Here is a 144,179-nt window from a genome sequence, read left to right on the forward strand (position 1 = left end):
CAGAGCAGTTTTGACGCTTTAGCAGTGTCCCTTTTTAATCAGCAATAACTTCATCTGTACTCGTGCCACTTATAAATGATCTATATATCGTTTTTTTCAAGAAGCTTTCATTGGGGGGTATTTGGTCCCAAGTAAAATGTTCCTTTCTATGCATTTTAATGAGAAAATATGGGGGAGAAAGGCATTATTTCTCAATTTTGACCAATTACTATTTAAAAATAAAAAGTACTATTGACATAAAAACTGTGCCACCAGTTAAAGTCGCCCCAGTATAGATATCCAGATGTGTCCCCAGTATCACCCCCCCCCCAAGTATAGTCAATTGTCCCCAATATCAGCCCCCCCAACATAGCCAGATGTGTCCCCTGTGTTTGCCCTAGAATAGATTGACAGTCCCAGGAATAGTGCCCCTCTTTATAGCCAGCTGTGACCCCGGGATCTCAGAATTACCCCATTATAGCCAGATGTACCCCTGGGATTAGCGCTGCCTTCCCATTATAGCCAAATGTACCCCTAGTATTTGGTTATGGCCCCCCCAGGTGCCCAGATGTGCCAAATTATTAAATCCCCCTTCCCCTTAGTTAATACAATGTCCCCCAGTAAATACGTACCCTCATTTTACATATCCTCCCCCTCCCCCATAATTGATAGCCAGGTGCTCCCCCCCCCAACTATCAAGAAGCCCCTCCTTGCACAAATCATTAAAACAAATCTGTGAGCATCCCCCGGCACTTTCAGCTGCATTACTAACTGGTGAAAGGGAACATGTTCCCTTGTAGCCAATTAATCCACCCCCTCCCATGAACGATCACTGCAGTAGTCAACTGCAGCGATCCTTCATCTGTCCCCCTCTGTGCAGAAATCATTTAAATAATCCTCCAGCAAGCAGCCTCACTCACCTTACCTCGTTCCTGCGACTATTCTGAAGTCCGAGCCTCTGATCCCCGCTCTGCAGTCAGCCATGTAATGCCGGTTACCCGGGTCCCGGCTTGATGACGTCATCAAGCCGGGAACCGGGTAATCGGCAATACGCGGCTGAAAGCAAAGTGGGGAACGGAGGCTCGGGCTTCAGGATAGTCGCAGGAACAAGGTAAGGTGAGTGAGGCTGCTTGCTGGAGGATTATTTAAATGATTTCTGCACAGAGGGGGACAGATGAAGGATCGCTGCAGTTGACTACTGCAGCGATCGTTCATGGGAGGGGGTGGATTAATTGGCTACAAGGGAACATGTTCCCTTTCACCAGTTAGTAATGCAGCTGAAAGTGCCGGGGGATGCTCACCTGATCGTGCACAGCAGGGCTGCAAGCTTAGTCAGTATATCTATGTCATGGTGGCTTGGAGGGTGCCACAGATGACATAGATATACTGTAGCAGTGGAAAAAGTGGTTAAAATCCCTTTTTAAGTACTCCACCCTTCCTGGAATCCTACAACAAGATACCTTACGATTTAATTTTTTAAGCAGCTTTACAAATGATGATTTATGTGAGTTGTCTAGTTCTGGACTCATAAAAGGGGCAGTTTGAATAATCTAGTATTGCTAGAAGCCTAATTCTCAGTGTATTATTTAATTTGTTTGCATCCTTGTGCAGCTTTGCACTCTTGCACTGCAGCTTAATTTTGGGCCTATATATGATTTTCTAAAGGGAGGGAGATTTTAGTTACAGTGACCCTGGTGTTCAGCAGAGCAGACCTAGCTTTTTTATCAACCCTATTTAGTGGTACTTGGTACAAATAAGCCTTATGCCTCCTTTTTGTCCTTTACATTCACTAGTGGAGCAAAGGAGTATGCGATTTAAGGTTTAGAAATCGTATTTCCTGCCATGTATACTTTGTCTTTCTCTTGATATTCACCCAAGGATTTTTGTTGTTGTTTTTTAAGAATAATTTATGTATGTTTATATGGGTAGCACTTATTATATTGCTTAGGCTGTTTCTTATCTTTTTCATATGTAGCAAACATACTCTATGTATGTGCAAACCTGTATTATTTTGCTATATAAATAAAAGTAGGCTTGTCTTCATCCTTGACTTTCATTTAATTCATATCAACTGACAGTTAGTGGAATCTTTCCTACTTTTACATGACCTATTTCAGGTTTACTTCACACTGATTTATGTACTGTAAATACCACATACCCAAGTGATCAGTCTGTCAGCTGCTTCCATCCATTCTCTATCCTTACTTTCTCTGACATGCCCTGCCCTGCAATCCATACCATTTCTTCATTTTTTAATAGTCTGCCTTATGGGGATTTTCCAATCCTCTGCAGCAAATCATCTTGCGTGCATTGATGACCTCTGGGACGCTAACAAATTGAGGTGAGCCATTGAGAGCGATAGGACATTGGTGACAGATAGAGCATGCTCAGAACTGAAAAAGGGGAGAGCAGCAAATGCCAGCTCAGTCTGCAGATGGTGCAATGAAAACACCTATTATCATATGAATGAAACAGGCTTGCCGAGATTTGTTTATTCTTCTCCAATCACAGATGAGACAATAGATGCTCTCTCCATCTATTTTTATTCAGCAGGGCAGAAGAAGGAGAACTCCAATAACAGTCGATGTATTGTTTTTGTAATGCCTTTGTAGCAATGTATGCTATTTATGCCATTGAAGTAGTGATCTCCTATCTACAGCAAGCTATGAAGTCTGCAGCTGTGCCCGAGTCCTGAACAGCTTGTTCTTATGGTGAGTGTCAATGACAGCATTTAGTCATTACAATATGGCTCACGTTGCAATTTTTAGAAGTAATGGCTTCATCTCTTGTATTGCTGTTGAATATTATGGCTTTCCGATAGCTGCGTTTTAAGCATTCCTCTTAATGTCTTGTTTTCCTTTTCGTTATCATCTATAATGACTGCATGGAAAGGGTTGTTTACATTCATCGTATACAAGGCTTGCTTTTTGTAGATATTCAGATTCAGCTTTGTAACTAAAAAGTGTCATCTGCGTAGAAAAATAACCAAATGCAACACATGTGCATAATATATTGTACTCAGTGTAAAGGTGAAAGTCCTCGCCTTGTGAAAAAAAACAAGGGACGTATTGGTCTTTTATCATGCTAATCAAATCACCTAAACTATCAGTATAATAAGATGTAAAATAAGCATTTCGAAGCTTTTGAGAAGTATAAGAGCTGAACAGAGCAATAGGTATTAACATACAAGTGTTTCTTCATCTGTTTAAAATGACCTTGTGGCTTGCCTGTGCTAGAGCTACCTAACTATTCTAGTTCTATGTTACACTTTTATTTATAGGGCTTTGATTAATTAAATGTGTCCTCATTTATGCACGTACTAAAGACACAATCTGTCCCGGCATTAATTAAATTCGTCATTTTGCTTCCATGCTGTTAAAAGTCAGTCTTAAGTAGTTGCTATGGGGCAGCACAGACTGTCCAATAGTGTATATATGTTTATATAACATTTAATTGTGCACAGGATATCAAGATATTAGTGAGTGGGAACTCCATATCCTGTACTTCTGTGCCCCTATATGAAGTCCAGTGCAAACAACCTACCATGGTGATCATATGGGACTTACAAGCAGGTAAAGTGAACCCAAGGTGAGAGTGATATGGAGGCTTCCATATCTGTTTCCTTTTAAACAATATTAGTTGCCTGGCAGTCCTGCTGATCTATTGCAGTAGTGTCTGAATCACACCAGAAACAAGCATGCAGCTAAACTTGTCAGTTCTGACAATATTGTCAGAAACGCCAGTTCTGCTGGATGCTTGTTCAGGGTCTAGGCTAAAAGTATTAGAGGCAGAGGATCAGCAGTATAGCCAGGCAGCTTGTATTGCCTAAAAGGAAATACATATGTCAGCCTCCATATAACTTTCACCTCGGGTTTACTTTAAAAGAACTCAGTGAGCACTATTTTCTAGCTAGCTGTTGATATGAAAAAACTGACCAAAGTAGTTCATTTAAAAATTCAGCAGTTGGATGGTGATTCTGTGCTGTATGGTAGCCATGGACATTACCACATGTTTCAAATGTGACATTCAGAAATGGCCAGGCCACAGCTGCAATCTCTCCTGCAGTGTTCTAATCCTGCCCCCTTCAAGCCTTAACCTCTAACCTTACCCCTGTCCCTATGCCTAACCGTTACCTCTCTTCTTACCTTTGCCTAACATGACCACTTCCTGACAGGACCCTCCAATAGAACTTCAACTTTGTCCCTGAACTTAAACTCCCTTTCAAATACATAAACCAAACATCAGTTCAACCCTCAGTGAGAAAAAGGCCTTATTGACAATTTGTTGCCTAACTGTGACCTGTAAAAATATATTTACTGTATCTTCTTTAATCATTTTTTATTTTTGTTTTCCTTGTTAGTTTTATATTATTCATGATATATCATATTTTTTGGCATATAAGATGCCACAGAATATAAGATGTACCTAGGTTTAGGCTGCTTTCCCACCAGGACGTTGCGTTTTAGGGTATGTTATAGGTCGCATAACGTGCCCCTAACGCAATGCCTGGTGGTGTTGGAGCAGGACGCTACCTAGAGCTGCGTTATGCAGCTCTTGGTGCGCCTTTTTTGTGCTCTGGGATGCGGAGACCACGTGATCCGCATCACGTGGTCCCGCCAGTCAATAGCCGCACAGAGCGGCTGCTCCTAGAAAGTAAACACTGCACGTCACAGTGCAGTGAATATTAATTAGCCATGTGGCTGGCCGCGGAGGAGGAGGGGAGACCTCCTCCTCCAACATTACTGAGCATGTGCAAACAGTCTAACGCGGCTTAGCCGCATATAACGCACAGCGTGCAGCACTTTAAGTTGACGTCCAGCGTTACAATGTAACGCAACGTGGGCACTGTTAACAGCCCATTTAGTTTTCATTGCTGTGAGTTAGGCTGCGTTACAGGCTGCTCTAACGTGCACCTGTAACATCTTACTGTGAAAGCAGCCTTAGAGTGCAAATACCTGGAAAAAAATTATATATATAGATATATATTTTTTCCCCGGCGTGTCCATATTTCAGGAGCATTTTGTAGACATTCTCCCCCAATTATTGTGTCCTCCTGTGTCCCTATGTGCCCCCCTCTGTCCCCGCAGCCCCGCTATGTCCTCTTCTATCCCCAGAGTGTCCTGCTGGGACTTTTTCTCTCCATTTTTTGGAGAGAAAAGTGCTTCTTGTATGCCGAAAAATGCGGTAATATTGAATCTAGCATTTATACATACATTTCTGTCCACTAAGCCATATTGCTACTATTCCTAATTAAAATATTAAAGACTAAGCCTTTATGGGTGCATTTATAAATACTTTATTATGCAGAATTGAGTGTAAACCGCCAAAGATTGAAGTCTTTTAATGAGATCCTCCAAAAATCACACACATTTAGCGGGAGCAAGTCATGTATTTGGTAGAATGTGGGACAATATCGATCCAAATTTGGATAACGATATTTTATTATTTTTTTATTTATATAGTGCCCACATCTTCCGTAGCGCTGTACATAATACAAACAAATATTGGGAAACATATGTACATAAGAAGTTTAAGACACTGTACAGTCAGGACATCCTGTAATACAAGTACAAATACATACATGGTGAATGTATGGATTTAGATATCACTAAAATTGGTACACATTCATATGGTGAATTACAGCAAAATAGAAAACAATAGGAGATAGTCCCTGCCCTTTACAATCTAGAGGGTAGTGGAGTGGAAACAATAGGGAAGGACAAGGGTTAGTGGATGAGGCAGTGAACTTCCAATGCGACCTATAGCATCTTATTGGCTTGTCTGAAAAGGTGTGTTTTTAGAGTACGCATGAAGGTTTCCAGGCTCAGAGCGTTACGGACAGACTATGGGAGAAAGTTCCAAAGGAGAGGGACCGCTCGTGAGAAAGATGGATGAGAGAGTGCGATGAGGTGACCAAGCTAGAGATAAAAAAAGGTTCTCCTGGGAAGAATGGAGGTAGCCCAAGTAAGGCAAAATTACTGATTAAAAAAAAGCAAGTACTGACTGTGTAGTTTTCCTCAACACGGAAGTGCAGATCACCATGTCTGGTAACCATGTCTTGAAAAATCAAGCTGGTGTGAGGGCCTGATCCCTCCCTCCAATGCACGGGCCTACCTTCATTCTTTATCTAAATAGCCATCCGTCCATTCTGCAAACTCCAAAGCAGAGAAGCAATCTACCTGCTTCAGCCCCTAATAAACTTCCTCCTTCCTTACTGTCTGCCTACACCTACTGATACACAACTCGGTATATCTCCTGAGAAATCGTGTGTTACATGATGTGTCAGCGGGTGACTGCAGATGGCAGTGAAGAGATGAATGGACTCAGATAATAGTCTCTCTGATCCTCTGTGCTACTTAGCCTGAGGCCTGGCAGAACTTGCTTTCTTGGTGAGCTACATTCATTATATGATGGGTGGTGAGTGCATGTATGGTGGCTGTACTTTTTATGAAGTAGATATTCTGGCCACACTTGTTATGTAATGGGAGATGCTTGCCACACTTGTTATGGGGGTAGGAGTAGTGGCTGACACTGGCTGTACTTTTATGAGTGGTGGGAATGGTGGTTGCCCTTACTATGGGGCAAAATGAAGGGTTTAATGTATGTGGATGCTCTAGCTAACTATGGAATTATGGGGGAAATGGATTGGTGGCAACACTTGTTATGGGGGATAATGGTGGCTACACTTGATATGGGTAGAAGGGGGGCAGTCAACGTGATCATATTTGTTATGAGTTGGGGGAATGGTGGCCAATGTCATTTTGTGAGGTGAGGGCAGAAATAACAGCTGCATTTGATGTATGAACCTGGTGGATAATCATGCCAAAGAAAGATAAGAGAGGAATGGGAATGTAGGGAGACCATCAGATTTTCACCGGGGGCCATAATTTGTCATTACACTGCTGGATGTGCACTGTAACTGCAGTACAGATCTGATTTACTACACCTCATACTCTGTATACAGAAAAATTATTCATACCAAGGAAACAAATCGCTCCATCCTCATCCTCCAACAGTTGCCACATCATTATGCACTTAAACAGACCTCAATCAGCTGATAGCCCTCATTGAAGAGCAGGTGAAAGTATTCTTGTTAATGGTAGCATACAAATAGGTGTCGCCTGAGCTAAAACAAGACTGAATCATGACATAAGTTCACTTGTTCAAAATAACGAGCAAGATACAGCTGATCTGTTGTAGTCTTAGGCCCCTTTTACACTTGCCTTGCAAAAATGTGAGGTGTTACCGTTTTCCCGCAGGGTAAGGCAACGGCAATGCAAGGCAATGGGGCTTAACACACGTACTGCATCATGTTGTGCCTGATTGGCTGCTGAGCCGCTGCAAAGTCAACAGCGCGTTACCATTAGACCTCCGAGGCGACGTAGCGGCTGGGGAAGTAATGTAAGTCAATGGGCGAAGAAGGAATTTTAAACATGTTGGCAGTGCGTTGGTTGTGCTCGAAACCAAAGGAATACGATCAGGAAACCCGGGAATCCCAGCGACGTACTTCCTGTCCAGCAGGAGGTGCGTCACCTGGTGAGGGACTGCGGGGGGGGGGGGCAGCACTATGCATATGACCCTGTTGGCGTACTCTGCCACAGGGTCATATGACTGACATTTTGTGCATTGCCATGTGATGCAATGGAGGCGGGGCATCACATTGCAAACACGCAGGACAGAAGTAAAACCTGTCTTTAAGATTTTTTACTTACTGCACATCTGCAAATGCATCTGGTGTTTCCATGAGCACAAACAAGTTCTGTACGCATGTAACACTCGCAATATGGGAATCAGCTCTGTATTGTCTCTCAGTGTACTTGTGCTTCTTTGGTTTCCTTTCCATCAATGAGCTATAGAAATGAGTGCAATACAATTTCCGAATTTGGTCAACTGACAACCTTGAAAAGGATTTATTTTAAATGATAAGATTTATTATTACATTGACTTTGCTATACTGTATCATGGACACCTTTAACTTTAGTTATTCTGTAAATTTGCGGCTTCATTTTTTCCCTCTCGTCATGTTCTTAGTAAGAGAGAATGTTCTACGTTTAGCCTAGAATGTTGCAATTCTTCATAATTATATGTGTCCATAAATGCCATAGCTAGATAAGTTTTATGTTCTTTTTTTCTCATTTATGGCTTCAGATCCAGTGCTATTAGATGATGTGAGCACTACAGGCATTCTGAATATTCTATGACTTGACAAGGAATACATTAATAAATAATCAGGTGCTAAAAAACAGTTATCTACATTTCAGTCTCAGGAGAAAACGTCATCAGTCCTGGCGTAAACACACTGACAAGCACCAACTGTGCATCTTCATTTCAAGTCTTGTTTTCCAGTTTTATGAAGATGGTTCTTAAAGTGGACCTACATTGCAGTTACACAGAGTAAAACAGATTGCTATAAGTGAAGCCTTACTTACCTGTGCATGCTGCCAGCATTTGCAGTCATCCCACCATGATCTAGTGAGACCCCCCCCCCCCAATTATGGCACACTTCCAAGTTATGATGTCATCCTCTGGCCTCTGATTGGTCACATGGTGAGGCCCTAAACACTACAAGTTTTGCTGCATTTTTCAGGAAGTAGCGTCTGCAGTGTCTGGCACCATGAATTTCCTCAATACAATGTATATAAAGGACTCGCACACCAACACAGTGATCTATGCAAAATTAGTTTATCGATGAAAAAGTAGCCCAAACAAAATAGCCACACAAAGTGTTACAAGGTTACAATAATGACACCATAGTAATACACCACAGCAGGTGAGGTTAGCAGCAATTATACATGGGGAAATACACATGCATACAGTTATATGAATAAACAGCAAAGCGACAATATCAAAAAGGTAGCAAATGCAATCAATCATAATGGTATCCCCATGTTTAACAGAAATATACCCTGACAGCGCGCTGTTTCGGAAATGTCCTTCGTCAGAGAGTATATACGACCTTCCGGCTGCTGTAAGAATACTGCCCTAGTGAGACCTTAAATACCTGAATGTTACTATGCCTCCCGCTCTGGACATCCGGGCCGGCCCCTCTGGCGCATGTGAGACTACGCGGCAGCCGCCGCGAGTCACCATGCGTCACTTCCGGTCCCCCGCAGCTCCGCTTCCTGTGCGGCCAACCACCCGGAGACAGGCCAGCCATCCCCAGTATGGCCACCGCACATGCGCAAGCGGGGCAGCAGTGCCGGGTTTACGACTAACTCTAATCAAATACATGGAGCAAAAAGCAACAATAATCAGCATAGTGCAACGTAGTGTCCAAATAGCGGGGGCTTCAGAGCTTGTCAACAGGATGTCCAGAGACCGGGAATCCCAGCTTCCAACATACAGGCAATATCTAAAAGGATAAAAACCAGAATTAAAATCAAAAAACCGGAAGTCGACAGAATATTAAAGGGAAAGGTCAGTCATAATGGTTAGTTACAGAGAAGTCAAAGCACACTAAAGTCACCACACCTAACACTGACCTAGCGACCCCCAAGCCAACATACTTCATCTCAGGAATGGTGATAGGTCCACATCCTCATTCATCCCATTAGGTACTTTGCTATCCAGTTTATAGATCCAGTACAATTCTCTCTGTAGCAACTTTTGTTCCAAATCACCTCCCCTATACGACGGGGTCACCTCCTCCACCACCCTAAACCTCAACTGAGTTACATTGTGACCTGCCTCCCAAAAGTGGCGTGCAACAGGTGAGTCCATGTCACCGCAGCGAATGTTGCTGCGGTGCTCGCTTATCCTAGTCCTAATCTCTCTGGTAGTCTGTCCGACATATAGTCGGCCACACGGGCATAGCAGGCAATATACTACAAATTTAGAAGAGCAATTGGCAAACCCTTTAAGCATAATACGCTCCCCCGTGCGTGGATGGGGAAAAGAAGGACCCCTTTGTACATAGCTACATTGTGCACAATGTCCACATGAGAACATACCCATTGGTCTTTGCAAACTGCCAAGCCAAGTAGCCCGACTCGGTGTTGGTGTACTAGTGTTCCTGGCATGAACAAGGGAGTCCCTCAAATTCTTGGAACGTCGGTAAGCGCAAATTGGTTGATCATGAAAGGTTTCCGCTAACTCCGGATCGCTACTCAGTACATGCCAATGCTTTCTGACTATCTGTTGGGCCTGCAATGAAAAAGGTGAATATGTTAGGACCATAGGAATACGTTTAGATTTCATTTTAGGTTTATTCTTGAGGAGAGAAGTGCGGTCCTGCCTAGTCACTTTCTCCAAAGCCTGGTTTAACAAATCATGGCTATATCCTCTCTTTCTAAAATTTTCCAACATAACCCCTGCCTCCCTAAAGAAGGCCTCATCCGTGGAGGAGATTCTCCGAAGTCTCAGGAGCTGGCTATAGGGCAAGCCCTTTATAAGCCTCTGTGGATGGTAGCTCTTAGCCAACAGGTAAGTATTTTTATCAGTCGGCTTCCTGTATGGAGCTGTATGTAGTGTATTCCCCTCAGCAGTGACTAAAACGTCCAGAAAATGGACCTCTGATGAACTATAATCCATACTAAAAGTAATAGTGGGGAATGAACTATCCAGATCCTTTTTGAAACTGAGGAGAGAGTCCTCGGTACCTGTCCATATCAGGAAGACGTCATCAATGTACCTCAGCCAGCACAGGGCATGGCTGAGGTACAAAGGATGTGTGTAAACAAATTGGACCTCAAATGCCTCCATAAAGAGGTTTGCATAGCTGGGGGCTACATTGCTCCCCATTGCTGTGCCCTGTTGCTGTTGATAGAAACTATCTTCAAATCGAAAGTAGTTTTTCGTGAGGACAAGTTGTAACAACTGTAGGAGAAAGTCAGTTAAAGCGGGATCCAAATTCATCTTGGATAAGTTGTTGCTGATCACAGATAGGCCCTCAGAATGAGGAATAAAAGTGTAAAGACTAGTGACGTCCATCGTGCAGAGGAGAATTGGAAGGTGAAAAGACCCAAAGCCAGATAGTTTAGCTAAAAAGTCAGTTGTGTCTAGCAAGAAAGACCGCATACCAGACACCCTGGGGCGAAGAACCTGATCAAGTAAAACCGCCAGTGATTGAAAGACAGAATTGGTGCCCGCCACAATAGGTCTACCTGGGGGGTGAACAAGAGACTTGTGGATTTTCGGAAGAACATAAAAAAGAGGAGTGAGAGGAAATGGGGTATGATGAAAGTCATGCAATTGTTTAGAGATGATGCCAACCTCTAGTGCCCTTGCAATTAGACCATCAATCTCCAGCTTAATCGAAGTAGTAGGATCTCCTGAAAGTTTCAAATAGACACTTGTGTCATTCAGTTGTCGTAGGACCTCATCTCTGTAATCAGAGCTGTTCATAACCACCGTGGCCCCGCCTTTGTCGGCAGGCTTGATCACCAACCCTGGATTAGCACATAAGGACTTAAGAGCCTGAAACTCTTGTACGGGTAAATTACCATGGGTTGGGTGATCCGGCCCCCCGACATCGTTAAGGTCACGCTGGACCAAGTGAATAAAAGTTTCCACTGTGTGAGAGGTTTTAGGCGGAAGCCACTTACTCTTAGCCCTGCACATCGTGAGATCTATCTCTGGAGGAAGTAATTGGACACCTGCGGCAGATCTATTCGGCGTTGCTTTGTTAGTAAAGAAGGCTTTAATTCTCAAGGTCCTAAAAAAATTAAAGAGGTCACAATCAAGTTCCAAACGAGACCCCGAGTGTGTTGGGACAAAACCTAGGCCCCGCCCCAATACCTTTGTCTCAAGATCTGTGAGTGTGTAATCCGATAAATTGACCACTAATTCCTCTGCTGCACCTGACTCCTGGTCACCATGAATTTCCTCACCACAGCGTTGTTATTATTATTTAATTTAGTATAACTAAGGACTAGTTATACTAAATTAAATAGAATAGACACAGAGTTTCTTTCAAATAACTAGAGAAACTTGCCCTATTTTATAATACAGGCATGTTAAAAGAGGCAATGCTGCCATGAGGGGAGTTGAGGTATGGCAACAAGTTGCTCCACTAATGTGGGGCAGCAACTGTCATCATTCGTTGCTATTAACATGACAAATATTGGTACTTACGTATTATCCCGTCTCGAAAGTTTGGCAGCTTTTTGTTAAAGTTCTGTTTGCTCCCCCAGGAAGTTTTGGCCATTTTTGGAAAGCTGAAAGTCCCGGCTTTCTGTTGCACTGGGTCCTGAGTCGGCAAGATGCTCAGTTCCCAAGTTATGGGGTTTTGAAGGAGGGGTGTCCCCTGAACTTGGCTGCAGAAAGTGCATTTACAGAAGTACGAGACAAACCCAAAATGATGATAAGCAGCACACCCGGTAGGTCGTCTTCTTCCTTCGCAGCATAAATATGTGTCTTCAAAACTTATGTCAAGTGCCCTGGGTCTCTCATTACAGATGAAGGAGCAGCGCAGCTATGCATCCTCGTCTCCTCTCTGTCCACCTGGCATGGGCAGGAGACTTAATTCCACTGTGCTCTCTGCAGCAAAGTGCAGGAGCACCCGTACCCCGAACCTCGCCACCTTGGGAATGGGGCATCGCATTGACTCAGGACCCAGTGCTAAGGAAAGCCAGGACTTTCAGCTTTCCAAAAATGGTTAGATCTGGCTAGGGGATCAAACAGAACTTTAACAAAAAGCTGCCAAACTTTCCAGATGGGATAATACGTAAGTACCTAATTTTTTTATTCTATGTTAAATAAAACCATAAACACTCATATACAAATGTATATTACCCAAACAAAACAGGGCTTAAGGTTAGGCACCACCAGGGGTGAAATAAGTTTCAGGTTAGGCAAAAGGGGGTCTTAGGGTTAGGCACCACCAGGGGTGTCTTAGGGTTAGGCACCACCAGGAGGGTCTTAGGGTTAGAAACCATGAGAGGGGTCTCAGGGTTAGGCACCACCGGGGAGGGGTAAGGTTAGGCACCACCAGGGGGGTCTTAAGGTTAGGCACCACTAGGTTGGGTTAAAGGATACCAGAGCTGACAAAAATGTACAAAAACGTGAGCAGCCATGTATGGGAAGCAGTCCTCATGCCCACTGCTCCCCCTGCTCTCCTCCACCCCTCTCCACTCTCATCTAAATGCCCCCCTCAGCCTCTTCTGGGTCAGCTGGGTCGGGCAGTAGAGCGCAGGCACTGACCCAGCGGCACACATCTTTGAACGCCCGGAAGCGCTCTGCAGCATGACATCACGATTGACATCGTGCTCATAAATAGAGCGTTCCCAGCTGCATGCACGTGATCAAGGATGCGCACAGCTAGGTCAGCACCTGCGCACTATTGCCCAAACCAGCCAACCCGGAAGAGGCCGAGGGGGGCATTTAGGTGAAAGTGGAGGGGAAGGAGGTATCCTTTAACCTCTTGAGGACCACGGTGTTAAACTCCCCTAGTGACCAGGCCATTTTTTACTAAGAGTGCCACTGCAGCTTTAAGGCCTCACTGCAGGTCCGTACAACTCAGCACACAACAGATCCCCCCCCCCCCCTTTTCTGCCCAGCAACAGAGCTTTCTGTTGGTGGGCTGTGATTGCTCCCTCAATGTTTATTTTTTTTTTAATATTTATTTCTATATGTCTATTTTGTATTATTTTATTATTATTTATTTTTTATTCTTTTTTTTATACCTCCCTCCCCCCGCCAGCCAATCAGCGCGAACGGCTGCTATAGGCTTCAGCCTATGACAGTGGATCGCTGTAGTGTGGAATAGTGCCTCCCAGGGAGACAGCTGTGTCACACGTAGTACAGTACAGCGCTGCTGTAGATCGCAGTGCTGTACATAGTAAATAGACGCCGTCTAACAGTCTCCTAGCAGCGATCGCCGCTGGGAGACTGATGGTGGAGCTCCCTCATTCATGTGGAGATGCGCGCACATCGGCGCGAGCGCGATCTTCTGCAAAGTCCTGCCCCAGGACTTCACGCCAATTGGTGTGGAGTGTTCCTAGGGCTGCCGCACTGCTCACGCCATTCGGCATGGTGCAGTCGTTTAGCAGTTAAGGTTAGGCACCAACAGGGGAGGGTTCTGTGTGAGAGTAGGGAGAGGTTAGGTTAGAGTAAAATATCAGTAAGTATTAAACATATTTTACTATATGACTGAAGTGGTACAATATCAGCAAATTAAACAATATTTTATCATTCATTCTTATGTCCTATCTATTTGAGTAAGCATGATGTGAAAATAAACTGATGAGATAAAGAAATACGGCCCTGGTTCACCAAGATGTGGTAAGATTTCCATACGTTTCCGGGGTCACTTATATTTTTTAAGGAACATTGCCACTAAGTCCCCTTCCCCACGTCAGCACATCGGGAAACGGAAGCGCTGAAATAACTCAAGGCCCTTCCGTCCCAATGTGATTTTCGGCAATACGCAGACCCGGATTTACCTCACAGGAGCCTATAGGCACAGATGTCCAGGTACCTTAGACTTTGCCCTCCATAAACCTACATACCTGCACCAAACCACACTGCAAGTATTTTGGCTGGCCCAGCTGTCACTTACTTCCCTTGCCTGTCATAGGTAGTTACAGATGCCCCTTATAATTAGGTAGCCACTAGCCAGAAGTACCCTCAATTTTAAGTAGATATAGGTACCCCAAGTATTGGGTAGCTAGAGGAACCTCAGTATTAAGTAGCTAGTGGTGCCCCTGACTGAAGGGTGAGCTCGTCAGTGGAGTGAGAGTAGGGTGAGAAACGCCTCATTACACTCTTATCAGGACTCTACATAAGTAAGGCAGGAGGGAGGCACTTGGGGAGGGGAGTTAGCTGCCTTTCCATAATCAGGCACCTGTAGGCAGAAGCCTACACAGTGCCTTATGAAAAATCCATCCCTGGCAATGCGATTGCATTCATTTAATGAATGGAAATCACAATTTGTTTGTGTATTTTTGCTCGCACCCGTACGTTGCAATTCCGCAGTGAATCCCAATGCATACCTTAGGATATCAGACCGCGCAGCCGTCCACTTCTGATGTCCTCATGAATTGCGTTGCATTGGGGTTTGGAAAAAAGCAGCGCAAATGGTGGGATGTGGGTAAGGGGCCTAGGAGTTGTTTTAAATAGTAGAAAGCTATATTTTAAATCTTTCGGCAATCGACAGTATTCTGTTTCCTGAAAATGGCAGCGCTATGAGTCTCCTGAGGGGAATATTATCAGTAAATGCTTTTTAAAAGGGCAATATAACCACTAGCATACTGCATGGCATTAGCATTAATTGCTGCATGAAAGTGGTAAGTATTGATGGACAAGGTTCAAGGAACTTGGCTTTTCTGTCCCTATAGTGTTCGTATATGTAAATGTGGCTCTGACTTCAGCGAAGCGATTAGGCCAGTGATAAAACAGTCATATATGTGGTAAATTTGGGGAGCTATTTATAGAGGATCAAACTGCTTTTTGCCAGAAAATTGCAATGTTTTAGCAGAAAAAATGGCAATTTTCTGTTACCCTCAGTTTTCAAAGTGCACCAGTTTGGCAGTGATAGATTCCATAGGAAAGAATGGAGAGCAGCGGTGTATAAGAGTAACAACCTATAATGTACATTCTGCAGTTGACATGCCTGTTTCTTAAAAAGGCTGCTGGGAGACTGATGCGGAGAGGAGCTCTGTCATTCATGCGGATATGCGCGCGCGATCTCCTACAAATCCCCGCCCCAGGACTTGATGCCAATTGGCGTGAGGCGGTCGTTTAAAGGTTAAGTGGATCCTCACGAAAAATGGCTTTAGACTATAGCTGGGACAGAAGATGCCAGGACTATATGAATATATATTTATAATTGGTTAACGTGTACTAGATACAGAGAACAAAAGTTTTATACATACTGGGGGAAGTTACAGGACTAGGTACCAGTGCTGCAGGCAACGGAAGACAGCGGCTTGGGAGAGATCTGTGCGCATGGGGCTGCAGGAAGCACCAGGTATGCATAAAACTTTTTTTTTCCCCGTCTCTAGTTTCCTTTAAAGAGGAGCTGTTAGGTATAGGGTCTAAGAGAAAAAAACACATATATCAGTAGCTAAATATTGGATGTCACTGTCCACGTTTGGATTTCACAGAATTTTTATATAGTATTTGCAGAGATTGATGCTCCTGACAGCTCATGGCAGGTTCCATGTTTGACTGTCTTGTATGAAGCCAATTGTGATGTAATATCCTCCCTTACCCTGCTTCCTGATGATTCGACTCACAAAAAAGATCCGAATAAAAGATCCTAATGGTTCATGATCCGGACAACACTACTGTGCAGTGAATATTAATTAACCACTTCACCACTGAGGGGGTTTACCCCATGACCACCAGAGCAATTTTCACCTTTCAGCGCTCCTTCCATTCATTCGTCTATAACTTTATCATTACTTATCACAATTAAACGATCTATATCTTGTTTTTTCCACCACTAATTAGGCTTTCTTTAGGTGGGACATTATGCCAAGAATTATTTTATTCTAAATGTGTTTTAATGGGAAAATAGGAAAAATCTGGGAAAAAATTAATTATTTTTCAGTTTTCGGCCATTATAGTTTTTAATTAATGCATGCTACTGTAATTAAAACCCATGAAATGTATTTGCCCTTTTGTCCCGGTTATAAAACTGTTATAAAACTGTCCCTATCACAATGTTTGGCGCCAATATTTTATTTGGAAATAAAGGTGCATTTTTTCAGTTTTGCGTCCATCCCTAATTACAAGCCCATAGTTTATAAAGTAACAGTGTTGTACCCTCCTGACATAAATATTTAAAAAGTTCAGTCCCTAAGGTAACTATTTATGTTTTTTTTTTTATTGTACATTTTTTTATTTTTTTTAATTACAAAAAAAAAAAAAATTGGGAGTGTGGGAGGTAATGAGTTAATTTTTTGTGTAAAAGTAATTTATTTGTATGTGAAAAATGTGTAGGGTGTAGTTTTACTATTTGGCCACAAGATGGCCACAGTAACTTTTTGTTTTAATGCGACCTCCAAGCGTCCTTCCGGAAGCTTGGAGGAAGTACTTGGAGGCTGGGTAAGATCACAATAATCGCGCAGCCCATCGGATAGCAGCGGATCATTGTGGGGCTTAGATCAATGAACGGGAATGGATTTTCCCGTTCATTGATCTCCGGGCGAGCGGGCGGCGGCGTGTTTACTAGCGGCGGGCGGCGTGTTTACGAGCAGGAGCGCGGACAGCGACGGGAGTGCGCAAAGTACGGATTTCTCCGTCCCTGGGGGTTAAAGGATGGAAAAAGGGACGGAGAAATTCGTACGCGTGGGGGGAAAGTGGTTAACCATGTGGCTAGGAACAATAGCGGACTCGTGCAGTATACGCTAACAGAACATGTGTCCTGTGAACAGCACATTGATTTTTCAGTGCTGTGAGCTGGGCTGCAAGATACAAGCTGCTGTAACATGAGCCTGTAACTTCTCACTGTGAAAGCAGCCTTAGGGCGGGATAGGGAAATGAAGGGGAAGACCAAGGGAGTGCAGTAGGGAGAAGAAGCAGCCCCAGCATGCTTTGCAGTATCTGTTATGCGGCCTGCCGGCCTCCTTAGGAGCTTGGGAATAAAGAGGCTTGCTGTTCAGCAAACATCAAAGTAAGATTTTTAACTTCAGTATTGCCTTTTTGGCTTCCTTCTAAACTGTTTAACACAGGAGAATAGAAGTTTAAATTAGCTTTTGCAGCCTGACAGTTACTCTTTAAGAAATATGTATACCTAACTCCAGCAATCCTCAATCAGCTGCACAACTGTCGAAGCATTAATTGCTAATGCTGATGCTTATTTCATTTTCTCTTTTAAATGGAGTAGGAACTTCTCTCTTTGTCAATCTCTATTGACTGCTCAAGTAACACTATCACATCTTCATTGCTTCATATTATGTTGCTGCTGGATCTCACATAGTCTAACAATAGCTATGACATCCCTCCACCACTATCATTCATTTATCCACAGGCACTTTCCCAAACTGCACTTATTTGCTAATTTATTCATGTGTTTCAGCTGTTTGCAGCCTAGAAAATAATAGCTGCATGTTGGTTTTGATGCATTATTTAGTAGACCATAGTCCATGTTACGTGATATGGCCTATGATCTACCTCTGTTGTCCAGTATTAAACAGATATCCAGCAGTGATATTGATTCTGTTTAACGCAAATCAATGGGAAAACTTGATGAAACAATATATAGGTTAATGTTTTATGCGCCATAGATCTATCAGCAATAGGTCACATTTCAAAGTGGTGCTACGACTTCAATTTAAAAAAACTGCAATAAACACATTAGTGCTGCTCAAGTTAAATATTAATAAAGGTTGGGAAATAAAAAAAAAAAGTGTCCATCAAGTTCAATCTTTTGAGTAACCCTACCCAGTGAGCCACAAAAGCAGAAACCTTGTGGCTGGATCGAGGTATCACCTTCCCACACCTAGAAATAAGAAAACCATAGAGAAATGCTTAATTCCCCTTCATTTGTGTCTAATCACGAGTTGTAATTTGATCTCTCCCCTGTGTCACTTGTCTGCCATGACATAGATGGCAAATAAGCTCATTTGAAAGCACAGGCTGTTAACAATATGTCTGCTTCCATAAATCAAGAAGTAGAAACAGTGCAGATTTATTTTAGGATTTGTATCAGCTGTAATAAAAAAAAATTGGGTTTTTTAAGTATGATTATGCTGTTGTGTACCTTTTAGAGCAAAGAGGACGTTCTGGGTTCAGGTCCGCTTTAAATGCAAATACAGAAATTGCCATAATTACTGCCTGTGGTAAGATATTCCACATCCTAACCATTGGTACTGTGAAAAATCCTTCTCTAAATAGATGGTCTCCTCTAAGTTGTCTATTCGTATTGTGTGTTGCCCAAAACTGTATTCCAAACACCAGATGTGGCCTAACAAGTGATTTATACAGAGGACATTATATACTAACCTCTCATGATTTAATTTCCTGTGTTATGCATCCCTGAACTTCATTTGCTTTAGCTGCTGCTGCATAACGTTAAATATTGTAGCAAAACCTTTGATCAACCAGTATTGCCAAGTCTTTCTCAAAAGCTGATGTCCCTAGCCGTATGCCATTTCGTTGATTTGGTGCTTAGTCATTGGCATGTCCAAGATGCATAACTTTTCATTTATTAACATTAAATGTTATCTGCTCTACATCTTCCTGTATAACCATGCTGTCATGATCCTTCTGTAGTATATCACTGTCCAATGGCAATATTGCACTGTTGATGCCAATATTACTACCTGTTACATTCACTAAGTCATCAATAAATGACTTGAAGAGAACTGGACCCAGTGGGGCACCTAGTTCTATCTGGGTTTTTTTTACTTTCTAACCTCATGTTAATCATTAAAATCTTTCATTTTCATCTTGCAGACTGCAAATAGCTGTAAGTTTAGACTGACTTTTCTTTGCAAACATGGCGTCTATACTTTGTTTGAATTATGGACAGCCCAGTACATCCCATCCTGCAGCATGGGAAATTTACATTTACAGATCAGCTACCTTGCAGTGATGGACAATGTTTAATCTCTGAGATAAAAACTCTTTGGTGCTACTGCAAAATATGTTATTATTGACTGATGAGGATTGAATCTATTATTGCATTCTGGGTTCTGGAAAAAAAGTAGAGAATTAATTGCTAATACTTCCTACATGACTGAATTGTGACATTAAGTTTTTGGGGGAAATGAACTGCTCAAAATCGTGAATGAAACTCTCCTCATGTTCACTCATGTGACACAAGCGAAATGATTGGCTCGAAAATTTTGAGGCCCTTGAGTAACTCACTTTTAACACCCAGACCAATTTGTTGACAGGCAAAATGCTTCACACTCCCAACAGTCTTTATTAGGAACTAGTTGACCTAAGCCTGTTTAAAGGGAACCAGAGAGGATGACACATACATACCTGGGGCTTCCTCCGGCCCCATACGCACGGATCGCTCCCACGCCGCCAGCCCACGCTGCCTGGATCCGCCGCCACCGGGTCCCGTCATTGCCGCGAGTTGGCCGGCGGACGCGGCCAATTCTCCGCATCACAGGGTGCTCTCCCCATACAGATACGCATGTGGTTGCCTACTGCGCAGCCGCATGCGTAGTAGGCAACCACGTGTATGGAGGGAGCCCCTGTGATGCGGACAATTGGCCGCGTCCGCCGGAAGTGACGGGCCCGGTACCGGCAGATCCAGGAAGCTGAGGATGGCGGCGTGGGAGCGATTCAGGCTTATGGGGCTGGAAGAAGCCCCAGGTATGTATGAAATCTTTTCCTTTTTTCACCCCCCGTTCCTCTCTGGTTCCCTTTAAAAACAGGCTCTAGGTCTCTTCACACGCCACCGCCGCCAGTCAGTGTGCGCGCGCACCCGCCCATCCGCCCTGCTCGCTGGCCCGTCCTCCTTTCCCAACAGTTGACTGTACTGCGCACATGGGCAGTACAAAAAAACACGTACACACAGACAGGAAAGAGGATGATGCAGGGACAGTTAGGTTTTACTGTATAGGATGCTGCAGAATGGCTGTGGTTTGTTTGGCCAAACGCATGTGAGCAAGCTGCAATAACATTTGCCCTTAATTGAACAAATTCATCAATACAGTATAGCTAAACTGAAAGGATTGCTTACCCTACAAAAATTAAACTCAGCATAAAATATCTGCATGTACGTCTATAGCTGTTATCAGAAGATAATGACTTTTTGAATTTGCCTGAGCTTGCTGTGTGTGATAGCAAAAGCAGTAACCCTTAGGCCTGGTCTCGACTGAGCTGACATGCATCCGTATCCCTGTAGCTGTGTCATGCACGGACTCAGATGCGTGGTAAACTGCAACGTCCAGAATCGCGCCGTCATGTGATCTGGATGGCATACTATTGTACAGAATATGCAGTGTTTTCCCTATCCAGCTCAGAAATGAGCCCTTAAAAGATACCCGACCCAAGGCAAAAATACCTAAGGAAAGCACAGAGGTATGTTCATGCTGGATCCACATAACTCTCTGAGCTGTCTATTCCTCTCCTCATTTTCCCTGGTCCCTGTAATCACTCATTGAAAATGTGACATTTTGGCTAAAGTCTAATTTTCAAACAGGAAGTTGCAAGTGGAGGGAATAGAAAAGTGATAGTAAGGGAATATTACAACAAGCCTACCACTTCCTGCCTGATTGTTTGACTTTTTCAAGGAGTGACTATGGGACCCAGGTGCAAAGGTGAGGACAGGACAACACATAAAGGCATTTGGATTCAGCATAAACATAGCTCTGTGCTTACCTTAGGTAGCTTTGTCTCAAGTCAGGTGTGCTTTAAGTACCTGAAAACAAGTGCCAGATGTTATTGCAGAAGCGTTGCACAATCCCTGTTCAGTACAATGAGATAACACCATGTACTAGTTCAACAATGTTATTTAGGTATGTAGGACATCGCAGATATGAGATAAAATAAAGTTTACTTCAAGTTTCCATTAATTCATTAGTGATTTCAGATTTCCCATAACGGAGAGCGGTGCTCTGAAACTAGGACACAGCCTTGCTAGGTCATTATTACGGTAACTACAGACACAAGGTGACAGCTGCTGAAGCTGGTCACTTTCAAATGAATCACAGTTTCATGCCTGCGGGTTTTCTGCACAAGCTGTGGCTAAGGGCTGCTGAATAACCTTTTACACTTACTATGTTATTTCTTAATAAGATAAACCTAATAACGTCTGTGCATCAACCAGCATTTCAGGCCCAATGATAACTGAATGGTACATGAACTTTAGTAGGGCCATTTTCTTTAGTTATGTCACATAACCTAAATTTATTTGAATCGAAAAAGTGCTACTCTTCATAAAAAGTACCGTATGTGCTGGCTATTACTAAACAGAACACTAGAAGAACCAGCCATAATGCTTAATTTACACCTATGGCTTGGCTTCCCTATTAAAATTGTCGGTTCACATATACTGTATATACTCGCATACAAGCCGAATTTATCAGCACAATAAATGTGCTGAAAAGTCCCCCTACACACGACTTATATGTGAGTCAGCTGTGCCCCCTGCTATGCCTGTCCCCCCATGTCCCCCAGCAGCGTTAGTGCGGCAGTGAACAGACTGATGTACCCTGGAGCGTGCAGCATAGGTCTTGGTCACATTATATCCGTTTTTGTAAAATGTTCAAAATCGCCCTGAAAGCGCTTGTGCAATGATTCTCTATGAGAGAGTTCATATCAGGGCGGTTCGTTTGCGATCCGCTTTGAAAAGCGGTGCTTGAGCCATTTTTGAGGCGATTTGCCTCAATGGAAGGTATAGGAAAAACGCAAAACGCTCACAAAATCGCTTTGGCAAGCTATTGCATGAGCGTTTTATTTTAAATTATTTATTGTTTCCGGATTTTTTTCCGGATAAAAAGACAGAAGCGTTCCGCAAAAGCGTTTACAAAAACGGTCAGAAAAATGAGCGAATGTGCAGAAAATCGCTTTAAAAAATGAGGGGGAAAAGCCCACCGCCAACGGACACGCGAGCTGAACGCAATGTGAGCAAGGCCACAGAGCATGAATCCTTTTGATGTAACGTTCACTGTGTTTACTCCCCTCTCTCCCGGCATGCTGAAGCTGGGAAATGTACACTCGCTTCTTGTATTTTCAATGCTGCATCCTCCATGGCAAGGCTGTGCTGATACATGTGTTTGTGTAACACACTGTGATTATGCTCGGAACTGTATACTGCTGTGGCTGCGGCTCAGCTCACTATCATGAAGCGCAGCTCACAATGGCTATCATTCATAAAGCATTCCCGTACGCGGAAATGCTAAAAACAGCCGACTTTACCAAGCACTGAGCAAAATGTGTATTCATAAAGGCTGTTTACGCTTTTGAAGCTGTCTTTCCCGAGCAGAGCGATAAATTACCGCATTGTGCGGTGATTCTATGCGCAAATGTAACAAAATGTACAGTCATAAATAACGCAAGAGGTATGCGGACGGGGATTACCGCTCCCCTGGATGTAGCGATAAGCATGCGGAGTACATGTAAGTGAATGGGACAGACCTCCCAAGCAGCAGCAGAGAGAACACCGCACGGAGGGACTCAGCAAGCTTCTCCTGTTTCCGCATGCCTAATGCTAGCCTACAGCGGGATATCTCCGCACTCCTATCGCAACTAGAAACATTTTTATAAATGACCACCCAGAAGGCTGAAATACCCAGTGGTGTTTCCCCGCAGGGCAGGGATTTACTTTACTTTACTAGCACTTTTATGAATCGAGGCCTATCTATCTTGAAGCGCCGATAGTGAGCTGCAGCCACGGCAGTTTACAGCTTCAAGCATAACAGCGTGTGGCCGCCTGTCACATAAACGGCAGGTATCAGCACATGACAGCACAGCCTTGCCACACAGAGGATGCAGCATTGAACATACAAGAAGCGAGCGTAGATTTGGCTTCAGCATGTCTGGAGAGAGGGGAGTAAACACAGTGAAAGTTACAAGCAAATGCCAGTGTTCAAGAGACTACATCTCCCTACATGCTCTGTATGTCTTCCGCACATGCCCAGTAGATGGCAGCAGTCAGGAGGAAGAGAGCTCCTGAAGTGCACATGGAGATGAGACGTACAGAGGAGATGTGAGCAAATTATTCATGGCAGATGTGGGCTGTGTGTCTCAAGGATCAGTTACATTCTCTGCCTGCAGCTTTGCAGATCCTGTGAGAAGCACTTAGTGCCCTGGTGAGTCCAGCTTCACCTTGCTGATTTGTCCTGTTTGACTAGTGAGAATCATAGTCTGCCATGGGGAAATGCACTCCAGATAGCAACATTTGAGAGTCCAGACTCCAGGATGTAGAAGGTTTGTCTCTGGCAATGTCCCTGATTGTTAGCAGGATTTGTGTCAAGAAGAGGCTGGCTGCTAAGCAGATGTGAGGGGCAATTAGCAGAGACATAGATGCGCATCTGATTATGGGAGGGGGCTGATTTATACTTGGGTCCTATTTGGCTATAGGGAGTGGGGCCATCTCATACTGGGAGCACATCTGACTTTTTTTTTTTTACTGGGTATTGCCTCGTATTGGGGGCACATATCCGCATTGCTAAGCATTGTTTGCCTAATCGCGCACTTGTACCCTTGTCACGAAATTGTGGAAATTATAGCTCATCACTCCGAAAAATCGCCAGTCATTGAGAGAATCGTACACAATCGCGACTTGGGTGTGAGCTTTAAAGAGACTCCATAACAAAAATTGCATCCTGTTTTTTATCATCCTACAAGTTCAAAAAGCTATTCTAATGTGTTCTGGCTTACTGCAGCACTTTATACTATCACTGTCTCTTTAATAAATCAATGTATCTTTCCCCTGTCAGACTTGTCGGCCTGTGTCTGGAAGGCTGCCAAGTTCTTCAGTGTTGTGGTTCTGCTATGAACTCCCCCTTCCAGGCCCCTCTATGCACACTGCCTGTGTGTTATTTAGGATTAGAGCAGCTTCTCTCTTATCTTACAAGCTGGATAAATCGTCCTCTGAGCTGGCTGGGCTTTCACATACTGAAGAATTACAGACAAGGGCAAAGCTGTTTGCAGGAAGAAACAAGCAGCCTGAAACTTCAGTGCATGAGAACAGGGGGAAAGAAACACACAAATGATCTCTTGAGATTCAAAAGGAAGGCTGTATACAGCCTGCTTGTGTATGGATGTATTTTCTATGTGTGGACATACTGTACATCAACCTACTTCCTGTTTTGGTGGCCATTTTGTTTGTTTATAAACAAACTTTTTAAAACAGTTTTTTACCACTTTTAATGCGGCGAGGAGCGGCGAAATTGTGTCAGAGGGTAATAGGAGATGTCCCCTAACGCACTGGTATGTTTACTTTTGTGCGATTTTAACAATACATATTCTCTTTAAGGCCTCTTGCACACTGCATGCATTTCCGATTGATTCCGCTTTTTAATCGGTTTTTACCTCCGATTTTTAATCTTTACTGCATGCTGCGTTTTTTAATCGGTTTTTCTGTTGAATGTATTCAGGGAAAATCGGAATTGAAAATCGGAATCAGAATCAGAAAACGGATTTGCAGTGTGCAGGGAGCCTCAGGGCTCGTTTCCACTTTAGCGAATCTGCATGCGGTGTCCACATGTGGATTCGCATAGGCAATGCAAGTGGATGGGGCTGTTTCCACTTGTGCGGCTGCGGGAGCGTTTTTTTGTGTGGCAGAAATCTGCACGGCAGAGCCGTCAGATTTCGCGTGCGAGAGGAATGCACGCGAATCGCCGCTAATGCTTGAATAGGGAAACCGCATGCGGGTTGAGCATGCAGTTTTTGCCGTGATTTCGCATAGGTATAATGTTAATTTACACAGGCAGTGACTTGGTTAAATTCGCACATACCCTTACCTATGCGGAATCGCGGCAAAACCGCATGCGGAATCGCACCCGCATGCGATTTCGTCCGCGGTGGAATGCAGGCGATTCCGCACCGCAACAGTGGAAACGAGCCCTCACACAGATGGCTGATCTGCATATTTGTCCTGTGCCTGTGCTGAGATCTAGCATGCACCCAGCTGGTGGATGAGAGCAGCTGAAAGGTGGTAAATTCAGCTGCTTACAGAAAAGAGTCCTAACTCGCCTCACAGGTGTTCAATGTTTGTGGGAATGATTTTGTGTTATTTTACTGTGTTTGGGGGGTGCAATTATTAGTCATTTTTGCAGCTGCTAGTCTTCTTGAGGTGTCTCAGTGGGAAACCCCATAGGGAAATTCTGCTAACGTGATTAATTGGTATATCAACAATTCTTCAATGACAGTACTCTCTACAACGTTAACCACATAAAGGGATCCTAAACTGAGAAGGACATGGATTTTTCCTTTTAAAATAATACCAGTTGCCTGACTCTCCTGTTGATCCTGTGTGTCTGATACTTTCAGCTACAGCCCCTGAACAAGCATGCAGATCAGGTGCTCTGACTGAAGTCAGACTGGATTAGCTGCATGCTTGTTTCAGGTGTGTGATTCAGCCACTACTGCAGCCAGAGAGATCAGCAGGACTGCCACGCAACTGGTAATGTTTAAAAGGAAACAGCCATATCCCTCTGTTTAGGTTCCCTTTAAGGGGGCACTATGGCAAAAATTGTAAAATTTAAAATATGTGCAAACATATACAAATAAGAAGTACGTTTTTTTCCAGAGTAAAATGAGCCATAAATTACTTTTCTCCTATGTTGCTGTCACTTACAGTGCATGGCATGGATTCAATTGGCTCTATGAAGTAGGACTTGGAACACCCAGAGGTACAGACTAACCAGAAAGCTCATGGTGAACCAGAACTCCTAGGAGTGTGTAAGGGGCTACAAAGGACCAAAAGGCCCTCTACTAAAATGCATGGAAACAAGTTTGCGTTCTAAAAACAGAAAGTATTTGCAATAATTCAGATTAGAGTGAGCTTAGAGATGTCTCGCACAATGCATCAGGCCTGGTGCACACCAGAGGAGTTTTTCTGAGCGTTTTGAGGTTTTAAATCTGCTGCTAATGTTATCCTATGTGTCTGTGCACACTGGAGCAATGAGGTTTTGTAAAAAAAACCCATAGCATTACATTGGGAAGAGCTTTTGAAACCTCTAAAAGCTCTTCCCAATGTAATGCTATGGGTTTTTTTTACAAAACCTCATTGCTCCAGTGTGCACAGACACATAGGATAACATTAGCAGCAAATTTAAAAACTCAAAACGCTCAGAAAAACTCCTCTGGTGTGCACCAGGCCTCACTGCTGAAATATGCAAATTAACCATTGTCGTCCTTAGAAGCTAAACACACCTCCAAATCCAGAACACTCCAATGAGTTCTGGTTCACCATGAGCTTGCTGGTTAGTCTGTACCTCTGGGTGTTTCAAGTCCTACTCCATAGAGCCAAATTAATTCATCGTTGAGTAAAGCACAAGCAGGAAAAAGAAAGAAGAGTCGGCACTACAGCTGAATACACATGCTAGGAGGGAGGCGGCAGGAAGAAACAGTCTTCTAAACCTTAGGTGCAGACAGCGTGCTCAGGCTTGCGTATGGACAGAAGATGCATATGTTGAGACAGAGTGGATAAGTCGGCGCTTGCTGTATACTGTCGTTTATTCCAAAGGTGGCAATACATCATATCACAAAAACATTGTGGAGGAGGTAGACATACCGTATAAGAAGGCTGTATGTGGTGGGTGGGTGCTGGGCACAGAAGAGCCTGACGGCCGTTTGGCGCTATATATGCGCTTCCACGGAGGCCTCCGTGGAAGCGCATATATAGCGCGAAACGGCACTCAGGCTCTTCTGTGCCCAGCACCCACCCACCACATACAGCCTTCTTATACGGTATGTCTACCTCCTCCACAATGTTTTTGTGATATGATGTATTGCCACCTTTGGAATAAACGACAGTATACAGCAAGTGCCGACTTATCCACTTTGTCTCACCAAATTAATTAATGCCATGCACTGATGAGGATCAACCAATCCGAATTACAAACTGACACATCAGTGCATTCCAGCGCATCTGGAGATGTTTAGCTTCTAAGGACGACAATGGTTAATTTGCGTTATATTCAGCAGTGATGCACTGAGAGACATCCCAGAGCTCACTCCAATCTGAATTATTGCAAATACTTTCTGTTTTAAGAAAGCAAACTTTTTGTTTTTTTACTTGTTAAACACAAATGTATCAACACTGGAATGTAAACAAACACTCTCTGAGAAACTGTCTCTGCTTCAGGCACACACAGTGTTCAGAATAGCTCTTTAAAAGGTTTTAATATATAATAAAAAGCAGTTATTATAGAAAAAGAATAAAATGCAATGCCAGCTTTCATGGCAAGAAAAACTACACTTTGGAAACTTGTAATTTGTAAACAGACAATATTACTTGTGCACAAAAGCAAATATGAGAACTGTATGAGTAATAAAAAGTAGGAAAACACATTTTCATTGAATGTTATGTCAGAGTTTCAGACCACTTTAACTGTTACTTCAGGAAGCTTAGCATACCGGACTAGCACCATATGTTTTTGGAAGTCCCTATCCCTTAGTTGAGCATTTCTATTCCCTCTCTTCATTTTGTCATCACTGTGTACTGGACTCAGTTTCTATGGAAGTTCAGTGAAGGTAGAACCTTAATAGAAATGCATCCTTTGTGCATGAAGTGAATCTGCTCACAACTTTCAGAAGCAGCAAAGCAGACCACTTTTAAAATGCATGAAGTCATTTGATATATCCAGGAACTGCAGATATACTGTAACCATTAATCTTTCCTGTTTTCTGCAGTCCTTAGAGAGCTGTGCTTTGACTATATTGGGTTCTCCATATTCATATATCTTCATAAAGTCATCTGCAGACAAGGACTGTTTGCATATGAAGCTACACAAAAGAGGCATCGTCAGCATAACTTTAGACGTGCTCCCTAACCAGACTACCTGACAGGCGGAAAGGGTAGTTTTAAAAGGATTGTGCAGTATTATTATTTTTATTATCATTGATTTATAAAGCGCCAACCTATTCCCTGGCTATGTACAAAGTAGGAAAACATACAAGGGGTACATAATCATACAGACAATGATATACATCAAATATGGACACTGGTACAAAATACAGAACTGGTGGTTACAATGAAAGATGTAGCATGATGAATAAAATGAACAACAAAATCCAAGACACAAAGGGTGAGAGAGCCCTGCCCTTGCGACATTACAATCTAAAGGAATGAGGGAAACGAGGTGGGGAGGTATGTGGTGTACATAAAGGCACAGTGTCTGTTAAGGTTATCTAGTAAGGAGTAAAACTTGAGAGGTTGAAGAGGAATGGCCTAAGTTAGAGCATATGCTTGTCGGAAGAAGTGAGTTTTGAGGGAGCGTTTAAAGATTTCAAAGGTTGGAGAGTGACGGTCGTGCTGTGGAAGGGCATTCCAGAGGAGGGCTGTGGCACGTAAGAAGTCTTGTATATGTGAGTGATTGTAGATTGTATGGTAGATTTATAGCAGAATTGCAGTAAGTCAAAATTTCTAAGAAGAAAATCTTTTTTTTTTTTTTTTTTTTTTTACAAAAATAAAATTTTGAAATGGTTAATATGCTTACTTTCAATTTCCATGAGGTTTTTTTTTTAGGTAAAATGTGCTGACAGAAAGCAGAGCCAAGCCCACCTCTCACTGTTATCAGGAGAGTTCTTTTTGATGTGCAGAGAGCAGAAAATAAGCTTGTTTGCAAAAGCCTTACTTACAAGGTCCCAGCATAGATTCCTCAGGCAGCAGTTAGAGGCAGAATGCTCTACAGATGCATCACTAGCCTGGATGCTAGCAAATGGTCTGTTGCTATGGAAGGTGGAGAAGGGACAAAGTGTGGTGCACCACAGAGCAGCTTCCGGTAGGCGGAGTAAGTAAGCGAACAAACATTTGCATGCCCCCTCATTGGAGTGAGTATCTGCAGTCGATCCCTTTTGAAAGCCCCTTGACTGATCTGGATTAGGATTACAGCACACATCCTGTCAGATCTCCAAGGTCTATATAACCGTGAAGTTGTGCACCAGAATGGTGTGAGGTGGAGAAACAACCGAACATTGGATATGTGTACCTGCAATTTGTAGATTTTGAAGGAAAATACTATATAAACTCCAGTTTGTGTTTGTGAACTATTTTAATTGAATGTGGGAGCACATCTTTATACGTGGCAGATAGTTTTGTGAATCCTGACTGAAGGGCACTAACACTGTTGGCTATACGTGTTTTTATTGTATATAATGTCCAACTGTAACTCCACTTACATTCTTTCTGTTGTTTGAATGCATGGTATAATACGCTTGTACTTATGGATCTTTTTTGCTGTTTTCTTCCTTAGGTCCCACTACAATGCTAAGCTGTACAAATGATGACATTCACCATTGATATCCTCTCATTTGGATATGTCGATGTGGTACTCCTGCAGAATGAACATATCTGCAGTATTTAATGCTTTGCTTGTATCCATCCTGGCAGCAGTGCTGTGGAAACATGTCAAGCTATGGGAACAATTCTCTGTTATTGAAGAGGAGTTAGATCTCACCCGTCAATCCCAGGAATTTTCACAAGTACGCATTGACTATCAGGCAGCTTTATATGCACTTGTGGAAGATGGCACTAAAATGGTTTGTACTGGCAGGATGCATACAGACCGCATCTGTCGATTTGAATCCCTCTGTTACTCTACAGAAGCCGAGGAGTTTGTCTTTTTCCATAGCAACTCATCCATTATGCTTCCAAACCTAGGAGCCAGACGCTTCCAGCCTGCTCTCCTAGACTTGTCTTCTGTAGATGACCACAATACCCAATATTTTAACTTTATAGAGCTTCCAGCTGCTGCATTAAAATTTATGCCCAAGCCTGTTTTTGTGCCAGATGTTTCTCTTATAATGAATAGGTTTAACCCGGACAACTTAATGCATGTTTTTCATGATGACCTTCTACCAATATTCTACACCATGCAGCAGTTTCCGGACTTGGAGCTGGACTCTCGTCTCTTCTTCATGGAGGGATGGGGCGAAGGCTCACACTTTGACCTCTATAAGTTCATGAGCAATAAACAACCTTTGCTGAAAGAGCAGCTAAAGACTCTGGGTAGACTCCTTTGCTTTACTAAGGCTTACGTTGGGCTAACCAAAATTACCACGTGGTATCAGTATGGCTTTGTTCAGCCCCAAGGTCCTAAAGCAAATATATTAGTCTCTGGTAATGAAATAAGACAGTTTGCAAAATTCATATTGGGAAAGGTAAACATTAGTTCTGACCAGAGTACCACGGAAGACTACATAGTGCTGTTCACACGGTCAGTAAATAGGCTCATTGTAAATGAGGCTGAGTTACTGCTTGCTTTAGCTCAGGAATTTCAAATGAGAACTATCACAGTTTCACTAGAAGATAATTCATTTGCCGAAATTGTGCGCCTGATCAGCAATGCATCTATGCTTGTGAGTATGCATGGGGCACAGTTGGTTATGTCTCTGTTTTTGCCAAAGGGAGCAGCTGTTGTTGAACTTTTTCCATACGCCATCAACCCAGACCATTACACACCATACAAAACTCTAGCAACCCTTCCAGGTATGGAGCTCCAGTATGTTGCTTGGCAGAATATGGAGGAAAAGCACACCATCACTTACCCTGAGAGGCCATGGGAACAAGGTGGCATTGCACATTTGGATGCTATTGAGCAGGAACGAATAATGAAAAGCAAGGAAGTGCCACGTCACCTCTGCTGCCGTAACCCGGAGTGGCTTTTCCGTATCTACCAGGACACCAAAGTAGATGTTCCATCTCTTATCCAAATCATAAGAAGTGTTGTAAAAACCAAACCTGGTTCTAGAAAGCAAAAGTTTGCAAATGGGTTGTACCCTGGAAAAGTAAGGGAATCCAGATGCCAGTCTTCTTCTTCAGGTGCCAGTATAACTAAGCTATCTGTTTCTTGGCAAATTCCATGGAATCTCAAATATTTGAAAGTTAGAGATGTCAAATATGAAGTATGGATACAAGAGCAAGGGGAAAACACGTATATGCCTTATATATTATCTTATCAGAACCACACGTTTTCGGAAAACATTAAACCATCTACGACGTATTTGGTGTGGATCCGCTGTATCTTCAATAAGACTCTTCTTGGACCTTTTGCTGAAGTTTTAGTGTGTAAGACATAACAGTGATAAGGTTTTATGAAACCACAGGGTCTACGCAGCCAGGACACTTGTGTATACGTTTTCTCATCAGCAAATTGCTGCACTAACTGAAAACAGTATAAGCTGTATTTCAAGTACACCCTACAATGACTTCTCATTTTAAAAGACCATGATCTGTGTGCAGAGTACGGTAACAATCAACTAGCAATGTCAGTTGAGGATCCTTGGAATCTGGCTGCTATCACTAACTCAGAAGTGTTACATTTCAATCTAGTTTTTCTTATAAAATAAGCATCAGTGCTGTAGTTGAGTCTTCTTTGTAAAATGTTACAGACTGTTCATGATAATCCTTGATCCTTGAAGGAGTTAATCAGATCCTTGAAGGAGGACTAAAAGTGCAATGCTTATAGTTTATTTATGTGTTTGAAGTGTTATCACTTCTTTTAAATGGTATTTATGAAATACATATGAACATTTTAAACCAAACCATTGAAAATAACTTTTATTATTCTACAGTGAAACAAGATGAATTTAAATGGCCATATCTCCAGTTTAACCTTATTAAATAGTGACAGGTTTGGGGGGAGAGTGGAGCTGAGCCAGCATGGAGGGGCTGTTAGAATATTTACAGTATTTTTTTAAAGGGAAGGTTCACGGTCCTGTATAAAAAAATTAAAAATACAAATCCACTTACCTGGGGCTTCCTCCAGCCCGTGTCAGGCAGGATGTGCCCTCGGCGCCATTCCGGAGGCTCCCGGTCTTCTCCGGTAGCGCACCCGACCTGGCCAGGCCGGCTTCCAGGGTCGGGCTCTTCTGCACTCCAAAGTGCGCCTCAAGCGGGCACGCTGACGTCATCGGACATCCTCCGGGCTGTACTGCCCAGGCGCAGTAGTTCTGTGCCTGCGCAGTACAGCCTGGAGGACGTCCGATGACGTCAGCGCGCCCCCGTGAGGCGCACTTTGGAGCGCAGAAGAGCTCGACCTGGAAGCCGGCCTGGCCAGGTCGGGTGCGCCACTGGAGAAGATCGGGAGCCTCCGGAGTAGAGCCGAGGGCACATCCTGCCTGCCACGGGCTGGAGGAAGCCCCATGTAAGTGGATTTGTATTTTTATTTTTTTATACAGGACCGCGGATCTTCCCTTTAAGTAGCATATTGCAGCCACTGATTAAGGTGTAATTACAGCCAAAATGTTCCCTCTGCTCCAGTAGATTTGAAAAAGTCTTGTTTAAGAAAAGAAAAAAAGTCTAGTTTAAAGGACCACTATTGCGAAATTTCTAAAAAATAAATCTAAAAAAGATTTATTCTGGAAAGAATGTTAGTAGAAGGCATAGTGAAGGGTAGGGAATTAGTTAAAAAATAAATCACCCTGCTGTTTACACATTCACGGCAGCGTGAATGTGACAGCTCTTCCCACGGGACAGCTCTTATCTGCTCTGGCTAAAATCACAGGAGGAGACAGATTTACTGCTTGAAAAGCCGCCGTTAGCAGCCCACAGTACAGTCTAAAATCTTAGCCAAGCAGATAGGAGCTGTCCCGTCGGAAGAGTCACGCTGCTGTGAATGTGTAAACAGCAGGGTGAATTAAAAAATATTTATTAAAAAAAAAAAACACTGCAGGGGATGATCAGACCCCACCAACAGGAAGCTCTGTCGGTGGGGGATCACTTGTGTGTTGTTGTGCGGCCCTGCAGCTTGGCCTTAAAGTAACAAAAATTTCATCCTGTTCTCTACCATCCTACAAGTTCCTAAACCTGTCGGATTTGTCGCCCTGTGTCTGGAAGGCTGCCAACTCTTCAGTGTGATCTGCTATGCACGCCCCCATCCCCCCCCCCAAGGCCCCTCTATGCACACTCCCGTGTGTGTGTGTTATTTACAGAAGCCAGCAGCGTCTCTGCTTTCTGATATCAGTGAGAGAAGAGAGCTGGATAAAAATCCTCCTCTGTTAGGCTGTGAAAGGAGCTGGCTGACACATACTGAGGAATTACAGACACGGGCAGAGCTGTCTGCAGGAAGAAACAATCAGCCTGTCACTATTCAGTGCATGAGAGCTGCAGGGGACAAAATATAACTGGAAAAACAAGAAAAAAAGACACCCGGACACCGGGAGCCCGCTCTGGTGTGATGTCGTCTTAAAAAAGGTTTCTGGTGAAGATCTAGTAGAAATATACTCGCAAAGGTGGGTTGCTTAAAAGAGGCAACCACTCAAGTGTGCAGGTGAGGAAGTACCGTCCCCACTCTGCCTTTTCCACGATGTTCTTGGTCGCAACTCCAAAATGAAAATATATTCGATTCGCCTAATCATGAGGCGTCGAAACCCTATTAGATAGGGTGTATCAGATAAATTTAGGAGACAGGAGGCGCCCAATTTGGAAAATAACAATACAAATTGACTTAAAAAGAATAATAGTGAGCCAATAATAAAAATATAGTTTCATTTATTGGAAATGATCAGCACAGTGACAACGCGTTTCTCAGCGTAAGCCGCTTCCTCAGGACAAGTGTGTGCCATCTGTGCGGTACCCGAATCTAGGCGCTCCTAGATTCTGGTACCGCACAGACGGCACACACTTGACCTGAGGAAGCGGCTTACACAGGGGACAAAAGGTAAACACACAAATGATCTTTTGAGATTCAAAAGGAAGGCTATATACAGCCTGCTTGTGTATGGATGTATTTTCTATGTGTGGACATACTGTACATCAACCTACTTCCTGTTTTGGTGGCCATTTTGTTTGTTTCTAAACATACTTTTAAAAGCTGTTTTTGACTACTTTTAATGCGGCGGGGAGCTGCAAAATTGTGACAGAGGGGAATAGGAGATGTCCCCTAACGCACTGGTATGTTTACTTTTGTGCGATTTTAACAATACAGATTCTCTTTAAAGCTGCAGTGGCCCTATTAACAAAAAATTGCCTGGTCACTAGGGGGGGGGGGTTAACACCGCGGTCCTCAAGAGGTTAATAAACTTAATTTAATTTGCGCTGGAACTTTATCAATCCCCTTTGCAATGCCATAGTGATCCATAGTAAGTTCCCAGATTTGTTTTGATCACTAAGACTGAAGCAAACAGCAGAAAGTTTCTGTGTGCAAGCTTTAATGATATGAAGTAGAAGAGCACCAATTTCCCTTGCTGAAGAGATTTTTAGATGACCTCAGTATCAAATACCCATGCAGTCGCAGCTCCAAGTGATGCTCGTTTGTGATCTAAAGGAGACTTGTGAATTGTATATAGACAATATTATGTTCATACAGAGTTGGGTAGGGAAATTGTTTGTTGAGGCAGACTTTGATTTTAAAATGAAAGATGGAGCAATTGAAGCCTCCTGTCTTACCTAGGTTAAACAGGTGACGGGCTACTTTGAATTCATTTTAGTCCAGTGAAGCATAATAAATAGGCCACCTGGATAGATCAATACAAAATAGTTATGTGCTTAGTGTACATTGTGTATATACTTTGATATAATTTATTATAATATTTCTATATAGTATACAGAGTGTGTGTTAGTGGATTGCTAGTCCAATCCAGTTGGTTGAATGCTAAGTTATTATAGAAGAATCAATGTAGAGTGAAACCTTCGCTGAGTTTCTCATTTTGTGAAATACTGTGTCCAGCTACTTAAACACTTTAGAGTTTATGATTGCTCACGATTGTTTCAGCCGGAAATCTAAAGTGTGTACTGGTGTCAGTGGGAATCCCAAGTATTGACCTGTCCAATTTGATCGCTGTCCTTGGAGGCCTGTTGTTTCCTGCAGGATCCTTGGAATAAATTCCCGCATCGTGAAACTGCTTGCGTGTTTCCCGCTCCCCTCTCCATTGAATAGTACACACTGCCCATCCAGGCGCAAAACAGTGAGTCTGTAAAGCAATCTTTCCCAAATTTCCACCTGAAATCATTTCTAAAGATTGTTTTGGGCAACAGATCATTAATGCGTGTGCTTAGGTTTAGGCTAAGGTTAGACAGAAATTCAGATACTAACTGCTGGTTGAGGAGGCCATTGTAATCATCATCATCAGCATCCGTGCGCTGTCTATTGTTTATCCAAGATGAGAGATTGTTACATTCCTTGGAAATGGATGCAGAAGGATTTAGCGCTACCAGTAAGCCTGAGCACCATATGTCCAATCCTGAAATAGCAGAATATCAGTAATCCCTTTTGTTGATGCTCTGTTCATCAGAAGCAGACATCTAATCTATGTGTACCACGCCCAGGTTGGTCAATTCACTTTTTCTCCTGGGTGATATTTTTACACCTTACCAATTAAATACCCTTTACACCACCAGCAAGTACAAAAATACTTTTTTTACTGACATTTTTGGTACTTTTCAATTGCAGAGTGTTGAAAAGTTATTATTAACAGATAGAAAAGTATCTCAGAGGAGAAAATGTTAACTCAATAAAGGGCATATTGTTCCAAGTTGGGAGATTTTCCCAATATGGCCATACCAATTAGAGAAGCCAGGAGGTATCAGAGGTAGCTTTGTGGTGAACAGTATAGTGAACTGGGCTGGTGAATGTGATGGGTTCCCTGTATTCTTCAGCCCGGATTTAGCTTTGTAACAGTTAGCTTTGAACTGAAAGGGATATGGAGGGTGCCATAATTTTTTTTTTTTACTTTTAAATGATACCAGTTGCTTGATGCTCTGCCTAATAATAAATAATAAGTGAGGGCACTAAAAGGTTTGTGCTTACAGCTTTTTAATTTTGTTAACACGTGTAAAAGGTAAACACACAAATGATCTTTTGAGATTCAAAAGGATCTCTGCCTCTACTACGCTTAGCCATAGATCCTGAAGAAGCATGCAGCAGATCAGGTGTTTCTGACTGAAGTGTGACTGGATTTGCAGTTTTCTTGTTTCCGATGTGTGATTCAGATACCGCAGCCAGAAAGATCAGCAGGGCTTCCAGGCAACTGGTATGTTTGAAAGGAAATAAATATGGCAGCCTCCATATCCCTCTCACTTCAGGCATCCTTTAACCACTTAACGACCGCCTAACGCCGATAGGCGTCGGCGAGTCGTTAGTGGTATAGCATGGAAACGGCCGCTAGAGCGGCCTTTCCGTGCCAGTTCACGGAGTGTGTCTAGCCGGCGAAATGTAAACAGGCGGGGAAGAAATCCCCGCTGTTTACATCATACGGCGCTGCTGCACAGCAGGGCCGTGACGTAGATCGGCGATCCCCGGCCTCTGATTGGCCGGGGATCGCCGGCATATGATAGGCTGAAGCCTATCCTATCAGGCGCAGGATAGCTGAAGCCTATCCTATCAGGCGCAGGATGGATATCCGTCCTGCGCCGTTCAGATTCTAAGGGAGAGGTGGGGAAAGCCGGGGAGGGCAGAAAGCGCTGCGGAGGGGGGCTTTGAAGAGCCCCCCCTGGAAAGCGCGGGTAGCCGGCGGCGATCAGACCCCCCCAGCAGGACATCCCCCTAGTGGGGAAAAAAGGGGGGGAAGTCTGATCGCCAAGGCTCACTGCTGATCGGTGCTGCGGGCTGGAGAGCCCACGCAGCACCGATCACTGAAAAAAGCCCTGGTCCTTAAGTGGTTAAAGCACACCTGTCATAATTTGAAGGAAAAAGAAACCCCAGCTGAAACAATCCTAAATAGAAATGTAAAGGTCTGACATACCAATTCCTGCATACTGCATTTTGTAAAATGAATAACACGAAGCTCAGTTTCCTAATATGCAAATTTTTATCTTGATTTTAATGAATATGTCTTTGCATCTGTCTAAATAGTTTTTTTTTTTTAAATCGTTGCTGGAGTAAACTTAATGAAAATGTATCCTATGTCCTACAGTGTGCAGTATCAGCCTGGCATGACTTTCATATCAATTGTCTATTTTTTCAGTGTGTTTAGTTGAGGTGGAATTAGTCATGTGCTACTACTGTATTACAGAATGGGAGCCGTTTCATTCTATTAAGGACATTTTTGGACTTCAGGTTAGACATGGGAAATGTGACACTAGTACTGTTAGCTGCAATCTTCTGTACTGTTGGACGTTTGGAAAACAAATGGAAATCATGTTTATGTGGTATGATATACATGTATATACACTTTAATAGGTTTTGCTTGATTGGTCACATTGGCCCTGATGCACAAAATCGCTGTAAGACGTTCATGCACAGACAGCGCACGGCAATATCACCCTTACTTCTGGCAACAAGTACCGCAAGTTTCGTGACCATTGTTACGGTAACGAGCAATACTAATGGTAACAATCGTTTGGAAGGAGCGTTACCATAGCAATGGTCATGCTGATAGCGTAACTCGTGGTACTTGCTGCTGGAATTAAGGGTGGTATTACAGCAATTTTCTGCTTCAGGTCCATGATCTGTTGGTAAAGTCAAGGGCTTGAAATTTTGATACATTGAACTATTTGAAGCAAAATATAAATTTATATGTCCTCTTACCAGAAAGGGCAAACTCAGTCCTTTGTGTTTTCTTAGTACAACATCATCCACGTTTAAAACATACACGATTAAACTGACATCAAATAAAAATAACTTGATCAAGCAGAAAAGTGACATCATAATATGTCTGCACATACTTTTTCCCCACAATCCTTCAGGGCAAAGGTGAGACGTTGCTCCTCCCAGGAACAGGAACAGACAGCACTTCCCCTATAAAAAAGTCACATGGTTAGTCCACCCTCAGTGCTGTTTGTTCCTGCGTCCAGGCAGGTCGGCATCTCCCCTCTGGGTGAAGCCTGTGTGCTGGGCTGCAGGTGGATCCTTCTGGGTGGCTGAGACTGTGGTACTGAGGCAGTCTGGCCATGCGCCCCAGGCTGGATCTTTACTGGGGTTTGCCTACCTTTCTCTCCCGCTGCCAGGGAGAGCAAGTGTGGAAGGCGTGGGTTCCCCTTGGCGGCCTTGCGGCAGAGGAGCAGGACGGAGGTAAGCCAGCGGCCATGTGCAGCGTGGAGCGCATTGCGGCCATTAGGACGCTTGGCCGCGTCCGGATGCATAATTTCCGGCGGGTATGCCGAATGTAGCAAATTGTAGAGCTGGTTCATTACTCCTTCTGAACCTCCGGTCCGCCCCTCATCCAATTGTGGCAGGCCGGATATGTTTTAAAAGGGAGGCTGCGCAGGCCTGTTTGCACTGTTGCTCAGAGGGAGTTTGGTCCTGCGCTGGACATGAAAGTTTGGAGACATGTCAGACGCTGAGAGGATTGAGAGCAACCAGGCCGCCCAGAAGGTGAGATAATGGCTTCTCTTTCTGGGCTAAAGGTGCTAAAGCTGTACAGAGTTAAATGCCTTGTTGGTTTTGTTTGTTTGCAGGCCAAAACTGAGGCCGCTGCTAAATCTGCTGAGGCTGCTGCTGCAGATAAGCATAGGCTCCCTCCTAATTATAAGAGATGCCCTTTGTGCAATGTTAAGCTAATGTTGCCCTATGCAAAGACTCTGTCAGTTGTGCATAGAGAGGGTTATGAGGGAGGAGCCGGGTCACTCTGTTCAGAATACATTGAGATCCTTTAGAGAGGAGATTAAGGCTTCATTGGAATCAATTAAGTCTTCATTATTGAATGCTAATCCATCTACTTCTCAGGTTGCTGTATCTGTGACTGAGGTTGATGTTAGTCAGGCTGAGTTTGCAGCTAGTTCTGAGGATTCAGACATTAGAGAAATAAAATCTGAGTCTGTTCCAAAGTTTAAATTCCGTATTGAGGATACGGAGGCGTTGATTGCTGCCATTAATTACTCTTTTGGAGTTGAGTAAGGATGTGGTAGCTAATTTGTCTATTCATGATCAATTATACAAAGCTAAAGGATCCACTGGATAAAAAAGTGGATGCTTATTTGAAGAGGTCTTTGGAGGCTAGTGTGGCTATGTTTAGGCTGGCTGTTGCCTCTACATGTGTGGTCAGAGCTTTGGAGCTGTGGATTAATCAGCTCAGAGCTAATATACTGGCACCTGTTGAGCATTTGTTGAATTCTATTGCGATTCTCATTAAATCTGCTGCATATTTAGATGATTCCTCGGCTGAGGCAATTAGGTTTACACCCACTGCTGAAATTAATGATCAGCTTTGGAAAGTACATCGAACAAAAAGAAAATTTTTTTCCTAAAAAGAAAAAAGCTGTTGCAACTAAAGTTTTTGTGTGTGATCAAAGAGATGCCTCTAAAGATCAGAGAAAAGGCAGAAAGTGGACTTCTGACAAGTCGGGGAAAAGGGGCTTTAAATATAAAGCTCCGAAAACCCAGTCAAATCCCAACGACTCGTGTAAGGCGGTGGGGGGAGGCTAAGATGCTTCTCTCTCAGGTGGGCAAAAGGGGCAAAAAGCCCGTTTATTTGCCGATCAATAAAGTTTGATTACCAAATAGTTTGCGCTCCATCCATCGTCAAGATTTGTGGTCTCAAAGGCCCCAGGAGATCCCACTCTGTTTCCAGAAATTTTGAGTATATTGCAAAACATGCTAAAACAGAATGTATTTTATCCTGTGCCGGATCAAACAATCCGAAACAGTCTGTATGCATGTTGGATTATTAGGGCTCTGTACAAATTAACAAGCTGACACATCATTGCATTCCAGCGGTGTGTAGCTGCTAAGGGTAACAATGGTTAATTTGCATATAGTCAGCAGTGATGCACTGGGAGACATCTCAAGCTCACTCCAACCTGAATTATTGCAAATTCTTTCTGTTTTAAGAAAGCAAACTTTTTTGCTTTTCTTAGCATTTTAGTAAGAGGGCTTTTAGGACCATTGTAGCCTCTTACACACTCTGAGTTCTGGGTCACCATGAGCTTGCTGGTTAGTCTGTATCCTGTGCCAGTAAAGGAACAAAAGCAAAGCTTCTGTTTCACTATTTTTGTAGTAAAAAGTCGTCGGGCAAGTTTCGCCTGATTCTGAACCTAAAAAGACTTAACCTGTTATGAGACAGAAAAAGTTCGGATGGAATCCATTTTTTCAGTAAGGGAGCTACTGTTTCCAGGGGCCTTTATGGCATCTCTCGATCTAAGAGATGCATATTGGCATTCACCAAAAATCGCAAAAATTCCTAAAATTTGCAGTTGGAGAAAATAGGAGGGTAGAACACTACCAGTTTGTTTGCCTTTCGTTTGGGATCACTTCTGCCCCAAGAGTGTTCACAAAGATGCTGGGAGAAGCATTGATTCCGTTAAGAGAGCAGTCGATTTTAATCATTCCGTGTTTAGACGACTTGCTTATTCTCGGAAGTTCAGCAGATCAACTGACAAACCATTTAAATCTGGTATCGGAACATCTCCGATCCCTAGGTTGGATTATCAACCTAGAGAAGTACTCTTTGATTCCAAGTCAGAAAATGCCTTTTCTAGGCATGCTAGTGCATTCATTAAAACAGAGGATTTTCTTTCCTCCGGAAAATATCCTAAAGATAAATTTGGCAGTGAAATCATTACAGAGGGAAGACAAGGTTTCCCTAAGGATGATTTTGTCTGTGCTGGGATTGATGTCATCCACAATGGTGGCAGTACCCTGGGCACTGGCACACACCAGGAAGTTGCAGAGTTTCCTTCTAGGAAATTGGGACGGTCGTCCATAAACATAAGATTTCAAAGTCACAATTCCTCAAACTGTGGTGTTGTCTCTGCAGTGGTGGTTGGAGGAATCCAACCTTGTGAAAGGAAGGCTTTGGAAGGAGCCTGTAGACAAGGTAATTACTACGGATGCAAGCGCTTGGGGCTGGAGAGCTCGTATAGCTCACAGAGCCTTTCAAGGGAAGTGGACAGAACTGGAGTCTGAGGTCATCCAACTGGAGGGAATTAATGGCAGTAAAGCGGGCCTTATTTCAGGCGCGATCGATACTGTCACAGTCCAATGTTCTGATCCACTCTGACAATGTTACGGCAGTAGCGTTTTGTCAACAAACAGGAAGGCACGAGATCCCTGTTGTTGCAGGAAGAAGTGGAGGAGATCTTGTCCTGGGCAGGAAAGAATGTGTTATCCTTGAGAGCTGTTCGTCTCGAGGGAAAACTCAATATAGAGGCAGACAAACTGAGCAGAAGCAGGATTCTGTCATCAGAGTGGTCTCTAAACTGAGAGAGGTGTTCCCAGACATCACAAAACGATGGGGAACACAGTCAATCGATCTGTTCACAACAGAAGATCATGCCCAGATTCAGAGTTTCTTCTCCCTCAATCCAAAAAAGCATATATCTGGGGGTGACTGCATTCATTCAGGAGTGGAACTTTCCACTTCGGTATGCATTTCCTCCTCTCAATTTGATTCCTGCCGTTATCAACAAGAGGTTGTCAAAATCTGATGATTTTGATTGCACCTTAGGGGACCCTTGGAGACTTCCTTGCAGGCCAGATCTGCTGCTGCAAGGGAACCTGTGGCATCCACATCCAGGCAGATTGAATCTGTCAGTCTGGATCCTTACTCAAAAATTGGGAGTATCTGACAAGGCAGACTCTACATTGATTGGTATCCGTAAAGAAGTTACTAGGAAGATTTACTTGAAATGCTGGAAAACTTTCCATCTTCGGCTGTCCGGCTTTAATTTTGATAGCCTGTCAGTTCCAGCAGTCCTGGATTTTCTTCAGGAGGGTTGGGATAAAAATGTTTCTGTAAGTACGCTTAAAGTGCAGATTGCTGCTTTATCTGCTTTTTCAGTTATCCCCTTGTCTTCCTCTCCTTTTGATAGTGAGGTTTCTGAAGGCTTTTTCTAGGAAACTGCCAGTTTATAAACCATATGTTTCTCCTTGAGATTATCAGGGGTTTTAAAGGGACTGTCCAAAGGTTCCTTAGAGCCTCTTAAGGACAGTTCTTTTAGATATCTTACATTAAAAACAGTATTTTTTAGGAGTCATCACTACAGCCAGAAGGGTCAGTGAGCTACAAGCTTTGTCTATGAAAAGTCCTTACTTTCAGGATACATTAGGATTACAGGCATATCCAGAGTTTTGTCCGAAGGTTATGTCTAGGTTTCACAGGTCGCATGATATTATGTTGCCTACTTTCTGTGTGAATCCAAAGTGTGGAAAAGAAAGAATTTTTCACTCATTAGATGTTAGAAGATGTGTTCTGGAATATTTGAACAGAACTGCAGATGTCAGGAATACAGATTCTTTGTTTTATTTTCAGGGAAAACTGTAGGTCAGAGAGCTTCTAAATCTACTATAGCTAATTGGATTAGGTTAGCTATTATAGAAGCTTACAGAGTTATGGGAAGTGAGGCTCCTGCCTCATTTAAAGCGCATTCTACTAAAGCTAGGGCAGCTTCTTGGGCTAATAATGCAGGGGCTTCGCCTGAGCAAATATGTAAGGCAGCAACGTGGTCAAGCTTTTCTATGTTCATCCGTCCTTACCGAATTGATGCAATGTCTGCACACGACCAAGCGTTTGGTAGAAAGGTTCTCCAAGCAGTGGTCCCACCCTGAGGTTGTATTACTTGTTAATCGTCTCACCTTTGCCCTGAAGGATTGTGGGGAAAAAGCAGAGTTAGTACCTGCTAACGATGTTTTCAACAATCCTTCAGGGCAACGATCCCACCCGGGTGTTAATTGTCTGTGTCTGATAGTTGCACGGTTATGGGTTAGTGGAATGTTCACCTGTCGGGTACTTGGCTAAACGCACTGAGGGTGGACTAACCATGTGACTTTTTTATAGGGGAAGTGCTGTCTGTTCCTGTTCCTGGGAGGAGCAACGTCTCACCTTTGCCCTGAAGGATTGTTGAAAACATCGTTAGCAGGTACTAACTCTGCTTTTTTTTCCTCTCAGGTCTTTAGTACCCCATGTGTCCCCCACACTCAGGCCCCCTTAACATACAGATTCCAACTTAACTCCAAGTTAGAGGTCCCACACACACATCCAGCATGGCACACCATAGCTTTAACCTGTACTAGAAGTTGGACTTTTCATAGTTCTCTCAGGATATCCAGGAAACGTGTTAACAAAATTAAAAAGCTGTAAGCACAAATCTTTTAGTGCCCTCTCTTATTATTTATGACAGGTAAGTACATCAGTTCGTATGCCTTCCAGAGCCTATCAAACATGTAAACTGCAATTCTTACCTAGGGAGTAAATATCTGAAGATGTGGCTACTGAGTCCTCACCCCGTCTAGCTAGCCTCTTGTCAACAATGCAAGATACATTTTGCCTTGTTTCTGACCAGGGGTGGGGCTTTGGACATCAAAGGCATAGAAAATAGTGACCATATGTTTGAAGGACTCGCCCCCTGGTTACCTCCACAGCATTTACTAGCAGATGACGTGTTGCATTATTTACAAGTGACAAGGTGGAGTGGGGGAATTAGGTCACAGCAGCCTAAGCTACTTACTTTTGGCTTGGCTCTGGAGTGGGGAAATAGGATAGGTCTACTTGCTTCTATAGGTACACTTTTACTTTATGCCATATCTTCCTGGTTACTACTGATATAGTCAAACTGTAATGTGCTCCACTCACCTCCATTTTCTGTCCCATGCTGTTAAAGTATCACTTTTTTATGTGAAACCTCAGTTTCTGTTCCCAGATACTGGAAATTAAAGATAAGTAAATAATGACGCTATTGCACAGCACCCTTTTCATGTATCATAATTTGAACAACATTTTTAGTGTCATTTCAAATCAAAGTTAATAAGGTGAGGCAAATAAATGTAAAGGATGGAAGATACATTTGTAGATTTCTATTCATTTCTTCACAACACAACTTTTCATTGAGCTCCCATATCTCAACAATGACACATTGCTTTGCAAGGAATGCAGCCACTCTGACCCAACTCTGCAGGTGGATAGTTCCTCACGACACAAGTAATGCTGTCACCCAATTAAAACTATTGTCTCTTTCTGGAGTTGGACATTAGCAAATTCCAGAACTAAGTGAGAGCGCCAGTTAGGTACCAACCATAAGAAACAGACAGTGCATATGGAGTATTGACCCCTGTATTCCACGTGCTGATGTGAAAGAACGTGACTTTAAGGAGCTGTATCACCTTATTCTTTAGACCAGATAACAGCCATCCAGACACCTGAACTGACACCAAAAATAAACATTAGAATGAGTGCTATTGGGTCCTTATACTTTAAGGTTTCACTACCTGCCGCCCCGGTCAAACAGAATACAAAGGAACAGCACATAGTCTATCTTAGGGCTTCCCAACCCCTGTCCTCAAGTGCCACCAATAGTCCAAACACAAACCATGCGCTGTTGGTGGTACTAGAGGACAGGGTTGGGAAGTCCTGCTCTATCTCATTCTGTACTCCCTGTATGTCAGCAATCCCACCCGGCTGATTGCAGCAGCCACGGCCTGGATTGTTCTGGTCATGCACACTTCAAAAGTGCAGCTGCACAAGTCTCCTTCTGCTTCTATTTCACTGGTTTCAGTAACAGCATGGAACAGGGTGGTTCGAGGTGTTGGGGGGCTTTAAGTATCAAGACCCCATAATACACTCATTCTAATGTTTAGCTTAGTATTTTTGTATACTCATTCTAATGTTTAGCTTAGCAATTTTGAGGACAGTTCAGGTGTGTTTTAAGTGACTGTGGAATTAAGTAAATGTGGAATGAAATAAACAGCATATCTGACGGCATCTTCAGTTTTCATGTCAATGTTACGGCCAGAACCCGAAGTTTGGCCAGAACTAGAAGTGGCCGGCCACTTCGGGTTCTGGCCGGCCAATGCGCGAACTGGCCGCTGCGCTGCGGCCAATGTGAGAAATGAAACAATTCCTGTAAGGTTTAATGTGATGTTGTGGCCGCAGCGCAGCGGGGGGGCAAAAAATGTATCACACATCTTTACTTTATTCAATGGCATTAAGCCGCCCGGCTTTTTCCTCTGCCTCTCTCTCCTCCCCCCCCCCCCCCGCCTCTCTCTCCCCCCTTCTCTTATGGGCACAGCCGGGCGGGGACACGCGTGTCCAGGAGAGTCGTTCCTCGCGGCAGGAGAGCAGAGCGGGGAGGCTGCAGACATTGCTTCTGCCAGCACCCGCTCTGCAAGAACGGCAGGATTCCCCTGCCGCGACGAACGACTCCGGAGGGACACGCGTGTCCCCGCCCGGCTGTGCCCATAAAGAGAAGGAGAGAGAGAGGCGGGGGGGGGGGGGGGGAGGAGAGAGAGGCAGAGGAAAAAGCCGGGCGGCTTAATGCCATTGAATAAAGTAAAGATGTGTGATACATTTTTTGCCCCCCCGCTGCGCTGCGGCCACAACATCACATTAAACCTTACAGGAATTGTTTCATTTCTCACATTGGCCGCAGCGCAGCGGCCAGTTCGCGCATTGGCCGGCCAGAACCCGAAGTGGCCGGCCACTTCTAGTTCTGGCCAAACTTCGGGTTCTGGCCGTAACATCAACATTAAACTTCTGTAAAGAATCGGCACCTTGTAGTTACCAGGATTTTTTTTTCCTGTTGGCAATTATCGGTACATATTTAATCAATATTTCAGTTTTGTTAAATATATAATTTACCTAAGCTATGTACTTTTAAATATACTACTGATAAAGGCTTAGTTTACATATTAATGTGAGAATTTATTTATATATTGTATTTATAGTTTTACCTCTGTTCTAAAAGGTTTATTCAATAAATTACTCATGGATTAGTCAAAGCTAACAGATTTTTCCATTTATGTATTAAAATGAACTGTGGCTTGTGTGCAGATTTCAAACTGGAGCAGATGTGCTGTGTGGTATGAGTGATAGGAACAAGACAGCAGTCAACAAAAGTGTTTCAAGGAACTAAAGTATTAAAGCAGCAACTATTGTCTGGAAACCAAAAGTGTCCTTTAAAGCAAACCTGAACTGAAAATTAAAAGTCAAAATAAACATACAAACACCATACTTACCTCCCGTGTAGTCTACTCATCAATTTATTTCTCCTCTCCTGTGTCCCATTTGTCCTCTGATCAATGGAATTCTCTGTCCTCCATTTTAAAAATGGTCATTACCCCATAACAGCTTCCTGGTCAGCACACTGTTAAACTGTAGTATCACCCACTTGAACCATAGGGAAACATGGACATTACCTTGCACATCAGTTGTCCTTACAGCTATAACTGACAGAAACTAATATTCAGTCCTGACAAAAGAAAATGGTGAGCTTCTGAGAGAAACCGATGCAAAGTAAGTATGTAATAGTCATTTGCAGGTACATCATGTGTTTATTTTAAATAATTTTACTCAGTTCAGATTCACTTTAAATTCCTCTGAAAATTATGTCTACCAATCTCATGTCCCAGAAATGTCATCAAACAGTGAAATGTGCTGGAATCGGGGGGGAGGGGAGGGGGGGGACTGTTTTGCTTTAAATGGAACCTGAACTAAGTAAAATTATTTAAAATAAGCATAATGCACTTCACAATGGGGTTGATTCATGAAGTTGTGCTTCTAAAGCAGTGCAGCTAAATGACAGGAGCGTGACTAACGGCTGCTCCACTGAACCTGTCCTGAGCCCCGGTGGGTCCAGGGATTTTAATTGACGCAATCCCCGAACTTTGATTGGCCCAATAGGCTGACTGTCAAGTGACAGGCAGCCTAGTGGGCCAAAGTGCGGGGACCGTGGCCGTTAGAAGGAGCGAGCGTAAGTTACCAGCACACGCTAGCTGCACTACTGCAGCATAGTGTGTGCTGAGCCCGCTCTCCTGTCATTAATCTGCGCTGCAGTTTGATGTATCATCCCGAATGTAACTTTTCACCTCCTTTTGGTACTTTTTTTGAATGTGGAGTGCTGCAAAGTCGTCGTATACAGAAGATGAAAAATTATCTTTGAAGAAAACTTAGGAGAAAAGGTAAGTTGAATAAGAGCCAAAATGTTCACAGTTGTTGCTCTTCAGTATTGAAATTGAAATGAAAGTGTCTCATAGTGCTATGCACACTGACGTCTTTTCAACTGACCAAAGTAAAACATCCATTTGAAACTCACGGGAAAGCTACATAACAAAATGAAAAAGAAGTATTACTATCTTCAAAACAAAAGTTTGCTTTATTAAAACAGAAAGAATTTGCGATCATTCAGGTTGGAATGAGCTTGAGATGTCTCCCAGAGCATCACTGCTGAATATATGCTAATTAACCATTGTTGCCCTTAGAAGCTAAACACACCTCCAGAACCGCTGGAGTGCAATGATGTGTCAGTTTGTTAATTTGTACAGAGCCATAATAATCCAACATGCATACAGACTGTTTCGGATTGTTTGATCCTCATCAGTGCATGGCATATCTTTAAATCAAAAATTCTATTGGAAGGCTCATCTCTGGCTGATTACATGGCGGCACTGTGTGCCCTGTTACTGTTTAGTCGTGGCCCCTACCATTACCCCATTGCACCCTAAAAGTGGTACATACTGCATACAGAAGTAATGTGCTGTGTCTATTAAGGATGTATAATTAATATTATTTATATGAAAGAAGCAAAAGTACTGCGCTGCCACCTGTCACCAAGTGTTTTCTCACAGACCATTTAGATTTCAGCTGAATTTGATCAATATAAAAAATACCCAGGTGCTGCTCTTCATATGCTGTAGAGCAGTGTTTCAACATTTTATTGGTATGTATCCCTTTTAAAACCCAGTACTCACCAAGTACCCTCTAGCATAGTAAGCATTATCACAATTACCCCTTGACAAAAATATATTTAATCGTAGTACATGATAATTGGTTCTAAACAATTTACAAGCATTTACTATTGCTTTTAATTAGCTAAAATACTAATTTGGTGTTGTTTAAATAAGATTTATCATTTTCTAAAACTCTAAATTTGTTATTCTTGGTTAAGTATATCAAGCACAAGTACATCAGAAGTATCCCCTGGTGTACGCGTACCACATGTTGAGAACCTAGGCTGTAGAGCACCAGTAGTTTAAAGGGAACCTAAACTGAGAAGGATTTAGATTTTTACTTTTAAAATACCAGTTGCCTGACTCTCCTGCTGATCCTGTGTTTATAATATTTTTAGCCACAACCCCTGAGCATGGAGATCGATGCTCTGACTAAAGTCAGACTGGATTGGCTGCATGCTTGTTTCAGGTGTGCGATTCAGCCACAGAGTTCAGCAGGACTGCCAGGTAACTGGTATTGTTTAAACGGAAACATCCATATCCCTCTCAGTTTAGGTTCCCTTTAAAGCAGTAGGATTAGCCATACTATGCCAGGGAAAAAGACATATATAAGTAGATAAATACTTGATCTACTCACATAACACATGTATTATACTGTCCACGTTTTGATTTCAGTGAATGTTATATAGTAAATGAAGAGAATTATGTTCCTGTTAAGGGGCCATGTCTTTATATAGTAAATGAAGAGAATTCTGTTCCTGGTGGGGGCCATGTCTTTTGCCCACAGTTTAGGCTAAATCCTGATGTCATTTCTGCCCTTTACTTTTTTTTCTTTTCTCCTCCAATCGCCGAGTAACCTCAGCCTTGCTTGTAAAAGTGAGCAGGGGATCATGTTTCAGATAATCAGCTGGCATGGAAATAGAAGGAAGAGGAGGAATATATTATAGATAAAAAGAACTCCCAGCATGCAACTGTTTGGCACTGACTACTAAAGGGCCAGTGCTTCTTAAGTATGTGATAACTCCAAATCATAACAGCAGAAAAAGTTTTGAATGCAGGATTAGCATCTTTATTATTAATACACTCAGACCAGTTGCTGTTGAAATTAGATTTTTATGGTGACAATCCCGCTTTAAAGTTAACCTGTAAAAAAAAAAATGAAGCTCTACTAGGGGGTACTCACCTTGGGAGGAGGAAGCCTCTGGATCCTAATGAGGCTTCACTGTGGCGTCCCTGAGATGAGACTTCTGTGGGCGTGGGTTGAAGAGCATAAGAAGCAGACGGGTGGGGAGGGGACAAAGCCCACAGCCACCACTTTGTTTTTTGTGCAAATCCTAGGCCACAGATTGGTAAATATGTCACACCTCTTTAGTGGAGGCGGGAAAGAGAAGGGGGACACGGCCCACAGTCACCACTGTGCCCTGTTTTTTGTGCAAATCCACGGCCACTGCATAATAGCAAGGTAGGGTGCAGGAGGAGGAGTGTTGGGTGCAGTGGTGGCACTGTCTGGGGTAGTGTAAATGACAGTGGGGGAGGGGGTACAGGAGGTGCAGTGAAGGGTGCAAGTGGGGAAAGAAAGTATAGAAGGCAATGGTGGCAGACAGTTTGGGGTGCAAGAGTATTGGCAGTTTCGGGTACAGGAGCAGTGAGGGGGCAGTATTACAGTTTGGGGTGCAGTGTCACTATTAAAGGAAACACAGCCATTACTAAAGTTCCACCTGTACCTCTCCTACTGCTTCATTTCCTACTCCCTACCTTCTGTTGCTGAATATAATTAGGAAACTCCCACGTGTTTGGACATTTCTCCTCACATGTACACTGCAGCAATAAGTATTTGCAGAAGCATATACTGTATTATGCTACTAAACTGCACAGTAATGCTAATGTTTCTTGTTTTTTTCGAGCAGACATTTTTGTAATTAGAAACGTGCAATTTTTTGGCTCATTATTTCTCTACCTGGCAGTGGTAAGTAGCAATCACCATCCAATATTATAAAGCAGATGTCAGGAAGTATGCCTTGGGGAGTCATTCTCATTTTTTTCTTCACGTTTTCTATACTCAAAGACTGCAAACATTTGAAGCCGGCTTTTAGAGGCCACCTTGAGCTGAATCGTATCGCCCAGGGAGGTCATGCATCATATTATGGCAGCAATAACAAAGTATGAAGGATAGACAGCAGAATAGATATGAAGATTCCTGTGTGCCATATTGAAGAAACGTTAATATTTAAAGTATCCCTGGCTTGCAAAATACTCTCCGGTGAGGAAAACACATTGGATGCTACACATGTGGAAAGTGACATGATCTGAGCAGCCACTGGAAACACATGGAGAGAAATGGATGAGGCTTTTACCTCAGGAAGCACAAGAGCAGTGGAAGGGATTTGAGAACTGGCATGACAAATTCCTCATCATTACATATCTTGATGCTAGGCACCTATAGTATCTGTTAAATATTCTCTATGAAATAAAGCGGTAAACTTATTTTAATTACTTTGACATTCCACTGAAAAATAGAGTTGTCATGCACCATAGAGCAGATTTGTATTTTTTTTTTCTGTTTTGATGACACTTGAATGAGAGGACCATGTTAGCATGTAGCTACTCAGAACAGGAGATTCAAAACGTTAAAGGACATACGAGGTGAAAATATACTGACGAGAAAAACAATTGTATCCATCCTTCTTCACCTAAAAATGACTTTTTTACATATCCTACAGTTTTATTTTGTATTTACAACTAGTTTTTAATTTTTTTTTCTGTTTCATTGTTTCTGCTCAATGACACCTTCATTGAAGTTTGTCAGAGCTCAAATCTATGAATTATTGATCCTTTTTATCTCTTTCCTGTTCTCAGAAGCCATTTACTAACAGGAAAGTGTTTTATGGCTGTAATTACCTATCAGTGAGGGTTATGCTATAGTCTGACCCATTCCGACCTAGTCCCGACCCGGGCAGAAACTGTCACTTCCATACCTGATGTTTAACTTTTTCAAACAGAGAAAGAAAAAAAGGAGCACAGCATAGTTGTGTGCTTGGCACTGTACATACACACGTCTACCTCATCATGTTACATGTCACCTCAGTTGTCCTTTAACAATATTGGGATCAGGTAATATCATGGGCATCCATTATCATTCCCTCCTTGTCTGTCAGGGGTCTGCCTTCATGGTCTGGTCTGGGTGCCATTGCAGGATAATTCTGCATGTCAACTCACTGTCCATACAATTCTAAGGGCCTTTTCACAGTTCTGTATTGTAACTCATCACGTTATTTTAACTCGCTGCATACAGGCTTTGTATTAAAGTCTATGGCCAGTCTTGGTAGCAGTTAACACACAGTGAGGGCCCATTCACACTAGAAGCACGTTTCTGAGCGTTTTGCAATTGATTACTGTTTTTTTAAATCGCTCCCATTCACTTTCATTAAAATCGTGGTAAAAATTGTGGAGAAATCGCTGCAAAAATGCTCAGAAAAATGCTTCTAGTGTGAATGGGCCCTAAAGCATATTTTTTGCAATGCACCACTGTGAATCCAGCCTAATTATAAGTGCTGGTCCATGCAACATTCCAGCTGGCTTCTGTTCTCTTTTAAACACTGCAGCAAGTAGATTGACATAGTCAAGTACAGTAACATGTTTGTGGAGTTTGAGAAACCTGCCTCTGTTCATATGCAAGACTTTCCTTTCCAAAGTTTTCCTTTCCACATGTAAATAACACAAATGTAAAATCAGACTTTTGTGTTATTGTTCAGGGTGCACTGTAAGGTGATTGCCAGTAAAACGCTCTCATATTCGTAGTATTCGTATAGTATCATGTTTCTCAGAACTTCCCTGTGACATGCTTATGAAACAAGCTGGGCAATAAACACTTTAATAAACGCTTTATGTGATCGTTCACAGCAGCTTCTCTGCTGTGTGGTTAGAAGCTGCAGCATCTCTGCTTCTAAATACAAACTGCTCCTAACAAGAGATAGTGGCTGGAACAGTCATTTTGCCTGAAGGACATTCCATGGCCAATGCACTACAGTAAATCTGCATTAATGCAGTACAGTACAGGTGTTACACAGATGGACTGTTGAAAAGTTGAATTGACAGGAGTCAGGATTAAAGTGCCACATTTCACAGTTTATCTGAACTTGGATGGCAAGGAAAGCTCACAGTATTCACATCACATTACAATGAATTCCAGTTCTGGTGGCTGCAGGTACATCAGAGAGAGGTAAGAGGGAATCTGTGCATTTCTATGTATTCCACCAGAATCTGTCCTCTTCGCACAATGCTTTCGACAAGTGTCTTCACTCCCTGCAAACCTCCTTGACTTTTCCAGAATACTTGATCCATCTGTAGTGATGTTAATAGCATGTCCTGCAAACACCCTGACTTCAGCACTTCCACGACTGGCCCAGGAAACCTAATGGAGGGAACAAAAATAGAAACGTGAGCATTAGTTGGATGATATATTCCACCTGTCTTTGCAACAAGTTATCAATAAAGTGGACGTGTCTCTAAAATCACATTTTACATGAATCGAGAAGGTATGCATCTCATTACCAGAGTTCATCATTACTTAGTGAGAGGAGATAGTGGCACTCTAGCTCAATAACACAACCTTATTGCATACAGCTGATAACCGATACCATGGTAGACAGTGGGGAGGGGTGGAGCTTGACAACCGTTTCGTGGTTACCTGCTTCTCCAGAGACTAAGACAAGTGTGCTTGAGTGTGCATGTATCTCTCACACTGCTACAGCTGCATGTCCACACTCGAGGGCCGGGCCGAGGTAGAGGCGAGAGAGGCTCCAGCCTCGGCGCAGTGTAGGAGGGGGCGCACAATTCACTCAGCTTTCATTCCACTATTGTGTTTGAAGCAGAGAAATAAGAAAAAGGGATACATGGCAGAGACTGCAAGACAGATAACTAGAGATTAAGGTGTTGGGGGCCCTGGGGCGTCTCTTAGTCTAAAAGCAATCAGTGTGTGACGGCTGGAGTGGGAGGGATGGGGGGGTGCACTTTGGTGTCTCAGCCTTGGGTGCTGGAGGACCGTGTCCCGGCTCTGCCCATTTATACTAAATACTCCCCCATTTATACTAAATACTCCCCCATTTATACTAAATACTCCCCCATTTATAGTTAATACTCCCCCATTTATACTTAATACTCCCCCATTTATACTTAATACTGCTCCATTTATACTAAATACTCCCCCTTATACTAAATACTCCCCCATTTATACTAAATACTCCCCCATTTATAGTAAATACTCCCCCATTTATACTAAATACTCCCCCTTATACTAAATACTCCCCCATTTATACTAAATACTCCCCCATTTATACTAAATACTCCCCCATGTATAGTAAATACTCCCCCATTTATACTAAATACTCCCCCATTTATAGTAAATACTCCCCCATTTATACTAAATACTCCCCCATTTATACTTAATACTACTCCATTTATACTAAATACTCCTCTTATACTAAATACTCCCCTATTTATACTAAATACTCCTCCATTTATACTAAATACTCCTCCATTTATACTAAATACTCCTCCATTTATACCAGGGGCGTACCTAGAAATCCCCGGGCCCCCCATGCAAAAAAAAAATCCCCCCCCCCCCCAGGGCCCGCTCAGGTACTTTTGGGGGCAGGAGGGGTCGCAGCATAAGAGGAGAGTGTGGCAGATCGGTGGGGAGGCGGAAAACTCCCCCCGTCCCTCACCTAGGGCTCTCTTCTCTGCGCTCCCCCTCCTGAAATCATTGGTGGCAGCGGGCAGGCAGCAGCAGCAGCAGTGGCGGCAGGATAATACATTACCTCCTTCTCGCTGGAGGACTTCCGTTCTCTACGAGCAACTTCCTGTTTACATAGGAAGTTGCAAGAAGCTCTTAGAACGGAAGTCCTCCAGGGAGAAGGAGGTAATGTATTATCCTGCCGCCACCGCTGCTGCTGCTGCTGCCTGCCCGCTGCCACCAATGATTTCAGGAGGGGGAGTGCTGAGACTAGAGCCCGAGGTGAGGGGGGGGGGTGAATTTCCCCCCTCCCCACCAATCTGCCACACTCTCCTCTTATGCTGCGACTCCTCCTGCCCCCAAAAGTCCCTGAGCGGGCCCTAGGGGGGCCCCGGGTCCCCCACGACGGCAGGGGTCGCATCCCCTATTGGTACGCCAGTGATTTATACTTAATACACCCCCATTTATACTTAATACTCCTCCATTTATACTAAATACTCCCCCCTTATACTAAATAATCCCCCATTTATACTAAATACTCAACCCATTTATACTAAATAATAAGCCATTTATACAAAATACTCCCCCATTTATACTAAATACACCCACATTTATACTAAATACTCCTCCATTTATACTTAATACACCCCCATTTATACTTAATACTCCTCCATTTATACTAAATACACCCCCATTTATATTAAATACTCCTCCATTTATACTTAATACACCCCCATTTATACTTATACTTAATACTAAATACTCCTTTTATACTAAATACTCCACCATGTATTAGTATTGCATACAGCCGATACTTCCCCATTTATACTAAATACTCCCCCATTTATACTTAATACTCCCCCATTTATACTTAATACACCCCCATTTATACTAAATACACCCCCATTTATACTTAATACTCCTCCATTTATACTAAATACTCCTCCATTTATACTAAATACTCCCCCCTTATACTAAATGCTCAGCCATTTATACAAAATACTCCCCCATTTATACTAAATACTTCCCCATTTATACTAAATACTCCCCAGTTTATACAAATACTCCCCCTTGTACTAAATATTCCCCCATTTACAGGGCAGAGACTGCAAGGGATACATGGCAGAGACTGCAAGCCAGATAACTAGAGATTAAGGTGTTGGGGGCCCTGGGGCGCCTCTTAGTCTAATAGCAATCAGTGTGTGACGCAGGGGCGTAGCAATAGGCCCTACAGCGCCTGCGCCCGCGGGGGGGGCCCGGCCCCCCCCCCCTGGGGCCCGCTCGGGGCCGTTTTTTGGGGGCTGGAGGGGTGGCAGCATGAGGGGAAAGCCTTGCCCACAGTCGGCGGGGAGAGGGGAAGTTCCCCCCTCTCCCTCACCTCGGGGCTCTCCCCTCTGCGCTCCCCTCCAGCTAGTGAATGTGTGTGGGCAGCGGGCAGCGGCGGCAGGATACATACCTTCTTCCTTGCGTTCCATCGCCGCCTTCTCGCTCTAGCGGCTGATGTCACTTCCGGAAGCGGAAGTGACGTCAGCCGCTAGAGCGAGAAGGCGGCGATGGAACGCAAGGAAGAAGGTATGTATCCCGCTGCTGCCCGCTGCCCGCTGCCCACACACATTGAAATTCTGCAGGGGGATATTCAGGTGTCTGCTGCCCACATTACGATTTTCAGGTGTCTGCTGCCCACATTACGATTTTCAGGTGTCTGCTGCCCACATTACGATTTTCAGGTGTCTGCTGCCCACATTACGATTTTCAGGTGTCTGCTGCCCACATTACGATTTTCTGGTCACTGCTGCCCACATTGCGATTTTCTGGTCACTGCTGCCCACATTACGATTTTCAGGTGTCTGCTGCCCACATTGCGATTTTCAGGTGCCTGCTGCCCACATTACGATTTTCAGGTGTCTGCTGCCCACATTGCGATTTTCAGGTGCCTGCTGCCCACATTACGATTTTCAGGTGTCTGCTGCCCACATTACGATTTTCTGGTGACTGCTGCCCACATTACGATTTTCAGGTGCCTGCTGCCCACATTACGATTTTCAGGTGTCTGCTGCCCACATTACGATTTTCTGGTCACTGCTGCCCACATTGCGATTTTCTGGTCACTGCTGCCCACATTGCGATTTTCAGGTGTCTGCTGCCCACATTATGATTTTCAGGTGTCTGCTGCCCACATTACGATTTTCAGGTGCCTGCTGCCCACATTACAATTTTCAGGTGTCTGCTGCCCACATTACGATTTTCAGGTGTCTGCTGCCCACATTCCGATTTTCAGGTGCCTGCTGCCCACATTACGATTTTCAGGTGTCTGCTGCCCACATTACGATTTTCTGGTCACTGCTGCCCACATTGCGATTTTCTGGTCACTGCTGCCCACATTACGATTTTCAGGTGTCTGCTGCCCACATTGCGATTTTCAGGTGCCTGCTGCCCACATTACGATTTTCAGGTGTCTGCTGCCCACATTACGATTTTCTGGTGACTGCTGCCCACATTACGATTTTCAGGTGCCTGCTGCCCACATTACGATTTTCAGGTGTCTGCTGCCCACATTACGATTTTCTGGTCACTGCTGCCCACATTGCGATTTTCTGGTCACTGCTGCCCACATTGCGATTTTCAGGTGTCTGCTGCCCACATTACGATTTTCAGGTGTCTGCTGCCCACATTACGATTTTCAGGTGTCTGCTGCCCACATTGCGATTTTCAGGTGTCTGCTGCCCACATTACGATTTTCAGGTGCCTGCTGCCCACATTACGATTTTCAGGTGTCTGCTGCCCACATTACGATTTTCAGGTGTCTGCTGCCCACATTACGATTTTCAGGTGTCTGCTGCCCACATTACGATTTTCAGGTGCCTGCTGCCCACATTACGATTTTCAGGTGTCTGCAGCCCACATTACGATTTTCTGGTCACTGCTGCCCACATTGCGATTTTCTGGTCACTGCTGCCCACATTACGATTTTCAGGTGTCTGCTGCCCACATTGCGATTTTCAGGTGCCTGCTGCCCACATTGCGATTTTCAGGTGCCTGCTGCCCACATTGCGATTTTCAGGTGCCTGCTGCCCACATTACGATTTTCAGGTGTCTGCTGCCCACATTACGATTTTCTGGTGACTGCTGCCCACATTACGATTTTCAGGTGCCTGCTGCCCACATTAGGATTTTCAGGTGTCTGCTGCCCACATTACGATTTTCTGGTCACTGCTGCCCACATTGCGATTTTCTGGTCACTGCTGCCCACATTGCGATTTTCAGGTGTCTGCTGCCCACATTACGATTTTCAGGTGTCTGCTGCCCACATTACGATTTTCAGGTGTCTGCTGCCCACATTGCGATTTTCAGGTGTCTGCTGCCCACATTACGATTTTCAGGTGCCTGCTGCCCACATTACGATTTTCAGGTGTCTGCTGCCCACATTACGATTTTCAGGTGTCTGCTGCCCACATTACGATTTTCAGGTGTCTGCTGCCCACATTACGATTTTCTGGTGTCTGCTGCCCACATTACGATTTTCAGGTGTCTGCTGCCCACATTGCGATTTTCTGGTGTCTGCTGCCCACGTTACGATTTTCTGGTGTATGCTGCCCACATTAGGATTTTCTGGTGACTGCTGCCCACATTGCGATTTTCTGGTGACTGTTGCCCACATTGCGATTTTCTGGTGACTGCTGCCCACATTGCGATTTTCTGGTGACTGCTGCCCACATAAGGATTTTCTGGTGACTGCTGCCCACATTAGGATTTTCTGGTGTGTGCTGCCCACATTATGATATTCTGGTGACTGACTGCTGCCCACATTAGGATTTTCTGGTGACTGCTGCCCACATTACGATATTCTGGTGACTGCTGCCCACATTAGGATTTTCTGGTGACTGATGCCCACATTGCGATTTTCTGGTGACTGCTGCCCACATGGCGATTTTCTGGTGACTGCTGCCCACATTGCGATTTTCTGGTGAACTCTGCCCACATTACGATTTTCTGTCCCACATTACGATATTCTGGCGAACGCTGCCCACATTACGATTGTCTGGTGAATGCTGTCCACGTTACAATTCTCTGGTGACTGCTGCTCACGTTACGATTTTCTGGTGAACTCTGCCCACATTATGATTTTCTGGTGAACTCTGCCCACATTATGATTTTCTGGTGAACGCTGCCCACATTACGATTGTCTGGTGAATGCTGTCCACGTTACAATTTTCTGGTGACCGGTGCCCACATTACGATTTTCTGGTGAACTCTGCCCACATTATGATTTTCTAAAGGCCCACATTACGATTTTCTGGTGAACTCTGCCCACATTACGATTTTCTGGCCCACATTACGATTGTCTGGTAAAATGCTGCCCACTTTACAATTAATTTACAGTGAAACGCTGCCCCATTACGATTATTTGCCACCTATGGGGGGGGGGGGGGGCCCATCCAAATATTCGCAGGGGGGCCCAGTGATTTCTAGTTACGCCCCTGGTGTGACGGCTGAATTGGGAGGGATGCGCACTTTGGTGTCTCAGCCTTGGGGGCTGGAGGACCTTGTCCCGGCTCTGCTACACTCCATATAGCGTCTAGTGCCAGCCTATTTTCACTCTCCAAAATGTTAATCATTACTTTAAATGGAAGACAATTGTCCAGACTCAAGTGATAAATAGTTGTATCTATACTCCACTTCCTCCTAAAAATTACTTTTTTAGATATCTCACAGTTTTTTTTTATTGTTAAGTTTTTACTGTTTCATTGTCTCTGCTCAATGACACATTGATTGAAGTGATTGCGCTCCAATACAAAAGACAGGAACGCTGCAAAATCGCTTTCCCATTGCTGTACAAAAGCAATTTTGCAGCAATTTTACTGCAAATCATGGAGCACCTCAGTGAGTCCTTGATGGAGCTTTCTCTTCCAATAATTCAAATGGTCCTTGCCCTCCCTCCCCCAGCAAGTGACACTATATACTCTGTTTCCCACATAACAAGTGCCAGTTCCTTCCCCACAAGTCCTTCTTCCCCGTCCCTTAAGAATTGAAGTTGCCAAAAGCCCCTCCTTCCCTATACACACAACAAATGCTGACACCATTCTCTCCCCTTTCCCCTTGACACATGTAGCAACAATGTCATGGTTTAACGCCTCAGCAAGTGTTGCCACCTTCACCCCCACCACACATGAGTTCTGCTGCTATTCTGCTCATCCCAACCCCCCACTCTTTGATATATTGGTTCCCCCCACTCCAGCGAGTGTAGCTACCAGTCCCCCTTTCGCCTCCTGTCAGTAAAATCGACACCTTCTGCAGTATGTTCTCTCATGCAGAGAAGTGTACTGTACAGTGGAGTAGGGTTACTACCTGCTCCAGCACTACCTCTCCTCTTCCATGCAGCAAGGTGCGCTCTTCCCCATCAAGCTTTCAAATTTAATTGTGTGTCACATGATGTCATGCCTTGTAGAAGACAATAAAAAGAAAGTGGCCAGCTGCACGGAAAAAGAGACTCAGTGCTGGAGCAAATAATATACAATACCTCCTTTGTTGCACACTACTCTGCATTTTGAAGAGTGAACAGCCAGCAGGAATTAGTGGAGTGTAAGAGGGCTTGGATTGGATAGAAAGAAGGAAAAACCTGGGGTTTATGGATGCATAATAAGATTCAAATAATTCAGAGTTGATTCAAAATTATGCACATTTTGTTTATGTCACATAAAAATAGAACAATTGAGTTTTGCCTTTGGTGGGATTAGGTTTGTCCACTATCAAGCTACATACATTTGCATACACAGCTTGCACAATCCTTCATCAATACTGAATTATTTGCATCTCACTGACCTTCCCTACTGGGTTTGCCTCCCGCCCTGGGCCCCACAGTGGCCACAAGTGCTGCTGCCCTGGTAGTCTATCACTGCTGCCTATGCAGGTCTGTGCTTTTTCCTCATGACTGATCTTTTCACTAACTGGTCTCACATAGAAGAATCTCGGTGAGCACAAAATCTACATTTTCAACACGTGATTCACTTGGTAGTTCCTATCTACCAGTTCCTGAGTCCACACAACAGAATTTACAATATACATCAAGAATCCACCTAGACAAAGAATCCACCCCAAAATAATATCTCCTACAGCTAAAATTACGTACGATAAACAGGAAGTAGACGTGACACATAACTATGTGGTTACAATCAGTCAATCAAAATTTTTCAAATGAATCACATGATCATTGACACTTTACATTTCCTGTTTTGTCTGTCATGCTGTAGTTGGATTCCTGTAAAAGAAATGTAGTATCTTTCTTAATAGATGTCAGCATATAGATGGATACTAAATAATAATAGTCATTGTTTAAAAAGATGAAGACAACTACTTGAAGACTTTGTTTTTTATCTTACCGATCAATCCCTTGCAAAAGTCTAAAGTTGAGATTGTCTTCAGGATGATTTGGTCTCCCAGCGTTGTCAATGTAAACAAGGTGAGAAGGGTCACTGTAGCGAACCTATTAAAAATATTGATTATATTTCACTGTATATTTCTTAAAGCAAACCTGATATGCTTTAAAGAGTAACTGTTAGGCCCGAAAATACACAATAAGTTCTCTACTGCATGCTAATAGAGCAGTAGAAAGGATGCTAACCAGGCAATGTAAAAGTTTCAAATCATTCTTACTTTTGTAGATTTCTCTCCTCATGCCCCAGGCTCTAAAAGTGTACGCAAGCCGCAGAGAGAAGTGGCAGGCATGCTGAATCAGCCTGATTGGCTGATGCCTCTGTCACTCATCTCTCTGCACTGCGATTGGCCGCCTGGTCTCCCCTTGTCTGCCTGGTCGCCGCTGCTGTTAGAGCGCACGGAGGGGGGCCAGAGGCTATCTCCTGTCACTGTCCTCTGCCCCCCTCCTCCAGTGGCATGTCCGCGCCCCCCCCCCCCCCCCCCCCTTGCCGTTCTGCCGCCCGCCACCGCATTTTCCTTTTTCCCCGCACTGAGCTTTGGGGAAGGATAAAGGTGGTGCACACACACAGACTCCCGGAATAATGGTTCCAGGCGCTGCAGTATCCTACACTATGCACTAGTGCAGAGAATAGATGGGAACGACAGCGCTTGGATCCATTATTAGGTGAGTCTGTGTGTGGCTGCTGCATTTAGTCCTCCCCGCTGTGCTCAGAGTCAGTGCGGGGAGGAGGGGGATGCGGGGGGGGGGGGGGGGGAAGAAGAACTAGCCGGACACAAGATGGCCCCTGCCAGCAACAGGAGCCTTCTAATATATAAACATGAAAATAACAGAAATCAAAACGTGGACACTATGATACATCTGTCATGTAAGTAGAGCATGTATTTATCTACTTACATATGTGTTTTTTTGAGGGGGCATTTTAGAGCTAACAGTTGCTCTTTAAGAAATGCATGGATATCACCTGATATCCTGTCTGCCATGTTCTACACACCTACAGGATCTCACAAAAGTGAGTACACCTTTCACCTCCTTTTTTGTAAATATTTTATTTTAACTTTCCTTGGGACAACACTGAAGACATAGCATTTTGATACAATGTAAATTAGTCAGTGCACAGCTTGTATAATGGTGTAAATTTGCTGTCCAATCAAAGTAAATCAGCACACAGCCATTCATGTCTATACCACTAGCAAGAAGCATGAGTACACCTCTAAGTGAATAATGGAAAAACCGTACTCATTTTAACAATTTCCCTCCCAGGGGTCATATTAGTTTTACAAGGTCTCAGGAGTGAATGGGGAGCAAGTTTGTTGAATTTGATGTTATCGCTCATACTAATCAATGGAAGTTAAACATGGCACCTCATGGCAGAGAACTCTCTGTGGATCTTAAAAAAAAGAAGTGTTGCTCTACATAAAGATAGCCTAGGCTGTAAAAAGATTGCCAATAACCTGAGACTGAGCTGCAGCACAGTGGCCAAGACCATACAGTGGTTTAACAGGTCGAACATGCCTCGATTTGGTCAACCATTAAGGTTGAGTGCATGTGCTCAGCATCATACCCAAAGGTTGTCTTTTGCAAATGGATTTATGAGTGCTGCCAGCATTGCTGCAGAGGTAGGGGGTCAGCCTGTCAGTGCGCACACCATATGCTTCACACTGCTTCAAAATGGTCTGCATAACTCTCATCCTAGAAAGATGATGCACAAGAAAACCTGCAAACAATTTGCTAAAGGCCACCAGACTATGGACATGGATTACTGGAACCATGTCCTGTGGTCTGATGAGACCAAAATAAACTTATTTGGTTCAGATGGTACCAAAGTTGTGTCACAGCAACCAACTGAGGAGTACACAGTCAAGTGTCTTGTCTACAGTCAAGCAAGGTGGTGTCATTGTTTGGGGCAGTATGAGTTCTGCTGGCACTGGGGAGCTGCAGTTCACGGAGGGAACCTTGATTGCAAACATGTACTGTGATATAGCGAAGCAGAGTATGATCCCCTACCTTCGGAATCTGGGACACAGGGCAGTATTCCAACATAACGACCCCAAACACACATCCAAAACAAACACTGACTTGCTAAAGGAACGAAGTAAAGATGCACAATGAAGGGCAGTGCACAAAGGCTGTATCAAGGGGGAGTTAAACCCCCTCACCACCACTATGGTGCTTGAAAATTGCATTCTGTTCCAATTCATTAGGAACAGTGTTCAGTCCCTAATTGCCACCATAAAACCAATAAAGAGCCAATGCAGTAGCTGACCCATGAGCCTAGGTTCTCCCACTAGAGAAAGGATGCAGTTGCAGTCAGAACCTCTGCATCCCTTATTTTTTATGCCACTGTATTATTTTAAGTAAGTTATTGTACTGAAACAGTCGACAGTCTCATTTGAGTGATAAAACATCTAGAAAACAAAAACTTGTCCAGCTACATTCTGCAGTAAAAAATATGCAACATATTTTTTGATAAGGAGTTCCACAAAGTATTTTTATGGGGCCCCAATGATTTCAAGTTCAATGTCTGGTATGGTAATACTCGGTGCAAGAAGGACCTACACTATAATTTGGCTGTACACAGTATGGAACTAATTATTCCTATGACCAATAGGCCTAAAAAGACTAACTGCAGTGCTGCTAATAGATAATAATTGACAATTGTAATGTACATAAGGGCATACCAGAATGTGCACCAAGATGAGTTCCTTTGGGTTGCGACACTTGTCATGCAGCAGCTCTTCCACACATGATTCTCTCGGGTCTGGCTTAAATCCACAGCAATACCGATCTAGACGATCCTGGACCTGTGTTACAATAAAGCACAACCTTTTTAGGTGATTTATTAATTATATGTTTGTATCTATTCCCTGTACGTTATCATGTACAAGGAAACTAAAAACTGTGATAATCAACACTATGTTCCTCAATATTACAGGCTTGACATATGACATTGATATCACAAATTTCTCCTGGCATATTCAAAGCACATTAGAGTTGCAGCCACTTACGGCACTCTTTATGGGTGACCGGGATTATTAGGGAGCCTTGCCCAGAGACTCCTTACTGTTTTATGTACAGCTTTGAGGTGGGATTCGAACCCTTGTTAACAGCTCAAATCCGACATCTAAGGCAGAACCCTTAACCAGAACCTTATCCAGCTGTTCCTGCTACTACACACTAATAACATTGAAGACCTTGTTATTCTTACTGAATGCTGTTGGCAAAACCATAGATAGTTCCACCTACAATAGCTAGATGCATAGTTAACAATTTTCAGAATAAAGTACTCTAAAATGAACTTTCTTTATTCTTCATATAACTCAATAGCAGGACCTCAGAATAGAACATTCCCAGGACTGGATAGTAGATAGGACCCCTTTATCTAAGCCCTAGGTTCTCAACATGTCGTACTTGTACTCCAAAGGGTACTTCTGATGGTTCCAGGGGGTACTTGGGCTTGATATACTTAACCAAGAATAACAAATTTAGAGTTTTAAAAAATGCTAAATCTTATTTAAACGACACAAAAGTATTGTTTTAGCTAATTAAAAGCAATAGTAAATGCTTGGAAATTGTTTAGAACCAATTATCATGTACTTACTACGAGGAAATATATATTTGTCTACTGGGTACTTGTGATAATGTTTACTATGCTAGGGGTACTTGGTGAGTACAGGGATTTAAAAAGGGGTACATACCAATAAAATGTTGAGAAACACTTGGGTCAGCAGAGTAGCATATTTTAGAAGTACACTTGAGTTTCTTTTTTCAGTTCAAAAAAGATAGTCCAGAAACTTCAGTTCAAAAAAAGTATAAGAAAATTGACCTGGACTGCAAAAATAACTCAGATGCAATTTATATACTACCGTATATATAGATATAAGAGTTAAAATAGTGCAGTATTATAGAAAGCTTCAAACCTAATAAATATTCATCAAATTGTTTTCATGAATAAAATGGGTATATTCCAAAGATGGGTGTACAGAAGAATACACATTTCAAACTCATGAGTTTAAAAATGTGTATTAAAAATGTGTACAGTACTCAATAAGGCTGTTTCTGTGGAATTGTGCAATTTTAGGGTGTTAACCACTTAAGCCTATCTGGACAAGTATTCACATCCAGCTAAGGATAACTGGACTAGTATTCTCGTCCACTGTTTAAGTGGCGGGGTGCACGCACATTCGCGTATTTACGTGTTGGTGGTTGGGGAAGGGAAGCAAGGCTTCCCCGAACCAATAGCAGTGCCTGTAATGAATGGACATGGCCCCAATCAGGGACCATGTCCATTACTTGCTGGCTGAATAAAAGTAACTTTAAGTCAAGATTTGCCAGGGGTATGAATAATTATGGGCAGCACTGTATATATGTACAGTTGTGTTCAAAATTATTCAACCCCCACTGAAATTGAGTGTTTTGGCCAGTTTGACATTGATTTTGATCATTTCAGTCACCTTGTTTACAATTAAATCAAAAAGGCACTTGTAAGTCAGACAAATATAACATAACATTTATAATGAAATAACCACAAATGTATTTTCTGTGCTCACATCATTATCAGTTTTATTCAACCCCCAAGTGACATTCATTCTTAGTACTTAGTACAACATCCTTTTCCAGTTATAACAGCTTTTAAATGTCAAGTGTCTTGCAGCGATCTACGGGTATCTTAGCCCATTCTTCATGGGCAAAAGCCTCCAGCTCAGTCACATTCTTAGGCTTGCACGCTGCAACTGCTTTCTTTAAGTCCCACCAGAGGTTTTCAATCAGATTTAAGTCTGGTGACTGCGATGGCCACTCCAAAATGTTCCAGCCTGTAATCTGCAACCATGCTCTAGTGGACTTGGAGGTATGCTTGGGATCATTGTCCTGTTGAAAGGTCCAACATCTCCCAAGCCTCAGGTTTGTGACGGACTGCATCACATTTTCATCCAATATCTCCTGGTACTGAAGAGAATTCATGGTACCTTGCACATGCTGAAGTTTCCCTGTACCTGCAGAAGCCAAATAGCCCCAAAGCATGATTGACCCTGCCATGCTTCACAGTAGGCAAGGTGTTCTTTTCTTCATAGGCCTTGTTCTTCCTCCTCCAAACATAGCGTTGATCCATGGGCCGAAACAGTTCTAATTTTGTTTCATCAGTCCATAGAACACTACCACAAACGTTTTGGGATAGTGTTCTGTGGACTGATGAAACAAAATTAGAACTGTTTGGTTTGATTTAATTGTAAACAAGATGAATGAAATGATCAAAATCAATGTCAAACTGGCAAAAACACTAAATTACAGTGGGGGTTGAATAATTTTGAACACAACTGTATGTATATGTGTGTGTGTATATATATATATATATACATATAGTATGTCAGTCTCCATATCCTTATTCAACAACAAATTGGTGGCTTTTCAGTCTGGATTTGAATAACTCTAGGGATGAGGCTGTCTTTACTAGGTGCGGTAGGGAGTTCCAAAGAGTAGGGGCAGCATGACAGAAAGCTCTGTCTCCAGAGGTTTTGAGGTGCACTCTGGGGTGATGAAGTTTATGGATCCTGCTGATCTGAGGTTGTGAGGGGTGTGATGCAGGTTCAGCAAGTCCTTTATGTATCCAGGGCCCAAGTTGTGCAGTGATTTGAATGTCAGCAGTCCGATCTTGAAGAGTATTCTCCATTCTACTGGTAGCCAGTGCAGTGAGTGAAGGATCGGTGTAATGTGACAGTGGCGAGGCTGATTTGTTCGATTAGCACACCAAGGCTGCGCACAAGGTTGGAGCTGTTTATGTCTGAATTCCCAATCCTGATTGGTGTTGATTTAGGATAGAGCTGTTTTGATGGTGAGCACTGGCTTTGGACAAAAGGGACCTCAGGTTTCTCAGCATTCAGTTTCAACCAGTTATCATTCATCCACGCCTGTAGCTCGGCTAAGCAAGAATTTATTTTTGGAGTAGGGTCTGTTCCACCAGGTTTGAAAGACAGGTATGCAACAGAAGAGAATGATGTTGGATAAGCAGCAACTCAAGTAGTAACTACTTGAAACACTATGCCGGTGCCTTGCCTCAGCTGGATTGCTCATACAGCTTGTATCCCATTGAATGTAAAGAAAGAGACGGCACTCCACTGGCTGCAATCAAGATGCTGTGTATTCACGAACAAGAACAAGTGTTCTTGTTCGTGAATACACAGCATCTTATTGCAGCCAGTGGAGTGCCGTCTCTTTCTTTACGTTGAAGGACAGGTATAGCTGTGTGTCATCGGCGTAGCAGTGGTAAGTCAGGCCATGTTGTTGGATAATTGTACCGAGTTAGATGATAAATGATAAAATAAATGTGGAAAATAGTCACTAGGTGCATACAGGGAGTGCAGGATTATTAGGCAAATGAGTATTTTGACCACATCATCCTCTTTATGCATGTTGTCTTACTCCAAGCTGTATAGGCTCGAAAGCCTACTAGCAATTAAGCATATTAGGTGATGTGCATCTCTGTAATGAGAAGGGGTGTGGTCTAATGACATCAACAACCTATATCAGGTGTGCATAACTATTAGGCAACTTCCTTTCCTTTGGCAAAATGGGTCAAAAGAAGGACTTGACAGGCTCAGAGAAGTCAAAAATAGTGAGATATCTTGCAAAGAGATGCAGCACTCTTAAAATTTCAAAGCTTCTGAAGCGTGATCATCGAACAATCAAGCGTTTCATTCAAAATAGTCAACAGGGTCGCAAGAAGCGTGTGGAAAAACCAAGGCGCAAAATAACTGCCCATGAACTGAGAAAAGTCAAGCGTGCAGCTGCCAAGATGCCACTTGCCATCAGTTTGGCCATATTTCAGAGCTGCAACATCACTGGAGTGCCCAAAAGCACAAGGTGTGCAATTCTCAGAGACATGGCCAAGGTAAGAAAGGCTGAAAGACGACCACCACTGAACAAGACACACAAGCTGAAACGTCAAGACTGGGCCAAGAAATATCTCAAGACTGATTTTTCTAAGATTTTATGGACTGATGAAATGAGAGTGAGTCTTGATGTGCCAGATGGATGGGCCCGTGGCTGGATCGGTAAAGGGCAGAGAGCTCCAGTCCGACTCAGACGCCAGCAAGGTGGAGTGGGAGTACTGATTTGGGCTGGTATCATCTAAGATGAGCTTGTGGGGCCTTTTCGGGTTGAGGATGGAGTCAAGCTCAACTCCCAGTCCTACTGCCAGTTTCTGGAAGACACCTTCTTCAAGCAGTGGTACAGGAAGAAGTCTGCATCCTTCAAGAAAAACATGATTTTCATGCAGGACAATGCTCCATCACACGCGTCCAAGTACTCCACAGCATGGCTGGCGAGAAAGGGTATAAAAGAAGAAAAACTAATGACATGGCCTCCTTGTTCACCTGATCTGAACCCCATTGAGAACCCGTGGTCCATCATAAAATGTGAGATTTACAAGGAGGGAAAACAGTACACCTCTCTGAACAGTGTCTGGGAGGCTGTGGTTGCTGCTGCACGCAATGTTGATGGTGAACAGATCAAAACACTGACCAAATCCATGGATGGCAGGCTTTTGAGTGTCCTTGCAAAGAAAGGTGGCTATATTGGTCACTGATTTGTTTTTGTTTTGTTTTTGAATTTCAGAAATGTATATTTGTGAATGTTGGATAAAAACTTTAAAATTTGCTGGGAGGAAGTGGTGGACTTACCTCCATAAAGCAGACACGAAAGACTGTCTGAATAGTAGCAATCACATTTATTAAATAGTACCCCAAAAAAGTGCAACACGTTTCGCAGGCCCAGCCCGCTTCATCAGGCAATAAACGTGGGGACAAAACTGTAGACAAGAGACAGTACATTATGCTATAGTAAATTCTGCCGTTACAAATTTGCATATCAATATATTGCATAACATAAAGCATACCATATGAAAAATTGCTTCGTGGAGATAGCATAAAAGAGTTAGGTGTGCAAGTAAACAATAGGGGGTAGAGGCTATGGTGCTCGCGATAGTAATGGGTTATGGGGTGTTTTTTACACAGATTTGCAATGAGTGGTATTGGTAATGGAAAAGGGTATATGTCAGCAAGAGTAATGGGTAATAGAGCATTGAGAGGAGAACAGGGGGCCAGAAATACAGGGTAAAGTGTGCAAATAAAATAATATAAAGAACTCACCAGAATTTCGGCATTAGCAGGTGTAGCGCCTCAGTGAAGTGGTGAGGACACTCAACTCCTTATATATACACAGGTTCTTGCTAAAAGGGCCAATTGGATGTGTGGGAGGTGTAAGGTGGGCGGGGTATCCAACTCACTGAACACAGGTGGCGAGAGCCCATTGGCTGCTCGCACACTCGCCCTTACCCCGCCCACCTTACACACTTTACCCTGTATTTCTGGCCCCCTGTTCTCCTCTCAATGCTCTATTACCCATTACTCTTGCTGACATATACCCATTTCCATTACCAATACCACTCATTGCAAATCTGTGTAAAAAACACCCCATAACCCATTACTATCGCGAGCACCATAGCCTCTACCCCCTATTGTTTACTTGCACACCTAACTCTTTTATGCTATCTCCACGAAGCAATTTTTCATATGGTATGCTTTATGTTATGCAATATATTGATATGCAAATTTGTAACTGCAGAATTTACTATAGCATAATGTACTGTCTCTTGTCTACAGTTTTGTCCCCACGTTTATTGCCTGATGAAGCGGGCTGGGCCTGCGAAACGCGTTGCACTTTTTTGGGGTACTATTTAATAAATGTGATTGCTACTATTCAGACAGTCTTTCGTGTCTGCTTTATGGAGGTAAGTCCATCACTTCCTCCCAGCAAATTTTAAAGTTTTTATCCGCTTTTATCCTGCTGGCGCCTCTGTTCTCCTACTGCTATACCGTGTCCACCCCTGGTGGAGGGGTGATCTACCCCCTTTCGCATCTACAGAGAGCGACTTCTTATCCCTGAGTGAGGACAGGTCTAATCTCCTCACCTGCCTATACAGTGGTTGCCTTTGTGGTAACCCATGTTTGTGAGTATAATTTTCTCACGATAACCTTTATTTCATTTATGCTTAACATACTACACTATATTGGGCTCTCGGTTTCTCTACACTTTATTTGTGAATGTTGAGATGTTATATTGGTTTCACTGGTAAAAATAAATAATAGAAATGGGTATATATTTTTTTTTTGTTAAGTTGCCTAATAATTATGCACAGTAATAGTCACCTGCACACACAGATATCCCCCTAAAATAGCTAAAACTAAAAACAAAATAAAGACTACTTTCAAAAATATTCAGCTTTGATATTAATGAGTTTTTTGGGTTCATTGAGAACATGGTTGTTGTTCAATAATAAAATTATTCCTCAAAAATACAACTTGTCTAATAACTCTGCACTCCCTGTATGCCTTGGATAATGGATAAAGGATTACTCACAGGGTGGAGCCGAGGGCAATCACAGAGAGGTTGAAGGTCTTGTTTCAGGTCAGCTGTTAGAAGGCTTGGTGTGTTCAGCAATGGTAGGCTTCATGGAGGATTTCAATCCAGTTTAAATCTCTGCCATCCAAAGTAATCCGATTGTTCTGGTTGGTTGTAGTTGTAGCCTTAGTCGTGGTAAGTGGAATTCCTCTGTATTTTGGGTCCAGTTTCAGCACAAATAGGTTTAAAGCTGTAGAAATCTGAGACAAGGTCTGGAGCAGCTTAAGAGAGCTGCAGCCCAGCCCTTTAAACTACTTGGCCCATATGTACTGAACTTTGTCATGTCACAATGAACTATGACATGAATATGGACTCTGTGAAGCCCTGCGGAAGGTGTCAGCACTATAAAATTACTAAATATAATATATATACTAAATATATTAACTGTTTATCCTGAGTTTACTCCTAGATGATATTTTCACATCAACGGTCCATGTGCAATTAACTTTTTCTCCTGAGTTTTCCCCTCAGTGATATTTTCAAACTTGTCAATAAAATGCCCTTTACACCACCAGCAAGCAAGAAAATACTTAAAATAGTTTTGAAGTACTTTTCCTCCAACTTTTTGGTACTTTGAATTGCAAAGTACTGAAAAGTTATTCTAAATAGAAGATGAAATATTATCTCCTAGGAGATTACGCAGGAGAAAAAGTGAATTGCATATGGGCATGGGGGCATCATGCCTTAGTCCCTTTACATATTTAAAGGAAATTCCATCCAAAAAAGCCTATCCCTGGCATTAATGTTGATCTTTCGTCTTCTTTCCTGTACCATTGACTAAACATCCTAAAACAACACTATACATTTCCTTTAAAGGGAGTCTGAAGTGCCTGGATAGTATACTGGTTAAGGGCACCGCCTTTGACATGGGAGACCAGGGTTCGAATCCTGGCTAGGGTCTGGACCTATTCAGTAAGGAGTTCAAGGCAAGACTCCCTAACACTGCAGGGTGGCCTCTTGAGCGCGTCCCAGTGGCTGCAGCTCTTGAGTGCTTTGAGTCCGACAGGAGAAAAGCGCTATGCAAATGTTCGTATTATTATGAAGTAAAAAAAAAAACATACTCACCTAAAGAGAGGGAAGGCTCTCGATCCTATAGAGCAGTGTTCCCCAACCCTGTCCTCAAGGCCCACCAACAGTGCATGTTTTGTGAAAATCCACACAGGTAGTTAATTAGCTCTGCTGAGACACTAATTACCTCACCTGTGTATGTTTGTGGGTTTCTGCAAAACATGCACTGTTGGTGGGCCTCGAGGACAGGGTTGGGGAACTCTGCATAGAGCCTTCCCATTCTCCTCCTGGTCCCGCCTTCCCCTGCAGGTTCCCCTGTTAGCAGTGTAGGACCCATGGGTCGTAGACTGCTCTCTTCCACGTTGAGCTGGCTTTGGGAGTCTTCAGAAGCACTCGGGCTTCAGAAGACGGACGCTCCTTACTGTGCATACCTGTGTGCCCTCTCTCGAGCATTAGCACGTTCGCAGCACGGAGCCGCCAGTCTTCAAGAGCCCAAATGCTTCTGAAGACTTTCAAAGTCTCCCGCGGCAGGAGATTCAAACGGGGGAGCTTGTGGGGTAACGAGGACACCGTGAGGAGAACAGGAAGGCTCTATAGGACCCAGAGCCTTCCCTCACCTTAGGTGAGGATCTGTTTTCTTTTATTATTTTTTTTTATGTCCCTTCAGACTTGCTTTAAGTCACAATTCCTTACATATACATTTACTATTCTATGGATGTTTAGTGTTTTAAGCATGCACTATAACAGTTACTGGTTGGATGCCATGTTCAGGAAGGTAGCACCAACTGAGTGGAATGTTAATTCTGATATGGCCACTTGATGGCACTGGTGTATAAAATATTAAGCACACCATTGAAATTAATTGTTTGGATATCTATAAGCATTTACAAAACCAATGTTTGTCCTATTTTTCCATCTGCAGTGAATTACAAGCACATACAGCTGGTGTGTACAGCATGCTTCCAAAATGGAACTGACATGAATCTTTCTTGTCACACTTACTAAATTCTTTGGCAAACGTGTGAAATAGAATCTAAAATAGACTTCTTGCAGCTGCGATTGCTGGATGCCTGTAGTGTGAACTCTGCCATATGAATACGTCACACTTTCCTAAAACATTACTAGAGCTGATGTAGTCAGACAGAGATGAAAAAATACTGGGGGTGTAGTGTTGGACAGAATACCTGTTTCATGTTCCTTTGTGCCCCCCGGGGATTCAGTTGCTGGGCAGCTCAGTTAAAGTGTACCTGAGGCGAAAACCTAAGAAGCCGCTTGAACTTACAGAGGCTTCCCAAAGACCGCGCTCCTATGCAGTAAGCTGGAGCCAGTCATGCACGAGGGGCTCTGTGCTGCTGCTGCACAGACGTGTTTGTGTGGGTGCTTATGCCAAAAGAGAAGTGTGGCCTAGATGTTACAGAGGGGTCCCAGGCAGAGGTCCGGAGGACAGCATGGGAAGCCTCTGGAGGAGACTTCCCTCTCCTTAGGTAAGTATTTGATTTTCACCAGAGGTTCACCTTGGGTTCTCTTTAATCACTTCCGGACTGCATGGCGCTGGCCCCTTAAGGACCGAGCCTTTTTTTTCTGAAATTGATCTGTGATAATTATGATTGGCTCACAGTGATCACAGGGTTAGGAGCCGACATACGCACAGAGCTCTGTAGTCACTATGACAGCTTGTGGGACACAGAGTGACACGAACAGCAGGATTGACGGGAGTGTGCCGGGACAATTGTGAAATCTACAACCTGTCAAAGCCGCACAGCCATGCGCAGGATGTAGATTCCAACTACATTGGTGCAGAAATGGTTAAAGTGGACCTGAACTCTTGCACAGAACAGAAGGCAAACAGGGAGAAATGTACCCAGCGTGTATTTAGAGAGTTTAGCCCTCATCTGTGACTAATCATGAGTTGTTATGTCGTTGGATGATTTTCATTACCATGTATCCATTCCAAAAATGTGAAATATGTCTGCCAGTAGATTCCTCACTCATGTGTCACTCTCTTGCAGGGATTACGATTTGTTCTAAAGCCGAAAAACGTCAGGCTTAAGTTACAATTTCCCTGAAACAGGGCTGGTTCAAGCCTCAATGGGGCCCCAGGGCAAAGGTAACCTAGTGCCCCACTAACCCCCTCCCACCATCACCACCACCTTCCTCAGTCAGGATGAGGAGGCCCATCCTGAGTGGGCAAGAGAGAAAGGTAAGCAGGTGCAGGGAAAGCACCAGCCATTAGGCAGTCAGTGCTGCCTGACAGACCTTCAGATCTTATGCTAAACAGAAGTTTGCCTTCTTAAAACAAGTTTTTTTGTGATTTTACTTGTGTTCTCAGTGGACACCAAGATTGTCCACATGCCGGAGTACAATTTGGTGTAAACATCATGTGCTGCTGGACACACTCCATAAGCCATAGGCAATTTCAGATAATAAGAAGCTCAAAACGTGGGGACTTCTAACCAGGGGCAAATCCAGGATTTCCAAGGGAGAGGGGGGGGGGGGGGGTCCTGAAAGTGGCGTGTGGGCATGGCCAAAATATGGTGTGGGTGGAGCCAAATACTAGCAGTTTCTAGGCTAAATTGCACCCAGGGTGAGGGCGTAAAATGCGCCCCCAACGTGGAGACAGGTATAGGTGCCCGCAGTATAGGTAGCAGTATAGGTAGCCAGCTATAGGTCCCCCCCCCTAGTATAGGTAGCCCATATAGTTGCCCCCAGTATAGGTTAGATAGGTATATGCCCCCCAGTATAGGTTAGATAGGTATATACCCACCAGTATAGGTTAGATAGGTATATGCCCCCCAGGATAGATTAGATAGGTATATGCCCCCCAGTATAGGTTAGATAGGTATATGCCCCCCAGGATAGATTAGATAGGTATATGCCCCCCAGTATAGGTTAGATAGGTATATGCCCCCCAGGATAGATTAGATAGGTATATGCCCCCCAGTATAGGTTAGATAGGTATATGCCCCCCAGGATAGATTAGATAGGTATATGTCCCCCAGTATAGGTTAGATAGGTATATGCCCCCCAGTATAGGTTAGATAGGTATATGCCCCCCAGTATAGGTTAGATAGGTATATGCCCCCCAGTATAGGTTAGATAGGTATATGCCCCCCAGGATAGATTAGATAGGTATATGCCCCCCAGTATAGGTTAGATAGGTATATGCCCCCCAGTATAGGTTAGATAGGTATATGCCCCCCAGTATAGGTTAGATAGGTATATGCCCCCCAGTATAGGATAGATAGGTATATGCCCCCCAGGATAGATTAGATTGGTATATGCCCCCCAGTATAGGTTAGATAGGTATATGCCCCCCAGTATAGGTTAGATAGGTATATGCCCCCCAGGATAGATTAGATAGGTATATGCCCCCCAGTATAGGTTAGATAGGTATATGCCCCCCAGTATAGGTTAGATAGGTATATGCCACCCAGTATAGGCTAGATAGGTATATTCCCCCCCAGTATAGGTTAGATAGGTATATGCCCCCCAGTATAGGTTAGATAGGTATATGCCCCCCAGTATAGGTTAGATAGGTATATGCCCCCCAGTATAGGTTAGATAGGTATATGCCCCCAGTATAGGTTAGATAGGTATATGCCCCCCAGGATAGATAAGATAGGTATATGCCCCCCAGTATAGGTTAGATAGGTATATGCCCCCCAGTATAGGTTAGATAGGTATATGCCCCCCAGGATAGATTAGATAGGTATATGCCCCCCAGTATAGGTTAGATAGGTATATGCCCCCCAGTATAGGTTAGATAGGTATATGCCCCCCAGTATAGGTTAGATAGGTATATGCCCCCCAGTATAGGTTAGATAGGTATATGCCCCCCAGTATAGGTTAGATAGGTATATGCCCCCCAGGATAGATTAGGTATATGCCCCCCAGTATAGGTTAGATAGGTATATGTCCCCCAGTATAAGTTAGATAGGTGAAGGAAGGTGCCCCTGTGTGGGGAGAAGATTGCCCGGGGGAGAAAAGACAGAATAAAATGATGGAGGCGCCAGCCGCGCCAATAAGGGATGCGGGAGCCGGCTTTATTCCTCGCTCCCTCCCTCCCTCTGAATGCCCCCACCTGCGGTGAATGTGTGCCCGGCTCCCCCATGAGTGTGTGCGCAGCGGAGCGGTAGGTCCTCTTACCGCAGATCAGGCGCACCAGCAAGTCTCTCTGCTTCCTGTGACGTCACACTCATGGGGGAGCCGGGCACACATTCACCGCAGGTGGGGGCATTCAGAGGAAGGGAGGAGGGAGGGAGGAATAAAGCCGGCTCCCGCATCCCTTATTGGCGCGGCTGGCGCCTCCATCATTTTATTCTGTCTTCTCTCCCCAGCCGGCCGGGCCATGCGGCAGCCCCACTTCCGGTCTCGGTGCAGGGGGGTGTTCTAGACACCCAGAACAACCCCTTCCGTGCGCCACTGCTAACCACCTGATATTGGTCAGGATTCACCAGCATATTCAAATGCCAGCTTCACATGATCGATGCCCGAGCCTAAAGAGCATAACTCAGGCGAGTAGTAGCTATATGCCTGAGCAAATTATGTTTGCCCCTGTGTCCTGGGCAAACATAATTTTTAATTAGTAGAGGATCATTTGTCTTTCAGAAAGTCCTGATCTGCTTTGCCTCTCCTACATGCTTGTCTGAGCAGTGAGTGGTGTGGGGGCTATTCCAATAGAAGTTGGATTACACTGTCTGCAGATGGAAGTTGGTGGTCTCACTTAATGGGCTTGCAGGGTTTTCATACCACTTCCAGAGTACACAAGCTTTGGGATCTCTCTCAAATTTAGTAATATACACTCATTGCTTAAAATATTGGTAGCCATGCAAGGATGGCAATATTTTTGCCCATGACTGTATGCTCACAGGCACAAACCAGTGCTAAGTAAGATGTCGAAATCAGTGAGAACTTGAAGACAGGTTTGTCAAAAGCACTGCAAGGACAGAGTTAGAAGCACTATGGAATGGTTGTGTTTTACAGTAGAGTCTCAGTTATCCAGGACTCAACTAACTGTCAGTAAACTTGGGGGAGAATGGGGCATTCCTCTCTGATTATGCTCCTGCATGCAAAGGAACCGTAGAGAGCGGATGCAACAGAGCAGCTGGGAACGGCAGGAAGTGACGTAGATGACGCCTATGGTTTCCGCTGTGCCCTAATTTGCATTCACTCTTCTGGGGGGTTATTGTTAAAAGGAACCTGAGACAAGAAGTGTCTCAGGTTCCATACTTACCTGGGGCTTCCTTAAGCCCCTTTAAGGCCACTCGACCCTCGCAGTCCCCCCAGGTGACTCCTGCCCCCTGCAATTCAGCCCGAAAGCCTGGTCAAGGTGTGCTTCATTGCGCATATGCGGCCCGGCCAGGCTCGCTCCCCCATCATGCTCCTGACTCTGGGAGCCATCTGCACCTGTGCAGTGGTACTGCCCAAGCGCAGAATGCTCCCGTCTGCGGGAGTGCGCCTGGCCTGGGCCACGCATGCGCGATGAAACACGACTCAGCCAAGCTTTCGGGCAGAATTGCGGGGGGCCAGAGCCACCTGGGGAAACGACGAGGGACAAGTGGCCTTAAGAGGGCTTAAGGAAGCCCCAAGTAAGTATTGTACCTGAGATGCTTCTCCTCTCAGGTACACTTTTTAAGTGGAGGTCCCTGTTTGCTTAACTTCTCAAGCAACCGTAAATTACATATATCCGACATACGGCAACCCCTGCCTGTGCCAGATAACCGGGATTCTACTGTGTATGCCCATAAAAGCAAGCTGAAACAATGTTTGCTATAAAACCTTGCAATGACTGAATAGCCAAACTGAAAGAATTAAGTATTTTCTCCACTAAAGTGCAATTTCCCTTTAAGATTTTTAAAGGGGAACTGAGGAGAGAGGTATATGGAGGCTGCCATGTTTATTTCCTTTTAAGCAATACCAGTTGCCTGGCAGCCCTGCTGATCCTCTGCCTTTAATAATATTTGCCATAGCCCCTGAACAAGAATGCAGCAGATCAGGTGTTTCAAACTTTAAAGTCAGATCTGACAAGACTAGCTGAATACTTGTTTCTGGTGTTATTCAGATACTACTGCAGAGAAATAGACCAGCAGGGCTGCCAGGCAACTGGTATTGATTAAAAGTAAATAAATATGGCAGCCTCCGTATACCTCTTACTTCAGTTCCCCTTTAAATAAAATGGTTCTGATATAATGTATGTTCTGCACACACTAAATCTTATCCACTTAGTTAATGTTTTGTTAGATATTTCCTTAGCAAGTTAGCATTTGTAATGTATATGGGACGTGTAAAAATAAACCTACTGCATTTATTTCCTAGAGGTTTTGTTTAGTTATGATACCTTGCAGAAAAAAAGAAAATATTTTTCTACAGACTACATGCGGTAATTGCACTTAATTGAACCCAGAAAATTAGCCACTGCTGCCTACCTTTCTAGGAAGTCTGACCCGCAAGTATCTCTGGTAGATGGAAGGCAGCCTTAAGAATGAATCTTTGACAGTCTTGGCTGTGGAGTACACATGAGGAAATAAATCTGGCTTCCTTACACACATGCAGACAAAAGATACTTGCTTCTCTGCTCAGTCCTCTGTTTAAAGAGCGGTTGAGAAGCAAACACTGTCTGCTGGTTTAGGAAGCCTGCCATGTTTCTAACCAGTGAGCGCATACAAACTGTGTGTTCAGTAAGAAACTCTCCCATAGCAGTTTACATTGCACAGCTTAATGGGAAAAGAACATTTAGGTGTCTGAGGCAGAAGGTATAGAAAAGTGAGTCATTTTATACCACTATGTGAATTTTACATAGTGCTGTGATAAAAACAATTTGGCATAAACAACATTTTTTCATTTGAAAAGAGACTTTAAATGGAATATATAGCTTGATTCATTATAAGGCATAATAGTTCCTTTCTAGGTTCCTAGATGGGTATATTTTGTGGTGTCGCCACATCACTTATAAATACATAAACTTCCAATATTTTGCTATGCACTACTCCGGCACCTATTCTAACCTGCCTAACCTTAACCCTCCACTATAAGTGCCTAACAGGGCAGTTTCTAGGCACACTAGGACTCAGCCGAGGGGAGGGGGGCCCGACTCCTCCCTCCTTCTCCTTTTGTCCACCCCCCTCGTGCTCCCTCCTCCATTGCAGAAATATATAGCAGTGGGAAGCGGTCTTAGTAAACCCTCTTCCAGGCTCCATGTGAGGTTCACTTGCCGCTGGTCTGCTCTGTCTCCAGCACCACTCACTATTTCTGGAAAGGCCGCAAAGGCCCAGGCCTTAGGCGGCTGCAGCCCAAGGGGGAGCATAGAAGTGAAATATGGGATGCTACATCATATGAAAGAGAAGTCTGAAAATGGGTAGCAACCCATGAAAAAAGTAAGCCGATGCCCAAGGGAGCAACATGAAAGAAAGGGGCTGCAGTGTATGTATGTTACAAAAGGAAGAGAGGGCTGCCCATGGAATGGGAGGGGCACTGCTGCATATGGAAGGAGAGCCCCTTCATACTTGACCGAGGGGAAGAGAAAGTATAAATCCATCCTTGCCCCCCCTTCCCTGCGCCCCGGGTGGACACCTACCTTGCCAGCCCCAAAACAGGGCTGGTGTCTTATCCCCCTACCTCATGCCTAACCATAACCGCCCCCCCAGTAAGTGCCTAAAGAGAAGACCACCTATGTAATGCATAACCTCAGTCTCTAGTGCTTTCAAAAGGTCATATTTAGATTTTATAGATAGACATGACTGGACTACCTTAAATACAAAAAAAACTTTCAGTGAGAAAATATAAGCTTTAATAACTCTTAATTCACAAGCAGTGAAGCAGTAAACCCAGCATTACCTCCTGTAAAGCCTACTTCAAAAAGAGTGCAGTCTTTATGTCAGTGTTAACGTCTGTATAGCTGTACTGAGAAATACTGCAAAGGGAAACATCACGCCAAATGACTACCATGTGCTCTGTGGTTGTTTCTCAATCATTGCACGGTTCCTTCCTAGTACTCACTTCCATAGACTTGAACTATTCCAGGCTTTAGAAGTAATATCAGTTTACAAAAACTAACAACTGTGTTTAGGTTACAGATGTTGATTTTGTACATTGACCCAAACCGGAACGTGCCTTTAAAACTCCAAAGAGCTTATATATGACATATTATGTCAATTTCAATTCTGCAAAGAGCCCATAGTAGCCTGCTGTAGAATATAGACATCCAAACTCAGTTAGTTAAAGTATATTAATACAGAAATGCATCAATAATAATAATTTTCAAGCCGTCTGCTGTATATGTATAGTATGTCCTTCCATCCACGCCATACATGCCCCCTCTTGCCCTGCTCTGATTAACCACAGTGCTGTGTCCGTCTGCCCCTCTTCCCCCCGCACACGCCTCCTGTCCCCCGTCCCCTCCTGCCTCCCTGTGATTGGCTGTGGTGCTGATTGGATGGCATGCATATGTAAGGCGGGATAGTATGCATGTGTGGTGTGCTCGCACATGCAGCGCAATGGTGCACATGATGTCCCGAGAGATGCTGCGTGTACTACTGCCCCACTCAGCATAATGCAAACCACTAGCTAGGCCAAGAATAATTGCTCTGCAAACTAAGCAATTTATAAAAGTGTGAAGTGTCTGTTGTTAAAAAAACAGTGTGAAATGTCACTTTGCAAAGGGAACATCACAAAAATATATTCGCCACCTTTAGGGCTCATACAAACTGACCTTCAAGTAATCAAGTAGTGTTCAATGAGTGTTTTTTAGTAGGGATGGTCAATAAGATGCAAGTAATTCTGAGTTGATGTTTATGCAAACTTCTGTAGCTCGAAAATTTACCTTGACTTCGAGGTCTATTTTCAGGCTGCATAAATTTGCATTAAAAAGTATTGTTCTACTACATATCATATGTAAAAAAAAACAAAAAAAACCTTATGGTATAAGAAAGGTTTAATTAACTGTATTAACCTCCTTAGCGGTAACCCCGTACTAGATACAGGGTAGACGCCGCGGAGGATTACATGGCCCCAGGACGTTTTGTTTTTTTTAAGTCGGTGCATTACGCTTTACCTAGCGGTTCACTAGCTAAGCGTATGCACAAAGTTGCTCCGATCTCCCGCGATCGCCCGCAGTAGCCTCAATTATACGTACCCCCATCGTTCCCACGCCGGCGCAGCTGCCCAATCGGCTCCAGGCTTCGTGATGACGGCGATCGGGATTGCGGATGATGTCATAACATCATCTCCGATCGACACCATAGCAACGCCGGAAGCCGATCGGGAAACTGCGCTTTTGGTGGGATCGTGGCGAGGTACGTATAGCCGGCTGCAATCGGCGAGCATGGGGGGGATCAGAGCAACTTTGGCCATACGCTTAGCTAGCGAAATGCTAGCCAAAGCATTTAAAAAATTTTTTTTAGGCAAATAACCTCCCGGCAGCCTCAGAAACTGCGTACCGCCAAGGGGGTTAATACATAATACTAACCAACTAACTAATTGACCTGTTGTAAGCTAACAATAAAACTTTGAATGCATTGTGCTCCAAAGAACCTAGGGGCCACATGAATGGTATAATTCTTGTTTATACATTTTTAACTTTAAGTCTTACCACATGACTTGAAATGTGTAACAAATATTGCCTAGAATTTCCCTACATATCTACACAAGCTACCACAGTGATAGAAACTACAAATTCAAGGGTGAATCCATACATATGTCATATACAAAGACTATAGTCAAATCCAGACCAGCAAAATATGTTTATTGGAGAAAATAGTAATCTTACTATTGAATTTATTTTCATTCTGGCAATACAGTTGGCAATGCCATCTAATGAATGAAAGATTGCATTACTTTTAATTTTCATTATAGATTTTTTTTTACCCAGAGAAATATAAGAACAACAAAGAGAGATCGCTAATTATCTGCCATCATTTTCCTGCAATGGGGATGTCAGAATTCTAGTAGTTTATTTATGCAGGAAAAGCTGTCATATGTTTATGTTTTAAGTTTTAAAGAGAATCTGTATTGTTAAAATCGCACAAAAGTAAACATACCAGTGCGTTAGGGGACATCTCCTATTACCCTCTGTCACAATTTCGCCGCTCCCCGCCGCATTAAAAGTGGTTAAAAACAGTTTTAAAAAGTTTGTTTATAAACAAACAAAATGGCCACCAAAACAGGAAGTAGGTTGATGTACAGTATGTCCACACATAGAAAATACATCCATACACAAGCAGGCTGTATACACCCTTCCTTTTGAATCTCAAGAGATCATTTGTGTGTTTCTTTCCCCCTGCAGTTCTCATGCACTGAAGTTTCAGGCTGCTCTTTTCTTCCTGCAAACAGCTTTGCCCTTGTCTGAATTTCCTCAGTATGTGAAAGCCCAGCCAGCTCAGAGGAGGATTTATCCAGCTTGTAAAAGATAAGAGAGCAGAGAGAAGCTTCACTAATCTAAATATCACACAGGCAGTGTGCAGAGAGGGGCCTGAAAGGGGGAATTCATAGCAGAACCACAACACTGAAGAACTTGGCAGCCTTCCAGACACAGGCCGACAAGTCTGACAGGGGAAAGATACATTGATTTATTACAGAGACTGTGATAGCAGAAAGTGCTGCAGTAAGCCACAACACATTAGAATAGCTTTTGGAACTTGTAGGATGATAAAAAACAGGATGCAATTTTTGTTACGGAGTCTCTTTAAAGAGACTTTGTAACAAAATGTTCATCCTTACCAGTATTTCTTCTATCCTAAAAGTTCCTATACCTGTTCTAATGTGCTCTGTCTAACTGCAGCCTTTCCTATTTGCACAGTGGCTGTATTATCTCTGTTATATGATCTAATCTTCTCTCCTCTGTCGGGCTGAGGCAGCTCTGATTCATTTCAAGCTATACCATCAATCTATCATTACTGTTATAGAGGGTTCAGACCCCGCTATGACGTATTTATATATAATAGCAACGCTTTAAAGGCTGGTCCTTTACTGAGTTAGCAATCATGAAAAAGGCAAGAACTGCTCAGGTTTTTGACATCACCTCTAGGTATGAGGCAATGTGGGAATGGAAAGTAGCACTTGAGAAGGCTGGCTAATTCTGTAATTTGGACCTTACGGGACAACCTTGTTGAGTTGTGAATTGTGTGTTAGACTTTTCATGATATTACCACCTGACATATGGACTTTTATTATGTTTTGTCATATCTGATACTTAATATGATTGTAATTAGAAGCTACTTTTTACACGATTTGTACTGCTATTCACAGGCCCTGACACCCTTATCCTGTTTTTCTTTTTCTTTATTTATGCCGCTTACAGAGGTTGTGTTACTAGGTATGTGCTATTTCATTCAGTTCTCATTCTAGTTTGGCTTGGCCTATTTTGTGGAGCTCAAGGATTATGCTGGGACTTGTTGCCACCAAATATTGAGCGCGTGCCATAAAATATTGAGGACTTGCTTGAAAACTAAAAGTAAACAAAGCAAATAGTAACATAAGGCTATGTATTTTTTTTTCTTTGCTCATCTAATTGCAGTAACAATACTTTTGGATAGTGTGTTAAACAGTTAAAACATCTTTTAGTGCAGTCCCGTGTTCCCATTTTTGGGAATATCCATCACATACTTACTAAACAGGAAGTGGGGAAAATCGGAGACAGCAGCAAAAACATTTTTTATAGAGTTTGAAGAGTTAACATTCCCAACTATTCGGTGATTGCTGTCACTCATTTCCAGTTCTCAGGACTACCAGTTTCCATATTAGACACAAAGCTCCATGGCAGGACATGAAGTGAGGTAAATCTCACTAATTATTGTTATTACTAGCCATTAGGCCTGCTTATTAATGAGCGCTAGGAGGCAGTGCACACAGTGCCTCCTGCCAGACTGCACACGAGACTGCGTGCCTGCGCAGTACAAAGGGCAGCACACACGGACGCAGGTAGACGCAGACACCTGCACTTTTATTAGTTATGATTATTACTGATCTATAAAATGCCTACATATTCCATGGCACTAATGGTAACAAATGCAGCAATATAATCCTGAGACATTTCAAATTCATTTCCCTAATATTATAAACAAAAATTAAAAACATTCTTGCGTAATTCTAACACAAAGAATGGTCTTGCATGTGTTATTTTTGCAGTTGCATAAGTATAGCGTGTGTAAAATGGGAACCCCCTCTAGATAACATATTACTTTTTGCAATGAAAGTTGAGCTACCCCTTGAAGAGGAACTTTAACCCAAGATTTAACTGCATCCCAATCACAAGCTGATATCCCCTTTCCCACATGTAATCTTTACCTTTTCTCAAATAGATAATCTGGGGGGGGGGGGGGTGTCTGTGTGGCTGATATTGTAGTTAAACCCTGCCTACAGTGTGATGTCAAGACCATGGTCCTGACAGTTTGCTGTCTGTGGACCTCGTTGCATTGTGGGGAATAACAACTTTTTCCAACTGCCCAACTGCCAAGCAAGCAATATCTCCCTCTGTGCATAGAATTCTCAGTAACAAACATTCCGTACAGATCGCCTGGCAGAACTAAAGATGTCACCACCAGTGATAAATGTCAGAATGTAAATAAGGGATAGGAAAGATTTTACAAAAGGTAAACACAGACTACCGTATATTCCGCTGTATAAGACGACTGAACATATAAGACGACCCCCCAACTTTTCCAGTTAAAATATAGAGTTGGGAATATAGTTGCCGTATAAGACTACCCCTCTTTCAACGCACACCAAAAAGAAAAAAAAAACAAACATCCTATACAGGTGCTGTGTATGTACAGATACTGGTGCTGTACTGTATGTGGTATCCAGTATATAACAGTATATAGGTGATTGACTGGTTGGATTGGTCAACTCTCCCTAAGTAGACTGGTCAGCTCTCCTTGTCTCCCTGTTTATCAGAGCGGTATGGAAGAATAGATTGCGCTGTGCTCATAAAACACGCCTCTTTCAACTGTCTGGCCCACCCTTGTATCCTATTTACCTCCTTCTCTGCCTCTCAGATTTCGCACATGTGCGCCTGCACCACTTCACTACAGTCCTCAGCAGCGAGATCTGAGAGTCGGTAACAGGATAGTGATATCAGTTACATCCGGCGTATAAGACGACCTGTGACTCTTCAGAAGATTTTCAAGACTTAAAAAGTAGTCTTATACGCCAGAATATACAGCAAATAATCTATGAATGAATATTGTAAAAAAATAAGCAATTTTATTCATTGTTATTTTCACTACAGTTCCTCTTTAACCACTTTGTCCTCCTTGACGTATAAAAACGTCAAGGAGGACAGGTGCGCTCCCACGTGCTCCCGCGGCCAATCGCGCACGTGCACGAGCACTCCCGGCCGCGGATTCTGTAGCCCAGGAATCAATGTATCGGGCTATGGTGCCCGATCACTGATTCCTCTCCCCCGCTGAAAAAGCGACAGCTTCTCTCGGAAGCTACGCTTTTTCTGAGACTATGTCCCTCTAAGCGTACATTGTACGCTTAGAGTGACGTCATGTAAACAAACTCGAGGTTGCCATCTTGTGGCCAAAGAGTAAAACTACATCTAAAAGTAAAAAAAAAAATTACATTACACACACTTTTCCCTAAATAAAACACTATTTACTTCCCCCCCTCACAAAAATACCCACATAAAATGTTTTATAAAAAAAAAAAAAACATTACAATTTAAAAAAAAACACATAAATATTTACATAAGGGTTTAAACTATTTAAATATCTATGTAAAGATGAACTATTTCTATATATTTTTTTTTTATAAGCTTGTAAATAGTGATGGATGCAAAACGGGAAAAATGCTCTTTTATTTCCAAATAAAATATTGTCGCCATACATTGTGATAGGGACATAATTTAAATGGTGAAATAACCGTGACAAATGGGCAATTACAATACGTGGGTTTTAATTATGGAGGCATGTATTATTTTAAAACTATAATGGCCCGAAAACTGAGAAATAATGAATTGTTTCCGTTTTTTTCTTATTCTTACTGTCAAAATGCATTTACAATAAGGTAGCGCTTAGCAAAATGTACCCCCCAAAGAAAGCCTAATTGGTGGCGGAAAAAAGAAGATATAGATCAGTTCATTGTGATAAGTAGTGATAAAGTTATAGGCGAATGAATGGGAGGTGAACATTGCTCGGATGCATAAAGTGAAAACGACTGAGAGCTTAAAGGGACACTTAAGTCAAACAAAAAAAATGAGTTTTACTCACTTAGGGCTTCCAATAGCCCCCTGCAGCTGTCTGGTGCCCTCGCTGTCTCCCTCCGATCCTCCTGGCCCCGCCAGCAGCCACTTCCTGTTTCAGTGACAGGAGCTGACAGGCTGGGGGCGCGAGTGATTCTTCGCGTTCCCAGACACATTAGCACCCTCTATGCTGCTATATGGTATATGATATATGCTATAGCAGCATAGATGGCGCTATTGTGGCCAGGAACGCGAAGAATCACTCGCGTCCCCAGCCTGTCAGCTCCTGTCACCGAAACAGGAAGTGGCTGCCGACGGGGCCAGGAGGATCGGAGGGAGATGGCGAGGGCACCGGACAGCTGCAGCAGGCTATTGGAAGCCCCAGTGAGTAAAACTAATTATTTTTGTTTGACTTAAGTGTCCCTTTAAGTGGTTAAAGAGGGTGACATCTGTTCACTTCACAAGCTACTATCATAGACTGACTTTTATAATGGTAGCTTTAGAAGAATCGTTATGCTTTCACTTGTTCTTTTACAGAAGTATTGCATAAAAAGCTGTAAGGCTCCCTGCACACTGCATGCGATTCAGATTCCGCTTTTTAATCTTTACTGCATGCTGCGTTTTTTGATCAGTTTTTCTGTTGAATGTATTCAGGGAAAATCGGAATTGAAAATCGGAATCAGAAAACGGATTTGCAGTGTGCAGGGAGCCTAACAGTGGCTGCAGTGGTGCAAAAGACCAAACTACTGAAATTTCCATTGCTTTTTACAGAAGTGAAGTTTCAGAGGAGAGGTTGTGTGATGTACAGCAATAGAAAAACATGCAGAAGTGTCTCACTTTTTAATACTTAATACAAACTGGGCATAGTGGTACTGATGTTTTGCAGCTCATGATACCATCCAGACTAACTGTCCTGTTTCCAAAGCTTCCTCTTCCTTAGGTCTATGGAAAATATAATGTAAGGACTAGGAAGTATGTAATGACTGAATGAACAGCATAGAGCACATGCTAATAATTAAGTTAAATGTTTCTTTCTGCACAGCAGAACATACAGAAGTTGACATTTATGTACAGTTTCCATTCTCCTGAAATTTTCACAGTGGAAATGCTGGATAACTAGTTTGGCTGTTAAAGATAACATATCGTAAATTAAATATGATGCTTTATCCTTAGCATTTAAAGTGTTTTTCCTTTGATAATTGAACACCCATAGATCACACACTAGTTCATATTCTTAATGCCTATGGTAGTACATTAATTAGCACTGGATAACATTTTGTGCATTACATGTCTTCAAAGTCCTTGCTGACTAGGTCCTGTAGCTCCATTTCCTTAAAGGGATGGTTCAGGGACACCTTGAAAAAAATAAAAATCCATATCCACTTACCTGGGGCTTCCTCCAGCCCGTGGCAGGCAGGAGGTGCCCTCGCCGCCGCTCCAGAGGCTCCCGGTCGTCTTCGGTGGCCGACCCGACCTGGCCAGGCCGGCTGCCAGGTCGGGCTCTTCTGCGCTCCAAGGATGGGATCTTCTGCGTCCCACGCGGGCGCGCTGACGTCATCGGACGTCCGCCGGGCTGTACTGCGCAGGCGCAGTAGTTCTGCGCCTGCGCAGTACAGCCCGGCGGACGTCCGATGACGTCAGCGCGCCCACGTGGGACGCAGAAGAGTAGTGATGGGAATTCCGTCTCTTCTCGGAGAATCGGATCTTCTGAATCGGCTCCCATTAAAGAGCCGGCTCTTACGGCTCTGAATCGGCTCTTCATTAAAATTCACTAGACACCACTCAGAATCGGAGTAAAAGCCCCGCCCCCATCTCCATGACAACTCCAGACTGCTTCTCTGACTCGGCAATCCCTCCTGCTACTGCTCTGCTCCGCCCCTACAAGCTGCAAGAGGAGGACTACATCTCCCAGCATGCCTCAGCGCCCTTTATTACACAGAAAATAAGAGCTGTGTGGGGCGGCTGAGGCATCGGCTCTTTCAAAACTGAGAACCGGCTCTTGTCGTTCGCAGCAAAGATCCGGCTCGTTCGCGAACGACCCATCACTACAGAAGAGCCCGTACTTGGAGCGCAGAAGAGCCCGACCTGGCAGCCGGCCTGGCCAGGTCGGGTCGGCCACCGAAGACGACCGGGAGCCTCTGAAGCGGCAGCGAGGGCACCTCCTGCCTGCCACGGGCTGGAGGAAGCCCCAGGTAAGTGGATATGGATTTTTATTTTTTTAAGGCGTCCCTGAACCTTCCCTTTAAAAGATGACAGTGAAATTGTATTGGACAGGCAGCTATTCAAACTCCTTCCCCTCCATCCCATCATCAACATCCACACGCAGTAATCAAGGAGTAGCCAAAACAGGGCTGTCTTTCCAGAAAACGCTTTTTAAATTGATGCATAAGTTCTGCACACATTTCTTTTTTATGCTAGCAAGTTTGGTGCGAGGGACAGACCATCGTATTAATTTGATATGACTGATATAATATTATTAATAGGCTACTGCTCGCACCAAACTTACCTTCCTACCCCTACACCTAGCACTAACCTTCCAACCCCTACACCTAACACTAGCCTTCCAACCCCTTACACCTAACTGTAACCTTCCTACCCCTACACCCAACACTAACTTTCCCACCCCTACACCTAGCACTACGCTTCCCACCCCTACAGCTAACACTAACCTTCCTACACCTAACACTAACCTTCCAAACCCTACACCTAACACTAACCTTCCAACCCCTACACCTAACACTAACCTTCCTACCTCTATACTTATCACTAACCTTCCAACCCCTTACACCTAACTCTAACCTTTCTACCCCTACACCCAACACTAACTTTCCCACCCCTACACCTAACACTAACCTTCCTACCACTACACCTAACACTAACCTTCCAACCCCTACACCTAACACTAACCTTCCTACCTCTATACCTAACACTAACCTTCCAACCCCTTACACCTAACTCTAACCTTCCTACCCCTACACCCAACACTAACTTTCCCACCCCTACACCTAACACTAACCTTCCTACCACTACACCTAACACTAACCTTCCCACCCCTACAGCTAACACTAACCTTCCTACCTCTACACCTAACACTAACAAAAACTATAGATAATAGCAGTTGGTGCTGTCTAGTTTTTTCTTGACTGCCAGTAGTAAATATGATGACTGGCAGGCTCATTGTGAATCAAATATGAATGAATTACAGGGCATTAACAATAATTTCTTGCTCACTCTTCTATTTTTTAATTTCTCAATTTACAGTGTTTTGATTTTTCTCCCCCTACTACTATTTTTCGGCAAAGTTACTCTTCAGGCAGGGAACACACTTGACTTTCAGTTTTCCGCGCGCGTTTTTCTGCATACTTTTTTTGCACACTAAGTGTGTTTCCATGCAGGAAAACGTGTGCGTTTTTTCACAGCAGCTGATGTAATTGATACAGAAAACTTCCAAAATGTGCAGAATCAGGATGCAGAATGTCAGTTTTTTTTCTGTGCGCGAACAACACAGTAAGTGTGCACTAGCACATTGATTAACATGAGTTCTCAGTTTTTCTGTGCAGAAAACGCGCACGAAAACAGTCAAGTGTGTTCCCTGCCTCAAAGTTACCCTGAATACAAATACAAAAATGCCATACTGAACTTACTTGAGGTTTCCTCCAGCCCCCCTGTAGTCCATGAGGTCCCATTCTATGAGATCCCTCCATTCTCCTACTGGTGGCTCAGATAGCTGCACAACTTGCCAGGAAGTCGGGCGCTACTGCACACGCGAGTCCCATCCTAGTGCCGTCACAGTGAGCGTTCTGCATGTGTGCAGTTCTTGAAAGAAGTTGCGCACAACTCCAGACCAGGTTGCCCAGCTATTGAGAGCCACCAGCAGGAGAACGGAGGGAGCCCAGAAAATGCCGAGGGACTTCACGGACTACGGAGGCTGAAGAAAGACCTAGGTAAGTTCAGTATGGCATTTTTTACTTATGTTCAGGGCCACTTTAAGTCCACGTTATATGATTATGTCCACAAGACTCCAAAAGACTGTGATTAATATGTGGGCAAAGAAAATGCTCATACCTGCAGGAGGAAATCAAACATAGCTAACATCGCCCACTCAGTATGCTTGATGCCCACACATGGGGGTGTATGAATAGATGTGGAAGAGTCTTCCATGCCACACCTGTGCTTCAGCATTTCCTGATACTCCAACCAGCCTACAGCATGAGAGTTCTGGTCATTGTTAGTGTCATTTAAATGTTTGATGTCAGGAGCCCACCATACTATAGGCCTTGCAGCTCCATTAGTATATTTGTATGGTAGCAATTCACTAGCGAATATCCGAGCCACAGCTGGAAGACAGCGATTAAGCCCAAGCACACGATCGAGGTGAAATGCTAGTATCTCATATAAATCACTAGACCTTTTAATTACTCCACAGGACCCATGAGTGCAATGACTCTTCTGGTGGCAGCTGCCATCCACCTGGCTTTGACACAAAGCAACTTTGAGAATCTGTCCGTGTGCTGGAATCCTAGACTTTGCTAGGATCTCCCCGTTGGACAATAACTTCATTTTCTGTAAATCATCAGAAGAAAACCACAGGGGAGAAGATTCCACAGATCTTTCTTTCTTAACCGGAGCTTGCTTGAAGTGCTCTCTCTGAAAATTCAAACAGTTTAATTTAAAATGTGTTTCAGATTTTCTTGAACTATTCTGGAAAAAAGCTGTTTTATTACTCAGCTTTTCTCTGGCACTTTCCCCATCTTTCACTGAGTCTGGTCCGGATAAGGCTGGAAACTTGTCTAATGGAATGACACGTTCATCTGTTTTCTGCATATCTGGCAGAACAAGGGAGTGTTTTTTAACCATGAAGTTTACTTTACTTTTGGCAATTTTAAAAGGCTCATTTTTATGTAAAACGGGTTTAGGAAGAGCCAGATCCTTTTGTTTCAGGCTGTGAAGACCCTTGCCAGCAAGGAGACTTTCCTGATCTTCTGGGGCCCTTTGTACAAACATATTTACACTGGCCGCCAGCATAAGGTTCTTTGGTCTAATTCCTGTGGCATTTTTTTCGGCATGAGAATACTTTTTGGTTAGAGACCTTTTATCTTTGGTTTTATAATGGTTATCTTTCCTTTGTGGTTGCTTGCAAAGATGTCCTAAACTACTTTTCTCCTTGCAGTCGCGGCTGTAGTTAATATATGCCTGAACATCTTGGTGGTAATTCTGCAAACCAGATTCCCAGTTTCTGCGGTCAGTGTTTGGGACTAGGTTGGACATGGAGTCTGTGGTGTCAGCCCATAATGCCTTATGTCGAACAGCTTTCCTATGTTGGATTCTCTGTTGAAATTGAACACTACCAGTCGTGTCAGCCGGCAATGCAGGGAAGCTATTGATTAGCAACACAGAAAAGGCAAATAGGAAGCAGAATCCAACGACAGGCCTCCTCTTCAAACGCATCCTTAGCCATAACCTCAGGCCCTGTGTAGAGAAAAAAAGACAAATGGTATATTAGTGGTCAACTTGGCTCTAAAAACGTATTATTTATAGAAGTTTGAGGTAAAAGTTTTAAGGACAGTATGGATAATAGATAATACTGCCCGTTTTCTAATGTAACAAATCTTTTTGTCAGTGTTTATCATACAGCATTAAAACACATCTTATCTGCATTTGAGTTATTCTACAGTTGTTGTGCTTTTTAATCCTTAATACTTTGAATTCCACAAAATGTGTTAACTTGCAATAAGTGAAAGGCTGAAGATAACCCACAAATTTGCCACAATATTTTTCCCAAAACTAGACACCAATAAGCCTCCAATGCAAAGATGAATCACTAAACGAAAACAATGAAAGATGAATAGTGGTTTGAGGATAGGATAAAAGAAGGTAGCATAAAGAAGGGGGTATCAGTGGGTGGAGGTTAAGTTTAGAAATCAGGATCAGTGTTGGGGGGAGGGGGGGGGGGTCAAGGGCGAGTTGAGTACTGAGAGGGATATGGAGGCTGACACATTTATTTCCTTTTAAATAATACCAGTTGCCTGGCAGTTCTGATCTTTTTGGTTGCAACAGTGTCTAAATAAGTCACACCTGAAACAAGCATTCAGCTAATCTAGTCAGACTTCAGTCAGAAACACCTGGTTAACATACTTGTTCAGAGTCTATGGCTAAAAGTATTAGAAGTAGAGGCTGAGCAGGACAGTCCGGATATCTGCATTGTTTAAAAGGAAATTAATATGTCAGCCTCCATGTTCCTCTCTGTTCAGGTGTGCTTTAAGCATAGGAATTATGGAGGGAATTTTCATATAGAGGATTGGCAGGGTTAATTGAGAAGGAAGCTAGAGGTTTAGACAATCAACAGGAGCAATGCAGACCTGAAACAATGCACAAATCCAAACCACACAATCAAAGCTCAGCATCAACACTCAAACCACCAATACCGAATCCAAACATATGATGGTAGAATCCAAATTTTCTTCAGGGAGACACTCACTGGAATCATGTAATATGCCCCACATAGATATGCTGCCATTATTATTTCTGTTACTGTTGTAATTGTGTTATTTTTGTAAAGTGATGGCATATTAGACTACATTATTAAGCACTCTTTTCATGCCTGTCTCTGTTGTGTTAAGGAAAGCATCAATTATGATTTATTGTTTTTAATAGACTACTGTAGACAGTAGATTTTGTATAAATATCATATCTAACAAAACTCTATTCAAAACATAAACAAAGAAACATTGACCACCATGCAGTCATTGTATTTGTCAGACATTGTTCACACTGAGTAGTGTACGGCAGGAGCACGTGGGGAGTATCGTTATTAGCACTACACAACCTATCTTCCAATAGTTCTCTATTGCATCAAGCAGTGCACAGTTGTCAGTGGCAGGGCCATTTATGATTGAAATCTGACTGATAAAGAATGGCCTGCAAACTGTAATTAAAAAATGATAATTAAGAAAGTAGTCAAGGACTGCATTGGACAAAATTGTAGAAATTCCCTAGACTGGAAAAAGCTGAGGATGTGTGTACCCCTACCCCACCCCCTTCTATGCTCCCCATTTGCCCTTGCTTTGGCTTTTCATGTATGAATATTGGTCATGCCAATAAAGCTATTTTTGATTTGATTTGTGTGATCTCTAGGAAGAGTAACCTTGACTCCCTGGAGATCCAGTAGCCAACTTAGCACAACATAGGACATTTCTCTGTTATCTCCAGCAATGTATGCCCCCAACTCAGTTTTATACCGCTGAATAAAATAATTATTTTCAAATTCTATTTACCCACTGCTTTGTGTATATTATGCAGCCTGGAACCTCACCCTGCATTGCAAGCATTCCAATATAATCCGAAATGTTTCTGCTGTACTAAATCTTATCTCCTTCAGCCTGGCTCTATTTGGTACATTGCTATCGAGAAGGAAGTTTGTCATCTCCTCTCCCAAAACCTTATGATGTCCAAAATCAACTGTGGAAGATTATCATGGTAATCATTCGATGACAATTTAGTGGATCAGAAAACTTTTTTGTATAATCGGTTGTGATGGACAGGCAGTACAGATTGGTTTGTTGATGGTGAAATAATTGATGTATTTTGACATTTAGAGAAGAAAAGAACACCAAGAGCCCAATATAGTGTAGTATGTACTGGTAATGGAAGATTTATAGAGAAATTCCAAATGTAATACTCACAAACCAGAGTTACCATTAGGCAACCACTGTCAAGGCAGGTGGGGAGATTGTCCTGACCCCACTCAGGATTAAGAAGTCGCTCTCTGTAGTAGAAGGAAGTGGGTACAACCCTCCATCTAGGGTGGACTCAATGTAGCAATAAGATAATAGAGGCGCCAAAAGGATAAAAGGGACTAAATGAGCTTAAAAATCAATTTGGTAATAGAGGAGGCAGTGGTAGACTTACCTCCTCCAAGCAGAACACACAACTGTAGATTTTTAGTCAAAAAACTTTTATTGGGTACCCCAAAATAAAGTGCAACGCGTTTCGCAGGTTAATCCTGCTTCCTCAGGCAATACAGTTAGGAGTAAAAAAGCATTTGCTAGTAACATCAAAGCTGAGCGCCAAATCTACATTCTGCTTGGAGGAGGTAAGTCCACCACTGCCTCCTCTATTACCAAATTGTTTTTAAGCTCATTTAGTCCCTTTTATCCTTTTGGCGCCTCTGTTATCTTATTGCTATTTTGACATTTATCTCATCACTCTGACACTGACAATTGTACCGTTAGTGGGCACCTTTATACAGAAACAAAGATGGAGTCTGTAACGGAGTGCCTACACAGGTCTAGACAACCATTTGTGCCTGGAGAGGGGGTATGTTTGACAAGTGCCATATGTTGGGAATCTTCATCTCACAAGTATAAGTTTAGTAAATGCAGTTAACTGACTATAATAAAATGGTTGAGTATTATATTGCTTAGATTTATTGGTATTTATTCATTCCACAGTCACACTCTGAAACCATATAGATGCATCTAACATCTGCTGTTCAGAAGTCTTTTTGCTCATCTTGGCAGAGCCATTCAGGGCGAATGCTTAATTCAAGGCTGCAGCCAAAATCCAGATTTCTGAAAAAGAGTTCCATTGTTCTCTGCATTCCAGGCAAGGTCCACACAGCCTTTGAACTGCAGCGTCAGTTCAGCTGTGCACTAACAGAGAATAGCCCGGAACTGGGGGAAATTTACATGCAAGGTAGAAGTTGTGAAGTCTGGGGATGAACTTTTGAGATCTCTTTTACACTACACATGACTGAAAGGGAACCTGAGGTGAGAGACATATGGAGGCTGACTTATTTATTTTCTTTTAAAGAGAACCTGAGGTGTGTTTAAAGAATGTTATCTGCATACAGAGGCTGGATCTGCCTATACAGCCCAGCCTCTGTTGCTATCCCAAACCCCACTAAGGTCCCCCTGCACTCTGCAATCCCTCATAAATCACAGCCGTGCTGTGAGGCTGTGTTTACATCTGTAGTGTCAGTCTCAGCTGCTCCCCCGCCTCCTGCATAGCTCTGGTCCCTGCCCCCGTTCCTTCCCTCCAATCAGCAGGGAGGGAAGGGATGCAGGCGGGGACTGGAGTTCTGCAGGAGGCGGGGAGAGCAGCAGACTGACACTATAGAGATAAACACAGCCAGCTCTGACAAGCTGTTTGTCAGCAGCGTGGCTGTGATTTATGAGGGATTGCAGAGTGCAGGGGGACCTTAGGGGGGTTTGGGATAGCAACAGAGGCTGGGCTGTATAGGCAGATCCAGCCTCTGTATGCAGATAATATTCTTCAAACCCACCTCAGGTTCTCTTTAAACAATGCACATTGCCTGCTGTGCTGATCCACTGCCTCTAATACTTTTAGCCATAGACCTAAACAAGAATCTGACTGGATCAGCTGCATGCTTGTTTCGCGTGCATGAAAAAAAGGCACCGTGAAAAAGGGGCCCGACTTATTAATGAATTTGGCACCAGGTATTATCGAAATTTTCTAACAAGAACCATTGTTGTCAAGCTTTATTAACGATAATTACTGTTGCAAAAACAAGCAAGAAATAATGACGAATAAATATTAATGTTAAATGTTGTTACGTTTTTCATCAACACTGCTTAACCCAACCCTACCCTCACACAGAACCCTCCCCTGGTGGTGCCTAAAACGAACCACTCCCTAGGGGCGCCTAACCCCAACACCCCCCCCCCCCCCCCCCGTGATGCCTAACTCTAACCACCCCCCAGTGGTGCCTAACCCTAACCACCCCCCCCCCCCCCCCTGGTGTTGCCTAACTCTAACCACCCCCCAGTAGCCTAACCCTAACCACCACCCCCCCTGGTGTTGCCTAAGACTAACCGCCGCCTAGGTGGTGCCTAACCCTAACCACTCCCTCTGCAGAAACACCCTTTTATATTTATTAATGATAATACCTTTGAAAACGTAAAATCTGTTCTTATTAAAGAGACTCTGTAACAACAAAAACCTCCCCTGGGGGGTACTCACCTCGGGTGGGGGAAGCCTCCGGATCCTAATGAGGCTTCCCACGCCGTCCTCTGTCCCACGGGGGTCTCGCCGCAGCCCTCCGAACAGCCGGCGACTGTGCCGACTGTCAGTTCAATATTTACCTTTGCTGGCTCCAGCGGGGGCGCTGTGGCGACTTTCGGCACGAAAATAGACGGAAATACCCGATCTCCGTCGGGTCTGCTCTACTGCGCAGGCGCCGGAAACTTGCGCCTGCGCAGTAGAGCAGACCCGACGGCGATCGGGTATTTCCGCCTACTTCGGCGCCGAGAGGCATCAGAGCGCCTGCGCAGGAGCCAGGAAGGTAAATATTGCGTCACCGCTGTACGGAGGGCTACAGCGAGACCCCCGAGGGACGCAGGACGGCGTGGGAAGCCTCATTAGGATCCTGAGGCTTCCCCCACCCGAGGTGAGTACCCCCCAGGGGCCGTTTTGTCGTTACAGTTCCTCTTTAATGAAATAATATGACAAAAACTATACCGTTGTAAACTTTTAAAACAAATGACAACCTCAAAAACTAGAATGTTGTACTGTTATCAATGACATTTTTCGTGCCGTCCTTTTTTCGCTGTATTAACGATAATTGCATTAAAGTCTATGAAGGCGCCCTTTTCGTCCGCCCTCAGTCGGTGCCCTTTTTTCCGGCTACCCTTGTTTCAGCTGTGTGGTTAAGTTACTAATGCAGCCAAAGAGATCAGCAGGAGTCCAGGAAACTGGTATTGTTTAAAAGGAAATAAACATGGTAGCCTTCATACATCTCTCACTTCGGGTTCCTTCAGTCACAGGTGTTGTGACTAACTTGATGCTTAATTTGTCAGTTGCAGATAAAGTAGAACTTAGTGGACCAAAATCATGAACTACTATTATTTCCTGGGGTCTTCAGAAGGGACATCCATATGCTGCTGTCACAAAGATATGCCACACAGTCTGATACTCTTGGTAATAAATCTTTTAGCGTATATGCACAGAATACATATGCAGATGCAGAATTGTTATTATGAAATCACTTAGGCCAGGGCAGGGCCGGCCTTAGGTTTCACAGCGCCCTGAGCGTAACCAGATTTTGGTGCCCCCCCCCACCCCCCCAAATTAATCCTCTTCGCGTGTGAGCGCACCACACACATACACTAATGGGGGGGGGGGATCTGCTGCCTAAATACACTAAAAGGAGATCTGCGACTGTAAGACTAGTAGCCTAAGCCTATATACACTAAAGGGGGGGATCTGCCTACAGTATAGGTTAGGTAGGTAGCTGCCCCCAGTATAGATTAGATAGGTAGCTGCCCCCAGTATAGATTAGATAGGTAGCTGCCCCCAGTATAGGTTAGATAGGTAGCTGCCCCCAGTATAGATTAGATAGGTAGCTGCCCCCAGTATAGATTAGATAGGTAGCTGCCCCCCCCCAGTATAGGTTAGATAGGTAGCTGCCCCCAGTATAGGTTAGATAGGTAGCTGCCCCCCCAGTATAGGTTAGATAGGTAGGTTCCCCCAGTATAGTATAGATAGGTAGCTGCCCCCCCAGTATAGGTTAGATAGGTAGCTGCCCCCAGTATAGTTTAGATAGGTAGCTGCCCCCAGTATAGATTAGATAGGTAGCTGCCCCCAGTATAGATTAGATAGGTAGCTGCCCCCCCAGTATAGGTTAGATAGGTAGCTGCCCCCAGTATAGGTTAGATAGGTAGCTGCCCCCCCCAGTATAGGTTAGATAGGTAGGTTCCCCCAGTATAGTATAGATAGGTAGCTGCCCCCCCAGTATAGGTTAGATAGGTAGCTGCCCCCAGTATAGTTTAGATAGGTAGCTGCCCCCAGTATAGATTAGATAGGTAGCTGCCCCCCCCCCCAGTATAGGTTAGATAGGTAGGTTCCCCCAGTATAGTATAGATAGGTAGCTGCCCCCAGTATAGGTTAGATAGGTAGCTTCCCCCAGTATAGTTTAGATAGGTAGCTGCCCCCCCAGTATAGGTTAGATAGGTAGGTTCCCCCAGTATAGTATAGATAGGTAGCTGCCCCCAGTATAGGTTAGATAGGTAGCTGCCCCCAGTATAGTTTAGATAGGTAGCTGCCCCCAGTATAGATTAGATAGGTAGCTTCCCCCCCAGTATAGGTTAGATAGGTAGGTGCCCCCAGTATAGATTAGATAGGTAGCTGCCCCCCCAGTATAGGTTAGATAGGTAGGTGCCCCCAGTATAGATTAGATAGGTAGCTGCCCCCCCCCCAGTATAGGTTAGATAGGTAGGTGCCCCCAGTATTGATTAGATAGGTAGCTGTCCACAGTATGGATTAGATAGGTAGCTGCCCCCCCCCCCCCCAGTATAGGTTAGATAGGTAGCTGCCCCCCAGTATAGATTAGATAGGTAGCTGCCCCCCAGTATAGATTAGATAGGTAGCTGCCCCCCAGTATAGATTAGATAGGTAGCTGCCCCCCCAGTATAGGTTAGATAGGTAGGTGCCCCCAGTATAGATTAGATAGGTAGATCCCCCCCCCCCCCAGTATAGGTTAGATAGGTAGGTGCCCCCAGTATAGATTAGATAGGTAGGTGCCCCCAGTATAGATTAGATAGGTAGCTGCCCCCCAGTATAGATTAGATAGGTAGGTGCCCCCAGTATAGATTAGATAGGTAGGTGCCCCCAGTATAGATTAGATAGGTAGCTGCCCCCCAGTATAGATTAGATAGGTAGCTGCCCCCCAGTATAGATTAGATAGGTAGCTGCCCCCCCAGTATAGATTAGATAGGTAGCTGCCCCCCAGTATCGATTAGATAGGTAGCTGCCCCCCAGTATAGATTAGATAGGTAGCTGCCCCCCCAGTATAGATTAGGTAGGTAGGTAGGTGCCCCCCCTCCCCTCATACTGGAGGGGGAGCCGCGGGGAGGGCAGCCCGACCTCTCCCTCCCTTCCTCTCCGGGCTACCCTCCGTGCTCCCCCCTCCGATGCAGACTGCAGCAGAGCCAGAGAGAACAACTCACCTCCCTGCCCTGGTTCCGATCGCCGGCGCCTCTCACGGTGTCTCACTTGCCGCTGGTCTCCTCTTGTACATAGTTACTGATGCACACTAAACTTCCTGTTAAGCAGGAAGTTTAGTGTGTATCAGTGACAATGTACAAGAGGAGACCAGCGGCAAGTGAGAGGCGCCGCCGATCGGAACCAGGGAGGTGAGTTGTTCTCTCTGCTGCAGGGGGGAGCACGAGCACGGAGAGCGCCCGGAGAGGAGGGAGGGAGAGGACGGGCTGCCCTCCCCGCGGCTCCCCCCTCCATCACGGTGGCCGCATCATTCATGTTTGCCCAGCAGCGGCAGGGGGGCGGGGGGGCTATGCGAGACGGACACAGCCGGGGCGCAGCTTCCAAATTAAAACACAGGCGGCAGGAGCGCCCCCTGGAAGCCGGCGCCCTGAGCGATCGCACCGGTCGCTCAGGTCAAAGGCCGGCCCTGGGCCAGGGATCAACTGTGAGCACTTTGTGGGTGAAATGCAAAGTGCCTGGGATTTCACAATTTGCAGAAGTGCTGTGATTTCACAGTGATTCTCAGAGCATTTGAGATTTGGCTCTGCAGCCACTGGTGCGATTGCTATGGTATTGCTCCCAAAATTCTGCATGCAGTGATTCACAATCGCTGCAAGTGGAACCACCCCCATAGGGTTTCACTGTTGCAGCGATTTGCCGAACACTGGCGATTGGCAAGTGCTGCAGTCAAAATCACTACCAGTGGGTCCCAGGCCTAAGGGTCACTTCTGAGACTCCCAAAAGCAACACAGTATGTTGGCAGCTCATACATTGCTAACCCTGTGATTCAGAGGCGGCTTTAGAGTATGCGGGGCCTGGGGCGAGTGTCATATGCGGGGCCTAGAGCCATAAGTGTTGGTCATGTACCGTACCACCACAGTCACGGGCTTGTCCACCTCTAAAGCAGTATGCCTTATTATTGTTTAAAAACGAAGCCAACCAATATAGGAACAATTACAATACGTAATGTAATCAAACTGTACCTATCCCTAGCTACCCAGCCAGCCTCTACCTATCCCTAGCTCCCCATGAAACCTAGCACCAATCCCCAGCCAGTCTGGAAGCTCCAGCCTGAGCCCCCTCTAGCTCCAGTCCATGCTTGACTGACCTAAATGCCCCTGGGGCCCTCAGGCTGAGGCTCTTGCACGTTACCTTAATCTGACATTTGGCAAGCTTCATGTCAGTGCAGAAATTCATTACAAAAATGAAAACGGCATAGTACAGTAAAGCATGCTGAAGACGAAAACCTAAGCAATAAAGGGGGGGGGGGGGTGGGTGCAAAATATAAGGTGTGTAAAACAAAATAGGAAAATCTGAGTATTTGTAAATGACACACTGCTCAGAACACAAACAGCTAGACTTCTGTAGACCTTTCCTTCACCACCACCAAAATGAGCATGGTATGGCGGGCATGACATGCGGGGCCCTCTTCATGGGCGGGGCCTGCGGCGATCCCCCCATTTGCCACCCCCAAAGGCCGCCTCTGCTGTGAATGTTCAGTCACACATGCACAGTGTTGTCAAAACGTTACAAAGTCTTTCATTGCACTGCCTAACCAATACACAGTAAATTACAGTATGTACACACCCACTTGTATATACACACTCCCTTGATAAATTTGCAGATGGGCTGCCGCTTACACATCACTAGTCAGTTTGATGATTAGAGACGTATAAGGAAACAATCGGGAAAGTGCACTTTTCACTTTAATGGAGCCAAGCGTGGCTGCATCAGCAGCCCGCCCCAACTATCTCACACAGTGCTTAGGATACCACAGTAGCACTGAGGTGGAGAATTGCAATGTCCCTTGCCTTGGTAAATTTGCCTCCCAGAAACCAATCAGAGGTAATTTTACATACTCTTTTGGCAAAATGTTATGGTTTTTACTTCATCATAATCTTAAAGCGGTATTGTCACCATAAAAATCCAATTTCAACAGCAACTGGTCTGAGTGTATTAAGTGATAAAGATGCTAATCCTGCATCCAAAACTTTTTCTGCTGTTATGATTTGGAGTTATCACATATTTTAGGAGCAATGGCCCTTTAATAGCCATTGCCAAACAGTTGCATGCTGGGGGTTCTTTTTATCTATAATATATTCCTCCTCTTCCCTTTATGTCCCTGCCTAGCTGACTAGTTGAAACCTGATATCCTGCTCACTTGTGTTTACAAGTAAGGCAGAGGTGACTCAGTGATTGAAGGAGAAAAGAGAAAAGTTAAAGTGACTCTGTAACAAAAATTACAACGTTTTTTCTACCATCCTACAAGTTCCTAAACCTATTCTAATGTGATCTGGCTTGCTGCAGCTCTTTCTACTATAACCATCTCTGTAATAAATCAATGTATCTTTCCCCTGTCAGACTTGTCGGCCTGTGTCTGGAAGGCTGCCAAGTTCTTCAGTGTTGAACTGTTCCTCTATGCACACTCCAGTGTGTGTTTTATTTACATAAGCTAGCAGCTTCTCTGCTATCTTATCAGTGATAGAAGAGAGCTGGATAAAAATCCTCCTCTGGAGGCTGTGAAAGGAGCTGGTCTGTCACATACTAAGGAATTAACGACATAGGCAGAGCTGTCTGCAGGAAGCCTGTAATGTTCAGTGCATGAGAGAAGCTGGGGACAGAAGGTAAACACACACATGTGATCTCTTGAGATTCAGAAGTAAGGCTGTATACAGCCTGCTTGTGTATGGATGTATTTTCTATGTGTGGACATGCTGTACATCAACCTACTTCCTGTTTTGGTGGCCATTTTGTTTGTTTATAAACAAACTTTTTAAAACAGTTTTTGACTACTTTTAATGCGGCGGGGAGCAGTAAAATTGTGACAGAGGGTAATAGGAGATGTCCCCTAACGCACTGGTATGTTTACTTTTGTGCGATTTTAACAATACAGATTCTCTTTAAGGGAAGAATGACATCAGGATTTAGCCTCAAACTGTGGGCAAAAGACATGGCCCCCACCAGGAACAGAATTCTCTTAATTTACTATATAAAATTAAATCAAAACGTGGACAGTACAATACATGTGTTATGTAAGTAGATCAAATATGTATTTACCTATATAGGTTTTTTTTCTGACATGGCTGCAAATGTCATCTGCAAGTGATATGACATGCAGTGATTCTTTACATACTGCGATGACCTAGTCATTTGCAACACTGAACAGACAGCACAGAAATGAGCATGTGTGTGGCATTGGTAGCAGAAGTGCTATACATGTCAGAATGTAACATATTGGAGAAGCCATGCATGTGTGCTTACGCCAATGGTTGTATGTGATCTACAATATTTGTACAAGTGGATTTACATGATCTATAATCACCCAAACTCATCTGCAAGGATAGATAGCTTGTATGGCCAAGAACCATTGCTGATCATCTTTTCACATCAGTGGGCTGTTTTTCCACTAAGGTCATCTGAGAACCAGTTATAGATCACTCATTTCAGATACTTTTATCTAGTGTGTACGAGGCTTAAGTGATAACTGTTCTACCACTGACATGTTGGTTGAAGGATGACCACAATGTTTTTAAATGCTTTTGAAACAGGGCCGGTTCTACCGTAGTAACAATGGGGCCCTGGGCAAAATTATCCTGAGGCCCCCCAAATAGATACCTCCCCAATCAAAAAGCGGCAGTAGAGACCTTTTGTTGCAGCCATATTTCCCCATAGGGCCCCTGAGCTGACACCCCCTGGCTCTGCCAAAGACTGTGTAGGGGCCCTGGGGAGCAACAGTTAAGTTGGAGAGAGACAGGCTCTGGGGCCCTGGGGCAATTGCCCCCTTTGCCTCTATGGTAATGCCAGCCCTGTTTTGAAAATCTGCCATTAAACCAGTTTACTACTGAGCAGATCCAAGGTTTGAACTCTGCCAAAGACTATGAATGCTCAAACATTTTCACTGGCAAGTCCATGCTTTGTGGATACAGACTGACCACCAGTGGCGTAGCTAAGGAGCTGTGGGCCCCGATGCAAGTTTTACAATGGGGCCCCCCAAGCACTCTATACATAACAATTGATACGGCGCACCAAAACCTGCCAATGGTAACTACAGTGTCTGAGGTGCAAGAAGGGGATGGGGAACAGATTGTTAATGATTACCACTATTCAAAGTATCTATAGAAGTGGTTATTATGAGCACAGGACCAATAGAGAGCTAAAACTGTAGTTGAGGGAGGGCCCTTCGGGGCCCCTCTGGCCCAAGGGCCCCGATGCGGTCGCTACCTCTGCAACACCTATTGCTACGCCCCTGCTGACCACGTACTCACAGATCTAACACAGATATAAGTGGCGTTTAAACAAACTTATATTTTTATAAATAAAAGAGATCCCAGGAACAGCTATCATACTCTACAGAAGTTACACCTGAACTGAGAGGAATATGTAGCCTGCCAAATTTATTTCCTTTTAAACAACACCAGTTGCTTGGCTGTCCCGCTGACCCTCTGCCTCTAAAAATGTAAGCCGTAGACCCTGAACAAGCATGTAGATCAGAGGTTTTTGACTGAAGTCTGACTTGATGTAGTCGGAGTTGCACATTGAATGTATGTTCAAGTGTGTGATCCAGACACCCCTGTAGCCAAAGAGATCAGCACGACTGCTGAGCAACTGGTACGCATGCACGGACCAACCAGAATCCCAGTGACTTCCTGCCTAGCAGGGACTGAGCGGGGGTCACTGAGCGGAGGGGAACGGAAAGGATCGGCACTATGCATATGACCCTGTCAGCACACTCTGCCATAGGGTCATATGTTTGTGGCAAAATGTGGCAAGAGCATCGCATCCCCACCACAACGCAGAAAATAAAAAGAGGCCTTACAGAGAACCTGAACTGAAAATAAAAAGTCAAAATAACCATACGCAGGTCATACTTACCTCCTGTGTAGTCTACTACTCAATCTCTTTCTCCTCTCCTGCGTCCCATTTGTCCACTGTCATCAATGGAATTCTCCGTCCTCCATTTTAAAAATGGCCATTACCCCATTGCAGCTTCCTGGTCAGCACACTGTTAAACTGTAATTTCACCAACTTGAGCCATAGGGAAACATGGACAATTCCTTGTACATTCAGTTGTAACTGACAGCTGCTGAAATATAACTGACAGCAACGGGTATATTTCAGTTCTGACAAAATATTGTCAGAACTGGAAGGGATCATTGTAAGAACAAAAAGGTTCTTAGGTCCTAGAGGAACTGACGGTGAGGTTAGTATGTAATATTATTTGCAGCTACGTCATGTGTTTATTTTAAATAATTTTACTTCAGCTTCAGGTTCCCTTTAAGCTCCCAGGTCTGTGGTAGGGTCCCTAAAGTTGAGGAAGACACATACCATGCTGTGGGCATTCAAAGTGGGGAATGCACATAAAATGGTAAATAACACACGAAATAAGTTACAGGCGAGAAGTGGAGCACATGATGGAGTGTTGGGCATATTAGAACAGTTAGAAAGGAATCTTGTAATAGGGATATACTATATATATATATATATATATATATATATATATATATATATATATATATATATATATATATATGTGTATGTATATATATATATATATATATATATATATGTGTGTGTATATACACACATATATATATATATATATATATATATATATATATATATATTAGATATGGAAGTTAAGAAAAATAAAAGTTTGCTTTCTTAAAACAGAAAGAATTTGCGATAATTCAGGTTGGAGTGAGCTTGAGATGTCTCCCAGTGCAACACTGCTGAATATATGCAAATTATATGGAAGTTAGGGATACCATATAATCCGTGTATAGAAATGGGGGTACTACAACAACAACAAAACATTTGTAAAGTGCTTTTCTTCCATGGGACCCGAAGCGCATAAGCTTGTCTCAGTTCAGTGGTACATAGTGCTGCATACAAGGAAAAAGTTATGTGATCATAAATGCCAGATTAAACAGGTAGCTTTCAATTTTGATTTAAATGTGTCCAGAATTGAAGCTGTCTTGATTAAGTTTGGCAAGGCATTTCACAGGGTAAGGGCAGCATGACAGAAAGCTCTGCCTAGGTTCTGTAGGTGATTTAGATGTTAGCATGCCAATTTCGAAAATGATTCTCCGTTTTATGGGTAGCCAGTTTAGTGAGCAAAGGATTGCTGTTATGTGGCTTGTTAACAGACTAGCGGCAGCATTCTGTACTAGCTGTAGGCGGTGTAGGTCTTTATTTGGAAGGCATGCGTAGAGGACAATGGAATAGTCCAGCCATGATTTGATGAAAGCGTGAACTGGGTGGGAAGATCCTCTGAAGGAATGAGGTGCTTCATTTTTGCAATATTCCTTTGAATGACATATATAGCTGGGTGTTATCGGCATAGCAGTGGAGAAGGAGAAGGAAGATAGATACAATCGTTTATTTCATTTGTTTATTTTTGCCTCAGGTGTCCTTTAAGACCTGCTAACAGCAGGCATTTGTTGACAATGCATAGCAGAGCCTTGCTTTTGTTGTAAGTTTGTATATGGTATACACAACATAAAGAAGCAAAGTGGTGGATAGAATACATGTGTAAAAACCTTTTGTTCTATTGTAATCTGTGTGCATGGACATAAAAGATAACACAGCAAATGTTGAAACTGAGAAATACCTACTATCTGTCATTTAATGCGTAATTATCACTACTTGCTACTGGAATCTACTGATCGCCACTTGCCTGTCACTACATTCTACCAATTCCTACCAGCCTGCCATTACAATCTACCAATTATTACCCACCTGCTACTAGAATCTAATTGTCACTAACAGGGGTGTAACTAAGCCCCACCGGGCCCCCCTGCAGAATTTCAGAGCGCCACTTCCAATGACGTCAGTCGCTAGAGCGAGAAGTCTGCGATGGAACGCACGGAAGAAGGTATGTATCTGCCTGGCGCTGCCCGGCGCCCGCTGCCCACACACTGGAGCTAGCACACTAGCTGGAGGGGAGCGCAGAGGGGAGTGCCCCGAGGTGAGGGAGAGGGGGGGAACTTCCCCTCTCCCCGCCGACTGTGGGCAAGGCTTTCCCCTCATGCTGACACCCCTCCAGCCCCCACAAAACGGCCACGAGCGGGCCCCAGGGGGGGGGGGGGGGCCGCGGGCGCAGGGGCTGCAGGGCCTATTGTTACGCCCCTGATCACTAACAGCCTGCCCCTTCAGTCGAACTATCACTACCTATCCACCAGGGGCGTAGCAATAGGCCCTGCAGCGCCTGCGCCCGCGGGGGGGCCCGGCCCCCCCCTGGGGCCCGCTCGGGGCCGTTTTTTGGGGGCTGGAGGGGTGGCAGCATGAGGGGAAAGCATTGCCCACAGTCGGCGGGGAGAGGGGAAGTTCCCCCCTTTCCCTCACCTCGGGGCTCTCCCCTCTGCGCTCCCCTCCAGCTAGTGAATGTGTGTGGGCAGCGGGCAGCGGCGGCGGGATACATACCTTCTTCCTTGCGTTCCATCGCCGCCTTCTCGCTCTAGCGGCTGACGTCACTTCCGGAAGCGGAAGTGACGTCAGCCGCTAGAGCGAGAAGGCGGCGATGGAACGCAAGGAAGAAGGTATGTATCCCGCTGCTGCCCGCTGCCCGCTGCCCACACACATTGAAATTCTGCAGGGGGATTTTTAGGTGTCTGCTGCCCACATTACGATTTTCAGGTGCCTGCTGCCCACATTACGATTTTCAGGTGCCTGCTGCCCACATTACGATTTTCAGGTGTCTGCTGCCCACATTACGATTTTCAGGTGACTGCTGCCCACATTACGATTTTCAGGTGTCTGCTGCCCACATTACGATTTTCTGGTCACTGCTGCCCACATTGCGATTTTCTGGTCACTGCTGCCCACATTACGATTTTCAGGTGTCTGCTGCCCACATTGCGATTTTCAGGTGCCTGCTGCCCATATTACGATTTTCAGGTGCCTGCTGCCCACATTACGATTTTCAGGTGTCTGCTGCCCACATTACGATTTTCTGGTGACTGCTGCCCACATTACGATTTTCAGGTGCCTGCTGCCCACATTACGATTTTCAGGTGTCTGCTGCCCACATTACGATTTTCTGGTCACTGCTGCCCACATTGCGATTTTCTGGTCACTGCTGCCCACATTGCGATTTTCAGGTGTCTGCTGCCCACATTACGATTTTCAGGTGTCTGCTGCCCACATTACGATTTTCAGGTGTCTGCTGCCCACATTGCGATTTTCAGGTGTCTGCTGCCCACATTACGATTTTCAGGTGCCTGCTGCCCACATTACGATTTTCAGGTGTCTGCTGCCCACATTACGATTTTCTGGTCACTGCTGCCCACATTGCGATTTTCTGGTCACTGCTGCCCACATTGCGATTTTCAGGTGTCTGCTGCCCACATTACGATTTTCAGGTGTCTGCTGCCCACATTACGATTTTCAGGTGTCTGCTGCCCACATTGCGATTTTCAGGTGTCTGCTGCCCACATTACGATTTTCAGGTGACTGCTGCCCACATTACGATTTTCAGGTGTCTGCTGCCCACATTACGATTTTCAGGTGTCTGCTGCCCACATTACGATTTTCAGGTGTCTGCTGCCCACATTACGATTTTCAGGTGTCTGCTGCCCACATTACGATTTTCTGGTGTCTGCTGCCCACATTACGATTTTCAGGTGTCTGCTGCCCACATTGCGATTTTCTGGTGTCTGCTGCCCACATTACGATTTTCTGGTGTATGCTGCCCACATTAGGATTTTCTGGTGACTGCTGCCCACATTGCGATTTTCTGGTGACTGTTGCCCACATTGCGATTTTCTGGTGACTGCTGCCCACATTGCGATTTTCTGGTGACTGCTGCCCACATAAGGATTTTCTGGTGACTGCTGCCCACATTAGGATTTTCTGGTGTGTGCTGCCCACATTATGATATTCTGGTGACTGACTGCTGCCCACATTAGGATTTTCTGGTGACTGCTGCCCACATTACGATATTCTGGTGACTGCTGCCCACATTAGGATTTTCTGGTGACTGATGCCCACATTGCGATTTTCTGGTGACTGCTGCCCACATGGCGATTTTCTGGTGACTGCTGCCCACATTGCGATTTTCTGGTGAACTCTGTCCACATTACAATTTTCTGTCCCACATTACGATATTCTGGTGAACGCTGCCCACATTACGATTGTCTGGTGAATGCTGTCCACGTTACAATTTTCTGGTGACTGCTGCTCACGTTACGATTTTCTGGTGAACTCTGCCCACATTATGATTTTCTGGTGAACTCTGCCCACATTATGATTTTCTGGTGAACGCTGCCCACATTACGATTGTCTGGTGAATGCTGTCCACGTTACAATTTTCTGGTGACTGGTGCCCACATTACGATTTTCTGGTGAACTCTGCCCACATTACGATTTTCTGGCCCACATTACGATTGTCTGGTGAATGCTGTCCACGTTACAATTTTCTGGTGACTGCTGCTCACGTTACGATTTTCTGGTGAACTCTGCCCACATTATGATTTTCTGGTGAACTCTGCCCACATTATGATTTTCTGGTGAACGCTGCCCACATTACGATTGTCTGGTGAATGCTGTCCACGTTACAATTTTCTGGTGACTGGTGCCCACATTACGATTTTCTGGTGAACTCTGCCCACATTACGATTTTCTGGTGAACTCTGCCCACATTACGATTTTCTGGCCCACATTACGATTGTCTGGTAAAATGCTGCCCACTTTACAATTAATTTACAGTGAAACGCTGCCCCATTACGATTATTTGGCACCTATGGGGGGGGGGGGCCCATCCAAATATTCGCAGGGGGGCCCAGTGATTTCTAGTTACGCCCCTGCTATCCACTACTGGAATATGATTAAGGATGCCTTCTTGCCACTAGAATTTAACGATCGCTACTTACCTGCAATTAGAATGTGATCACTACTAGCCTGCCAGCAAAATGTACTGATCACTACTAGACTGCCAGTAGAATGTAATGATCACTAGTTGCCTGCACTTAGAAACTACTGATCACTACCTAATTAGCAGTAGAATTTACCATCACTACCATTCTGCCACTAGAGCCTATTCATCAGTACCTACTCATTGCTAGATTCTATCAATGACTACTAGCTTGCTATGTGCCTGTGTCCATTACTGATATTCCTTAATGATTGATTGTTATTGGTAATATCTGCATATCACTAAAGTTCCTAGCTGGGCTCTTGTCACTTGACACAGGAGTGCTCTACCAATAAGCTGCATCTCTGGCAGCTAACACGCAAGGAAGCAAGCTGTGGGCTAAGCTGTGCAGATTGGTGGGCATTGATGTCACGGAGATGGCACTTGGGTCAATGATAGCGACTGATAGTCGGGGTCTTTTCCCCTTGAGTCTAAAAATTCCTAGTCCTCCTCTGGGATAGAGACATTGATTGCACACGTCTGTGCCAGTACCAGGGATAACAGACCAAGAAGAGGAGTACTGAGGACCAGAGGAAGCCTTCCTGGGAAGGTGAGTATTACCTTTGCTCCCCACCAGCGTTTTTTCATATTTTGCCTGTAGATAAGATGTAAAACTAACAGGAGACAGCACTCCAGATTCCACTCATTTTGGAATTTCCAAATCTAGATGGATTGGCCCTTTCAGCCTCATTTGTGACTGGTTAAGGGCTCTGCCTCAGACATTGGAGACCAGGGTTTGAATCTTGGCTCTGCCTGTTCAGTACGCCAGCACCTATTCAGTAAGGAGACCTTGAGCAAGACTCTCTAACACTGCTACTGCCTATAGAGCAAGCCCCTGTGGCTAAACTAATCTAAACTATAGATTTGTAAATACCTTATTTTCTGTGCAAGTGTACTTACATTATACTGTACCTTTAAATGAAAGTAAAGGATAATTCCTTCACATTATGAAACTGTGTTATTTTAGTTTATTAAAGCTTCCAGTGTGATGACACGTGTTACCACTCTCCTTCTCTCGTATGAAAAGCCATGGAAAGGAGGAACACTAATAGCTGAAACTTTTGCTTGAGGAAAATACAGTATCATATTTCCACAAAGGCATCCAGGAGCTGAGCTGTGATGTCTACCAGTCGGCTGCTCACAATGACTGACCTGTGAAGCACCTTCATGAAATTCCAGCCTTTTCCTGAGCAGGAAGAGAAACAATTCACTGAACGTCTTCAGAAGGGTGCTTTGATCACAGCTGATTCACATTAATGTTTTCTGGCAAAGAACCGAGACTATTTTTATATCAATATGAATGAGATCTATTGTAGTTCAATGTAAGAGTCCATTATTTATATACACCCAGAATAAGAAAAATCTTTACCGTAAATTGAAGCTACCAAACTTTAAACATTTGCAGTAAGCGTACTAACTCTTACAAGCAAACTAACATGTAGCATACTGTATACTGAGATGAATCATAGATACATGTGATACATTCATAGAATATTATATTAATTAAAGGATACATGAGCGTAATAAAAGAAAATCAGATAAACTTACCTGGGGCTTCCTCCAGCCCCTAGAAGCCTTTGTGTCCCTCGCCGCAGCTCCGCTCTCTGCCAGTGTCCCAGGGTCCCCTCTGTACTGGCCACCTACTGCGACCTGGCCAGGCCGGCAGCCGGTTTGGCAGAGAGCAGAGCTGCGGCAAGAGACACATAGGCTTTAGTGGCTGGAGGAAGAACCAGGTAAGTAAATATCATTTTCATTTTGCGCATCTCTTAAGGGAATCAAATATATACTAAAATATAGTAATTACAAATGAATCCACGAATACAAATTCAAAACAGATGCAGGTGTTGTATTATCTGGAGTAGAGGGTGTTTTTCCTGAGAACCTGAATCTCAGTTCTGCTCTTTTTTTTTGGGGGGGGGGGGGGGGGGGCAGGAACCCCGATAACCAGGATTCCACAACCAACCCACAAAAGATTCAATGTATGTTTCAATAAGCTCAAGCATAGGCAATTCAAACCTGTGACATGCTGAGAGCCAGTGCGGAGCAGAAATAATGAACTGCTCTACTCTAAATTATTGCTGGAGTGGTGCACAAGGTGTGCTGCAGAACATGATCAGCGTGGGCGGGGCAATATGAAGATATTTGGGACCCTAAGACAAAACCTTATGGGTGTCCTTCCCTCCCCCACAACAATTGGGTATGGTGACAAGAGATAGTGGGTGAGGCCTGGTATGTCACTCAAGGTCAAGGGTTTGAATCCTGGCTGGAGCCTGTACCTATTAAAAAGGTGTATTTGGGCAAGACTCCCTAACACTTCTGGGCGGCTGTAGTGGCTGCAGCCCTAATATACTCTGACTCTGACAGGAAAAACGCACTATACAACATGATTTCATTTGCTTTGCTATGGTGTCACACTTCCTGTATCCATACTATATACTGGATCACAAGCAAAACATCACTGCTGGTCATCCCACTTTGTCGCATATCCTCCAGATGAAAAAGATGAGTATTTATAAACATTTTAAATAAAAAAAATCTAGCATGTGTACTGTACAGCAGCACCCAATGCTTCATGACATCTTGGCCAGTGATCAGCATGGTGCATCGACTCAGCCAAGTGCCGACCGAAAACATTGTCCTCTCCACTCACCCCACCTGCCACCAACAAAGTTGCTACCCCCACCCCCGATGCTCCCCGAAGCTCCCCAATGCTTTGGCTACTGATCAGCCTGGCAGATCAGTCCTCCTGTCTCACATTTCCACCATGTAACACCACTCCCATACCACTCCGTTGGGTATAAACCCCCCTTCCCTCGCATGGCAACAGAATGGACCAGAACAGCCTCAGCCCTGCAATGTTGCCCGAGGATCGGGTACCAATCTCTGCCGGGTGACATGCCTCGTATGTGTGGCTTATGACAACTGAAGTGAGAGTGATATAGAGGCTGCCACATTTGTGTGCTTTTAAACAATGCAATTTGCCTGGCTGTCCTGCTGATCCTCTGCCTCTAATATGTTTAGTCATAGACCTTGAACAAGCATGCAGGTCAGATGTTTAACATAAGTTAACTGCATTTGCCACATGCTTGTTTCGGGTGTGTGATTCAGACATTACTGATGCATAAAAGATGAGTAGGATGCTATGTAACCGGTGTTGCTTAAAAGGAAATAAATATTGCAGCCTTCACGTTTCTCTTAGTTCAGGTGTACTTTAAAGAGAACCCGGGGCAAACCTAGAGAAAAATATTAGCTACCTAAGGAGAGGGAAGATCGGCTATTTTTGCCTATCTCCATGCGGAGAGCCACAACAGCGCCCCCGCTGGAGCCAGGAAAGGTAAGTAAATCTGCGCTTATCAGCGCTTGTCAGGCTTGTCGAGGGAGGATTAAGGGACACTTTGGGGGAGCCAGCGCTGGACTGCCTGCAGCTACAGGGGTGGGGGAAGCCTCATTGGGACCTGAGGTTTCCCCCTCCCGAGGTGAGTACCCCCCAGGGGAACTTTTTTTTGTTACAGGCTCTCTTTAAAGCAAATCCAAGCCAAAGCTTGGGTGACAAATCCTATACTTACCTAAGGAGGATCCAGAGGCTTCGCCCGTCCTCCGGTCCTTCGCCACTGTCCAGGAGCCTTCAGCTGATCGAAGCCACGCTCCTCTTCTGGCACTAGAGCGGCCATGCTGAAGCCACATGTGCACAGCTGCTCCTGCATAGTAGCAAGGAGCTGTTACTGCTCACAAGCCCTTGTTGGTAATCTTTTGGGGGCCGCGAGCAGCAATAGGGGACTGGAGGATGCCATGGGAAGCCTCTGTAGGAACCAGAGGCTAAGGTAAGTATGTGATTTTTGACCTGAGCTTCGGCTTGGAGACACTTTGTGGCTTTGACAGCTGCTCATGAGAATCTGCTAAGTTGGTTACAGGAATAACGTGGTATTGTTGGCTTAGTTTTCCAGTGGTTTTTAACCCTCTTGGCTGGCAGAACACACCTGTACCACTAAAGTATGGTCTTCCCCAGTTCTCAATCCTATTTTTTTCACTGTTAATAATACACATGGTGCCACTTGGCAAACTCATCCAAGAATATGGCCTGATGTAGCTGCTATTTTGGTGACAACTACAGGTAATCCCCGGTTAACGAACAAGATAGGGACCGTAGATTTGTTCTTAACCTGAATCCATTTTTAGGTCGGAACACTGTGCCATCTCTGTCCTCTGTACATCCTCTGTGCCACCTGCGTCCCCTTCTGTGTCACCTCTGCACCCCTGTACCTGCTCATACAAAATTTAAAAGCCATTTTTTTCTTTTAAAAAATGTAAATTGATTTTCTAAAAAACTACAAATTATTTTTGACTTGGCCCCGTAAAATTTGTATTTGCAGGCCATTCAAAAGTCGGATGTTTGTAAGTTGGGGACTACCAGTAGTTAGATTTATCCCTCAAACCTGGTGTGACTAACCTAACTCCAACCTGAAATACTTTCTTAACCAAGCTAAAGGGTTTAATGAATGACAACTGACTGAAACTAAATGCTGGCAAAATTGAAGTTGTTAGTGAGTGTCAGCACCTGGCAGCATCTCCAGTTCACCTCCAGTTCCAATTCTTGGTAGAAGGCTAAGGTCTGCATAACTCTGACCCTGTGTGCAGATTTGATATATTAACTGACAGAAAGTTACATTTCACAACAGCAAACATCTGCTGGATTGTTTCAATGCCCTCTAAGAACCTTCTTAAATCCTACTTAATAGTGGCAGTTTAGCATGAATTTCTAGAGCTGCACTACAGTTAAGAAAAGTGCAAATCCATCCCTAAACTGCTGCAGATTAAGATGTGCTTAATAGCAGTTCTACAGATAGAACAGCAATGCAGACTAGACATGATTTGTGAGGTGCTCCCCCCAACCCCCCTCCCCCCCGCTGAATTCCTCCTCAGAGCCTGCGAGACACGAGCCGGCACTGAGCGGGTGGGCGGGATCGCAGGCGAATCCCATGAGCCGTGCCATGCACAGCTATGGGAATCGCAGCCTCCCGAGCAAGTTCTGCGGGGGGTTCCGGCTGTATCGCTACCTCAAGCGATTCGGCTGGCGGCGCCATTCTCCCCTATGGCAGAGTTTCCCCATGCGATTCATGTGCGGGGAAACTCTGCAGGATCGCGGCGGTTTCCGTGATAGTGGAAACGGGCCCTTAGTGATTTCTTAGGTTGTCTGAGACAGTTCTGCACGGATTTCTAAAAACCTACCAATATTTTCTCTCAGACACACTTGATAAATGTCCCCCAGTGTGTCTTTACTTATAATTCGGGAGTGCAAGAACGCCATACCCTGATCCCGAAGCCAATAGCAGGAGTTTGGTTGAGCACACTTATTCCTGTCTATGGAGAGAAGAGTAGAGTGAAAGCAGGATGTGGCAGCAGTCACCACAGGACCAGTTTATTAGAAGGAAACCATATGCAGCAAAAGTCTTCGCTTTTTCCATTTTCTAACATTCCCATGGCCAGGAACAGTTGAAGTATGAGATGTTCTCATACTACAAATGGAAGGGGGGGGGGGGGCATGCATACATTTCTGGGAGCACAGCATGTCTCTCTCGGTCTGCCTTAAGTGTGAGCATACACTGGTGGAAAAAGGAACATAATTCACTTGTACAACCATCATGACATTTCAATGTTTTCTCTGGGCACTCCAGTTACCTCCTACATCCCTAAAAGGCACTGGCCTGACCCCAGACTGACCCTAGAGAATGCTGGGGTCTTTCAATTATAAACCCCTGTTATGTCTGGTACATACCATGCATTTTCCCGTCAGATAGACCGACGGGTCATATTGATTCTTTCCAACAGGTCCAACCTCATTTCCAATCATTTTCTGATTATTTTCTGATCACTTCTATACAAAATTGACCAGAAAAGTGAAAGTAGGGAAATTGCATGGTGTGTACCAGTACCAGGCATTAGGGACTGAGTGCTGACTGAGTGCTGTCATTTGATCATTGCTATCAGTAATGACGGATTTCAGTAGGTTATGCAGATCACAACATTTTTGGTGATTAAAACTTAACACTGTAATTACAGCATCAAATCAAATTCCAGCTCTGCATCAAAAGTCCCCAAAAACTATTTGTGGACAGGCTGCAAATGTTATTATAAACTTGGTAAATAATAGTAAAAAACCCAAAACAAACAATCAGATTATATATTTCTACAGTATACACAGATTTTGATGGGTCACGTGCCCTTGTTTGTATCCATAATTAGCAGTTGTCCTATGCTAAAAACAGTAGTATTATCTAGTCAGTCATACTTCGTATAACAAAGTGACCAGCTTGTTGAGCCTCAGGCGTTGAAAAGGTAACATGCATGTGAGTGACAAATGTTGCTCCTACAAGCTAATGACTAAAGCCATGTTAGAGTACAATGCCTGGCCACTCACTCTGCATTTGCCACTATCATCATCACCAGCAACTTTAAAATCTCAGTCCTTACCATGTCTCAACGTGCTGAGCTGAAGGCTGAACAGCCATCCAAAGCAATCCTGGTCCCTGCTGGCTCTTTTGGACCTCCTTTCCATAAGCAGGCAGTGTCTTATTCTCTTTTTTTCGCTTTGGATCCTACAAGTGCTTCACAACTTGGGAGTATCGGATTCACATGTCTTGCAGTTGGGTCCAGCAGCGAGCCGTCTGTATAGCCAGATGCGGTGAAGACACAATGGTTACTGCTCCAAAACTGCACTCTTGCCTTTAAGCTTTCATGTCATGGTCTTCACCCACTGAAGCTTCTGTGTTGTGAAATGAAACAGCTCTGATTAGCTACTCGTCTTCCTTGTTTGCTCTTAAATTATTAGATTTCCAGGCTGATCTTGTGAGTGTGCTGCTGGATCAGCCAAATTATTTGTGTCACTCTGTACTGCAAGGCTGCAGCCAGCTCATACCAGACTGTGAACAGGAGGAGAGGGTGGGATTGAGGTGAGGCAGAGGAGGGGGTGATGTTTCAATGGGGTCTGGCTCAGGGAGCAAGAAAGGCTCATTCCTTTGATGAATATCTCCTTTTCACAATAAGAGTCCTATTGTTTCATAATAAAAAGTTTTGGGAACGTAGACTTTTTGTGTGTGTGTGTTTATTAAAGTAGACATCTGCCAAAAAAACTCAACAATAAAGACTAGCACAGCACATTCCTTCTCTGCTTCAAGACTTAGCAGTGTTGTCTCATCTGGATCATATTACACTGAAGTGTATTAGCATCAAACAAGCAGTGTACTGCCTAAACTTATACATAACTACTTCAAGATTTCCATTCATAAAGATCACCCCCGTTAATTGAAAAGTGTAAACATGTGTAAAGGACAACCATAAGGATAAAGAAGTAAAGGTGCCCATTACTTGATTTCTGGAATCGATATCCTGATGTAATGTACAGTGATGGATAGGATGATCAACTGAGCTCAAACAGCGCAATAGTCAGTATTTTATTAAGAGTGTGATCACAGGTGTATTGATGCACCGTAATATTAGGAATACTCCTAAAGTGATAGCCCTAAGTGGCTGGGGCTATCACTATACAAAGAGTGGTCGTGCAACGGGTCGGTCAGTAGCGGTACAGAATCGTCAGGCAAATCGTAGTCGGTATACAGGCAAAAGGTCAGCAGCAGATCAGATAGGCAGAAGTACAGAATCGTAAGACAGAGTTCAAGGTCGATAATCAGGCAGAGGGTCGGCAACAGATCAGATTGGCAAGGTACAGAATCAGGAGGCAGAGAGAGTAATCAAAGATGCAAGCTAGAAGTCATACACAGAGATATCAATACAATATAAATATATTAATAATAGTCCTAAGCTATGTGTGAATCCCCGGGGTCCTGCTGGATCAAACACACCAGGATCTGACTAAGGTCTGAGAGCTAGCACTGTGAAGTATTCGCAACAACAGACAAAGCTCAAATGACAGGCAGGTCCTGATATACCGTGGACCAAGCAAACAGCGCCGCCCAGAAGCCCAGCCAATCAGATAGCAGGCCAGTGTCAGCTGACCACCAGGTCAGCTGACACGTCTTCTGACAGTATAAGTGCGGCAGCGATCCGCCCGCACGCGAGCCTGACGCTCGCCCACCACTTCACACAGACCGGACCTCCCTGATGCCGGCGGGAGGCCCAGAGATGCCGCGGCAGGAGACGCCGCAAGACCAGATGCGGAAGCGGCGGCTGCGCCGCTATCCGCAACAGAGGCCGGTATGGCAGCCGGCATGACACCTGCAGATTCCAACATATTGATCGAAGCTGGCAGAGATGGATGCCGCTACGTGGCCACCGATCATTATACATTTCTCGATGACCATTGGATCGACCATCAGATAGACCCCTCTCTGATCTATTAGTTGTCCACACACTGCACACAGATTTCCAATAGATTTTAGCATGAAATCTACTGGAAATTTACTATACTCCTGCCTCGCCTGCCACATTTCCCGGGTCTCCCTGCATGTAACATTCCCCCCGGGCCATGCAGAGAGTGTTCACCTGACCGCCGGAATGCCTTCTCCATTGTGGCCCCCACCGCATGTACTGATGTCAGAACTTGTGGTTGGGTCACATGGCACTTGGCCATGATGAAGAGAATATGCAGGACACAGGAGAAGGCACGTCAGTGGACATGTGAACCTGCAGCACTCAACACAGCCCAAGGAGGAGGTACACAGGAGGAAGAGCGGCCAGGGGATCATCGGTTATCTGGAAAATGGAACGCTGCTAGCACTGCACTGCACACCCAATCAAGCCCTTTTGAGCAAGATCTTTTCAACATTCTATTTCATTTGGAAAATTGATCATAACGACGATCAGGGGGCCACGTTGCAGCAACAATCTCTGCCAGGTTCAATCATTATGATGGAATTTGCGGGATATTGATGCCGCAAAATTGAGTTATGTATGGGTGCCTTTTGTTATAAACTCCAACTGTCTCTTTTTCTTTTAGCACCAAATCTCTCTGTCTTTCAGGACTGACAAAGTACTGTGTGTAAATATATCTATTTCTCTACTAAAAACATGTTAGTGAAACTTTAAACTTTATTTAGTTTAGTATTTTAACTGATATATTGCTTATTTTTAAATTTTAATGCCAAGAAAAATAGTAATGATAAAAATCAAGAGTGTGGTTTTTGCTTATAAATGCTTTATGGTAGGTGTGACTAGGGTTGTGGCATGGGCACGGCTGGAGGGGTGGCAGGGGCGTGTCTTACAAGTGTCCCTCTCTCTAAACATGTTGGGAGGTATGATGGTTTTTATTATAATTTTGAAGCAGCTACCACAACAGCATGATCACTTTGTTGAGTTAAAAAATGAAACTTTTACAGTGGTTTGCAAAAGTATTCGGCCCCCTTGAAGTTTTCCACATTTTGTCATATTACTGCCACAAACATGAATCAATTTTATTGGAATTTCACATGAAAGACAAAGTGGTGTACACGTGAGAAGTGGAACTAAAATCATACATGATTCCAAACATTTTTTACAAATTTATAACTGCAAAATGGGGTGTGCATAATTATTCAGCCCCCTAAATCAATATTTTGTAGAACCACCTTTTGCTGCAATTACAGCTTCCAGTCTTTATGGGTATGTCTCTACCAGCTTTGCACATCTAGAGACTCCTTGCCCATTCATCTTTGCAAAACAGCTCCAGCTCAGTCAGATTAGATCAGCCTTTCTCAACCTTTTTACCCTGGTGGAACCCTGCAAATAACTTTTGGATCTCGAGGAACCCCTGCAAACAATTTTTTGATCTCGAGGAACCCCTGCATTTATTTTGCAGGAGGCATGGTCTTTAAAAGTATGTGTAGCTGTTTATTTCACTACTCCCTATTACACTGCCACTCATTATACTGTCTCCTGACCCCCAATTTAGTGCTTCTTGTTACAGTACCACCTATTACAATGTGCTCTATTATACTTCCCCCACGATAGAGGAAAATGCCAAGGAGCCCCTGCAGAGTGCTCAAGGAACCCTGGGGTTCCAGGGAACGCTGGTTGAGAAAGCCTGGATTAGATGGACAGTGTTTGTGAATAGCAGTTTTCAGATCTTGCCACAGATTCTTGATTAGATTTAGATCTGGACTTTGACTGGGCCATTCTAACACATGGATATGTTTTCTTTTAAACCATTCCATTGTTGCCCTGGCTTTATGTTTAGGGTCGTTGTCCTGCTGGAAGGTGAACCTCCGCCCCAGTCTCAAAACCTTTTGCAGACTCCAAGAGGTTTTCCTCCAAGATTGCCCTGTATTTGGCTCCATCCATCTTCCCATCAACTCTGACCAGCTTCCCTGTCCCTGCTGAAGCGAAGCACCCTCAGAGCATAATGCTGCCACCACCATATTTGACAGTGGGGATGGTGTGTTCAGAGTGATGTGCAGTGTTAGTTTTCCGCCACACATAGCATTTTGCATTTTGGCCAAAAAGTTCCATTTTGGTCTCATCTGACCAGAGCTCCTTAGTTACATAGTTACATAGTTATTATTGTTGAAAAAAGACATACGTCCATCGAGTTCAACCAGTACAAAGTACAACTCCAGCCTGCTCCCTCACATATCCCTGTTGATCCAGAGGAAGGCGAAAAAAACCCTTACAAGGCATGGTCCAATTAGCCCGAAAAGGGAAAAATTCCTTCCCGACTCCAGATGGCAATCAGATAAAAATCCCTGGATCAACATCATTAGGCATTACCTAGTAATTGTAGCCATGGATGTCTTTCAATGCAAGGAAAGCATCTAAGCCCCCTTTAAATGCAGGCATAGAGTTTGCCATAACGACTTCCTGTGGCAATGCATTCCACATCTTAATCACTCTTACTGTAAAGAACCCTTTCCTAAATAAATGGCTAAAACGTTTTTCCTCCATGCGCAGATCATGTCCTCTAGTCCTTTGAGAAGGCCTAGGGACAAAAAGCTCATCCGCCAAGCTATTATATTGCCCTCTGATGTATTTATACATGTTAATTAGATCTCCTCTAAGGCGTCTTTTCTCTAGACTAAATAAACCCAGTTTATCTAACCTTTCTTGGTAAGCGAGACCTTCCATCCCACGTATCAATTTTGTTGCTCGTCTCTGCACCTGCTCTAAAACTGCAATATCTTGTTTGTAATGTGGTGCCCAGAACTGAATTCCATATTCCAGATGTGGCCTTACTAGAGAGTTAAACAGGGGCAATATTATGCTAGCATCTCAAGTTTTTATTTCCCTTTTAATGCATCCCAAAATGTTGTTAGCTTTAGCTGCAGCGGCTTGGCATTGAGTACGATTATTTAACTTGTTGTCGATGAGTACTCCTACGTCCTTCTCCAAGTTTGATGTCCCCAACTGTATCCCATTTATTATGTATGGTGCTAGACCATTGGTACGACCAAAATGCATGACTTTACATTTTTCAACATTGAATTTCATCTGCCATTTATGTGCCCATATAGCCATCCTATCCAGATCCTGTTGCAATATGACACTATCTTCCTGAGAGTTGATGATTCTGCACAATTTTGTATCATCTGCAAAAATAGCAACATTGCTCACTACTGTGACTGCATCTACTAGGTCATTAATAAATAAATTGAAGAGCACTGGACCCAGTACAGACCCCTGTGGGACCCCACTGCTAACAGTCTCCCATTTTGAGTACGATCCATTGACCACAACTCTTTGTTTTCTGTCCATTAGCCAGTTCCCTATCCATGCACACAGACTCTTCCCCAGTCCTTGCATCCTCTTCTTTGGCACCAGACTTTTGTTTAGGAACAGTATCGAAGGCCTTTGCAAAGTCCAAGTATATCAAATCTACAGCATTCCCAATATCCATATTAGCATTCACTACCTCATAAAAGCTGAGCATGTTAGTCAAACAGGACCTGTCTTTAGTAAACCCATGTTGATGCTGAGAAATAAGATTCTTTTCTACTATGAAGTCATGTATAGTATCTCTTAGTGACTCCTCAAATAGTTTGCATACAACTGATGTTAAGCTTACAGGTCTATAATTTCCTGGATCTGATTTTTTGCCCTTCTTAAATAATGGGAAAACGTGGGCTGTACGCCAATCCACTGGGACTCTGCCAGTTGAAAGAGAGTCACAAAAGATAAGATAAAGGGGTTTATCTATAACTGAACTTAATTCCCTTAGGACCCGAGGATGCATGCCATCCGGGCCAGGTGCCTTGTCTATTTTTAATTTATTTAGTCTTGCCTTCACTTCTTCCTGCGTTAAGTATTCAATATTACAGTTATAAGATTGTGACTCTTCTGCCTCTGTAATTTGCAACAGTGCTGTTTCCTTTGTGAAGACAGAAGCAAAGAAAGCATTTAATAACTCTGCCTTACCTTGGTCATCCACCATTGAGTTCCCACCCTCATCCTTTAGGAGTCCTATACAGTCAACCTTTCTTTTTTTAGAGTTGATGTACTTGTAAAACTTTTTTGGGTTAGATTTGATATCCCTAGCGATTTGATTTTCAGCTTCGATCTTTGCTAGCCGAATTTCTTTTTTACAATTTTTATTGCACTCCTTATAATTGCTTAGTGCAGCCTCGGTTCCCTCCTGTTTTAGGACCTTATAGGCATTATTTTTCCTCTTCATTTTATCCCTAACCTTTCTATTCATCCATAGAGGCCTTTTTTTATTCCTAGACATTTTGTTTCCATATGGGATATACATACTACAATATTGATTGAGAATAAGTTTAAAAGCTTGCCATTTCCCTTCAGTGTCCTCCCCTTGTAGTACATTATCACAGTTCACCAAACTTAGTGCCTGCCTAATTTGATTGAACTTTGCTTTTCTAAAATTCATAGTTTTAGTGGTCCCGCTGCCCCGTGGCCTATCAGTCACCAGATCAAACATTATCATGTTGTGATCACTATTTCCCAAATGTTCTTGAACCTGCACATTTGATACATTATCTGGTCTATTAGAAATGATCAGATCCAGCAACGCATTCCCCCTAGTTGGTTCCGTTACCATTTGAGTCAAGTAATTGTCCTGTAGTGCTGCCAGAAATCTGCTGCTTTTACCAGAATGGGTAGCCTCAATACCCCAGTCAATGGCCTCAATTCACTAAGATCATGCTGGAGATAATAAGGCAAGAGAAGACGTACCTCCACACAGTGAGAGAGTTATCGTATCTCTTCATTCCTTAAGTTACCTCCTCTGTAGTTAATTTACCTCCTCTGTAGTTAATTTACCTCCTCTGTTGTTATTTTCACACGCAGTTAATGAACAGCCTGTCTTTAACTCTGGAGTTATTTTAAGGATTGAAGAGTTAACTTAAAGACAGAAGAGTACTTTAGGTTTGCCTGAGGTAAAATGTTTACTGAATACTACATGCCTTATCACCATGGTGATAACTCTAGAAAGGTTATTAAAGACAGGAGATAAGCTTAGTGAATTGAGGCCAATGTCTGGAAAGTTGAAGTCGCCCATAACTATGACCTCATTTTTACTTGCAGCTTTTTCAATTTGCTGTAGTAATCGCAGTTCCGCAGCTTCATTAATATGAGGTGGTCTGTAGCATACCCCAATAAGCAATTGGCAACTTTTATTTCCACCATGAATATTTACCCAAACGGACTCCACATCTTCGCAATCTTCCTCCATCTCATCGTTGAGGACAGCTGTAAAAGAATTCTTAACAAAGAGACAAACCCCTCCACCTTTTTTCCCTGTTCTATCCTTCCTAAACACATTGTATCCTTTTAAATTAGCTATCCAGTCATGGCTTTCATCCATCCATGTTTCGGTTATTCCCACAATGTCATAGCCTTTGTCAGTCAGAACGAAAACTCTAGTTCGTCTATTTTATTTGCAAGGCTCCGAGCATTGGTTACCAACTTCCCTAATCTTTACAATGTCCCCACCCCCCTCTCCACCCCCCATAATGTTAGGCTCCCACTGTCTTTTTACCTTAGCTTGTCTACATATTGCGACTTTATCCTCCCGCCTCCCCCCAGATCCTAGTTTAAAATCTCCTCCAACCGTTTATCCATCTTCTCCCCCAATGCAGCTCCACCCTCCCCATTAAGGTGCAGCCCATCCCTGCTGTAGAACCTGTAGCCGACTGCAAAGTCTGCCCAGTTCTCCAGGAACCCAAACCCTTCCTTCCTACACCAATTTCTCAGCCACTTATTTAACTCCCTAAGCTCCCTCTGTCTCTCAGATGTAGCACGTGGCACTGGCAGTATTTCAGAGAACACCACCTTGGAGGTCCTTGCTTTAAGTTTATCTCCAAGAACCTGAAAATCATTTTTGAGGACCTTCCATCTCCCACTAACTTTGTCATTGGTGCCAATGTGTACCATGACAGCTGGGTCTTCCCCAGCCCCACCCAATAATCTGTCAATTTAAGATTTAAGAAAAATATCTGGCATTCCGGATCAATAAAAATCGAAGAAAACTGGAAATCCGATCGGATTTTTCAGTCGAATGAAAAAAAAGCTTTCGATTTCTTCGGGAGATCCGATCGTTTTTGTCGAATTGCTGTAAAATTGGATCATTTTATTGTATCGTGTGTGGCCACCTTTAGTGTGAACAATTAACTCAGAAACTGCTCCCGCCCCATGAGATTCATATTAAACATAATAATTTACTACTCAACAGATTTCTGTGTAGATTTTAGACTCAACGAGAAGCTTAAATTATTCCTCACATAAAATGCAATGTGCATCTCATTGTGCTGGAAAAACACGTTAAATTCTAACTGTAAAAAGCCATATAAGGGGAAAGTAAAATGTGACCATGTGTTACCCTGTCACACCAGTCTGCCTGGCAGATGTGGGTGCAAACAAGTGAAAGGGGATTCCATCACATGAAAGAGCAGATCTGATGATGTGTATTTTAGATGAGCAGCACAGATTGCATACACATCTGTCTTACCAGGGGCAAATGTCACCAGGAACAACTTACACCACTATACGGCTGAAGGTAACATGAGGTTCTACTTAGATGTGAACAAAATGTAAAAATAGACTAAGCAACTTTTATACACTAAGATTTGCTGCTTGTATATAATATATGACAATATAATAGTCATAATAGGAGGCATAATAGGAGGCACTTAGCTAATAGCCATGCTTGATGAGTTCCAGGAACCTCTGCATGGCCTCTATGTGTAGGGATCCTGTTTTTAAACAGTACAGTATCATTTAGAAAGCCAATCATCAACATTTATATTGACAGGTAGAGAAGTCCTCCTATCGGCAGAGTGACAGTTAGATGGATATTTATATTAATTTAGCTTCAACAGAAAGAACAACTGTCTGAGCTTGTGTGTTTCTGTTCCCGCATTAAAGTGCTCATTAACGGTACAATATTTTTCTCAGATCTTTCGATTAGATATTTAAGAACAAATTGTATAGAAAACCATGCAATATGAGAAAATCAATGTAACACAATTCTATGGTCTGTAATTTTGGATACCAAAAAAGTAAGCAAAGCAGTTAATTTAGGCACCACAGGAGCCGCAGTAATTTCAGCATGCCACAGGCACCAATGTAAATAGCCACAATTAGCGCTTTAAGTGGGATTTTGGCACACACAAAGCTTGAGCCCACTATTTGTAGCTGCAGTTTGTGTTTCCAGCACCTCTGGTTCCCAAATTAACACTTATAGCCACTAATCACGGCTATTTACATTGGCGCCTGAACTATTTGTAGCTCCTTTTTAGTTAGGGTTAGATGCCAGTTTGGGGGAGTCAGTTAAGGATAGGCATAGGTCTGGGGGACCTTTAGGGTTAGGCATAGGTAAGGGGGTCATTTAGGGCTATTTCTAGGTTAGAGGGTCATTAAGGGTTAAGCAAGCATCAGTTTGGTGGAGGGTCTCTTAGGGTTTGGCATTGGTTGGTGGAGTTGTTTAGGGTTGGGCATCGGCTGGGGTGGTTGGTTAGGAACCTATAAAGGGAGGTTCAAGTGAGAATGGGGTCCAGCTTAAGGATAGTAAAAATGGTTGATATTTTAGTATTGTAATTACAAAGCTTAAACTCCTTGGCGGTAATCCCAAACGTAGTTCGGGGTAAGCCGCGCAGGAGGTTTTCTCCGGCCCTGCTGGGCCGATTTGTTGAATTTTTTTTTTTTGCTGCACGCAGCTAGCACTTTGCTAGCTGCGTCAGCACACCGATCGCCGCCGCCCCGCGCACGATCGCCGCTATCCATCGCGCCGCGCGCCCCCCCCTCCAGACCCCGTGCGCTGCCTGGCCAATCAGTGCCAGGCAGCGCTGAGGGGTGGTTCGGGACTCCCAATGACGTCCCGACGTCGGTGACGTCATCCCGCCCCGTCGCCATGGCGACGGGGGAAGCCCTCCAGGAAATCCCGTTCTTTGAACGGGATTTCCTGATTGGAGATCGACGAAGGCGATCGAAGTGGGCGGGGGGATGCCGCTGAGCAGCGGCTATCATGTAGCGAGTCCTGGGCTCGCTACATGATATAAATAAATAAATAAAAAACAAACTGCTGCGCTCCCTCCGGGCGGAATTTTAGGGTTAACAGTAGAATATCAGTAATTTTAACAACATTCTAATAACGACTATTTCTGGTGCCCAGATTAACTTGCCACCCTTTTTACATGTACGTCAAAGTGAGATCCTGTAAAGTATAGATCATGCCTTCTGTATAAGCTGTTTCCTGCCTTGGCTAAAGCAGGACCATTTGATTAGATAAAGCAGGACCATTTGATTAGATAATTATGATTGCATCCGATGAAAATCGGTGCCGCAACAAGCATGCTGGTTAAGGGTTCAACCAATTTCGGACCGAAATCGGTTGAATGTATCGTTTGAACATGCTGAGAAATCATGTGCTGAAGTGATCTATTCACATGCATTGTAGTAACAGCGTGCAAATTAGTGAGGAACAACAAATGGGGCAGACCCCGGCCACTGTCCCCAAGTGGAAAATGTGTCCCCTTGGTGCCCATGCCCAAGTTTCAACTCCTCAACTTTCTCAATTGATTATTTCTTTAATGCCAACTATCAGAACCAGCAGCATAAATTAGTTGGTCATTTCTATTGCAAATTATTTTCTAGTAGATGTATTAGCTTTAAAGAATTTGTTGAATTGATCACATCAAACAATCAGATGGAACCTTTATGTAACAAAAAAAAATCACTCTCAATCTAACTTACGTTAGTTTTTCAATGGCTAGTCAAAAAATGATCACTAGAATATTATTTATATAATGCATATCTGGAGAAAGGTCGCTTGTGTGAACATTTTGATCAGGTTTTAGACTTGTAAGTTTTTTGATAACTTCAGGGTTGATTCATTAGGCTGTGCAGCTAAAGCAGCGCAGCTTAATGAGAGGAGTGCAAGTTCTGCACACACTGCGCACGGTAGTGCAGCATAGTGTGCACTGCTAAGTTACTTGCGCTCCTTCTAAGTAACGGACACTCCACTCATCCCGCCCTGAGCCTGGCGGGTCCAGTCTCTTTAATGGATGTGATCCCAGCACTTTGATTGGCCCAGTAGGCTGCCTGCCAGCCAATTGGGCCAATCAAAGTACTCAGATCACGTCATATGAAGCCACTGGACCATACAGGGCTCAGGGCAGGACCAGTGGAGCGGCCGTTACTTAGAAGGAACACAAGTAAGTTAGCAGTGCACACTATGCTGCACTACCGTGCGCAGTGTGTGCATAACTCGCATAGCTTAATGAATCAACCCCTTCCTGTTTTAAGCCATGGCAAGAAACAGACTTAGCACTAGTATCATAGCAATAGCCATAGCAGTCATAGCAACTGCTATGGGGCCCTGGAGAGGATGGGGCCCCAGTGGTACTTGATGGGTTCACTTTGTTTCTCCAGCCTCTGACTTTGTCTCAATGCCCTTGGACTATACACAGGGTACATTGCATAGAAATGTAAATTGCCCACTCAGCTCATATCCATAGGGTAGGGGCAGGTAGCATTGCTAAAGAATGCCTAGATATGATGACCCCATAAACATTTTGCCTCGTAGTCTCTAGCTACGCCACTGCTTGGCACAATGTTTCCTGACCAGGAAATCATATATTACCTGATCAAACTGATCATATGCTTCTCCATCAGTTCTGATACACACAAGAAACACTAATATAGAGAAATAGCGCCCTGTTCTTGCTTTCTAACAATCCCATTAGAACTAGCATTCCCTCTTCATAGTGTTGCCTTCTAGCTGTTAACAGCTGCAAGCAGGCAAGTGCTTTCACATTCCAAATGCATCATTTTGAACACAGATAATTGAACAATGCTACTGAATTCCTGCTCTACAAACCCAACTGCAATTATGATTGTCAAAGTCAAGAGCTATATTAACTGTTCACAGCTGTTTTGGGTTATCATAACATACTTTCAAGTTAATACTTGAAGAAATATGTGCTCTGCAAAATATTTAAAGAAAGATGAACAACCTGTTGTCACTGACAGCACACGTGGTTATTGAGCGATCATTAAAATGATCCCATCTATTCACAAAAGCTTTTGAGATAGAATCCAGCTGAGAACTGTATTGTTTACACCTGGATGCAGTGAAATGTGTTACTACTGAAAGAGCCACAAGCTGCCTAAACAGAGCTTCCATGGGGCAACTGAGTAAGCTATAGTCAGACAGGGCATGAAGTATAACACTGGGTCTCTGGTGAGTGGTAACTGATCAAAGAAGTGATGCAAATAACCAAAAAATATCAGCTAGCTCCAGGGCTGCCGGGAATGTCCAGTAATTAAAGCGGACCCAAACCAAACATTTTTTTTAATTCAAAATATTTAGTTACACCACTCTGACACATACAAATATAAATAAACACTCCTTCATGCCTATGAGCATTTCAGTGCATGCTTTTCACCCTTCTCTTTTCATAACTAGGGTTATACAGGTGGCAGCCATTAGCAATTCCTCCTTTGCTGGACACCACCTACTCCACCAGTCTGCCAGATTCTGTCCCGCCAATATGAAAGGAAGGGAGGGGTTCGTCCAATAAATGTAAAATATTTTATAATTGTCATCATGCAGCTGAAAAAAGGCTGTTATTTATTGTTATAAGTTAGAAAATAGATTTTATTTCTAAATTCTTGTATTTTTAATTTGGGTCCACTTTAATTGCATTTGTACAGCTGTCATCGGTGATGGTGATTCAGGCAGAGAAATGCTGTGGAATCCAAGATGACCTAGATTATCTTCCTCATAGAAGGAGCAAGTAGTGGCATTCACTGCTTTACAGTGGAAAGTATACTAAGGTTTCCAGTAGTGTGGAAAGGTGCAGCAAAGACACAATCAAGGCTTTGCTAAAGTCCATACCCACAATGTGATTTTTGCAGCGACTCTTTGTCCTGACAGGAACTTTTTATGGGCCAAATGATCATTTTCCCAATTTTGTGCCCATGGGCATGTTTTTGCAATAACACGAACGTGTTTTTTTGCAAAATGCGACAATCACAACCGTCATGCCAGATCACTGAATGAGCGATTATTTAGATCCCTGCAGACTCCCATGCAAATAACCGCAATTGTTTGAACGATCAGTCATGCCCAGCTTTTGTTCCCGCAATGCACAATTTGGGATGATGGACTTGTGAACAATCGTTCGTAGAGTCAACATCACCGTGGATTCCCTGATCCATCTTCTAGCCACCCAACCATAAACACCACTCCCACCCCTTGCCGCCAATCGCCACCGCTCCGCCATTCTCCAAAATGAAAACTAAGAAACTTAATTTTTTCAGGCACTGACATAGGCGCCTATTGAAATAGCGGCAATGAGGGCTAAATTGGGCGTTTTCTTTGCCTTCATGTGTCAAACAGAACCCTCCCCCCCCCCCCCCCCCCCCCGATTCCTTGAAAATCAGTGATACCTGCTTGTGGCCCATTTATTTAGGAGTGAAAATTATGCGCTACATTATTACAGTGCCTACAGAATGTCACCTAGGTTTATGTAATTTTACGTTACTGACATCATTTGGATCCTTCAATGATTTGTTATGACCATGGCCATTCACATGGGATCCCTTTCATTTATTCTGCACAGGGGCCCACTGTTGGGAATCAGGTAAAAAGGGCGCAGGAGACCTTATGGAAAAAAGGCACCGCCATTGGTGCCTATGATAAAAGCCACGGTAAGCGGCAGAAAATGGAAATATGGGCACATGGCGGCTCCCAAAATGTACTGTTTTTACCACAATTCGTGGCTTTTACACTCTGGCTAACATATTACATTTGGGCACCGAGAGGCCCGCTATACAATTCCACAAATTTCATTTCCGCAAACCCCCGATGCCCGCAATTCTATCGGCATCTCCAGGTGTGGATATTTGCACTGTTTGCCAGTAGCTGTGCACCTCCCAGTGCCCAAATGAACATGGCGTTAGGGGAAGTTAAGGTTTAGGAGAGGGGGTTAGGGTTAGGTACCACTAGGGGGAGAGGTCTTAGTGATAGGCACCAAGGGGGGGGTGGGTTTGGAGTTAGGCACCATGGGGGGGGGGGGGGGGCAGGGGGTTCTTCGGGTTATGCACCACCAGCTGGGTCTTAGGATTAGGCACCACCGGGGGGGGGGGGGGGGGTCTTAAGGCTGGTCACCACCGGGGGAGGATTGTGTATGAGAGCAGGGTTAGGTTTAGCTATAGTAAAATATCAGTGAACATTACTGATATTTTACTATGCAATCCAGCAGTAGAATATTGCTAATTGCAATATTCTACTAGCGCCAATCTCCTGCACCCTTTTTTTCCAGGTGCCTCTATTTTATGTATGCAACTGTTGGCTGTGTCGGCCACTGATTCCGGAGAATTGCTCTTTACCCAGAGTCCCTCTGTTAGCTGATCTTTACCTATACCCAGAATAAAAGTGACTTTAATTCTGCTTTAAGTTTCTTTTTTTTTCATGCATTTCCACCCCACAAGTATTGGCAAAGACTAGAAAGAGTATCATTTCATCCCTGTGCAATCACTATGAAATACACACTTGAGATTCAGGACACATAAAACTCCTTTCTGCCCTGGAGGTCTCAGAGATTCACTTACAAGAATACATAGCTTCATACATTCTGGCTCGCTTACCAAGTCCCCTGACGCTGAAACTAATGCCATGCTGCAGGGCTAGTGGAACGTCAGCTAGCTTTTATTTACAACGTGCTGGAGCAATTCATTAACAACACGGCTCAAATAATGAGTCATTTGTGCTTTTTACACACCAGAAAACAAGATGATCTGGCAAGGAGAGGGTTTTATACTGCAGGCGGCTTATCGCCCCGAAGCAAAAGATACAGTCGGTTTTTATTTCCATATAAAGTAAGATGATTCACTATTCTCAAAATTGCAGGATAGCGAGAGGACAACATGTTATGTTAACGTGGAATCCAACAACTGCCATATTGAGAATAAAAAAGGAGTTCACTAACCAAATGTGTGAGCCTTTTGAATAATTAATAATATGAGCCTGTAATAAGAAAAAAAAAGTTTCCTTCTGAGTTCTTAAAAATGATTTGTATGCTTTGTATGCAGAAAATCATCTGTATATTTTATTATTTTATTATATTCAGCAAATAGTGTATGCCTGCAGTTGTTATGAAAGAGAAATGCAGGCAGTTCTTGGAGGATGTAGAGGTTGTACACATAAATCATATAGCCTTCCAATAAAACCAAGGCAAAATTCCTGAAAAGCTATCTGGTACAGGTTTACATATCTGCTACATTCCAGATTCTCAACACGTGGTGCGGGTACCCCTGGGGGTTCCTGATAAAGGGCACAGCGTGTATTAGAACTTATCACTATCAATTTATTGTATTGAGTTTTGATATTAAAAAAGAAAACGTGCATGAGAGATGGCTCGCTAGATGCCCGAAGTGCCTCTGCTTCTCTTCCTCCCTCTACAGAGGAGTGCAGAAACATTAACAGCAGCAGAAAAAGGGGAGAACATGTAGCTACATAAACAGCACATTTGGCTATCTAAAGGGGGGCACATCTGGCTATATAAACGGGGCACATCTGGCTATCTAAACAGAGAAGGGGGGCACCTCTGGCTACCTATGGGGGGGAAGGGGGACCATGTGGCTATCTAAACAGCATTTGTACATCTGTCTCCACCCATGACCATGCCCACATTCTGATGCGTGTCCATGCCCAATTTGTCCGGGGGTGCTCAAAAACTTTGTCCCCAGGCGCTGAAAACTCTAGCTACGCCTATATATATATATATATATATATATATATATATATATATATATATATATATATATATATATATATATATATATATACATATATACACACACACAGAGCGGGATGCGGAAGTTTGGGCAACCTTGTTAACCGTCATCATTTTCCTGTATAAATCGTTGGTTGTTACTATAAGAAATGTCAGTTAAATATATCATATAGGAGACACACATAGTGATATTTGAGAAGTGAAATGAAGTTTATTGGATTTACAGAAAGTGTGCAATAATTGTTTAAAACTACCCTGGCGTTCTATTGATTGTGCCAGGGTGGCTGCAGCCTAGCGCTATCTACATGAGAGCCGCTGAGCAGCGGCATCCCCCCACCCCTTCCGATCGCCTCCGGCGATCAGAGCAAACAGGAAATCCTGTTCAGAACGGGATTTCCTGTTTGGCTTCCCCATCGCCATGGTGATGGCGACCGTGATGACGTCATCGAAGTTGTGACGTCAGAGGGAGTCCCGATCCACCCCTCAGCGCTGCCTGGCACTGATTGGCCAGGCTGCGTACAGGGTCTCGGGGGTACCCTGTTACGCGCCGGGCAGCGGCACATCGGCGGCGAGCGGTGCCGCTCGTCCCCAACACGCAGCTAGCAAAGTGGTAGCTGCATGTTTTAAAGAAAAATTATGAAAATCGGCACACCAGGGCCAGAGCAATCCATACCGCTAAGCTGGTTGACTTCTTGAGAACTGCAGGGCTAAACCCCCCTAGTGACCAGGCAATTTTTTGTAAAAAGGCCACTGCAGCTTTAAGGCCAAGCTGCAAGGCCACACAACATAGCACACAAGTAATTCCCCCCCCCCCCTTTTCTCCCCACCAACAGAGCTCTTTGTTGGTGGGGTCTGATCGCTCCCCCCATGTTTATTTTTTTTATCAATATTTTTGTTAGTGATTTTAAAAAAACAAACCTGTTCCTTTCAACCCCTTCCCTCCCTCCCTCTCCCCCAGCCAGCCAATCATGGCGATCAGCTCTCATAGGCTTCACCCTATGAGAGCCAATTGCTCTCTTGTCCCCCAGGGGGACAGCCGTGTCACACGGCTGTCCCCAGTGCAGCGCTGCTGCTGATCACAGCGCTGCACAGTGTAAATAGACAGCGATCATGCCGTCTAACAGTCTCCCGAGCGGCAATAGCTGCTCGGAGACTGAAGAGGGGGCGGAGCTCCGCAAATTACAGTTCCAGGACTTTACGCCAATTGGCGTTAGGCGGTCCTGGGGCTGCCGCCGCAACCACGCCCATTGGCGTGACGCGGGCGGAAAGAGGTTAACCAAAATTAGGCAGGTGCATACATTTGGGCACCACAAAAAAGAAATGAAATCAATATTTAGTAGATCCTCCTTTTGAAGAAATTACAGCCTTTAAACACTTCCTGTAGGTTCCAATGAGAGTCTGGATTTTGGTTGAAGGTATTTTGTGACTGAGATGACCATTCCGGAACGCTGTTCCTCTGTATGAATGCCTTAGTGGATTTTGAGTACTATTTACGGTCATTGGCCTCAATTCACTAAGCTTATCTCCTGTCTTTAATAACGTTTCTAGAGTTATCACCATGGTGATGAGGCATGTAGTATTCAGGAAACATTTTACCTCAGGCAAACCTAAAGTTAACTCTTTTGTCTTTAACCTCCCTGGCGGTTTATTTATTTTGCCAGGGAGGCTGCAATGTGGTTTTTTTTAAATAAAAAAAAAAATATTTCATGCAGCCAACTGAAAGTTGGCTGCATGAAAGCCCACTAGAGGGCGCTCCGGAAGCGTACTTTCGATCGCCTCCGGCAATCGAAAGTAACAAGATAGGCCGCAATGAGCGGCCTATCTTGTTTCGCTTTCCTCGTCGCCATGGCGACGAGCGGAGTGACGTCATGGACGTCAGTCGACGTCCTGACGTCAGAGCCGCCCGATCCAGCCCCTAGCGCCGGCCGGAACTGTTTGTTCCGGCTGCGCTGGGCTCGGGCGGCTGGGGGGACCCTCTTTCGCCGCTGCACGCGGCGGATCGCCGCAGAGCGGCGGCGATCGGGCAGCACACGCGGCTGGCAAAGTGCCGGCTGCGTGTGCTGCTTTTTTCAGAATGGAAATCGGCCCAGCAGGGCCTGAGCGGCGACCTCCGGCGGCATACCCCGAGCTCAGCTCGGGATTACCGCCAAGGAGGTTAAGTTAACTTTTCAATCCCTAAAATAACTCCAGAATTCTAAAGTTAAAGACAGGCTAATAATTAACTGCGTGTGAAAATAACTACAGAGGAGGTAACTTAAAGAATGAAGAGATAAGATAACTCTCTCACTGTGTGGTGGCAAGTCTTCTCTTGCATTATTATCTCCAGCATGATCTTAGTGAATTGAGGCCATTGGCCTCAATTCACTAAGCTTATCTCCTGTCTTTAATAACGTTTCTAGAGTTATCACCATGGTGATAAGGCATGTAGTATTAAGGAAACATTTTACCTCAGGCAAACCTAAAGTTAACTCTTCTGTCTTTAACTTAACTCCTCAATCCTTAGAATAACTCCAGAGTTATAGACAGGCTGTTATTTAACTGCGTGTGAAAATAACTACAGAGGAGGTAACTTAACTACAGAGGAGGTAACCTAAGGAATGAAGAGATAACTCTCTTACTGTGTGGAGGTACGTTTTCTTTTGCCTTATTATCTCCAGCATGATTTTAGTGAATTGAGGCCATTGTCTTGTTGAAAGATCCTGCTCCGGCACAGTTTCAGCTTTGTCACTGATTCCTGGACATTGGTCTCCAGAATATGATGATAGTGAGTGGAATCCACGCGTCCCTCAACTTTGACAAGATTCCCAGTCCCTGCACTGGCCACACAGCCCCACAAACCTCGCCCACTCACATTGCGCCTTGTCCTCCAAAGTCAGCATCATGCACAGTGACAACCAGGCTAGTGTCCCAAAGTCTACATGCCTGCTGCCTACAGACACAGTACAGCCATGATGAGCCATAAAATCTGGGAAAACTACCAGATGGTCATCAAGAAATCTTATTGACCATCTGGTAGTGTCCCCATATTTGATGGCTCATGGCTGCCTCTGTACTGTCTGTAGGCATACAATTTGATGGCCTGTATGCAGTCCAGAATTGTGGGTATCTGGCTGACCATCTGACTGAGTGGGGAGGACAAGGGAGTGTTAGTGCTAGCAGATTGGGAGGTCGGAGTATGACAAAAAAAAAAAATGCCAGTAAAAAAATGCCTGCAAAAGAATGCCTGTAAATTTTGGCACCCAGTAATCCCCATAGTGGAATATCGGTAAAAAGTGTAAAAATATTGGTTTTAAAGTGTAAAAACTCACACTGAACCCTCCCTACTGATGGCTAACCTTAACCAACCCGTCTAACAGTCCCTGGCAAAACATAACACCCCCCCCCCCTCCACGGCATGCCTAACCTTAACTATCCCCACCACCACAATACTCTCAATGCCTAATCTTAACCATCTCCGACAGAAGAATAAAAAGAAATGCAAGAAAAAAGAAAATAGGCGGTGAGTTGGGGGTGTGGCCTGTGACGAGGGGCGGAGCTTAGGGCACTAGAACTCCTGTGCCTACAGGCTCCTGAGTTGTAAATCCGGCCCTGGTTTGGTGGTTTCTGCCTCTCAGCGGACTCTTTGTGCCGTTGCTTGGACCCATCCCAGCACACAGAAGACAGTCCCCTTTCTCATATGGAGCACGTGATCATATTGGCTGCAAAAAATGTATTCTAAAGAGCGTTCATTCATATATTCCAGTTTAAAAACAACTGGTGGACATTTTACAAGTCCTGAAGTATATTGCCAAATTTGATTCTAACAATCTAAGACCATGGCCACAGCTAAATTTTTTAAGGTATGAGGTCCCTTCCTAAAACGTTATATTCCACGTTCCGAGGTATACAAAACAATTGAGCCCTTTATTTCAACTAAATGGTATCTTACCAGATGCATAGCTAGCACCCTTGAGTTGTTTGATATTGGAGATTAGTGCTCTCCCTCATTTGCTCTCTTTCCCCAAGTCAAACTTCACCATATTTGATCTGTTAGACTGCATTTATTTTGGGAAATCTAGTTGCCCCAGTGGTGGGTCAGCTAGAAGAGGTGGCCTTGGCCCTATGGCGCTGCTTAGTGAAGACGATATAGGGGCTGCAGTGCAACAGGTATTTATTTATGTTTAATTTCTGTTATTGTTGAGTTATACTTCATTTCACCAGAAAGCAGGTTGCGGGTTGTGTGCAGGTAGCGGGGCTGCAGGTTCGGGTCGGGTGTGGTTCTGAAAAATTAGTCCCATGCAAGCCTCTATCGCTGGCAGCTGTTTGCTGGCAGGCTCCTCCAAGACACCGACTCTTTCTTGGATGATCTTGGACAATTATCTGTAAGATCTGATATGCCAATTATTCTGTTACCCATGTTGGGTTGTTAGACCTTTTGGAATTATCCTCTCTAATGCTGGGAATACACGGGTCGATCCGGTGGCCGATTAGCCACTGGATCGACCCCCACCGCACCAAACTCGTCCGCGCGTGCGCGCGGATCGATTACCGCTTGTCCCCGCCGGCGCTCCTTATCAGCTGCTCGATTCCCTGCCACTGACCGCCGGCGGGGATCGAGCGGGTGGGGGGCGAGCAGCGTGATCGGACCAGCTGAATATTATCAGCTGGCCGGATCAGCTGCTCGATACACGGTACAGAAACGTACCGTGTATCCCCAGCATTAGAGAGGACTGTTATGGGGGTGGTAAGTTGGGGATAAAAATAGAAAATGTTTTGGAGATTTTGACTGACACTTTCATTTATATGTTCAGTGGCCTTAGGATGATTCTCTGTTAACCAGAAAAAGTGTCTCATGTTACTGATGTTGTATGTACATATTATCTCTCCAAATAAAAATTATAAAAAATGTATCATACATTTTTGGTTAGGAGAATTTTTGATCTCTTTCAGCCCCTTACACACTCCTATGACTTCTGGTTCACCATGAGCTTGCTGGGAAATTTGTATCTCTTTTCCCAGAAATCTAATTCTCATTTCAAGGATATCCTAGAGTCTGGAAACCGAACATTTGAAGAAGGTAAAATAGTCATCTCCCAACAGCTGTATATAATCTGACTAAACAGTCTTAATGGTTCTTGCAGCTCCACCAAGAATCAACAGAGGTGTTTGTACAGCACTCAGACAGGACTATTTTTCACATTTTTTTCACAGGATCTTTTCAAGAAATAAAATGAGTTCAAGGAAACATACTGGGAGGAATATAGAAGCTGTCATTGCTAATCATTGCTTATTGTGTGCTAGCCGCCTAGCTGTCCTGCTGGTAGGCAGAATACTGTCCGAGTAGTGACCTGAAACTAGTATGCAGCCAGACAGCTCTGGCATGTGAGATCTCTCCAGTTACACCACCTGCAAACAAGCTGCTTTTCAGCAGCCAGAAATGTTTCTATTGGTGAGCTATTTGTAGAGGTTACAGTATATGGGGGCATATGGCACAGTGCACACCTTTTGTAATAAAAATTATTTGCACAGTACTGTGGGGGAGATTTATCAACGCATTACCGACAGTTTTTTCTTTTGTTCTGTTCTAACCAGCAGGGAGAACAGTTCTGCATTATAATATGAACCTTCTTAAAGAGAACCAGAGATGAAGCACCCTCATGCATTTTGCCATGTATATCAGTGGGAACATTAGAGAAAACACCTACCCTGCTTTCTGTTTCATTCTGCACTGCACAGCTTGCTTCTTATCAACCCTGATAAAATCCTCGACTGAGCATTCAGTCTGGCTTTGCTCAGGAAAATGTATAGCTCAGTCTGCCTTCTCTCATGTCTTTTCAAGCCCAAGCCTGCCCCCTTCTGGCTCTGCTCAGGAATGTTTATAGCTGAGTCATTATAGCAAAGCCAGACTGAATGCTCAGTCAGGGATTTTATCAGGGTTGATAAAGAAGCAAGCTGTGCAGTGCAGAATGAAACAGAAAGCAGGTTAGGTGTTTTCTCTAATGTTCCCACTGATATATATGGTAAAATACATGAGGGTGCTTAGTCTCTGGTTCACTTTAAATCCTAGGTAATAGTGGCAATTTAGCATGAATTTGTAGAGTTGCACTACAGTTAAGGAAATTGCAAATCTATCCCTAAACTGCTGCAGATTAAGAAGTGCTTGATAGCAGTTCTACAGATGTAGAACTGCAGGCTAAACATGATTGCAGAGTGCAGGCTATGCATGATTTGTGATGTGATCCTCCCACCTGCTGAATTCCTCCTCAGAGCCTGCTGCTATCAATACAGCAGGTGTGTTGGTTACCTCAGCAACATCAATTCCCCTCACACACTGCACTGTCTGAGAGACCTTCCTAGCTCCTCCTATTATACAACAGTTTTAGAAAAAATCTGCACTATATAATGATTTCTTAAGATGCCTGAAACAGTTCTGCCTGGATTTCTAAAAACCTTCTAATATTTTGTCTCAGACACTCTTGATAAATCTGGCCCTGTGAGTGTGACTTGTAGAATTGGGAGATGTCTGCTGCTCCTCACACACAGCTTCAGAGTTGTCAGCATGGTTCTACCCCTGATCTCATCTATAGAAGGAAAGTGTGATTGACCCTGAGAATTCTACACGTGCTCAAGCTAGTTTTAGTTTGTACATTGGCCAGACACACCAATCAGCTGGTTTATTCTTCACTGTTGTCCCATTTAAATTTAAAGGATGGACGTCAAAGCTGGAAAGAAGGTGTCCTTTGTGGACAACAGATAGTAGAACTTCATCTGTCATAGAGAAATGGTCAAGGAAGAAAGACCACCTAGCCTTCAGTGTCCATGCATGGAGAAGAAGAGTTTAACCTAAGGGCCCTGGATACATGAAAGATATGTTGCAGCTGCATAGCAATCCCCGCATTCTCAGATCCACAGGTTCTAATAATCTAGTCATACCCAGAGTCCACTTGGAAACTTTTGGTCCCAGGGCCTTCTGTCATGCTGCCCCTACATTTTGGAACGCCTTACCTCAACAGATCAGGACAGCTCCATCCCTGGACGTGTTTAAATCCAGAGTGAAATCCCACCTGTTCAGTTTGGCATTCGCAGAAATATAACTTTTGCTGTGTGAATATTTAATCCTATTACTAATTACTGAATCTGAGAGAGGCTAAGCGCTTTGAGTCTTATGGGAGAAAAGCGCTATAGAATTGTTATTGTATTGTGTAAGGGCACCTTCACCTCAATGCAAAAGCCTTGGTGCTATGAAGGGAGAAATTATTCAACAATGCTGCCAAAGCTCTGGATGGAACTGTAAGAATCCTCATTGAGAAGTCACATGTTCTAGCTTGGTAGCAGGATTGAGATGAGTTCAAATGTCCTGGAGGTGGCCCTCTAGTCAAACAAGTGGAACACAGATGAAGGATATGAAGAACAGATGTGGATTTACATTGTGAGTGATCCTGGATTTACACTGGATTTACATTAATAACAAAGCAGGAATGTGTTATATATATATATATATATATATATATATATATATATATATATATATATATATTTTTTTTTAACTATCGTTAACTCTTTGTACAGATAGGTAAAGGTTCTGAAACTGACTAAATATTCTATTTTCTCAGTTCTGTGAGCATCCTACTCCTCACTCCCTGACCCTTATTAAATTCACTTTTCCTCCTGTTTTCTCCTAGGAGATACAGTGGCTTGCAAAAGTATTCGGCCCCCTTCAAGTTTTCCACATTTTCTCATATTACTGCCACAAACATAACAATAAAATGAAAAGCTGCGCTAATGGAAAAAACATCAATCACATGGAGCGCTCTAAATAAACAATGCTGTATATTGTCATCAAAAGTCACTTGAAGAAATTAGCAGCGCTCAGTGGCTTGAAACAAAAAGAGGCACTTAAAATCACCATCCAGTAGTCTGGCAAGCGTCAAGTAGACTGTCCCAGAGTCTCAATAAGTTTCCTCAGTGCTCAGCCGACATGTCAAAAAGAGAGGAGACAAAAAGGCACATAGCGTAATCCTGTATTGCACAGAAAATGCCCGTCACCACATCCAGAGTGAAAGGACCACCTTGTGCTGGGACACACTCCCCCCTATGTGCCCGCACTCACCCGAACAGCCTCCAACAAATCCGGAGGTATGGATATACAGCGTAGTCAAGGGGATAGGGATCAAATTAATCCACCACAATCAGTTTCTATAACTCAAGGAAGCGCCATATAGTGTAAAATCATTTAATATAGTAAAGGTAAAAAAGTATCAAACTCACAAACGAAGGTAGTCAAAAGGCAAGCAAAGGAAGTTTGCACGAGACAGTGAGGCTCATAAAAAGAAATTGGCGTATAAGTGGCAGCCAATTGTACAAAAAAGATTGACAGATAAAGCCAACAAAAATGTAGAACAGCAAACAGGAAATGGAGTAGGAAATCAATCGGCGGTATCTGCACAGAATACCCCTATACAGCTGGACCAACCTAAAGGGAAAGTATTGAAACCCCAAGAGCAAAGAGTGGGTAATAAGGATAGGATTCAACATAGACCATATGATGGGAGAGGGGCTGGTGGGTCCCAGAATAATAGAGGTGCACAATGGAATAGGAGAGTAGACCCACAACCTACTTATCAATATCCGGTCCATATTCAAAATAGATTTCAGCCTCTTCGGGAAGATAGAAATTTTGGGCAACCACATTTTTTAGCCCCACGCCCCCGGTATTGGAGAGAAGGGTGGGAGGAGGAAGAATACCTGGGGGGGCAATCAGTTACACCAGTCACACCAAGAAAGAGAGGCGCAGAAGGGGGAGGAGAGCAGGCAGAAGGGAACAAAAGAAGAAGGCAGTGATAGGAGCAGGTATTTATAACCTGAGTGGCGTTCCGTTGGAGGAGCATGAAATGAAATTGTTAGACAAAGGGTTAAAATATGCACCTAAGAGCCAGCTGAACAAATTTAATGCATTTATTGATGTTCATCGTTATACGAGAAAATTGAACATCAAGAAATATTTTATTCAGAAAGAAGGGCCTACAAATCGGTTGAATTGTGTTGAGACCGCTCCTCGGACGACTTTCCGGAGCGCGTCCACCTTCAACCCCCAAGATACCTCAGCTTTGAATGCAGTGGAAAATTTTAAAGATAGGGTGGTGGATGACCTCAAAAAATTGAATATCAAGTCCAAATCTTTTAATGAACACACGATAGATAGTTTAATGAAGGAGAAGGGGTTGGTTGTACGGTCCGCCGACAAAGGGGGAGGAGTGGTGCTTTTGCGGAAAGATCAGTACTTTGCTGAGTTAGATAGATTGATCTATGATGATAAAACTTATGAAGTGCTGTCGGGGGATCCGACCCTTAAATTTAAACGGGTATTAGCCCTCTTGTTGGACGAGGATCTGCTGATGGGCCTCATAGACAAAAAGACGACCGATTTTTTGGTGCCTTCGGCACCACGGATACCCATCGTGTATCAACTTCCAAAGATACACAAAAGCACCACAGACCCTCCTGGGAGACCCATCTTGAGTGGGATTGGATCTGTCACTCATAGAGTAGGTCAATATATAGACAGTTTTCTCCAACCGATTGTTCCTCGTTTGCCACATATCCTGCTGGATACTAAGCACACTGTACAGCTGTTGGAGGAATTGAAGATAGAAGGTGACATCCTGCTGGCTACAGCGGATGTAGGATCACTGTATACTAATATTCCTCATGATGACGGCATAGAGGTCGCGAGAACTGTTTTGCATCGGTTTTGTGATATGCGCGGGGTCCAAATGGAATTTGTTTTGTCACTGCTCGATTTTTCTCTCAAACGGAACTATTTTTGGCATAAGCATCAATTCTTCAGACAGGTGTACGGTTGTGCTATGGGGGCGTCTTATGCCCCAAGTTTAGCTAATATCTACATGGCACTGTGGGAAGAGGAAGCTTTAAGAATAGGGGGGCCAAGGGTCGCCCTTTGGAAAAGGTATATTGACGACCTTTTGATCTTCTGGAGGGGGGATGAGGTAAGTTTTCAGGAATTTATTAGTGAGATCAATAGGATTAGAGATAATATCCAATTAACGGCAGAATGTGACAACAACACTATACACTTCTTGGATCTTAGTATCACGAGGGTAGGTGAGGGTTTCTCTACAAAATGTTTCTTTAAGCCCACTGATCGAAATGCCTATATTGATGTGACAAGTTGTCACCACCCGCAGTGGCTGAAGGGGGTCCCAAAGGGTCAGTTTACAAGAATTCGCAGAAACTGTTCTGACCTAAAAGATTACTACTTACAGTCTGACATTTTGAAAACGAAATTTGTGGAGAAAGGCTATAGTGAACCCTGGCTAGAAGAAATACAGTTAGAGGTGGGTGAAAGAGATAGAGGAGCCCTGCTTCAAACTAAGAAAGAAAAAGTGAGGGATGATTCAAAATCCTTCTCTTTTTTAAGTGATTACTCTACAGACTATAGATTGGTGGAGAGAATTTTCCGTAAACATTGGAATATCCTCCAAAGTGACCATCTATTAAAGGGAATTTTACCAACTAAGCCCAATTTTATTTACCGCCGAGCCCCCACCTTAAAAAATCGGATTGCGCCTAGTTGTGTGGCCCCACCAGAACAGAAACAGATGTTGGGATGGCAATCGGCCGGGTTTTTCCCTTGTCGGGGGTGCAAATGTTGCAGAGAGGCAAACGCTCACCGACAAGATCAAATTGTTTCAGGTTCAAATGGTAACTTATTTAAATTTCGTCAATTTATGTGTTGCAATACCGCCTTTGTGGTGTACGTGATCTGGTGTGATTGCGGCCTACAATATGTGGGCCGCACGACCAGACCACTAAAGGAGAGGATTGGGGAGCATATCAATAATATAAAGAAGGGTTTTGAGCAACATAGTGTCTCTCTCCATTTTAAAACAAAACACCACTGCGACCCAACCCAGATGCACTTTTGTGCAGTTGAGAAACTAATGCCCAACTGGAGGGGTTGCAATAAGGTGAGGGAGCTGTCAAAAAAGGAGACGAGATGGATTTTTAACCTGGACACTCTCAGTCCATCAGGTCTTAACATTGATCTAGATATCAACTGTTTTATTGCGAATAACTGATTCTGTATATACAGTACAGGATCAGATTTCAGTTTTTTAACTGTAGCCTTTGGTATTTGTCACTGGAAGGAAGCTGGTTATGATGGAGGGTGTCAAGCAGCGGCAACCGGCGGGGTTATTGCGGCGGCGCGATGGGTGGCTGCATACACATGCAATGTGTGTTGGTGTGTTTTTGCACCCACCCACTAGCGCATCGATCGCGGATGTTCGCGCTGGGGCCGTGATTGCTGACATTGCTCTGCCAGCGGTTCATGATGTAGCGGTGGGGATGTCCCCCGTTGCTGTTCTTTCTTTTATTTTTATTTTTATTTTATTTTGTTTTATTTACTTTTTATGCTTTAACCACTTTGAAACCCTTGCTACGCTTATCTACTCCCCACAGAACTTAACCTGGGGCTCAGGGGAGTAGATAGGCGTACTTGTGGTAAACAGTGTGCTGTATGCCCAATAAGCTATCTGATTATGTATATAGGGTATCATTTTAACCGTGACAAGTGAGAGAATAGATTTTGTGGTGTTTGACAACTGAGGGATAAGTCATGTGATTTTTTTTACCGGAAAACTGAATGAAAAGCAATAAAACTGTTATTTTCATGTACTCTATACCCCCAAATAAATACTTGTAAAAACAACAAAAGTGACAGCATTGAAAAGAGAATACATAGTTACCCTAGGGACTTAGCTTTTAAAATATGTATGCCATGAGAGTGTATTACTGTTAATCATGAAGAAAAGGGCTTTTAATTACTGATAGAGTATAATGAGAAAACAAAAAACACAAACCAGAAACTAATATATTTTCGCCATACATTGTACTAGGAACATTATTTAAATGTTGAGATAACCAGGACAAATTAGCAAATAGAATGTGTGTGTTTTACCTATGGTAACAGTGTTTATTTGAAAACTATAGTGGATGGAAATGGAGAAATAGTGTATTTTTTCTTTTTTTTCCTCATTTTTCCCTTTAAAATGCACAGATAATAACATAATTACTAAAAGCAAATATCACCCTCACAAAGCATAATTTGTGGCAAAAAAAACAAGATATAGATCATTTACATCTGATGAGTAGCAATAACGTTATTGGTGAATGAATGGGAGGAGCGCTGAAATGTGAAAATTGCTCTGGTTTTTAAGCAAAAAACCCTGTGGTGCTGAAGTGGTTAAAAACAGAATGTTTTCATTTTTGATAGATAGTGAAATACAGTATTGTATATGATTAGGCAGGTCCTTATGAGGATACGTGTAAGAAGCGCTGCCGGACAATCATGTATGTTGCTATGGTGGTTGTTGTTATGGTGGACTTATCCGTAATGTATTATATGCAGCTTGTCCCTGAGGTGAACGCTGATACACAGGCATGCGGAGGATTCTGCTTCAGCGATAGGTGGAGCTAGACCGAGAGGAGGTCCTAGGGTTGGGTTATAGGAGCTGTGGATGTTGTAGTGACGTGAGCCCCTGATGAGTCATTCTCATGACGAAATGCATAGGGCGGAGCTACGTCACGTGACCAGGAGTATCAGGAAGTCCAGGACGAGGATCTGAGGCAGCGTGTGTGACGAGGATCTGAGGCAGCGGCTACCCGGGACTGCTATCACTCATGTGATTACATGCCTTTTGACTACCTTCGTTTGTGAGTTTGATACTTTTTTACCTTTACTATATTAAATGATTTTACACTATATGGCGCTTCCTTGAGTTATAGAAACTGATTGTGGTGGATTGAATTGATCCCTATCCCCTTGACTACGCTGTATATCCATACCTCCGGATTTGTTGGAGGCTGTTCGGGTGAGTGCGGGCACATAGGGGGGAGTGTGTCCCAGCACAAGGTGGTCCTTTCACTCTGGATGTGGTGACGGGCATTTTCTGTGCAATACAGGATTACGCTATGTGCCTTTTTGTCTCCTCTCTTTTTGACATGTCGGCTGAGCACTGAGGAAACTTATTGAGACTCTGGGACAGTCTACTTGACGCTTGCCAGACTACTGGATGGTGATTTTAAGTGCCTCTTTTTGTTTCAAGCCACTGAGCGCTGCTAATTTCTTCAAGTGACTGCTACAAACATGAATCAATTTTATTGGAATTCCACATGAAAGACCAATACAAAGTGGTGTACATGTGGGAAGTGTATCGAAAATCATACATGATTCCAAACATTTTTTACAAATAAATAACTGCAAAGTGGGGTGTGCGTAATTGTTCGCCCCCTGAGTCAATACTTTGTAGAACCACCTTTTGCTGCAATTACTGCTGCCAGTCTTTTAGGGTATGTCTCTACCAGCTTTGCACATCTACAGACTGAAATCCTTGCCTATTCTTCTTTGCAAAACAGCTCCAGCTCAGTCACATTTGATGGACAGTGTTTGTGAACAGCAGTTTTCAGATCTTGCCACAGATTCTCGATTGGATTTAGATCTGGACTTTGGCTGAGCCATTCTAACACATGGATATGTTTTGTTTTAAACCTTTCCATTGTTGCCCTGGCTTTATGTTTAGGGTCGTTGTCCTGCTGGAAGGTAAACCATCACACCCAGTCTCAAGTCTTTTGCAGTCTCCAAGAGGTTTTCTTCCAAGATTGCCCTGTATTTGGCTCCATCCATCTTCCCATTAACTCTGACCAGCTTCCCTGTCCCTGCTGAAGAGATGCATCCCCCGAGCATGATGCTGCCACCACCATATTTGACAGTGGGGATGGTGTGTTTAGAGGGGATGGCTTGTGGCAAACTGCAAACAGGACCTCTTATGCTTTTCTGTTAACAATGGCTTTCTTCTTGCCACTCTTCCATGAAGGCCAACTTTGTGCAGTGCATGACTAATAGTTGTCCTATGGACAGATTCCCCCACCTGAGCTGTAGATCTCTGCAGCTCGTCCAGAGTCACCATGGGCCTCTTGATTGCATTTCTGATCAGCGCTCTCCTTGTTCAGCCTGTGAGTTTAGGTGGATGGCCTTGTCTTGGTAGGTTTACAGTTGTGCCATACTTCTTCCATTTCTGAATGATCGTTTGAACAGTGCTCCGTGGGATGTTCAAGGTTTTGGAAATCTTTTTGTAGCCTAAGCCTGCTTTAAATTTCTCAATAACCTTATCCCTGACCTCTCTGGTGTGTTCTTTGGACTTCATGGTGTTGTTGCTCCCAATATTCTCTGAGACAACCTCTAACAGGTGCACTCTATTT

General features: G+C 43.8%; 2 protein-coding genes across 4 annotated transcripts; one reads left to right on the plus strand and one right to left on the minus strand.

The window, feature by feature from the left end:
• The first annotated feature begins 2,360 nt into the window (after window positions 1-2,360).
• POMGNT2 (protein O-linked mannose N-acetylglucosaminyltransferase 2 (beta 1,4-)) lies at window positions 2,361-31,855 on the plus strand. Of its 3 annotated transcripts, none has more exons than XM_068234471.1 (2): window positions 2,361-2,690; window positions 29,751-31,855. In XM_068234471.1, exon 2 carries the CDS (start codon window positions 29,815-29,817, stop codon window positions 31,573-31,575), a length of 1,761 nt encoding a protein of 586 aa, XP_068090572.1. In that variant the 5' UTR covers window positions 2,361-2,690; window positions 29,751-29,814; the 3' UTR covers window positions 31,576-31,855. The 3 variants fall into 3 exon arrangements, with proteins under 3 accessions (XP_068090572.1, XP_068090571.1, XP_068090573.1); XM_068234470.1 differs by lacking the exon at window positions 2,361-2,690 and adding an exon at window positions 23,201-23,636; XM_068234472.1 differs by lacking the exon at window positions 2,361-2,690 and adding an exon at window positions 29,088-29,288.
• A 20,281-nt stretch (window positions 31,856-52,136) lies between these two features.
• On the minus strand, window positions 52,137-114,649 carry GASK1A (golgi associated kinase 1A). Its single transcript, XM_068236240.1, has 5 exons — window positions 114,214-114,649; window positions 88,902-90,305; window positions 62,875-62,997; window positions 60,141-60,244; window positions 52,137-52,443 (listed from the first exon to the last, which is right to left on the minus strand). Exons 1-5 carry the CDS (start codon window positions 114,214-114,216, stop codon window positions 52,242-52,244), a joined length of 1,836 nt encoding a protein of 611 aa, XP_068092341.1. The 5' UTR covers window positions 114,217-114,649; the 3' UTR covers window positions 52,137-52,241.
• Window positions 114,650-144,179: the final 29,530 nt, after the last annotated feature.

This window comes from Hyperolius riggenbachi, chromosome 5, assembly GCF_040937935.1.
Source record: "Hyperolius riggenbachi isolate aHypRig1 chromosome 5, aHypRig1.pri, whole genome shotgun sequence".
NCBI classification, from domain to species: Eukaryota; Metazoa; Chordata; class Amphibia; order Anura; family Hyperoliidae; genus Hyperolius; species Hyperolius riggenbachi.

What these genes read in the sequence shown, in the direction of transcription:
- POMGNT2 (XM_068234471.1), top strand. Translation starts at nt 29,815, where the DNA reads ATGTCGATGTGGTACTCCTGCAGAATGAACATATCTGCAGTATTTAAT.
- GASK1A (XM_068236240.1), bottom strand. An exon ending in TCATCTTGGTGCACATTCTG is followed by an intron (nt 60,245 to 62,874) that starts GTATGCCCTTAT and finishes TATTTTTAATAG; the next exon opens with GTTCGCTACAGTGACCCTTC. An exon ending in CTTTTGCAAGGGATTGATCG is followed by an intron (nt 52,444 to 60,140) that starts GTAAGATAAAAA and finishes TCCCTCCATTAG; the next exon opens with GTTTCCTGGGCCAGTCGTGG.